This window comes from Mustela lutreola, chromosome 6 (assembly GCF_030435805.1).
Source record: "Mustela lutreola isolate mMusLut2 chromosome 6, mMusLut2.pri, whole genome shotgun sequence".
In the NCBI taxonomy this organism is placed as follows: Eukaryota; Metazoa; Chordata; class Mammalia; order Carnivora; family Mustelidae; genus Mustela; species Mustela lutreola.
Genome location: NC_081295.1, coordinates 26190955 through 26335133, shown reverse-complemented (window position 1 = coordinate 26335133; position 144179 = coordinate 26190955). Strand labels below are relative to the sequence as shown.

Genomic DNA, 144179 nt, shown 5'->3' with positions numbered 1-144179 from the left:
AACAGTAATGAAAAGTTGAGGCTGTTGTTAAGATGATTTAGGAATATTAGGTCAATAAGGCCATTTAATAGGCTATAGGCTGTTTCATTAATTTAAATTAAATTGTTTTTTTGATAATCATGTCAGTAGTAGTAGTATAATGGTTAGAATGATTTTTAGCATTGCAGGAGGTTAAGGTTTTGTACATAGTACTATAAATATTAGACACCATGATTAGTAGAAATAATCATAGTGTAGCTTCACATGCCATGAATACTAAGAAGATGATAGGTATTGTAAAGTGAGTGTTTAGAATTATTATGGTTACTATAAATGGTGAATAAATATACCCTTTAAACAAGGAAATGGTATTTAATGAAATCAGTATATTAATAGTTCCATTAAGGATACAATGATTGGTAGAATAATGTTGATATAGACTAGAGACATTTGATAATTATGAAATTAGCCATAATGGAATCACTGGTTTTAGTTTAAACTAATTATCATTTGGTTTCATTCTGATTCTTTTTCGGCGCATTCATAGGTGAGACTTATGGCTGGTAATGAGATTGATATTAAAGCCATGATAAGGATGGTTTTTAGGCTGTTTGAGACAGTGAAGGTAGAGGTAGAAGAACAGCATTTTTAGGTCAAATAACAGAAATGTAATAGCTACCAGAAAAAATTTTATGGAGAAGCATAGGTGGGCTGATCCTATGGGGTTGAATCCACATTCATAGGGGATTTTTTATTCCCCCATGTGGATGTTTAGCTGGAGAAGTCAGAATACAATTAATACAAGCAATGAGTTTAGTAGTGTGCTAATTGATAGGTTAATATTTATTATTCTTCCTCAGGTTGTACTGAAACTGATTAAATGGAATTGTACTGTTTAATACTAAAATAATAAGACCCTCACCAATAAATGGAGACCTATAGGAATAGTCCTACTACATCTACAAAATGTGAATATCAAGTAACTGCTTCAAATTCAAAGTGATAATTAGATGTGAAATGAAATTTTAGTTGCAGCAGGAGACAGATGATGAGGAAGGTAGAGCCAGTAATTGCACGTAGTCCATGAAAGCCTGTAGCCATAAAAAATGTCTATTCATAAACTCCATCTGAGATTGTAAATGATGTTTCATAATACTCAAAGGCTTGTAATAAGGTAAAATAAATTCCTAGAGAGACTGTAATGAATAGGGCTTGAAGTTGTGTTTGTGATTTCCTCCTGTGAGGCTGTCGTGGGCTTAGGTGATATATATAGCCCAGAGCTTATAGGAGAAAAGTATTGAGAAACAGTACTTCTAGAGGATTTAGGGGATGGATGCCAGTGTGTGGTCAGCAACCACCTAGTTTAGGTGTTGGAGGTCGACTTAAATGGTAAAAGCCCAGAGGAAGCAAGTAAAAAAAGATTTCTGAAATAATGAAAGAATTACTCCGTACTGAAACCCTTTTTGAACAACTGGTGTGTGGTGACCTTGGAATGTACTCTTTCAAATAATGTCTCTTCATCAATGATACATCATCAAGATATTAGTTGTTAATGCCTAGAGATAATAGGAAGATTGAGGTAAAGTAAAAGCTATGGACCCAATGTTATAAGGAGAGCCAATAGAGTGCCTTAAATGGTTGGGAGCAGGAGTTTACTATATAGTATGTGTGGGTTTGGTGGGTCATTAGATGTTAGCATGTAAGGTGAAGGATAACTAGTAGAGCAAATACATAAGCTTGAATTAAGCCCACAGTGAATTCAAGGATAGTAGAATTAAGAGTGATGAAGGTAATGAGAGCTATAGTGGGGCTAATGTTTATTAACGCAAGGCTTCCTCCCACAATTAAATGAATGAGTAGGTGTTCAGCAGTGATACTGGCAGTTAGCCATACAGCTAGTACTCTTCGTTGGATGAAAAAGCTAATGGTTTTGATAATTGCTAGTATTCGAATCAGTGGGATGGTTATTCTTTGGGGTAGAAGTTGGGCCTGACAAAGCCATTAATTATTATCTCTGCTCAAGGTGGAATGGCTATCCCTAGATTCACTGGGAGTTGTGAGGTAGGTGTGGTAGTGGGCCCTGTAGGCTTGCTAAGCCAATAAATAGAATGAGTAAGAGGAGTATTAGGGTTCAGTTTTGTCCTTGGTTGTGTCCTATGATTATGGATAGTTAATAGTTTTGATGTTAATTGAATTAGTCATTTTTGATAGCAATTAGATAATTGTTGATTAGTTGGTTAGGTTGTAGGGAATATAGTAATTGAAATTATGATAGATAACTCTATCATTACTGGGATAATAAAAGAGGCAAATAGATTTTCACTTACTTTTTCTCTCAAAGGGTGAAGTACTACCATGTCTTTGTTTTTAATTTGGGTCTGATGGGTCATAGTGATTTGAAATTTTTAGCTGAAATACAACATATAGGGTTATAATTATTGATATGAAGGTGATAAATTACATTGATGTGTCTAGTTGTGGCATATCATTAAGGAGAAGCTTAAACTCTGTCTTTAACCTTTTTTTTTTTTTTAAATATTTTATTTATTTGACAGATAGAGATCACAAGTAGGCAGAGAGGCAAGCAGAGAGAGAGGAGGAAGCAGGCTCCCTGATGAGCAGAGAGCCCGATGCGGGGCTCGATCCCAGAACCCCGAGATCATGACCTGAGCCAAGGGCAGAGGCTTAACCCACTGAGCCACCCAGGTGCCCCTGTCTTTAACCTTTTAAAGGTTAATACTACTGAGCTTCTTTTTAAACTTTTTTAAAATTTTTTATGGGGGAGGGGCATGAGGAGATGGAGAGAGAGAATCTTAAGTAAGCTCCTGGAGCCTGATGTGGGGCTTAGTCTCATGAGCCTGAGATCATGACCTAAGCCAAAATCAAGAGTCAGACACTTATCTGACCAAGCCACCCAAGTACCCCAATACTACTTAGCTTCTTAATGACATTACAGTACAGTTGTGGATAATTTTTCTAAGTGTTTAAGTGGGATTAATTCAAGAATGATTGCTATAAAACTGATTTGACCCACAAATTTCTGAGCACTGCCCATAATATAGGCTTGGATGTGTAGGTATTAAGGTTGTTTGATTTAATTGTCTGGAGACAGCTCATGAGTGTAAGATATCTGCTAGTGAGATTAATATCTGGATTGTTATTTCTATGGGTAAGACAACTTGGCTGTCAACCTTTACTAGTTGTAGATCTCTTGGTTTTAGGTTGTGTGAATTATTCAATTTAAGCCAAAGAAATCAGGAAGTGGAAGTCAAAGTTTAAGTCTTTGTAATGCATATATTCATAGCTTCAGGATCATTGATGGCTTAGTTTTTCCAGTTAGGCGTTGTTGAGCTTATCTATTATATCAATAATTTATAATGATGGCAAAGCAATTAAGGCTAGGATAATGAGTAGTAAGGTAGTTCATATCGTTTCTACTTCTTGCACACCTATTGTATTTGTGTGGGTTAATTTAGCTATTAATACTAGTGAAATGGTATAAGGAACTAGAGAGTTGATTAAAAAGATGATTATATATGGTCATGAAAGTGTAGGAGTTCTTCTGTAATGGGGGATTTTGCACCTTAAAGGAACTAGAGAGTTGATTAAAAAGATGATTATATATGGTCATGAAAGTGTAGGAGTTCTTCTGTAATGGGGGATTTTGAGTGGATATGCCAAAAGGACTTAAATCCATAATTTAACTTTGACAAAGTTATGTAATATTTGCTAATATTTCACTATTGAGAAAGACATAATGGCTATGGTATTGGCTTGAAACCATTTTTAGAGGGTTTGATCCTTTTCTTATTTTAGGCTTATGTATGGGGATTCTTCAAATGTATGATATGGTGGAAGGCATCCATGTAGTCATTCAAGATTAGTGTTAGTTAATTCCACTATTGCTACTTCTCATTTGGATGCAAATACTTCTCAATTTATAAAGATAATATTACTGCTGTTAAGGAGAAGAATGAACCTGTAAATGACATAGTGTTTCATGTTGTGTACACATCTGGATAGTCAATGTCAGGGCATTCCTGAAAGGCCGAGTGGGAAGAAAGTTAACTCCAATTACTGAATGTAAAGAGGATCTTTGCCCAACTACAGTTGACTGTGTAGCTTGTAGAAAATAATGGGAACAGTGAACAAATCTTCCTATGATGGTGAAAATGTTTCTATTGATAATATGTAGTAAAAATGCACTACCATATACTATTTGTCCTGGAGAACACTGTCTAGGGATGAGTTGGCTAAAACAATTCCTGCTAGACCTCCTACTGTGAATAGGAAGATAAAAGCTGGGGCTCATCGTATGGCCAGTGATCATGTTGCCTCCATGAAGGGTTGCTAGTTAGCTAAATACTTCTATGCTGTCGGGGTGGCAAAATTCTAGTAGCTGTTGTAGAATATGCTCATATGTCAACATCTGTGCCTACTGTTAAAAATATGCTGGGCTCATACAATAAAACCTAGGAATCCAATAGATACTATGGCCCAAACTATTCCTATATATCCAAAAGGTTCTTTTTTTCCCTGAATAATATGTAGTAATACATGTAGTAATTCCAAATCTAGGGAAGATAAGAATATAAACTTTGGAATATCTGGAGACTCAAAATCAAAATAAGCATTGGTATCAGTGGGTTGCCTCTCCTACAGGATCAAAGATTGTGGTGTTTTAGGTTATGGTCTGTTAGTAATATGGTAATTCTGGTTGCTAAGACCGGATGTGATAGTAGTAATAGGAAGACTGTGGTTAAGAGGGATCCATGGAATAAAGGTGTTTAGTATTGAGATACAGCTGGTGGTTTTATTTTAATGATTGTGGTAATATGGTTGATAGCCCCTAAAATTGAGGATACATATATATGGGGAGAGAAGATGGTTAAATTGACTGATGCTTCTCCTGAGCTAGGTTGCAGGCTGGGGTGTGTATACTCTTCACCTGGTTTCTGTACCTGCTCCAACTGTTAATGATGTTAGAGCAGAAATGATGCTGGTAATAGTCAGAGACTCATGTTATTTGGGGGGATGCCATATCAGGTGCTCTGATTATTGAGGGGACTGAACAGTTTCCAAATTGTCCAATTATAATAGGTGATACTATAAAGGAAATTATGAATGCCTGGGCAACTATGGTTACCTTATAAATTACGTTATCTCCCAGTAAACCTCCAGGTTGGCCAATTTCCACATGGATTAAAAGGCTTCCGACAGGGGCACCTGGGTGACTCTGTTGGTTAAGTATAAGACTCCTGGTTTTAGCTCAGATCATGATCTCAGGGTCTTGAGATTGAGCAGCCCTGTGTGGGGCCTATGCTCAGTGTGGAGTCGGCTTGTCCCTGTCCCTCTGCTCCTCCCCCTGCACTCCTGTGCTCTTAAATAAATAAATAAATAAATAAAAAGGCTTCAAGCAGTTCCTATTCTATTTCATTAGTTCTATTCTAGTTCATGCACCAAATAGTAGGTATAGAGTGCTGGTATCTTTATGGTTTGTTGAGAATAATGGCTAAGTAAGCACTAACCTCTAAAGACAGAGGTTGAGTCATCATTTTGTTAAGCCCTGTGGTGAATATCATACTGAATAATAAATTCAAAGAAGCAGCTTCAACTCTGCTGGGGCTTCTTCAGCCTTTTTTCCCCTAGATGGTGGGAGAAGTAAATTAAAGCTAATTGATTCAGTTACTTAGCCATTAACTAAAATTTCATGGGATGGAAATCTAGTAAGGTTTTAACTTAATTAAAAAATTTGTTTTGTGTTCAGTTGATGTAGGATGAAGTCTGGGCACTCCTTGTACTTTTTAGGAATTAAGTGAATACACTTTCTCAGAGCTTTGAAGGCTTTTGGTCTTTTCTTTATCTCTTTTTTTTTGTCTTCTTTTTTTTTTTTTTCTTTTTTCCCCTTGGTCTTTTCTAACTAAATTGTTATTGTTATAATTAGTAGTGTTAAAAGAGTTAACCATTTTATACTTTCAAATTGTCCTTTTATTTGTATGTTGTTTATTGATGGAAATATAATTAGTGATGTGAAGTTAATTGCATGTAGAAGTACAGATTGAGTAGTGCTATAATGGCTATTAATGTTGGTATAATAAGATCATTTTTTTGTCAGTTCCTGGATAATTATCCATTTGGGCAGAAATCCTGAGAGAGGAGGGAGGCCTATTGATAGTATGGTGGTAAAGATTAATGTAAAATTAAGGATATTTTCTTCCAAATATATGAGAGTGATAGTGTTGTGGTGGATGAATTACACACAATAATATGAATGTGGGGAGTGTCATCATGATGTAGATTAATAGATTTGTGGTTATTATAGGTGGGTTATAAATTGTGATAGGTGTTATTCACTTTGTGTGGGCAGCTGATGAATAGGCTGTGATTTTTTTCATATATGCCTTTTTGTTAAGTCCACCTCATCTTCCAATTAGAATTGATGCAATAGCTATGGATAGAATTAAGTTTGGATTAATGGATGATGAGATTTGGTATAAGATTGACATCGATGCAAGTTTTTGTCATGTTAATAAAATTAGGCCTGAGGATAACAGAATTCTTTGTATTACTTTAGGTACTCAGAAGTGGAAAGGGGAAAGTCCAAGTTTTATAATGAGAGCTATTGTTACAATGGCAGAAGGAAGGATGTTGTTGGATTAAATATAATTATTCATTGTCCAGAATATATTAAGTTAATAATGGCCATTATAAGAAGTATTGATGTGGTTGCTTATGTTAGGAAATACTTAGTAGAGGATTCTGTGGCTCAAGGGTTAAATTTTTTTTTCTTATTAAAGCTGGGATAATAGCTAGTATATTTATTTAAAGCCAATTTAGATAGTGTGATTGAGAGATTGTTATTACAATTATAGTTCCTGAGATAATGGTTATTATAATAATGGTAAAAATGAGCATAGGAAGGATAGTAACCAGTATTGGCAGGAAGAGTCCAATTGCTTATTTAGCTGACTTTATTATGGAATATGCTATAATTTTTAATTTTTTAATTTCTAGGGGTATGTTTGATTCCTGTCATTCTAGGAATGAAAGAAATAAGATATTAAAATGTATATTAAAATTATATAATAATAATCAGATTTAAACATCTATTATTTACTCTATCAAAGTAACTCTTTGTCAGAGGTATTTTTAGGATTGTGGTATAACACCTGATCTAATGATAGGCCAGGATATGTGTGACATACAAAGGGATAGTGATAGTGATAATCTAGTGATAGAAGGTTTTTTCACAAGAGGTGTATTAGTTATATTGGAATTGTGGGTAAGATGCCCAAATTCATGGAAAGGTAATGGTTAGTAGGAGAGTTTTGACAATGAAATTAATTAGTTCTGGCATGTAGGGGCTATGAAATGCTTCTAGGAATATGATTGTTGTGAAAATGTTTATTAGGAGGATTTTGGCCTATTCTGCTAGGAAAAATAGGGGAAATGGGCTGCTGTAATTCAGTGTTGAAGCCAGTGACGACTTCTTCTGTTAGGCGAATGCTGCTCAGTTGGCTTCTGCTAGGATTGAAATTAATCCCATCATGGCTAACAGTCATGATGGAAAAATTAATCCTAAGTATTCTTGAGTAATGATTAATGCTGATAGTGTAAGCAATCCATTTATTAGTAGTACTGATAGTAAGATAATTGCTAGAGTTACTTCATATGAAATTCTCTGTGCTACATCTCAGATAGCCCCAAGTAATGCATATTTGAATTCGAGGGCATCCAGATCAGAGGATGGAAATTATAACTGAGCCTGATATAGCTAGCATTAATAGTACTCCTAGGTTTATATTGATCGGTGAACATGGTAAGGCAACAGAATTTATATTGTAGGGTTATGGTGAGGGCTAAGATTGGTTCAGTGATGGATACAGATATTGATGAAGTTAGTGTTTCATTGGTTCTTTAATGAATAACTTAACAGCATCAGCAATAGGTTGTAATAGACCATGAGGGCCAACAATGTTTGGTCTTTTGCAAAGTTGTATATATCCTAGAACTTTTCACTTGATTGGTGTGAGGAATGCCATGACGAGTGGGGTGGGGATAATCAATGAGGTAATGTTGATTATAAATATTTTGTTAGGAATAGAAATGGAGTATAAAGGCTTAAGTTTTACACAGTCACTGAGCTTTGCCATCCTAACAAACCCTATTCTTGGGCAGGGTGGATATAAATTAAGATTATATAATCTATTAGTTTGAGGATGTCTCAAACTAATGAAGTGAGCTTCATTTTTCTTGTCCTTTCATATTGGGCAAAGTCTATAATAGAAAGAAACTAATCTGAATTACTTTTGGTCTGTACTCAGATCATGTAGGATTTTAATTATTGAACAAATGAATCATTAATAGTGGTTGCACCTTGGGATGTCCTGATACAACACGAGGTAGTAAACCCTATTGTTGATATGAATTCTAGAATAGGATTGCAGTGTTATCTGAAGATAACTTGTTCTGTTGATCAGTATCTTGCATCATTAAGTGATATAATGTTTTGACTAGTAAGTCTGGATTTGAATCACTCAGAGGTTATTTTGTTCCTTAAGGTCACCCTAACCAAAATTGCTAGTCCACTTAAAGTCTTACTATCCCTTATCACCTGATGTTGTTCTATAGGTCCCTTAAGTAATTTTTCACTTTTTAAAATTCTTTTTCTTTTTGCTGATCTGTTTGTATGAGTTTCACTGCCATGTCTTCCAGGTCACTGATTCTTTTTTCTGCTTCATCTAGTCTGCTACTGAACCCCTCTAGTGTATTATTCAGTTATTGTATTCTTCAGCTTTATGACTGTTTGGTACTTTCTAATATTTTCTATCATTTTTTAAAAAATTTATTTTCAGTATTCATTGTTTTTGCCCCACACTCAGTGCTCCATGCAATCCATGCCCTCTCCAATACCCACCACCTGGTTCCCCCAACCTCCCTCCGCCCCTTCAAACCCCTCAGATTGTTCTTCAGAGTCCATAGTCTCTCATGGTTCACCTCCCCTTCCAATTTCCCTCAACTCCCTTCTCCTCTGTAACTCCCCTTGTCCTCCATGCTATTTGTTATGCTCCTCAAATAAGTGAAACCATATGACAATTGACTCTCTCTGCTTGACTTATTTCACTCAGCATAATCTCTTCCAGTCCCGTCCATGTTGCTACAAAAGTTGGGTATTCATCCTTTCTGATGGAGGCATAATACTCCTAGTGTATATGGACCACATCTTCCTTATCCATTTGTCTGTTGAAGGGCATCTTGGTTCTTTCCACAGTTTGGCAACCATGGCCATTGCTGCTATAAACATTGGGTACAGATGGCCCTTCTTTTCACTCCTTCTGTATCTTTGGGGTAAATACCCAGTAGTGGAATTGCAGGGTCATGGGGAAGTTCTATTTTTAATTTCTTGAGGAATCTCCACACTGTTCTCCAAAGAGGCTGCACCAACTTGCATTCCCACCAACAGTGTAAGAGGGTTCCCCTTTCTCCACATCCCCTCCAACACATGTTGTTTCCTGTCTTGCTAATTTTGGCCATTCTAACTGGTGTAAGGTGGTATCTCAATGTGGGTTTTTTTTTAATTTTAATTTTTTATTTTTTAACATCTTTAATTCAATATAATTATTTCAAGATTCACCCATGTATCTGCATTTATCAGTGGTTCATTTCTTTTTCTTTAAATTTTTAAAATTTATTTTCAGCATAACAGTATTCATTGTATTTTTTTTAATTTGAATCTCCCTGATGGCTAGTGATGATGAACATTTTTTCGTGTGTCTGTTAGCCATTTGTATATCTTCATTGGAGAAGTGTCTGTTCATATCTTCTGCCCATTTTTTAATATGATTGTCTATCTCTTTTTGAAAGTACTCTCTATGTTCATTTATTCTTCTGTTAAGATTGGTGAGCACTTTTGTGACCATTACTTTGAACTCTTCATCATGTAAATTACTTATCTTTGTTTCAATAACGTTGTATTCTGGGATTTTATCTTTTTTTTTTTTTTTTCCTTTGGAGCATATGTCTTTGTTTCCTCATTTTTCTGGACTCTCTACTTGTTTCTGGTATGAGATGAAAAATCTCTCTCTCCCAGTCTTGAAGGAGTGGTACAGGAAGACTGGAGATTACTTCAGTCTGCTCTCTGTGGAGTCAGTGTCCAAGGACTGGGCGGTATGTCTCAGCTCCGTGAGGGTCATCTCAGCCTCTCCTATCTCTGAGGTCTGTGTGGTGATTACTGTGGTGCTTTCCTCAATCTGCTGGGACCAGTATTTGTCCTGGGGGTAGAAGCCTACCAAAAACTGCCTCTCCAATTGTTTTAGCCCCATGGGGCTCAGAAACACAAGCCCTCCGCCCCCGGCCACAAGAGCCAGGTGTTCAAGGGACATCCTCTGTAGGGATTATATGTACCTGCTGAATCTAGTGGGGTAGATTCAGCCATGGGGGCTGCAGGATAGGTCTTTTTATTTTTTCTTTGATTCATGATTGTTCAGTAGCATGTTCTTTAATCTTACATATTTGTGAGTTTTTCAGTTCTTTTATAATTGATTTCTAGTTTCATACCACTGTGATTAGAAAAAGATGCTTGATAAGATTTCAACTTTCTTAAATTTAAGACTTGTTTTGTGGCCTACCATGATCTATTTTTAAGAATGTTTCATGTTTTCTTGAGAAGAATGTGTATTCTGCTTTTTCATGGAATATTGACATGGTGTATGTGTCTGTTGGCCATCTGTATGTTGTATTTGGAAAAATGTCTATTCAAGCCCTCTGCCCATTTTTAAAATCAGATTATTTGGGGATTTATGGTGTTAAGTTGTAGAAGTTCTTTATATATTTTGGATATTAACACCTGAGTGGGTATATCATTTACCAATGTCTTCTACCATTCAGTAGGTTGCCTTTTGTTTTGTCCATGGTTTCCTTCACTGTCCAGAAATTTATTTTGATGTAAGCCCTTTATCTTTCCTTTGTTTTTCTTGCCAAAGAAAAATGTTGCTAAGGCCGACATCAGTGACATTACTGCTTGTGTTCTCCCCTAGGATTTTTATGGTTTCAGGTCTCACATTTAGGTCCTTAAAATATTTTGAGTTTTTTGTGTATAGTGTGAAAAAGTGGTCCAGTTTCATTCTTTTGCTTGTAGCTGTCCAGTTTTCGCCAGCACCATTTATTGAAAAGACCATCTTTTCCCCATTGCATATTTTTGTTTACTTTGCCATAGATTGACTATATAAGCATGGGTTTACTGCTGGTCTATTCTGTTCCATCGGTCTATGTGTGTCTATCTTTGTGCCAGTACCATACTGTTTTGATTATTACATCTTTATAGTATATCTTTAAATCTGGGATTGTGATACCTCCACCTCTTTTTCTTTCTCAAGACTGCTTTGGCTATTCAGAGTTTTTTGTGCTTTTATGCAAATTTTTGCATCAGTTGTTCTAATTCTATGAAAAATGCCATTGGCATTTTGGTAGGTATTGCACTGAATCTGTAGTTGCTATGGAGAGTGCGGAATATTCTTTCTTTCTTTTTTTTTTGACCTTCGAACTTTTTATTGGCCTCCTGCTCCCCAAAGTGTACCCTGCTTCTGCTCCCTCAACGCCTCAGAACTTTGGTGTCATTGGTCTCAGACACGACCTTGACGTCCACAGTCCTGCGGGTAGTGGTTTTCTGTATGGTTTGCATGGAGCTGCTGCTGTCCAGAGCGTCACTGAGATTGAAGTCCTCCCCATCTTCCAGCAGGTGACGGTAGGTGGAGATCTCAGCCTCCAGCTTGACCTTGACATTCAACAGGGCTTCGTACTCCTGGGCCTGGCGCTGCCCCTCTGCCCGGGTCTGGCACAGTTCCGACTCCAGGTGAAGCAGGACCCCATTGAGCTGCTCCATCTGCATGGCCTAGCGGGTTTTGACCTCCCTGAGGCTGTTCTCTAAGCTGGCCTTCAGGTTTCTCATCAAGTCCAGGTTGATTTCCAAGGACTGGGCAGTATGTCTCAGCTCCGTGAGGGTCATCTCAGCCTCTCCTATCTCTGAGGTCTGTGTGGTGATCACTGTGGTGCTTTTCTCAATCTGCTGGGACCAGTATTTGTCCAGCTCCTGTCGGTTCTTCCAAGCCAGCTCATCATACTGGGCCCAGATGTCTGCCATGATCTTGCTGAGGTCCTGAGACTTGGGGGCATCCAACTCCATGGTCAACCCTGAGTTGGCAATTTGGTTCTGTAGACCCTTTACTTCCTCCTCATGGTTCTTCTTCATAAAGAGCAACTCCTCCTTGAGAGCCTCAATCTCTGTCTCCAGTTGCAGCCTAGTGACATTGGTGTCATCGATGACCTTGCGGAGCCCGTGGATGTCACTCTCCACGGACTGGCGCATGGCCAGTTCGGTCTCATACTTGACTCTGAAGTCATCAGTAGCAAGACGGGCATTGTCAATCTGCAGAATGATGCGGGCATTGTCCACAGAACTTGCAAAAATCTGAGACCTCAGCTCCTCGATGGTCTTGAAGTAATGCCCTCAGTCTCTGACCTGGGGTCCCTTCTTCTCCAGGTGTTCCCGGATTCTCACCTCCAGTCTCTGATTATCTGCCTCCAGGCTCCTCACCCTCTCCAGGTAGGAGGCCAGGCGGTCATTCAGGTCTTGCATGGTCTCCTTCTCGCCCTGCATACCTCCTATGCCCGCCCGACCCCTGGCCATCCCGGCAGCCAACCCCGTGGCCAGGCCCCTGGACCCCCAGCCGCCCCGGAAGTTGGTGGAGCGGGATACGGAGATCCGGGAGCCTGAGCCTCCGGCGCTTGCATAGACGCTGGCCGCGCTGCTGACAGGCCAGACCCGGTGGCTGGGCGACTGCATGGAGCCCAGGGTCTGATAGTTGGAAGAGAAGGTGGAGTGGGTGGTGAAGCTCATGCTGTTCAGAGAGTAAGGTGAGAGGCCAGGACTCGAGCTCGGGCCAGGAACGCGGAATATTCTTTCAATCCATGAGCATGGAGTATCTTTCCATTTGTGTTTAATTTCTTTCATCAATGTTTTATAGTTTGCAGAATACAGGTTTTTAACCTCCTTGGTTAAGTTTATTTCTAAGTTTTTATTCTTTATAGTGTAATTGTAATTGTTTTGTTCATTTCTTTTTCTGTTTTTGCACTTTTGGGGTATAGAACACTACAGATTTCTGGGTATTAATTTTTTATCCTACAAATTTACTGAGTTACTTTATTCTAAAAGTTTTTTGGTGGTGTCTTTCAGGTTTTCTGTGTATAATATTATGTCATCTGCAAATAGTGACAGCTTAATTTATTCCTTACCAATCTGGATGCCCCTTATTTTAATTAATTAATTAATTAATTAATTAATTATTTTGCCTTATTTCTGTGGCTAGGACTGCCAGTATAATATGTTGAGCAAAAGTTTGAAAGTGGATATCCTTGTCTTATTCCTGATCTTAGAGGAAAAACCTGCAGGTTTTCACTGTTGATTATATTAACTTGGGTTTTTTTCATAAATGGTCTTTTATTATGTTGAAATGTGTTACCTCTAAACCTACTTTGTTGAGAGTTTTGATCATAAAGAGACGTTGAATTTTGTCACAAGATTTTTCTGCATCTACTGAAAAGATCATATTATTTTTATCCTTCATTTTATTGATATGGTATAAATGTATAAATGCATGTTGGTTGATTTATAAATATTGAACCATCTTTGCATCCCTAGAATAAATCTAATTGGTCAGGGTGAATGATCCTTTGAATGTATTTTTGAATGTGGTCTGCTATATTTTGTCGAGGATTTTTGCATCTATGTTCATCAGGGATATTGGTCTCTAATTTTTTGTTGTTGTTGTTGTGCTCTTGTCTTGTTTGGTATCAAGGTAATGCTGGCCCCATAGAACGTATTTGGAAGCTTCCCTTCCTTTTTTGTTTTTTTGGGATAGTTTGAGGAGAACAGTTATTAAATCTTCTTTAAATGTTTGGTAGACTTCACTTTTGAATCTGTGTGGTCCTGGACGTTTATTTTTTGGTAGTTTTTGATTACCAATTCAGTTTTATTTCTAGTAATCAGTCTGTTCAGGTATTTTATTTCTTCTTGATAAAGTCTTAGAGATTGTATGTTTCTATTTCTTCTAGGTGGACCAGTTTGTTGGCATATAATTTTTTATAGTATTCTCTTATAATGCTTTGTATTTCTGTGTGGTGTGGTGTCCATTGTTTATTATCTTTAATTTCTGATTTTATCTTTTTGGGTACTTTCTGGTTTTTTTTCTTTATGATTTTAGCTAAGGGTTTCTCAATCTTATCCTTGCAATGTACTGGCTCTTTCATTTTTGTTCTTATTTTTTAAAAAAATTTTGTTTCATATTAATGCTAGAGTTGGGTATCCATCCTTTCTGATGGCTGAGTAATATTCCATTGTATATATGGACCACGTCTTCTTTATCCATTCATCTGCTGAAGGGCATCTCAGCTTTCTCCACAGTTTGGCTTTGGGGGTGCATGTGGCCCTTCTTTTCCCTACATCTGTATCTTTGGGGTAAACGTCCAGTAGTGAAATTGCTGGGTCATAGGATACCTCTAATTTTAACCTTTTGAGGAACCTCCACACTGTTTTTCCAAAGTGGCTTCACCAACTTGTATTTCCACAAAAAGGGTTTCCCCTTTCTCCACAACCTCTCCAACATTTGTTGTTTTTTTTTTTTTGCCTTGTCAATTTTTGGCATTCTAAGTGGTGTAAGGTGGTATCTCAATGTGGTTTTGATTTGAATTTCTCCAATGGCTAATGATGAACATTTTTTCATGTATCCATAAGCCATTCGTATGTCTTCTTTGGAGAAGTGTCTGTTCATGGCTTCTGACCTTTTTTTGACTTGTTTGTTTTTTGGGTGTTGAGTTTGAGAAGTTCTTTATAGATCTTGGATACCAGCCATTTATCTGTAGTGTTATTTGCAAATATCTTCTCCCATTCCATGGGTTACCTCTGTTTTGTTGACTCTTTCCTTTATGCTAAGTGAAATAAGTCAAGCAGAGAGAATCAATTATCATATGGTTTCACTTATTTGTGGAACATGAAGAATAGCATGGAGGACATTAGGAGAAGGAAGGGAAAAATGAAGGCAGGGAAATCAGAGAGGAAGAGGAACCATGGGAGACTATGGACTCCGGGAAACAAACTGAGGGTTTCAGAGGGGAGGGAGGTGGGGGTATAGGTTAGCCTGGTGATGGGTATTAAGGAGGGCATGCATTTCATGGAGCACTGAGTGTTACGCACAAATAATGAATCATGGGATACTATATCAAAACCTAAAGATGTACTGTATGGTGACTAACATAATAAAAAAAATCTTTATTTCATTTACTTCTCCAATTTATCATTTCCTCCTTGTGCTGTGCTTATTCTTTTCCTGGTTCCTTTAGATATAAGGTTAGATTCTTTATTTGAGCTTTTACTTGTTTCTTGAGGTAAGTTTGTATCACTATATATTTTCCTCTTAAAACTGCTTTCCCACAGTGCATAGGTGGCTCAGTGCATAGGTGGTTAAGCGTCTGCCTTTGATTCAGTTTATGATCCCAGGGTCCTCAGATAGAGCCCCAGGTCAGGCTCAGCAGGGAAACTGCTTCTTTGTCTGTGCCTCCCGTATTCTCACGTTCTCTCTCCCTCTCTCTCTCTCTCCCTCTTTTTCTCAAATACCTGGATAAAAATCTTAAACACAACTTTTTATTATGTCCCAGAGATTTTTGGACTGTTGTGTTTTCATTTTCACTTTTCTCCATGTACTTTTTAAAATTTCTTCTTTGATTTCTTCATGGACCCATTGGCTGTTTAGTATCACGTTATTTAGCCTACACGTTTGTGTTTTTTCCAGTTTCTTCTTTGGTTGATTTCTAGTTTCATACCATTGTGGTTAGAGAAGATGCACAATATGATTTCAGTCTTCTTAAATTTATTGAGACTTGTTTTGTGGCCTAATGTAGTCTCTTCTAGAGAACATTGCATGTGCACTTGAAAAGCGTGTATATTCTATTGTTTTTGGATGGGATGTTCTGTTTATATGTGTTAGGTCCATCTGGTCTAATGTGTCATTCAAAGACCCCATTTTCTTATTGATTTTTCTGCCTAGATGATCTATCCATTAATGTAAGTGGGTGTCCCCTACTATTACTGTATTATCATAAATTTCTCTTTATGTCTGTTAGTATTTGCTTTATGTATTTAGGTGCTCCAGTGTTGGGTACTTAAGTTATTACAATTGTTATATCCTCTTGTTGGATTGATCAGTCATCACAAAATACCCTTTTTTTGTTTCTTGTTAGTCTTTGTCCTAAAGTCTTTTTTCATTGGTATGAGTATTGCTACCCCAGCTTTTTCTTTTTTTCCCTCTACTTCCATTTGCCTGGTAAATTCTATTCCATCCCTTCACTTTCAGTCTGTATGTATCTTTAGATCTGAGGGGAATCTCTTGTAGGCAACATAAAAATGGTTGGGTTTTTGTCTGTGTTTGTGTTTTGTTTTTTTTTTTTTCCCCATTCTGCCACCTATGTCTTATGATTGGAGCATTTAGGCCATTTACATTTAAAGTAATTATTGATAGGTATGTACTTACTGTCATTTCATTAATTGTTATCTAGTTGATTTTGTTGTTCTTCTCTGTTCTTTTCTTCTTTTCTTTCTTTTCTTTCTTTCTTTCTTTCTTTCTTTCTTTCTTTCTTTCTTTCTTTCTTTCTTTCTTTCTTTGTAATTGAGTTTCTGTCTGCTATATATTTCACGTTCTCTTTAAGTTTTGTGTATCTGTTATAGATTTTGGGTTTTTGAGTACCATGAGGTTCATATACAACATCCTAACTATATAGCAGTCTGTGTTAAGTTACATTTAAGTTCAAACAAAATCTTAATATTTTTCACTCCCTCCACGTTTTATTTATGTGCTGTCATATTTTGTATCTTTTTACCCATAATTTTCTTATGTCTAATTATGGCCATAACTTTTCCACTTAAAGGCCCTTTAACATTTTGTAAGGCTTTGTTAGTGGTAATAAACTCTTTTAACTTTTGTTTGGGAAACTCTGTATCTTTCCTTCAGTTCTGAATGATAACCTTGGTTAAAGTATTCTTGGTTATAATTTTTTTTTTTCCTTTCAGCAGTTTGAATATAACATGGCATGGCACTTTCTGTGACCTGTGAAGTTAATCAGCTAATAGTTTTATAGGGTTTCCCTTGTATATAATGTTTTGCTGCTCTCTTGCTGCTTTAAAAATTCTTTTAATAATTAAATATCAAAGATTAAAGATAATGTGTTATGGTGTGGGATTCCTTGGGTTTAGCTTGTTTGAAACTGTCTGTACTTCTTGAACTTAGATATCTATTTTTTCTCCTAGGTTAGGAAAGTTTTCAGTTATTATTTCTTCCAATAAGTTTTCTGCTTCTTTCTTTCTTTCTTCTTCTGGGACCCATATAATGTGAAAGTTTACTTGATGTTGGTAGGCACAGCTGGGGGGTTTCCAGGGTGCTACACACAGGGGGAACCCTGATAGACAGCTGGATTTGAAGCAGGTGGTACTAGAATTCTCTGCACTGGGGGTGCCCTAGCAAGCTGCCCGAAGTCCAAGTAGTATGGGTCTGGAGTGTTCCGGGATGCTTTGCCCCTTTCTCACCTTGGTGCAAAAGCTGGAGCTATAATGATTGCTAACCAGTGATTTCCAGTATGCATTGCCCTGTGGCCACCTTCGTGGGATGGTTAGGCTGGTGTGAGCTAGAAGCCAGGGGCCACTGACAGGCAGGCTGGTTAGGGTTCCTGGTCCCTGGTCTGTGCTTTCAAAGTGGAGGAGAAGTGTAGAATGTGTCTGGCAGTTCTTCTAACCTGGAGAATTTTCACAGCTCCCTCACTGTGCGGCAGAGTTCTAGAGCTGGTTCTTTTGTGTGCTAGTTACTTTTTAAACTGCAGTTCTTTTTTCTGTGCCCCAGGATAGATGAATGTTCTCCCAAGTCCCTCTTACCATCCCTCCACACTGCCATTTGCAGCATCAGGCATGGAGGGTTCCTTTGTTAATGTGTCTCTGTCTCTCTTTCTGTTCTCTTTTGCCACTCTTTTTTTGTTGTGCAAAAGCTGTTCAGTTGGCCTTCAAGTTCTTCTTTAGGAATAACTGCTCTATAAATAGGTGTGATTTGTTGTGTTCCATGGAGGAAGTGAGTTCAATGACTTCCTACATAGCCATCTTGGACTGGAATCCTTGTAGGTCTTGTTTTTTTTATCCATTCATCTACTCTTTTGATTGGAGAATTTAGTCCACTTACATTTAAAATAGATCAATAGTTTGTACTTATTCCATTTTAATCATTTTCTGGCTGGTTTATAATTCCTTTCTTCTTTTATTCTCTTCCTTGGTGACTTGATGATTTTCTGTAGTGATGTGCCTAGATTACTTTCTCTTTCTCTTTTGTGTATCTATTATGTGTTTTTGCTTTGTGGGTATCATGAGGCTTACATAAAACAACTTACACCAATAATTTAAGTTGATGATGACTAAGTTCAAACACATTCTAAAGCTCTACATTTTTTACTTCCCTCTACCCCACAATTTGCTTTTGATGTTTTTTAAAACTTTGTGTATCCATTAATAACTTTTTTTAAAGGGAGTATGACATTTTTATTCTGAAAGTTTTGAAATATAAGTCAAATTTAAATCAGATAGTGGTTTATTTATGACAAATTAACTTTCAAGCAAAGTATGAAATGGGTACTTAATGATTCAAAACATGAAAGTAACGTCCTTGTAAAGAATGTCATTAATAACTTTTTGTAGTTATTCTTACTTTTATCTTGTAACCTTTATACTAGCTTTATGAATTAATTCATTGTTTTCACATTATTCTGATTTTTATTACATATTTGCCTTTGCCAGTGAGAGTTACATTTTTATATGTATTCTTGTTACTAATTATCACCCGTTCCCTTCCTTAACTTTTAGCATTTCTTGTAAGGCTGGTCTAGTGGCAATGAACTCTTTCAGCTTTTGCTTGTTTGGAAAACTCTTAATGTCTCCTTCAATTCCGAAGGACAACTTTGGCAGATAGAATACTCTTAATTGGCACTTCCTTTCAGCACTTTGAATATATTATGTCACTTTTTTCTGGCCTGAATATGAGAATGTGCTCATAGATTTATGAGAGTTCCCTTGTATGAAACAAGGTGTTTTCCTCCCATTGCTTTTTAAGATTCTCCCCTTATCTCTCATAGTTTAATTCTGTGTCTTTGTGTGGATCTCTTTGGGTCCATCTTTTTTAGAATTCTCTGGGCTTCCTAGATTTGGTTGTCTGTTTTCTTCCCCAGATTGGGGAAGCTTTCAGCCATAATTCAAATAAGATTTTGGACTCCTTTTCTTTCTCTCTTCTTCTGCAACCCCTATGAAGTTAAAGTTGGTCTGCTTGATCTTGTCCCATAAGTCCCTGAAGTTTTTCATTCTTTTTTTCTTTGTGCTTCTCTGATTGGATGAGTTCCACTACCTTGTCTTCAAGGCTACTGATTCCTTCTTCTGCTTTATCTAGTCTGCTATTGAACGATCTAGTGTCTTTTTTAGTGTAGATACTGTATTTTTCATCTCTGTGACTTTTATTTGGTACTATCTTATATTTTCTCCTTTTTTAAGTTCTCACTGTGTTCATCCATTTGTCTTCCAAGTTTGGTGAGCAACTTTATGACTGTTACTTTGAACTTTTTTATCAGGTAAATTATTTATCCCTATTCATTGAGGGCTTTTCCTAAGGTTTTATCATATCCTTTTGTTTGGAAGATACTCTTGTTTCTTCATTTTTCTTTGAATCTCTGTTGTTTTCCTTTAAATCTATTATTTAAATAGCCACCTCTCCCAGTTTTGAAAGTGTGACCTCATGTAGGAGATGAACCTTATCACTCAACCCTGCCTTAGCTCTTGGCCGTCTCCCAAACCTCTGTGATTGTTTAAGCAGCTTACTCTAGTCTTAGTGGCTTCTCCCGGTGGGGGTTTACCAAGATCTATCCAGTGTCCCAAAGGGGAATATCTTGGTCAGCATATACATTCAGGGTGATTGGAAGCCAGACACTTAGACAGCAGTTTTTAAAGCATGCAAACATATCTCTTTCAGGGCAAGACTGGGAGATGGGCATTTCTGTGTTCTGCTTCTGTATGAGCCTTGGGATAATAGCCTGTTAAGAACTGTTTCTGTGTTTGTTACTGTTCCATTAACACAAACATAAGCCCTGTGAACACAAGCCCCTCTGGCCACCAGACCTAGGCTCTCAAGGGATGTTGTATGGCCACAAATGCTGGAAACCCTGATGACCTCAGGTGGGACAGAGGGAGCATGATGATGATCCCTGCCAGCCTCCCTGGTCTCTGGTGGGGATTATTGTTGGCCCTTAGAAGTGTTTTTAATGGGTAGTTTGCCCCTTGGGCCACAGATATGAAGCTAAGCTAATAGGCCTCTTTTGCAGAAATACTGGAGGTCCATTTCAGACTGCTCTCTCCAAGCTGTGCCCTGGCGAGGAGGGACCCGGTAAGGAACTGTTTCTCCATTCGTTGCCGTCATATGGGACCCATGAATGTAAGTCCCACGGGCCACCAGAGCCAGTGCTCAAGGGATGTCCCTGAGGTGGCAGCTGCCCAAACTAGGGCACTAGCTGTGTGCTTAAGTGCCTTTCCCGGAAATACTAGGGACCAGGACGGGGGCAGAGGGAGAGTGTGCAGATGGCGCCCATTGGCCCCTCCGGTCTTTAGAGTATTTCAGAAGGGTGATAGATGTGTGTTAAGTTAGAAGCCTGCCCCTCCCTCAGGTCAGATTTTTCAGATGAGCAAGCAGGTGTCTTTCATAGGAAGACTGGACACTTTTCAGTTGGCTGCCTCTCTGCTGAGCTCTGGCGGGGTGTGTGTGGGGGGATTGGGTAGTGGGGGTAGCTCAGTCTGCATGAGCCCTTTAAGAACTACTTCTCTGGTGGGTGAAGTGGGTAAAGAGGTCACAAGGTACAAATTTCCAGTTAAAAGTTCATTCTGGGGATGTCACATACAGCATGGTACCTCTAGTTAATAATAATATACTGTACATTTGAAAGTTGCTAAGAGAGATCTTAAATGATTTGAAAGTTCTATATTCTCATGAACTTTTAATCCTTCAAATAAAAAATGTGAGTAGACTACAGAAAATTAAAGTGTTTCTCAGTTTGGTATAGCCTGTGGGTCTCATGGACACAAAACCCATTGGTTTTCAAAGCTAGATATTTTGGGGGGCTCGTCTCTTAGAGGCAGGTCTTAAAAGTTGGGGTACCATATGTGGGGTCCAGACCCTTCACTCCTCAGGGAGAAGCTCTGAGTTGTGAGTTCCTTCGTGACTGTGTTGGCCATGCTGGGGGTATAGGGTGCTTATGGGAAGATTGGATCTCAGCTTCTCCTGTCTCAATGTGGGCTTTTTTCTCATTTGCCCAATTTGCAGGAGTTGCTCAACTAGTTTTTGTTTCTTCCAGAAAATGTTCTGTTTATAGCTGTAGATTCAGTGCATCTGTGGGAGGAGGTAAGTTCAGGACTTTCCTGTGTCATGGTTTGGAATGAGAGCCCTCTTGTTTATTATCTTATTAGTACACCAGTGGGTAAGAGTGCAGACTCCAGGGGTCAGCTACTGGGGTTACTGCCCTGCTTCCTGGCTGGGGAACTTGGGCCTTTGCCAGATTAGGGTAAGGGTAGCATGTGGTTTGTAAGGTTGCTTGAGGACAAACAGCCATATGCCGAGTGTTAAGGGCTGGATGGCACAGGGGACTCAGTAAAATCATTTATCATCTGTCTCCTTCTGGAGTGTCAACTTCACAAAGACAGGGCTTTATTTTCTACCCCCAGCCCCTGGAATGACTGGATGAACATGGCTAAATATTCCTTATTCATTGGCTCCAGCCCTCATCCTGTTGGCCTGACCACCCCATTCCAGTCTGACCTATGCTTTTTTAGACCGCTCACAGCTTTCCCTCCTGTCCTTCACCCCTCTCAGTCTTTGTGACCTTTCTGGGCAATGGCTGTATGTTCTGTCCTGGGGAACTCCCCGAGGCTGGCTCAGATACAGACAGATTGGTGACAAGCTTTCTTAGCTGAAATTTAACCTTCCAGCCCACAGCACCATTTCTATGTAATTGGCTAAGTTTTAGTGGGAGTATTAGGAAACCATAATTGCCACCTTTTAAACTCTTCCAGATGTGTATGCATTAACAGTCAGAAATTTGACTTTATTTCACTATGGTAGCAAATACTGTGGCCTGTGTGGCAAGTTAGACTACCTGTACAAAGTGTGCAGCTTCCCCACCCTGCCCCCCAAACACCATAGACCAAGGTAGGACAGAGTAGAGGGGCGGAGCATTGGACATAGAGGAGGGTGGCATATAATAGGGAAGGCCCTGGAGATCTGGGAAGGAGCCAACCTCCTATGCTTCTAGTGTTCAAGGCTTAAAAAAACTACCCTCCGTCTGTGGGCTCAGGTGTCCTGCTTAAATCTAGATGTGAAAATTAGCTTAGGAAAGAGAACTCCCAATTAGAGGCCAATTTTTTTGGTAGGCACTTTTTAAGTGAACTATAATGTTTATTCCTAATTACCACCTACAAGATGAGAGTTGGGATTTGAACCTGGGCCTGAGTGACTTTTCCTGAAGCTGAACCCCTACTCACTGTGTCTTTTCACTTTCTATTGCTCAGTGGGAGACCTCTGTGGGAAAGTAGGGCTAGATTCTGTGCATGCTTGAACATGTTCTGGACTGAGTGGAAACAACTCAGCTGCCTGGATCTCAGACTAACCACTGGTCTAAGAAAAAGGCTGCCTCTAGCTCACCTATGCAAAAGTTTTTTTTTTTTTTTTTTTTTCCCCTGCCATGCTGGTCGGCATGTACGTGGCGGTTAGCCAGTGCTTGCATCTCTCGGCACCGGTGATGCCGGTTCCATGAGCGCAGATAGGCAGGGCACCCCTTTCCTCTGGGGTAGGGTGGCAGCGGGGAGGCAACCACGTGCATCCCAGGCTCAATGACAGCCACACTGTAGGCAGCACTTAATGACACTTTACTAGAATACATGATTCTAGATGAGAAAAACCAAAGTAGCCAGCTTTCTTCTCTGTTGATATGTAGTGATGTACTTGACGGCAAACCATGTGTCTGATTTCAGGCCACATTTTGAGACGTAGAGCGCTGAAGAAAAGCACAAATGTGTATGATTTGGAAGACAGGACTTCTCTGGAAAAGGACAAGTTAGTGGAACAATGAAGCAATCTTTTAAGCCTTTTAAAGGTTAAGATACTTCATACATAATCGAGAGGAGTTATTTTTGTCATCTGAAGCAAGATGGAGAAGAAACGGTTTTTTCATAAATTAGATCAGCATTTCCCAAACTGATGCCTAAAGGAAGTATTTCAGGAGATTGAATGTCTTGAGATTGTATGAACGGTGGTAGGAGGAATGGTGTATCCTCCTCTTAAAACATTTAAGGTGGCAAAGGTAAGGGACCAACACTGTTTTAGGTGTGACTGTTTCTAAGTAGTCTGTGGGGCAAGAATAGCTTGGGAAATGCTGAAATTTCTGATTTGAAGGTAAGTTTGGATAAATGTATCTGGATCGTTCACTCATGTGGGTTTTATATGCCAGGTGCTCACATGTCCAGGGATACTTTGTAACCAGATTGATGGGCTAATAATCTGAAGCTTCTGGTCCATTTTTTTTTTTTTTCGGCATTAAGTATCCAAATCAAAAGAGCCCTCGCTCCCACGATCAGCTAATTAGTTAATACCGAAGCTTGTGAGCTGCCTCTAATCACTTCATCCCCATAAACACGGGAGCTGGAATGGATGCGCCTTCTTCTCAGTGCTAATATTCTAGGGTTTCACTGTTTGGAAACTAAAGTGTATGGAAGGAACTCCTTTTTAGGGGGGGGTGGTGTACATTTATTTTTTACTTTTTTTGAAGATTTTATTTATTTATTTGGCAGACAGCACAAGAAGGGAGAGCAGCAGGGAGAGGGAGAAGCAGGCTCCTCGTAGAGCTGAGAGCCCGATGTGGGGCTCAATCCCAGGATCCTGGGATCCTGACCTGAGCCGAAGGCATGTGTCTTCACTGGGGTACCCAGGTGCTCGGCGAACTGCTTATTCCAATAGAGAAGTGACATGATCCAGAATGAGGGCCCTTCAACACACAGGAACCAGAAACAAAGCCTTCCATTCTTAAATAACATTTATTATTGTTGCAAAGAGGTCTTGTTCATGAGAAAGTTCTTGCATTCGAAGATATATTGGTTATGGTTATAGAAGCAGGTTTCACTGAGTGCTCTAGATGAAGGAGGCCTGACTACGACTCTGAATTCAGCAATCTAATATTCACAATGTGTTGGCTGCCACTTAGCTATTTATCCAAACATGCCTTTTAAATTTTTTTTTTTTTAAACATGTGCCTGCACAGGGTGGAAAAAAAAACACCAAGGGCTTGCTAAAAAGGAGAAGCCTAAAAAAGATAAAATTCCCGCAGCAGTTCTGTTCCACTGCAGTCTGTGAGTGCAGGAACGGTGTCCGTGTGGGGAAGCATTACGCCCAGTGGTTTCTCCGTGTGGACGGTGTGAAAGCCCTTGAGGTTTTCTGCGGCTGTCAGGAGGGAGCGGGAGAGTCCGTTTACGGAATCCAGTCGATGTTCAGGCACCGCGCTATGAACGCAAACATATCTGAGACCTCTTCTATCACTTTGGCTGTGGGCTTCCCGGCCCCGTGGCCGGCCTTGGTGTCCACGTGGATAAGCAGGGGGTTGCTCTGCTTCCGGCTCCGGCCCACGACGTACTGAAGGGTAGCGATGAACTTCAGGGAGTGAAGCGGGACCACACGGTCGTCGTGGTCGGCAGTGAGGAGAAGCATGGACGGATACTGGATGTCGTCTGCCTCCGGGAGCTTCACGTTGTGCAGCGGAGAGTATCTGAAAGGCAAAGGCAGTTTCGTGGGGCCAGATGGCACAGGCAGAGTGGTGTGTCCACGGGGCTGATCAAGGAAGGTGGGTGGGTGGGTGGACACAGGAAGCCCTGTGGTTTACCACCTAACTTCACTAGCAATAACTGTGGCTAACTAGTACCCAGGTGCCCACCGCCGCCTCTGCATGAAGCGCTGTGGAGGTCCTAGCTGGCCGGGCTACGGCAAACTAGGGAGCTGCATCACGGATGTGGCTCCCGCTTTGGAAGGCTGGGTAAAGGAGGAACTCCCAGGGCTGAGAGAACCCTAACTGCAGGTGCACACTTGCGTCTTGAACTGTTCTGCATTCTTCAGACCGACTTTCTCACTACTACCAAGTAGATGGGCTTTAAGCCACTGACCGTGTATATAACTGGTGCCAGCCTTTCTTTTGTTGAAGCATACAGCCACTTTTTGCCCCTTTACATCGATAAAACATTTACTGCAGGCTCAGCGTGGCAGTCCCAGGAAGAACCTGTATCCTGTCTGGGCCTCTGGCTGGCTCTCGAGGTTGGGCAGAAAGAAAACGGCCTTAGGTGATGGTGACAAAGTTGGTAGAGGAGCAGGGAGGCACCTTCTCAAGTACAACTTTTCAGGTACGGAAACAAAAGGGTTTTAAGAATAAAAGTCTGGTCGAATTAAACAGTAATTGATAGTAGTAGTTAAGTGAAGGGGGTCTCTGGATTTTCTTCTTTACATTTTACTCAATATGGACGTCATGTTTCTCAGTGTTCAGTCTTACTGAATATAATCGGCTATTTTAGGAGAGTTTTATTTTGGCAGGTAAACAATCAAAAACATCAAAATTTCTGCTCAGTTAATCAAGTTAAGACTAGAACGTTCTGGAGTACAGCCTCCCAATAGATAGGGTGGGGGTGGCAATGGATCGGTTTTCTGATCTCATTTCAGAGTGTTCTTGGATCAAACCCAGCCTTCTAGATCAAGTTTAGTTCTTGGGGAAAAAGGTTTGGAAAACTGAGAATTTCTGCAGAAAATTTATCCAAGCTATTCCCAAACGTGGAAATCCAGGTCCATCATTGGGCAGGGGGAGGGCTTTAAGCTCCAGACGGTGCTTCATGGGACAAGCTGCTGGGTCTGAGCAGCTCCTGCCCACTCGGGCCCCTCTGGCTCGACTGTACTCTGCTGGGAGCAGCGGGGGTGAGAATATAGCCCCATGAGAGCGGGGTTGGAAAAGTAAAGTCTAAAGTAGGAATACCACAGACAACTTGAGAGGAAGATTAAGTTACTTTTCTTTCCCAAATTAATTTTAAAACTATTAGGTTCCATTGAATATTTTGTTGCCTTTGATACACAATTTGGTCAGTATTTTGAATTTAGATGAGACTCCCTAAGCGTGTATTTTCTTTACGTTAATTTGAACGACAGCTTCTTATTTAGCTTTTACTGGCATTTGTCGATGAGGTTATTTCAGTGATAAAACTTTGGTCATTTTAGTTGAAGAGCTGAAATCCACAAAAATCACAGAAAATGAAAGAAAAAGCTTGATGGGAAAAATAACTGTAATGAAATGTGGAGTCGACTGGGAAGACTGGGGCAGGCCACGGGCAGTTCTAATTGTTGATGTCGGTCCCCAACCCCCTGCACGTGGGAAGTGAAGACAGCGAACAGCCAGAAAGAATGTAGCTTGTGGTCACGAGAGTCTAAATGTCTGCCATTTTCCCACTGGTCTTGCCAGAGCAGCTGAAGGATAGGAATGCAGTTGTACAATATTTTAATAACGTGATTTGCAGTTTCAAATAGATATGGTTATACTGAGAGAACAAAATAAATTTAATGTACCTGCACATATCTCTCTTTCCTTCTTAAAATCCCATACATAGACGAAAAGTACACTGACACCTTTTTCTATTAGTTTTTGATTGCTATGGTAACAAACTACTCCAAGTTTGGCAGCTTTTTAGAATAACACAGATTTCTTATCTCACAGTTCTGTCAGCCAGAAGTCTGGGTTGCCTCACTGGGTTCTCTGCTCTGGGTCTCAGGGCTGAAATCAAGGTGTTGGCTGGCTGGGCTCTTATCAGGAAGTTCTGTGGGAAAAAAAAATCTGTTTCCAGACTCATTCAGGCTGTTGGCAGAACTCCGTTCCCAGGTGGTTATTGGCCTGAGGTCTCCCTTTCTTTGATGACTGTTGGCTGGGGGCCGTTCTCAGGTTCTAGAGCCTCCTTCCTCCATCTTCAAAGCCGGCAATGACAGAGCCAGTCTTTCTCCCGCTTCTAGTCTGACCTCCCTTTCTGCTGCATCCCCTGCCTCCAGCCGGAGAAAGTGCTCTGTCTTTCAGGGTTTGTCATTAGACTAGGCCCACTTCAGTAATCCAGGATTACCGCCTTATTTTAAGGTCAGCTGATTAGTAACCTTAATTTAATCTGCAAAGTCCCTTCACAGTGGCACTCAGCTTAGTGTCTGATTTGAAGAGACCAGGGGACAGGAATCTGGGGGTGGGAGGTCATCCTTAGAATTCTGTCACATCTCTGCAGTTTGTTGTTTTTGTTAAAGACCAGATCAAAACAAGGAAGACAAATAGGTATTCCCATCACTTCCCCTACTTCTGCAGTAAATAATATGCAAATAGGAGACCCCAAAAGGGACAAAGAGTGAAACACTTACCCTTCTGACGGTTGAGCAGTGTATCAAATCGTTAACGACATGTACCACATGAATCGTTATGAATTGAGACTTACTTGATAAGCCATTCAAAGTGTTGCTTGCTGTCCGAGCACCCGTAGTCGGTGGTCCAGGCGTGGCCGATGGTGTACTTATGGAACTTCAGCATGTCCATTACTCCCACTTGGGCAATAACGCAACCGAAGAGGTCAGGGCGCTGATTTGCACAAGCAGCTGAAACCAAGACAAAGAATGGACAAGGAGACATTCTGTCATTAAACATCTAGATAAAGACAAATCAACAAATGGTTGCTGTGGAGAAAAACCCCCATACATTTGGTGCTGGAAGTGTTGTGAGTAAGAACTATTTGTACAGTCCAAGGCAGGGCCCGTAAGCCAGCACAGGCTCTAACCACTACTGGCACACGTTCTTGTCCTGTTTTAAAAATATTCATCTTCATATACTTCAGTTACATAAATGTATTTCTTTGCTTGGATAAGTCAATATTTATTGAACATCCCATCATGTGCCTGGCGCTGGAGTCAGATCAGTGAAGGTTTTAGTGGGAAGGTTAAGTAAAAGAGTGATTACAGTGTGGGAACCTCCCCTGTGGGGGAGTTCAGGGGCTGTGGGGTAAGGAGGTAGGGATGTTACGGGAGGAAGTCCCAGCAAAGCTGGTGTGACGAACAGCGAGTCAAGGGAATCTGGATGTCTCCTACCTCTGGCAAAAAAATGTAGTTCACACCCTGATTCTGAGTTCAGTGCTTATTCCTAATATCAGATCCTGAGTCCTACCCTGGAAGACCCGGATTCTCTCAGATATGAGGGGCAGGAATCTATCCCTTTAAATAAGCCTTCGGCACCCTGAGAAGGGAAATCCATTTTTTGCAAGTTGTTCAAGGAACCAGGTTTGCCAACAGATGTAAACCAATAAGCTGAAAATATAAAGGAATTACTGGATGAAACAGTCCATTACTGAACAGCTCTCCCACTACTGGAATCAGATGGTATTTTCAATATCCTTTCCCATTAAATCTTAGATGTATTTGGGCTTCGTTCCTCTCTTCTACACTTTGCGTATGATCTGCATGCAAATTCAGAACTACCCAGAATCTGAATCTCTTCCTGCAGCTTCCATCGCCACACTCCAGGGCCAAGCCACCACCGTGGCTCACCGGGACAGAGGCCTCCTACCTGGTGCCCACTTTTCTTCTCCTGCCTCCCTTAACACCATAACACGATCAGTCCGAGAGCGATCCCATTAAAAAACAAGTCAACTTGTGACACTCCCCCAAAGGCTTCACATTTCCCAGAGTAAACCAGGTCTGTCAGACTGGCTCTGAGGTTCTGCCTGATTTCGCCTCCTGCCAACCTCTCCCGACACTCTCCCTCACTCACTGTGCCCAGCAGCAGCCAGCCGTAGGCCTCTACTCTGTTGCTAGAACACTCTGAGCCCTTGCTGGCCTCCGGTCCTTTGGTGTGTGTTGTCTGCCTCTGACTAGAACGAAAGCTCCACAGGGGCAGAGGTGTTAAGTCTGTTTGGTTTGAAACCTACCAACGCCCTTTCTAAATTTCAACAAATTATTTTGGACATATATATGTTACCTACATGGGGAATTTTTTTTTTAAGACTATATTCTATTGGGGTAAAGAGTAAGAACAGGTGTTCAGGTTTTGCAATGACTCAGTATATTTCAAGGATAAGGAAACAAGTGAATATGCGCCCGCCCCCTTCCAAAACAGTGAATTTTCACGTATGTTTTAAGTGGAGTCTACATTTGTACAATGGCCCCTCATATCCTAATGACATTGGATGGAGGGCCCAGCAAGCAAAGTCCAGGCTACCATAAATGTTCATTCTAAGGAAAAACATCATTAACTACCCCAACTGAGGAAAAGTTACTTAGAGGCCGTACCACCAGGTTGAAGGAACAGAATCTAAAACCAGCATCACCACTTTGCAGCTGTGTGACACCGGGCAAGCGACTCAAGCTCTCTGTGCCCCCGGGTCCTGGTACACGGGACTCCTACCAGTTCCCGTCCCACAGGCTGCGTGCGTGACAAATGAGAGCACGCGGGCGAAGGGCTCAGCGCTGCGCCGGGCACACGGGGAACTCAGCGAGTGTGAATTAATACCATGAACGATTTCCTGGACTTCCTGCCTGTCCGCCGTGCGTCCGCGTGCTAGCTGGCAATCCTTCGCCACTCCTCTCTGCACCCACAGCACGGGTAATTCAACAATGCTTAGTGGTGATCACTTCTTACAAGTTCTGTCTAACACAATCACAGGGGTTCTCAGGCTCAGTCCTGTGCTGGCTGAAGCCCAGGAAGCTGTGGACCCGGTCTGTGGGGCTGGGGTCCCACCCAGTGTGCAGCCCCGAAGAGAATGGGGCGGGCGGGGGGGTCGTGGACAGCCTCTTGGGCTATCACGAATCAAGCCTGTGTCCAGTGGGTTTAGCTGGGTCACTCTGTGTCATTTATCAGATGCCCTGAAACAAATGGGTTTTGCTTTCCTTGCTCCCACCCATGAGCCAAAGAAAGTCAAGAGTTGTCTACGGACAGTGCATCCGAAAACCCCAGGAGTGTAAACTATTAAGTACGATAAATCCAGTTCTCACCCACTAAGAGGCCTCCGTTTGAACCTCCATTAATAGTCAGCCTCTTGGGAGAGGTGTAACCTTCCTTGATCAGATACTCCGCCGCGTGCTGAAAGTCATCAAAGCAGTTCTGTTTGTTTGCCAGGATGCCACCTGCAATGTGCCGAAGTGAAAGACGGTAAAGAAGCAAATCCTTAAAAACAACAGCAATAGAAGTTTCACTTAAAGGGAATTCAAATGATAGGGCAGAGTTTCAACTATCGATTACTGACGCACAGCAGGCTAATCCCACATTTAGAAGAAATGCCTCAACTGAAATTTTGTTATGCATTATGGAAACTCATTAACACCACAGTCACGAGTCCACAGGGTGGACCTGATCGCTTGTGCCAGAGAACCATGAGGATGATGGAAGTGGGAAAGCAGGTAACCAAAAAGAACATAGATTTAAAAAAAAAAATTTTAAGATTTTTTTGTTTATTTATTTGACAGAGATCACAAGTAGGCAGAGAGGCAGGCAGAGAGAGAAAAGGGAAAGAGAGCCTGATGTGGGGCTCGATCCCAGGACCCTGAGATTAGGACCTGAGCCGAAAGTAGAGGCTTAACCCACTGAGCCACCCAGGTGCCCCGTGAACCTAGATTTTAAAGAGGCTAAGCTTGAGCTGTGCTCAAGCCTTTCTGTGTAGTGAGCAAGGAGCCTATCTCACAGGGGTGCTCCTCAGCCCTCCCCTCGGCAAGAGTTGGAAATGGTATGGCTGAGAAATAAGGTACCTGGTTTCGCCCCTATTTAGAGAATGTAGTAAGCAAGACTGAAGCAGGGGGATGGGGGTGCACAGAGCAGCCTGTTATGGTTTCTGAATCCTTAAATTAAGATCTGAGCCATCTTCCCAGAGAATCTGAATTTTCTCATCCGGTGCATAAAGCCAAACAAAGAAATTATGTAAAGAGAGGAACATCTGTAAGGTCTTGGAATATCTGAAAGTAAAGGCAAAAAGCCAAAGATGTGCCCTCAATGGAAGAGATGTCTGAAGTAACTGCCTGGGACATGAACAAAAAACAGACATGGGTCTAATTAGATACTTGAGATTAACCACTTCTGCAGAAATTCAACTGAAGATGGAGCAGTGCTACCAAAGAAATTTTTTCATATCAAAACAAATGTTATTAAAATTTTAATAAGAAATTATCAGTGCATTAGAACACCGAGAATTACTTAGTTTCCAGGAATAATATCATTTTGGGTATATGACTATATTTTTAAAAGAGCATCAAATTTTAAACTCCATAAACAGAATGGAATTTAGATCTATCAATGTTTAGTATATATGGGTCTAAATGGAAAAATCCATTTCTGGCCCCTCGACTGCCTAAACTTGGAGAAAGTTTATCAATCAGTCTAGAAACAGATAGTCTACTTTTAGACTCATTCAAGATCCAAAGTGCACCCCCACAGGGCTTTTAGATAATTAAGTTGGTTAATTAATACAGAGATGAGGGGCACTGGCGCCTGTCACAGCACGATGCACACCTGGTGGCCAGAGGGGGTGTATGGAGAAGAATCTGGGTTCTCCAGGAGAGGGCCACGGGACCAAGACTCTATGCAGGGGTGTGTGTAAGTATGTCACAAACAATTTAACGAGTAAATGATGTGTGTTAGGTGGTCCAGACTTCACATACGGAATTGGAACATAAATATATGAGATGTAGAGATTATTTTTCTCTGATCATCTCTTAATATCATAGTATGATTTTAATGTAATTAAACTCTAATATCAGGTCAGGGTCAAAATTATACAATGACAATTGATTAAGTCTTTAGGGATGACACTTGGGAGTAGTCGCCCTAAATGACAGCGGGCAGGCGAGGCGCCCAAGTGTTAACAAGAAACACTCACCCTCGCTGAGATGCTTGAGTAGTTAGTGTGTTGTCGGATGTCAGCCTTTGGGGTGCTTGCTGCATGTTCAGGGGGTCAGGCTTGGCCTTTCTACATCTTGACATCTAACAGGTACTTATGAAAAATCTCTTTACAGATCTACCCTCATCTTTGCAGACTGGATTTGGTGCAGAAAACCACAGCCTTTGGCCTCCGGTTCAGGAACAAGTGGATAAATGCAGGGCTGCTGCTCCTACTGTGGGAGAAGACCCTGTCTGCCTGATGCTGCCTACCAATGCCAGGGCCTGGAGGCTACCTTTGTTCCAGGAGGCCTTCTGATCAGGGATGGCAGATGATGAGAGTGGGGAGAAGCCTGGGGCTGCTGGGACTGAAAGTGCATTCCCACACCCTCCTGTGGCTATTGGTTAGTCAAGAATTCCAGACACAAAAGGCTGGGGGAAAGGATGTGCTCCATATGTAAAGAAAAGGAAGAGATAAGACTTAACAAAAAAAAAAAAAAAAAAAAAAAAAAACATGGACAGCCTAGGGAATGACGCTTACTACAGAAGTAATATCCCCAATGAAGTGAACACATGCTTCAGGAGGCTGGAGAATGGAGACTGAATCATGAAAAACAAGTGAGCTCTCAAGCCTAAAACCTGCGCATGACAGAGTCACAGCCGTAATATTAGGAGGATGCTACATCTTGGCAACATTGGGGAAATCAGAGAACGCAAGCAAAAGGATGCTTGCTCTGGGAACAGGAAAGCTCTATTTGGGGCTGCTCCTTTTAAGACAAAATGACCTGGTTGAAGATGGCCTTATAATGCTAACCAGAGAGCCTGGTCTTGACTCTGGAGAGATCGAATAAATGCCAAAAAGTGCTCTGCAGACCCACTTCTGACCGTGATAGATAAAAATGGGCCCACACATTGCTAAAAACCCCATTCTGATGATGCTCTATAGGGAATGCTTCTGAAAAAGTGCATATTTCATTAAAATAAACAGAGTACAAAGGAAAACAAAATTGAAAAAAAAAAAAAAAACGGAGCTGTTTCTAGAGGAGCCGTGATGCTTGCAACATGTTTGAACATCTCCTTATTTTTCACTTGTCTAGCCAAAACGCCTGTCTGCTCCTAATCCCAGCAGCTCATTCAAACACACTGGTGGCTATGCTGTGTTTCTCACCTTTATGCCACGTCTCTCCGTACTCGCCACCTCCTCGGATGTTGGCCACTGCAAGGACACCGCCCATGTGTCTCACAAAGATGAGCCTGGACACACTGAGAAACAGTTCAAATAATGAAGCTTCCCTTAACCACCTGGTAAGGACCACGCTGTCTCTCTCTATCCAAAAAAAATATATTCCCGAAGATACTCCACATGTAATATTATTGAAATAGGAGTCCGGTAATTTTCTATCACTTGATTAAATTGCAAAATATAAAAGTTCTGATTAATGTGTAACTGCAAAGTTCATACATTTTCATATGCATTCAATATATCGCATTTTTCTGTGCTGGTAAATATTTTACAATAGGAAGTGGGAATACACAGGTCATAATGCAAAGAGAGAAAGAACCAGAAGCTCTCATTTCATGCCGCATCTGTCTTTTAATGTCGGCAAACTGAGTATCTCCAACCACGTGACACAGCCCTTGAGTGAGCGGCTCGGGCTTGCAGGAATCCTCAGTAGGGTCCCCGCTTCACAGTTTCTAGAATCTCTCCCCTCATTGTTCAAGCCAGAATAAAGCTGTTGCTGAAACTGGGGTTTTAAAGAGGTGTTCCAGTTTTCCAGGCATTTAGATGCTGAATTAGGTAACTAACACAAGGTGTGAGGGGGTTGAGGAGACCAGGGACATGGTCCAGAAAGGAAGCATGGAGGGCTCAGGACTGGAGAAAGTTTTTTGGAAATAAGCAGAAGGAACTAGAGCACAAAGCCATTAAGTAAGTCCTTCGGGAAATGTGGATTTTGTTTTCTCTTCCTCTTTCCACTCGGACCCTAACGGTGCTAAATGACATCCATCCTTTCTGCTCGCTGAGATTAATTATCATTCTCCCTCTTAGTAGCTGGGTAAATGCAGGCTTCTGTGACCTAGGGTTCTAGAAGGCCTTGAGTGCTGACTTGTTGGGTCTTGAGGACTCAGAAAAAAGGAGAATTAGGGGAGGTGATCATACCACACAACTGGATTGGCCAAAGAGATTCTCAGTCACTTGGTCTTCTCATCAGCACTGTTCATGTCCTCCTGATGGTTTCTACAGAAGCTCCCAGCATATCTGCTGGGTTCTGGGATAAAAATGGTACAGGTACCCTTCCTTTCTCATCTCTCAAGTCCCAGGGGAGCAGGATGAATAACCACTTGTACAAAGGAGCAAAGACAAGCAGTTTCAGCTATAGATCTGCTCGGGAACAGGGCTGTCTCCATGCAGGACGCACTGAAGGGACTAAGGGAAGTCGGGCTCTGGTTGCGAGTCTCTGAAACTCACTCTCTGAAGGAAACACATGCTCATGGGCCCCACACTCAGGTGTCACCATGACTTGAAACCGAAGCTTGAATTTCATCATTTTGAGTGATAAAGACGGGCAAACGAGGCCACATTTTATTTTTAAGGATTAGGTTAACCTAATGAACCAACAGGTACTGGTTTGCATTCTTAGACTAATCATCACAGAGAATAAATACAACCTGTGGCCTGACCACACAGACATGGACATATGAATGAGAGGCCCATGTGACTGCCTGGGAAACCGGCAAGAGGTAGGCAGCCTGTCTGCGGCTCAGGCCCCGCCCCGAATCATGGCTGGTGTGGAGGAAACCGTGCAGAAGGCAGAATGGCCCTGCCGCGGGACGGGGAATGAGGAACCACCCGCTCCACCCTTTTAACTGGTTTCCCTTCAGTGTATTCTTGTGATGATCTTCCAAAAATAGTGCGCTCCGTGATGATTTTACAAGTTCACCAGGTCCTCACCAACTAAAGGATAAAATCCAACTTTGTAACCAGATGTCCAAGGTGCTTCGCAATGTGGCTATAAGCTCCTGTGGGCCAGGGACCTTGTTAATACCTCATTAAATCCTCAACATTGAGCCAACAAAAACTCAAAAACAAAGCAACAGTTTTCTTATCTTCATATGTGGGGTGGCCAGTTGGATCTACACTGATCCTATGTCCTGGTAGTCGCCAGCCCATACATTTCTTCCCCAACAGGATCAGATTTTGTATGAGGCTCTATTCAGAAGTTGGCTCATGGTTGGTCTTACTGGTAGGAGACTCCTTGTTCTTACTAAAAATGCTTAGAGCAGATTCCACTTTAAACTGTGAATGGGATATTAAAACCAGGTTTTCAAATAACTGACAGAAAATAGTTATTTAAATAACAGCAAGTGTGGCAATGCAGATTTTCCTCCCTGAACCTTACTTATTGGGAAATAACCACATAAACAGTTTAAAATGGATGAAATAATGGCACATAGAGAAAGGATACTTATGGCTGAATGTTAAGATGGTCTATGTTAAGACTCTGTGGTGCTGAAAAATATAATCAGTAGCTGAAAATTCATTCTTTCTCAAGAGAATGCTGAGGTCAGTGGCGGGACAGCAAATGACAAACACTGCAGGGTCGAGCTTCCTTCCGTCCAGACCTCGGCTGACCCTCCCCTTCCGCAGCCTCAGCATCTAGCTCTCAAACAACCTAGTCACCGAATACAAAAGATTAGCTTGTGATTCTGAAATTCCTGACCAAAAGGGCATGTACTTAACACACAATCTTGCCCCTCCACACACAAAAAACAAGAAACATACAGCTACACACATCTGAAACAATGAGTTAGTGGACGAGTCTCTGGTTTCTTCCCACCGCAGGGAGAGGATCCCATCCACGCCGAAGTTCTGGGAGCGCTCAAGGCTTACCTGTAGTTGGGCGTGATGGATATGTTGAAGCCGCCGTAGCCATATAAGAAAGCAGGATGAGAGCCGTCCAGTTTTATGCCCTTTTTATGCACAATGAACATTGGAATCTTTGTGCCATCCTTGCTGGGGTAGAAAATCTAGAACAAAAGAGAGCAGAATGGATTTTAGTATTCGTTAGCGCTTGCTTTTAGATGGGAGAGACGTGCCGGTCGTCCGCTCTCTTTAAGATGGTGGGAGAGACGTGCCGGTAGTCTGCTCTCTTTAAGATGGAGAGCAGCACAACGGAGAGCCAGTCCTCCTGAGTATCTGATGCGAAGCATCTTTCAGTTTTAAGGAGACTTTGTGGAGTAGAGGAAAGTGTCAGGAAGTAGGGAGACCTGAGTTTGAATTCTTACTCCACAAGGAGCTAATTAAGTTACCATGGCTAAGCCGTTTATCATCCTTCTGCCTTGGTTCCTCAGCCGCAAATGGGGCCATGGTGTCCACCAGAGAACAGAGAAAACAGACCTTCCGTTCTCTGCTCCTTATCACCCTCCCAGGATTGCAAAAGTCAGACTGGCCATCCTACCAAATGATTCAACCTAGGGAGACTCTTCCATGGAACAAATTTCCTATTCAACTTTCTCTCTACACATTAAGATACTCAACTCTTCATTTTTCTGTGTTCAGCTATTATTAAGTAAATGTTAGCAACTACGAAATAGGTATTAGGTGAGAGAGAAGAGCAATGACAACAACAAGGAAAGCCTCTTATTCCTGGGTAAAAACATTTTCTCTAGCATTTTTTTTTAAGTAAGGCTCTGCATCCAGCAGGGAGCCCAACGTGGGGCCCGAAATCATGACCCTGAGGTCAAGACCCGAGCTGAGAGCAAAGTCAGATACTCAACCGATGGAGCCACCCAGGCACCCCATTCTTCAGCATTTTTAATTAAGGCTCATCACACCTGCCAGAGTCTCGGCAACCTTGGGCAAGTTTGGTCAACATTATTCATTACCACTTGGATAAAAGGAGGAAGAGAAAAAGGATAAGAAAGAGAAAACTTAAAGCTAATCCAGTGATAAGCCACCAAAAACAGATAATGGTTTCTTCCAGAAAGAAAAAACAGGGAACAGTTTTCTCTTTGGGCAAACATGGCGTCTTTATCCCAAATGATATCTGGAAAGTATTCCCGCTCAGAAAAGTCTTGCCGACCTCCCATGTTATACCCACGGACATAAGCCTTTGCACTTAATGTGGTTTGGAGCCACCGTCCATCCAAAGCTTTTGACGGTAGCAGTTCTACTGCAGACGGCTGCCACAAAGTCCCTGGCAGGCGACGGGGGGTGGGGGAGTGGGGGCACAGATGCAGCCAAAAGCACTACAGGGGGAGTAAATGCCTGCACGCTTGGTGGTTTTCTGAAACCTGCCAAGAAATAATAGCAAAAAAAAAAAAAAAAAAAAAGCACTGGTTTCTGACTCTGGAGAGAAATACTGAGAGATGTAAATTTGACAGTTTGGGAATCATGGAGAATATTCCTCAGCACTCAAAACTATCAGAAAGGACACACACTTTTTACTGAAGGTTGTTAGAGGCTGCCAGTTAGCAGCGTCTAATAGACCGTGACTGTGTGGGTGGTACGGGTACAGGCAGTCAGAGAACAAGCTCCAAGTCACTGGCTGGGGCTGATGAGTTCAAATACAGGGCCTTCACCTCAGATGGGGTTGGGGGGTGGGGGAGGGTGGCGCAGGGTGGGGGGGATCTGGAGCTCTCCAAGCACAGAAGGGGCAGGGAAGCAAATTGGCTTACACGATTCCACCTTGAAAGAATCCTCTGTTCAGAAATCACCTTCCCTCCAGCTTACACCTATCCTCAACCCCTGCCCAGCACCTCCTTTCTCTCCGGTCCAGCTCACCCGCCCACGACACCCTCCTGTGCTCCCTGCTCTCTGCCCAGCCAGCGGGGCTGATGCACCCCTAGTTTCCACTCAGCTGGCTCTCCTGGAGCACTGTTCAAGTGCTCCATCTTGGTGCCCTGTGACAATGTGGCCCCTGTGGTCCCACTTCTCTTGCTGCCCCCTGGAGATGTGCAATGCCTATGAGTCAGTGGGCAAATCTCCCTCCCCTTCTGGCTCCGGGACAGAGGAATCCTTTTAGAATACCAGCAGAAGCACAAAGTCCCCTTCACGCCCGTAGCTGCAAAAATACATCCAGGCTGAAGTTGGTGTGGTTCAGATGTTAAAATAACACCACTTTGAACGCTGTCCAAAAGTGAAAGGGCACTGTGAGGAGGATTACAATAAAATCACCTTCCAGAAAACTCCTTACAAGAAGGCTATTTCAGAGTTTATCACACCTCTGTACACACACACACACAGTAGTGCTCTAGGCCATTTCCATTTATGGTACAGCGACTGATAATAAACCTGAACCTGACTCCTCAATGAAAGGGCAAATTGAATCCTGAGTCCTTTTGTAACCATGGTAGGAATCCATGTGAACATTTTAGAAATAGTCATTACAAGTAGCCCAGCCATTTTCCATCACACACGGTCTCCTTCGACTGAACGGAAACTGCTTTCCTCTTGAAGCCACTTCCTTTAGAGCTTTTCTTCAAGAGGCTCTGGGGTGTCTCTCCCACTGCTCTGGCTCTGTCTGGCTCAGAAGAAAAGCTAGTAAACTGCTCATTTTCATTGGCTTCCCAAACCTCACCAAACCAAAAGGCTCCCCTTCAGAATCTTGCTAGTGGTTCTTCAAGCTCACTGTCTGGGCCTAAGCATCTGAGACGAACATGCTGGAAATCCAGCCTCCCGGACCACATTCCCACAAGTCCTGACTCTCCACGTCTTGTGGGAGTGCTCGAGGCTGCAGACTGAGCAAGTCTCCCATCTACACTGGTACAGGTGGATTGGGGCTCAAAAACTAGCCACACAGTCTGCTTTTATCACCTCCTGTATCCCTGTCAATTACATTCACTAAAACCACGTGTCTTCCCAGAATCCCTGATAATTCAGTACGGGACTCCTCTCTTCCCCCAGTTTTCATGCGATTTTTCTTCAGTGCCTTTAGCGATGAAACTGATGACCTGTCCAGCATCCTGTCCTTAGATGCCTGAATGCCTCACTGTCCGATCTTAGCTTCCACACCCCCCATCCGCTCGTTCATGCCAATGTTTGCTGGGTGTCCACCAGGTGCCAGGTGCTGGATGTAGAGACGGACAAGAGCAGGGTCATCCCTTCCCTCACGGGGCTTAGGGTGTACAGAGACAAGGCAGCAGGCACTACAAACACCCATGACCTTGGCTCTGTCTTTGCCCTCGGATCCTGAAACTCTCTGCAAGGAACACCGATGTTTCCTCCTGTGACTCCAACCTGTTCTTCCACGTTCCTTCCCTTCCCGATTCCTGAGTATCTTCCTTTTTCTTTTTTTTAGCTCTTACCACAACATTCAGTCCTTCATATTCTCTCTGGCTCTGTCAGCCTCACTTGGGCTCCAGACCCTTAGCCAGCCCTCTCGCTGTCATCATATGCCAAATGCCTGAATCCTCTAATTCTAACCGAAGTCACTGGATTCCTTCTCCTCCAGGTTGCGGGCACTCAGAAAATGCCAGCTCACTTCACTGCAGATTAGTAATACCTGAACTCATGGGCTCTGAACTTAGGCTTTAAGTCAGTTTTCTCCTTTCCCTAAACGAGTTCCTTACGGTTCTCCTCCTTTCCTTCCAACGTCGTTCCTAAATGTCTTCCTTATACCCTTTTTTGTCCCCAAATCAATTCCAGAGGAGCGGTTGCCGACACTTTACATCTTCCATTCCTAACACCACCCATTTGCATCCCCTACTTTTTGTCTTGCCTGTTGTCTCAGAGGCCATCTGCCTGGAGTTCTTAAAAAAAAAAAAAAAAAAAAAAAAGCCTTCTGCCAACTTCACTCACCCTCTAGAACCCGAGAAAGACTCAGCCTTGATTCTAGTCTTTGCCAATCCCACCACCATCACACTCCCGACCACCACCACGTGGTCTTTTTGCATTTTCTCCCCTTCCTTGGCATGCAAACACACTCGAGTTCTCCCATCCTATGTAACAAAACAAAACACCAGAACATTTTGCGTTGCCCTGTGTGCCCCTGAAGCTAAATTTCCATGTCTTTCTTCCTGATCACACAACTCCACGGTCACCTACATGACTTCTGACCTCGTTCACCACTAGTGGCAAAGTGGTGTCTTTGCCACTTTTTTTTTTTTTTTTTTTTGAGATTTATTTAATATTAGAGAACACAAGAGCGAACAAGTAGGGGGAAAGGCAGAGATGGAGAAGGAGAGAAAATTTCAAGCAGACTCCCTGTTGAGTGCGGAGCCCTATGTGGGTTCCATCCCATGACCCAAGATCATGATCTGAGCTGGAACCAAGAGTCAGATGCTCAACTGCCCGAGCTACCCAGGCACCCCAGCTTTACCACCACTGTTGAAGGGCATCGGTGAGTGTTTCTGTCTTTCTCCTTACCCCTCCAACTTCATCTCTGTTCCATTGGTGCATGTCTTCCCACGGTTTTCATAAGTTTATAGAGACACTTCTACTCTTACATATCCACACACACACAGGTTACAGACATGTGATGCATGGAGTTATGCTAATACTGGCCTAAAACATAGACCCTCCTCACATAGCAAGATATCATGGGATTCCTTCCATGTTAAAACCTCCAGATTTGGGACGCCTGGGTGGCTCAGTTGGTTGGACAACTGCCTTCGGCTCAGGTCATGATCCCGGAGTCCCAGGATCGAGTCCTGCATCGGGCTCCCAGCTCCATGGGGAGTCTGCTTCTCCCTCTGACCTCTCTGACCTTCTCCTCGCTCATGCTCTCTCTCACTGTCTCTCTCTCAAATAAATAAAAATAAAAATAAAAATCTTAAAAAAAAAAAACCCTTCAGATTTACCTCATTAAAAAAAAAAAGGCACAAAAATTGAAAACCAAACCAAAAAACAACAAAAAACAAACCAAACAAAAACAGCTGCCTAAATGTTTCATTGTATGAATGTACACAATGCATTTAATCATCTGCTTACTGATGGATATTCTGACTCTTATTTTTCTCTTAGCAATGATGGAATAAGTCCCTTTTAGATAAATCTCATATATTCATGCTATGATTTCTGTAGGATATATGTTCTTAGAAATGAGACTGCAGATCAATAGATGTGCATTTAAAAATTCAATACATTCTGACAAATAATTCTCTAAAAATGGTTTATTAACTTAAGTCCCTAGTAACAGTGATTACCTAAGAGTCCATGTCTTATCTGCAGTGGATGCTACAATGGATTTTAATTTTTGCTAGTCCAACAGGCGAACTTTACCATCTCATTATTGCTTTGATTATTTTTAAATTCACAAACATTCTCATCTATTTATTCATCATTTTATGTCTCTTTGTCAGAAAGCAAAGCATTCTTGTTCTTATATTGTTACTTTTCTGTTTATAGAAACTCTTCTTACATCAAGAATATTAACCTTTTTCCTAACAAGTTTTGTTTGTATCTCCTCCCTGTCTATAACACGTCTTTTACCTTTCTTCGTGGAATCCTGAATATACACACCACACGGATAGGTAGGGGTTTCTCACCCCAAGTTATGAAAATTTTTTTATTTTCACTTTGAATTTTTACATTTATATTTGGAATCCATTTTTGCATATGGTCTTCCCCCAAAGACCAACTATCACGAACCACTCACGGAAGGATTGTTCTTTCCTCACTATTCAGAAACGCTACTTCTGAACTGGTTTCTTCCCAGGCCTCAACTGTTTTAATTTCTATCTGGCAACAGCTTCTTTGGCTTCCTGGGTGGAGTGGATCTTTGGTTCTTTTTCTTTTTCATTTCTCTAATTCCTTTTCAACCTTCCTAATTGATCCATTACTAGGTCTTCTTCTCACCACATGCTACTGTGTTGCAATTTTCTATACTTGGTCTTCCCTGCAAATCCCTCCTCTGCCATCCTCAGAGAGCCCTAATAAATTACTCTGTGCTAAGGCCCTTCAAGTCCACATGTGGTCTCCCAGGGTGGGTGGGCCCTCCACCCCTCCACGTCTCCAAACCCAGATAGACCTGGGGACATACTCCTCCTCCGGGCTCTCTTAGTTTGGCTAATACCAGTGGTCCCTCATTTCTCCCTCTTCTCAGCCTCCTGACTGCCAACTGAGAATCCTATTCTGTGCCAAGGACCCCACACCCGGGCACCCATTGAGTCCTTCCATTTCCCACAACCAGTCCTCTCCTCTCCCGCTGGCAGACCCTCTCGGGATTCCCTACGGCACGAGCCTCAAAACCAGCCCGTCTTCCTGATGCCTCACATTTGCTAAAGTGGAGTTGTGGTAAGAAGAGTAAAACCTTCGTCACGTAACGAATTATAATTTATATAAATCTATGTAAGTACGTGTATGTATATAATACAAAAGCCATTAATGCTTTATGAGCAGACAACTGCCAGACCTAAAGCCCTGTGTTCTTTCCCCACTGTTCCACTGGGTATTGCCACCACAATACTTAGGTTCAAGTGAAAAAAGCAGAACAACGCACTTTCCCCGCCCCCATACTTGTATCCAAATGAGAGCGAGCTGGTGAAACACCTCCATTGTTTTTGAGAGTCCAGTGTGGGCACAGCCTCAAAGCTTTTAGGGGACCCTTAACCGACAGGAAAACAAAGGCTCACATGGGATCTAACAGGTGGCCACTTGAGCAAAAGAGAAAGTCTGTGTCATCCAGGGCTAATGGCTGGTCACATGAAGCTGCTGGGCCCTGCCTTCCCCCTTCTTCCTGGCAGCAGCAGAGCAAACAGGCTGTGCCAGAGTCAACCTGACAAGGAGCCTGTGATGCCAACGTCAGCACTGGGGTCTGTCCCTCTGGCACAAACCTTCACCTAACAGAATGCAGGTCCCACCCAAGAACCTATGGCCGAGAGTATTTGGAAGCCCCTGGGGGATCCCAGAAGAGGCTCTGCTTTAGCATGTTTCCACGTGAAACCTTTGTCAGGGACACTACAAGAAAAAAAAAAAAAATCACAACGGTAATTCAGAACCACCGTTCGTTCTAAACCTGAGTGAGCCAGCCGAAGGTTGGTCGCTCAAACACTGTATTAAGAAAGCTTCCCTCCTTGATGTTTGCTTTTTTCCCCTTTAAAACTTAAATTCTCCATTTTGGAGACTCTCACAGCAGTGTAACAATGTTACTCCACGTGTCCAACCAAGAGCATTCAGCACAACAAAGCAACAAGGGTCTATGCCCTCTGGGAAGCCCCCACTGTTTCTCCGCAGAGGACAGCAATGGGTCTCTTCTGAGCAGTCCCAAAACTGTGCCACTTGGTACAAAAAAGCTGGTGTCAATTCTTTCTCAGCCCTGGGGAGTTAATAAGATAATCTCAAATTCTGGAGACTTAAAATGTTTTAGATAAAAGGAGAGATTGTCCTTCTGGGACTTCAGAAGCTGGTCACCCTCTTATGCAAAAGACAAACCTGAGATCCATGAAGACAAGATACCTGCCAAGGTGACAGACAGTGCCAGTTTATGGGAAGTTACCACTATGGTCTCCTAAGTCCCTGGTCCAGGATTTTCTTTCTACTCTTATCACAAAGTAATTCACTCTACAGTATTACTTCCTTGTAAATATCTTTATTGGGTGTAACTGTGTAAAATTTTGCAAATATTAGAGGCTTTGGCACTGCTTTAATAGGTTTTTATTTCCTTCAGGACAATAATCACCAGTCTCCAGGGAATCCAGGGGACAAATATTCTCCCAGAGATACTGTGATTTATTTGCTTTTCTGTTTTTGTTGCCCTCTTCAAAAGGAGACTCATTCAAGCATGTCAAAAGCCATATTTCAGATATAGAGGTCATTATATTTACTTTTTTTTGAAGCAAAATAAGTCTGCATGGAAAGATGACCCTTTTCCAAACAGTCATCTTGTTACCGTCTTGAAGACAGAAAAAGCCCAGTATATCCTGCAATGCCATTCTACTAAAAAAAACGGTCTCAGTAGTATTTTTAAAAGGTATTACAGACATAATTAACTTCACAAATGAAACTGCTTGAGACAATCATAAAGAAAGCAACCCCAACTTTCTAAGCAATCAATTAAATTTAAAGCAGCTTCCCATTTTGCATATTAAAGGCCATATTCTAATGAATGATTATTTAACAGATAAGAACTCACAGATCCTTGAGTGGAAGTCTTTGAATTAAAAACTATTGAAGGAGAGAGACAAAGGGTTTACACTTACATAAAGCATGTAATAAAAAATTACAGAAATGACCACCCCCTTATTGTCAAGCCTGGCTTCCCAGGGACATCACCAAGTGTAAAGCAATGCTGCTCTCGGGCCAGGCTTTGGCATGAGAGGAGTCAATAAATACATGTCCAGCTCTCCTAACATGTGAATCTGGTATCAAATAGATGAAATAAAAACATCTTCCTTAAAGGAAAAAGGCAGGGCAAGGAAACCTAAGAAATCAAGGAAATGTTACCGTTCCTCAAGACAATGACATCAGCAGTCATGAAAAGACCAGCCATCTCTTCTGCCATCTCCAGTTGCACTGATCTGACCTCTTTGAGGTCAAGGTCCACATAGACCTCCTTTTAGAAGAGAAAAGCCTACTGCTTGCATAGGTTCAGGAAAAGCTGCCTCTGTGCTTGTACCAGGCAATGCTTCTCTGGGTGCCCCCCCAGGACGCAGCACGTGAGGCCGCTGAGGCTCACCATGGGGACACTGAGGCGGCAGATAAGACGCACCTGCGTTCGCTGTGCTCTTTATTTTCTTGAAATGAATACATTTGGTAGTAAAATCAATTTTGCTGAGACAGTCCAACATGGGCAACCACGGAAGCTTCTGAAAACAATCAGTCTTCAACCGCAGATTTGTCCTTGTTCGGGTGGGGTGCTATCTGAGGCGAATGCCAGCACGCTCCTTGTCCCCAGTAAAGGGACACGCTCAGCCACGAAAGATGAAGGCAAACTGCAAAGGGCAGGCCCTTTGGAGAGAAGAATGTCTGGTGATAGCAGCTCCTTCCTAATTTTAGGGCCTGACAGGTTTAAAGGAGAATGTTCATGAAAGGGTGTTGAACTTCCCTTTTTATCCGAGTTGACAGAGCCCACTTGTGTGGCCTGTGCTAAGTGTGGCAAATGCATGTGACGAGGAGCAGAGCTGCTCAGAAATCTCACGGTCAAGGCGAACAGTGGTCAAGACATTCCATTGCCCAAAGAACCAGGCAGAAAGCAACTGCGGGGCATCCATTACCTTGTAAAGCAGAGGATGGGGAGAGCTTCGTGGGGTTTCGAGGGGGTGCTGCGTGTTGCTTAGGTTAAAGATACCTGCCAAGCGTTAGAAGGTCAAAATCCTATCTATTTTCCAGGCATGTGACTTTGGAGGAGTGGGGAGGAGTTTAAGAGTTACCTCTGGGCCGAAATTACAAAGGGAAATTTCTATTCCAGATCCTTCGGTTTGCTTTTCAGAGGATGGCTTGACAGTTTTCTAACCGTGGAGCTTTAAAAACACCCATGGGGGCACGTCAATAGCAGCGATCTCAGTCTATTTAAAATCTATTTTAACTTTTGGTCCATTTCTTGAGTATCAACAATGTGCTAAGTGCTCTGCTGATAGTGTGTGCAGAAATGCCTCAGCTCTCCAAGGCTGGGCCACCTGTTCTTTGGAATAATAAGCCTATTCCCAGTTCCAAACTGTGGATCAAGAAGTGAAACAGAAATTCAAGGTGCTTGACACAGGGAAGAAAGACAGCGGCCCATGTCGGTTGTGGCACTGTGATGGTCTGGCTGGAGTTTGGAGGCTTTCAGGGCTGTGATGAATAAGCAGGACTTGACCACAGACCATAACTGCCATCTCCAGTTACACTGATCTGACCTCTTTGAGGTCAAGGTCCACATAGTCAGACCTCCTTTTAGAAGAGAAAGGCCTACTGCTTGCATAGGGTCAGGAAAAGCTGCCTCTGTGCTTGTACCAGGCAATGCTTCTCTGGGTGCCCCCCCAGGACGCAGCACGTGAGGCCGCTGAGGCTCACCATGGGGACACTGAGGCGGCACATCAGACGCACCTGCGTTCGCTGTGCTCTTTATGGAAACAGAATGATGAATCCGTCATCTAGGGGTCATGAGCCCTGCACTGCTCGTGATCAGTGAACATTTGCTGAATGCATGAAGAGTTAGAATTGCACATTACACCCCGTCTCTTTATGACCGCCCTTCCAACACCTATGCCAGTTTGCTTCAGGTCCTGAGGTTCAGAGCACTTCGGAAGCCTCCCACACACCGTCTCCTCCCCGCATGTCCATGTGGAGGCCCTGGCTTCTAATAGGATTCACGCTTCCAATCTTTGGGCATTTGCTACCTAATGAATCTTCCTGAGATTTAAAAAAAGAAAAAAAGAGAGAGAGAACCTTCCTTTTAGTCTAGGTCACTCCCCTCCTGACAACACACAATGCCTCCCCATTCTCTATACCATGAGGTCCACGTTTTAGACCAGCCATTACATCTCTCCACTTTTTATCTTCTACCTTTCTGAATCCTTCCCAACTTCAACTGTCCTTTCCAATGAAACTGCCATCCGCATCTCCAGATCCCTGAAGTCACCAGGCTTGAGAGACTAAACCACAACTGAAAAAAAAAATTCACTGGCTCTTAGGAATTCACTTATTTGACCCCCCCGAGCTCCCACCCAATACACACACCCCAATGCTGTATCTCAGGCAGGTTCAACCTTTGCTTGGCTATTTCCAGTAGTAAGAGAGAAACTGACAACACCACAAACGGCGGCTCATTTCACTGGGACCTCTCTGCTAGAAAGTTCTTCCTTATCTGAAAATATCAAAACAAATGAAAATACAGGGAACAAAGTCAGCCAAGGCTCTGGAGACAGAACCTGGTGATAATAAATTTCTACATAAACTATCAACTAAAGTTCTGTACATTAAAAAAAAAACAAAAAAACAAAAAAACTAAACTAAAGTGCCTGCCAGTAGGTTTCTATATTTTTCACAATAGGATTTTCCTTAGTCCTTATGTCAAAAATAGATGCTATTTATTTTACTTGATGTGTTTAAAACACTTAAATAGTTCTTACCATGAAAAAGCACTATTCTAAGGGGTTTATAAATATTCCCTCATTATGAAGTTTGAGCCAGGGAGGGGGCTACTCTGACCAGGGAAGCAACTTGTCCGGGTCATAAATCCTGGGATGGACGGACTTAGGATTTTTACCTGGGCCGACTGACTCCAGACTCTATGCTCTCAGTCACTAGGAACAAAGATGAGCAACCTCCTGGACCTCCCTCTGGGCACCCCCCCAATCCTCCTGTTCATAGCTATTGTGCCGTCATGTGTTTGTGTGTGTGTATGTGAGCATGTGAGTGTGCGTGCGCATGTGTACCTCTCTGTATCTAGCACAGTGCCTGGAAGACAGTGGGCACTTAGAACACAAGTCTGGGTCACTGCATAAACAAACATGCAAACCGGCCACCACGCTGTACTCAAACAACACACAAGAAAGCATTCTAAGGGGCAGTGCATTGAAAAAAAAAAACCTCTAAAACATTCTAGAGTGTGGCATCAAAATGCTTACAAGCTGAAAAGGAATAAAATACAAATTAACTTGGGTTGAGGCACTCAAGAGACTGTATAAGGTCACAAATTTCTAACTTACCACTGATGAAAAATATTTAACATCTGACATTTTCTTTATGTGTAGCTGTTAAATCTATTAATTTAGCAATGCCACGGAGGACGAGCTTCACGGCTCCGAAGCGGTTTAGTTACGGTAATTCACTGCATGAGATTGCACCTGCGTCATAAAAACCCAGGAAGAATACTTGAAATCCATTTCAAATTCTCATGAACACTGTGGCAAACCCCTTATTTATCTTACTGCCTTAGAAATATAAAAACTAGTAAGCAAAACGTCGGCGTGACAAATGCCGGCCAGAATGGTCACTAACAGCGGGGTCCAACCACACAGCTGTGAGGACAGGGGCAGCTCCGAATGTGAATGCCGAAGAGGCCGGACTTGGAGAGAGGCAGATGTTAGTGAGGAGAAGGGAGAGCAGTGTTTGTGCGATCAAGCAGCTCCTGGTGGGGGCGGGGGGCGGAGGGCTGAAGCAGAACTGCACCACCAAGAGTGGCCCTGAACGGAGCGCAGCATGGACAGAAGCCCTTGAGCCGGGACGCTGGCACAACTGTCCAATTACCACTTTTTCGTTTGTATATCCCAGGAGAATGGGAGATGCAGCACAACACCGGGAGGAGCAAATACACACAAAATCATTTCACTGCCAAACAATGAATGACCGGAATACTGAAGAGGGGGACCTGGAAGGAAAATTCTCTGGCATAAAGACGTTTACGGGAGTTTCTGGTGCGCGCCTCCAATGCTGCTAGTCCACTGATCTGCTTCTACCTAGACTCTCTCAGACACGGCGAATGCCAATCACCCAAATAAACCCTGGGAGAGTCAGAGGCGGGAACAACACATCGGAGGTGATTTCAGGTCGCTTAAAGGACAGTCATTAGGAAGCTCATGAGCGCCAAGGTGCAATTCACCACCCCCCTGCCCCGACCCCGCCGGGGAACGGGGAGCTAGAAGTGGACTCACGCGGGTGAAGGCGGGCGGCAGAGAGGTGGCCCGTGGGGAGACACGGAAGTAGAGGCTTCCAGGAGCAGCACAGACAGCCACTGGGGGCAACTCATCGGGGGTTGGAAAAGAGGAAGGGGAGCAAATGAACGCAAATCACAAGGTTCAGAAATCCTGCTGCAAAGCTACAAGCACAACTTTTGATTTATATTCTATGCTTGGCTGTGTGAAATGGTTTTGTATTTGTGCAGAAGAACGACAGCAGCAAAAATCTTACCAGTGGAACCGTATATCCTTTTTTCCTTTTTTGATGGCTATGAAATGCCTCCCACCCCAGCACTATCTTGTTCGCCCCAGCACTATCACGACAGAGCTTGCCTATTCATTTTTAAATGCCTTAAATGAGGAAATAGTGTCATTTTAAGTATGCAGACACACACCCCTTTATATCATCACTTGTAATCAAGGCATTAAGGTAGCAAAATATCCAAGTGTCAGGAAAATGAACATTTCAGATGAATAATCGATTTGTGCTCGTGGAAGACCTGGAAAAGAACACTGTGCTGTTCTGAAGATGGACGGCATTCAGGATGGAGGATGGGGAACAGCTGATGGCCATGAAGCATCAGGGGTGTGTACAGAAGAGCTGGATACAAACCAGCGCACTGCGGACACAAACTGCCATCGTGTGAGTCCTGTGTACCAGCTCTCCTGGCTGGTAGTTAACAGGCAAAGCCGAGGGCTGCAGGGAGACTCCTCATTCCCAGTCGGCTGGGCTCGGCAGCTCCACTCACAGCCTCTTCAGTCTACTGCTTTCCTGGCCACCTCCCCAGGCCCTAAATGTTAGTGCTCCCTTTGGTCCCCCTGCCCCTCTAGGCACACAACCGAGGGTTTCAATCTGTGCTCACTGACCACCACCAGGGACAGCCTTCACCACTCTCCCTGACTCCTGACGCTAATTCTCTGAGTGCCTGGCAAAAGCCACCTAGGTATCCAGCACAGTCCCCACTGGAGAAGGGCTCCCCACTCTCGATAAAATCTCACCCCATCTGGGCGCAAAGCAGACCCTATGGTCTGACCTGTCTGTAATTTCCAGGCTTATCTCCTGCCGGTGAGGTCCAGCCCTGGTGCTGGGGATATCTCTGCTTGTGTACAAGCTCTCCTCCCTCTGTGCCCTTCCCCTGTCTGCCCAAAGCTCCTTTCCTGGAAGCCCTCCATGGACAGTCCTAGATGTTCCTCCTCCTCTGGGCTCTCATGGGATCTGGGGTCACCTTTTATATAGTTTCTCCCACCATCAAATTGCTACAAATGTTTGATCACATCATTTCCCCTTGTAAATTCTATCATTCCTTAAAGTCTCAGCGCTGCTAGATACGATGTAGCAGCTTGAGAAATGTTTGTGAAAGAATTGTTTTTATTTATGCTCTCTTCTCATTTAGAAATTCCATTTTATTTAAATTTGTTCTATTATAACTATCACTGCCTTAGGCATCCCTCCAGCTTCTCTCTGTGAGGCACTGGGACTTTGGGGGACCTCGCTTAGACAAACACAGTCAGGGAATACGTTACACGGAACACCAACAATGAAGAAAGGAACCATACGTACAAGTCAATAAACTACTGAGTAGTGAAGCAGGAAAGGGAAAGTGAGAACATGAAATGTAAGAGGCTGCTTTAGAACACATGTTAGAAAAGCCAAAAGCCAAAGGGAGAGAATTAAGCTTCCAAAGTCTGAAAGCATTAATTAAAAAATTCAAATGATCACACTCTCATAGAATGTAGCAAGGAATCCGGGTCAACTGCAGGTGGCCTGGGGGTAAGGAGGCGGCAGAGCGAGTGCGCGGAGAGACCTAGCGCCTGCCAGGCTGTGCTGCCCGCCCGGGGCTGTCTCGTGCAGCCTGTAGGGTCCTCCTGCCCTCCTCTGACTGACTAGTTGGGCCGCATGCAAGGTCCTGCATCCAGATGGGTCTACCAAGGCGTGATGGGGACCCGAGTGCTCGGGCAGAACTCCAAGAGGCCTGATGGCTGCAGACCTGCGAGAGGAGACTGCATGCGTGAGCTCACGCCAGGTGGAGGCTTTGCTGGCAGTGCTGCATGTTCCTTACAAAGTAGGAAAATACATGTTACTTAGAACACTGTGTTCAGGACACAAACTGTTACAATTTTGAGTCCACCAGAAAAAATTAATGCCTGCAGAGAAAATAAAAGGTAATGATTTACTAAGCTTTGTAGAGCTGCTTATATTTTTAAAGAAAATATTCAGAAAATGAAAGCTGAAAAATAAAGGAATGTATTTCTATTGGTAGGATTTCAGGTGCTGTGGTCAAGGATGGGGTTAGGGGCAGAGGCAACCCCCATGCTCCCCCAAGGCCTCCCTGCCTTCTCTGGGGAGAGAAACGTGGTGTCACCAGGGCGGGTGCTGTTGTAGCTCCTTCCAGCACTTGGAGGATGGATGGCCGTCATCATCCGCCAACTCTGAAGCTGGTCTGTCCCCATCACATGGGGTTGGTCAATGACATGTGACCAGGGGAGGGCGGGCTGTGGGGGCCACCATGGAATGGGATGTGCTTTCTCTCTGCACCACAGGGACAGCACGGGTGGAGCCCCAGGGGAGGTCTGATGGATAGGGAACAGGAACAAAATGTAAACTTTTCTGACTTTTCGCCTCTGAGGCTGGGACAGTGCTTGTGAACTGCAATAGCCTAGCCCACCTGACTAATGTAGAAAAGAGCGATCAGGAAGCAACTCATTCATAAGAAGCAGAAAATTTCTCATACTCACTATCTGAGAGTCTTCTAGCGCATAAACTGAGTACATATCAAATATGCACATACTGCCAAATTTTAAAACTACTTTTTTCATTTCTAGTTGAAACTCAAAAATTGTTTGGAGAAAACAGTAGGTAGATAAAGAAAATGTGGTACACACACAAACAGAATGGACTATTACTCAACCATCAAAAAGAACGAAATCTTGCCATTCGCAATGATGTGGATAGAACTACAGTGTATTACGCTAAGTGAAATAAGTCAGTCTAAGAAAGACAAATACCATAAGATTTCACTCATATGTGGAATTTAAGAATAAAACAGATGAACATAGGGGAAGAGATGGAAAAATAAGATAAAAACAGACGGAGGCAAACCGTAAGAGACTCGTAACTATAGAGAATAAACTGAGGGTTGATGGAAGGAGGTGGGTGGGGGATGGACCAGACGGGGGCGTTAAGGAGGGCACTCATGATGATGAGCACTGGTGCTTAAATGTAGATGATGAATCACTACATTTTACTCCTGAAACCAATACTACACTACATATAAACTAACTAGAATTTAAATAAAAACATAAAACAAAACAAAAGAAAATAGAGAATTCAGGTCTCACAGAAGGAAAGTACGAAGCTGGTTTCCTTCCTGACAGAATGGAGGAATGTCCCTCTTATGAAGGCCAGGCCTTCCATCAGGGCTTGGGATCCTCTCACCTTCTCAAGGGACCTGGCTTCTGGGGTGGTTCCCTTCTACTGGTCAACCCATCAACACACAATAATCTGGTTTCTCCCCGCTTCATGTCAGGCCATTGACCTTGTACGTCCCTCTCGAAACCTATGCTATTCAACTTCTCAAGACTGTCTACACACATGGTTCCCCACTTCCCTCTTCCGGACCTCCCTCCTCCCTGATCTTGAATACACTGCCACAAAAGCTTTAAGACTCCATCTGTAAAAGGTTCTCTGAAGTTAAAGTTTCATTTTTTGGATTGATTTGTTTTCTTAGTACAGCTGTATTCTATAGCAAGAAAATGAAAAATCTGAAAAGCAATCTGAAGCAGGAGGAAGAGGGGGAGGGTAGGAAGACAAATCATAGTTGTTAAAAGACGGAGATGTTCAGTTAGCTTAGCAAGGATTATTTTTTCTTAAGAATCTTTTAAAAGTTTTAAAATATAAGCTTTCAGATTATAGCATTACACAAGACTGTTCTAACTAGACTAACAATGCAATACAACAAATGTATGAAAAGCAAAGCTAATCCCTCAATCCCACCTCCCTCCCCCATAAGAAATCACACAGGTCTTCTCCCCTCTTCCTCAATATACCCTGTTCAGCCACCAGTCTGCCCCACTGCTCCTGAAAGTGCTCTTGTCAAAATCACAAATGAATACACCTGGTCAAATCCAAGAACTTTTTCTTTCCTTATTTGACCAACCACACTGAATGCTGTCTACCACTGTCTTCTTCTTACCCTTTCCTTGACCTCTTGCTCCCCCATGTCTATGGTTTGTGGGCTTTTCTTACACCTCCCTGGCTACTGCTTCTGGGGCTCCCTTCCTGGCCCTTCCTCCAGCAGCTAACCCCTGGCTGTGGGGCTGCTCACAATGCAGTTCTGACCCTCCCTCACTCTACTCCATGTAATTCTGTCCTTGCCCCAGATTTAAACAACACACTGAAGATGTCCATGCTTGTAACTCCAACTCAGATCTCTTCTTTTGAGCACGAGATTCAAATATCCAGCTCCATACTTGATATTGCTACCTGGCTGACAATGTAACATGCACAAACTTGACACGTCCAAAACATCCATCCTCCCAAACATGGCCTCCCCAACTCACTACCAATAACTTGACATATGATAGCAGCTGCTTAGATTCCAAATCTCAGAGTCACCCTTGATGTGTCCCTTCCCCTCTCCCCTCCACGTGCAGTCCCTGAGTGCGTCCTGTTGATTCTTCCAGGTGTTTTCCAAACCCCCTCTTCCTTACTGTCCACAGTCTCTCCGTTAGAGTAGGCCTCCTATGTTTTCCCTGGTCTACTGCTACAGATATGTTCCAGCAATCTCTACAGCAGCATCTGGCCCTTCCATCTATTCTCCACAAAATGGAAGATGGCTTTCTTAGACGAGAACATGTCACACTCCAGTATAAAACCCTGCAAGGACTCCCACTGCACTTAGGATCCCTAACAAACCCAAACACACCCATGAGGTCCTGCCTTCCCCCTCACTTGCCACACCAGTCCTCTCTCAGGTCTTCTGTGAGGCCAAGCAGAGTCTTTGGTCTAACGCATCTCAACTTGGTTAATTCCCCTGAACATCGCCTTTATGTTTCCACTGACATAACACAAGGGAACTCTGGTTGAGCACCCAATTCACACTGTCATTCCCGGACCTAGTTATTTCACTCACGGCCCTTTCACCAACTTGCAAAATCTCCATGTTTATTTTCTGTTCACTTGTGTTTTTTGGTTTGTTGTTGTTTTCTTTCTGCATGTACTCCTCTTAAGGGCAAAGACCACAGCTCTTTTGGTCACTGTTTAATGCAATGCTTGGCACAGAGTAAATTCTTAATAAACACATAGACTGGATGAACGAAAGTGGTTCTCTTCCCTATCTCACTTCTCCAGAACAAAGCTGACCAACTTCTGATGGCAGGTGAGGAAGACACCTGTTGGCAGCTGTAGATGGTCTAGAGGAGGAGTGGAAGTCTAGGCAGGGGAGCAGACATGGTGCCGGCAACACTCTACAACAATCCTTGGTCCCTCCTCTCTGCAGATTCTGAGCAATGGTTCAAAGTCGGCACTTCAACAGTCCAATCTGCAGACTCCCTAGCAAAGCACCAGCCACAATTTAGAGTATTTGTATTCTTCTCTAATCTTTTCCAAATATTTAAATTAGCTATATGGACACTAATCTTTGGAGCTGAACTAGCTGTATCCTATGCAAAACATGGAAGGCCCCAGGGTTCTGACGAAGGCAGCATATACATGATAGTTTTTACGTGCACCATAAATAGTTTTCTGTTTGAGAGTCAATTTCAGAATTACCCACTATCCGATCTGGGATCAAAGAGCATATTCTATGTTTAAAAATGTTTACATGCAAATTATAGGCAAATTAATATTGATATCCACTCATAGACATATACATGTAGACACACGAGGCAGGGAGGACACAAGGCTCGCCAGCTATGACTTAACTCAGCAGAACCAAGTAGCAGATGATTTTAAGTGTATTAGGAATTTATATGGGCTGCATTTATCAGTACAGCTATACTAGGTAATGTACATTTCCTTCTTTTGAGACATTAACCAAGGTGAACAATAAAGCCTTCTCTAGGGTCTTAATGAGGCCACAGGGTTTCCTATCAGTTCCTACATGACAACACAGAACCACCTATCTCTGGGGACTCAACTGGTGAACTGGGAAACTGGGAGAGGCTGGCCGAGCCCCTCAGGGCTGATAGCACCAGCTGTGCCACCGTGTGATAAGGGACAACTCGTCTAACTTCCCTGCAGCCTCTTCAGCTCAAGAATGGAAATCACGGGAGTCCTGACTATGCAAAGAAAGGAGAGGAGGTGCTGAGGACATGGGCATGCAGCCTGGCACAGGGGGTGCCCACATCCTTGCTCTACTCCCAACTAACAGCGCCACTAGCCCCTTTCCCCGTCTTTTGCTTTTGACTGAGTTTCCCAGGCCAGGAACAAGAAGAGAAGCTTCTATAGAAGTTGGGACTTGGTTGAGTACTCAAATTGTATAGAACTTCAGAAAATGTGGTAAGGAAAAAGAATAGTGCAATGACAGTGCATGGAGAAAGGAGAACCAAGCAGAGGTGAGTCTGCATATGGTGGGCAAGGGCTTGGTTGGGAGTTAAGCCTTGATGAAGCCGAGTATTTGGGGTCGGGACTTGGGGCAGCGAGGCAGCACTTTTGCGGGGCTGGATGAAAGAGGGCATCAAAACTGGGGAGAGAAGCTCACACCTGACACAGACAATGACCACACATGAACCTGTGTGTGCCCCTGTTTAGTACCCTCACAGTGCCTTCTACCTGGTGATGTTCTGCCATCATGTTTGCCACTATGACAGCATTTCTAATCTACCACTTACACTTGGTCAGCACTGGGAGTGAACAGAGAATGATCAAGCCTACTTCTCTAAACCCAGGTCAAGGTATACCTGACCCCAAACGAAAGGTTATACTTATGGACATGGAACATGTTTCCTTCCTTCTGCACAGACCAGTGAAGTTAGGCTGTAACAGCTTTTCCTCCAGGGAGATAATGGAGTATCTGGAGTGCCAGGTCTATTTTTACTCAGTCGCTCATCCATCGGCCATCAGTGTAATGCAGGCAAAGGGGAGGGGCAGGAAGAACTATGGAGCAGGTGGAGAGACCACACTAAGCTCCTATGTTCTCTTCTCCCCATCTGCCCTAAAAGACAGAGCAGAGCAGGAAGCCAAAGAACACTTGTCTAGATGGCAGCCTACATAAAGACTTACCCTTGGGGTTTAAGCGGGAGACAGTCACAGAAAAGCAGAGAAAAATTCCTCCAACTCTCTCCCATTGAGCCTTCTCAGCACAGAGAAAATCTAAGCACTTTTAAGATTCCAGTTTCTAGATATCCACCAAATCCTATGAACTTTTAATCTAACTTCACCCATTAAGAAGGCAGAAATGATGGACAGACACTGGAATGGGTGTACTTGTCTAAGAAAAAGCAACTGAGAAGGATGCTTCCTTTGGGCACAGAAGTGTCTTTCCAGGTTCACGGCACAAGAAGCCAAGGTCTTGGGCTAGCGCTTCCAAAATAAATCTGAGGATATTCTTCTGAATTTGAGTTTGAAGCAATCTGATACCCGTACTGGCATCAGTGCCAACCCGAGTATGATCTTGGGGGAGGTCCAGCAGAGATAAGATGACAACAGAAAAGCCATAAACACTTCAAGTTTCATTCCACTTTTAAGTGGAGTTTCAAGCTGCCATGTGGCAATCAACATTTAAGACTTACATAAAACTCCTCTGACTAAAACACAATGTATGTGTGCATATGTGTGCGAATATATCATATATGATAATGGATAAAGAAATGAGAATCTCCATTAACATGCAACAAGATTAGAAGAGAACACTAAAATAAATCATAATATTTATAAGCAGTTTTAAAGATGTATTTATGGGCCTTTAGTGTCTCCCTTTTCACACAAGGAGTATTTTCATTGTTGAACAGGTTCTATAAGAATTTACACGGTAATCGCTGTATACTTACACGATGCAGAAACATACTTTTAAAGCTAAGCAGGTGTAGGAATTCAGAAGTCTTTTAGTCTAATTTACTTTAAAGGTGGTGGTGGGGGGGAACCAACAACCTGAGCTATAGAGTGTGCAAATAATTCATCCTGATAACGAAGTGTACAGATCAGCACAGCTCTGAATTCTGTCAATTATTTACATTGTTGCCTTGATTTTTAGTTTCCTCATCTGTAAAATGAGAGGTCTCAACCATATGAACTCTAAGGTATATACAACTGGAATGCATACAATTTTGTCCGTAGCCCAAAAACATATTAGTGGTAGACAGATCACCTAGGAAAAAGCGAAGAGGCAGCTATGAAATTAGAGGCTTGACACCCTCCTCGGAGGCTGATGCATGCTATGTTTCCGTTCTAATGAGCAGGTCCTCAGGGATGGCCTGGGTCCACATACTTCACAAGAGGGGTGGTTGGGAGATGGACTTCCCATGGAGTCAAACATGTGGAGAGCCACCTGGCCCTAGCTTACCTGGCTTCCTCAGTCTCCCAGAGATGACCCCTTACAGTTCACCTCTATTCTAATTCTCAGAGTCCCATCTTGTGCCTTACATTACACTTCTGCTAAAGTCAAGGCCAGAACTCAGGAAATACATATGATCATGTTCTGGAAGCAATATTGAAGGTCTTTCTTCATGGGAGAAGCACCTCTTTAAAAGGTGTTTTCTCTTTGTAGTACCTGATTTCTGCTGTCTGTAATTACAACATTTGAATATTCACCTTTTCAGTCTTTGTTTTCCTAATCCTGACCCTGAGGTTTAGGCAGCTGGCCACCAGGTGGTGTTTGGGTTCCTTGGTCTCAGGGTCGACACACCAAAAATTTCCTTTTTAGATTTTCATTTATTTATTTATATGAGAGAGAGAAAGCACAACGCAAGTAGAGGGGCCAGGGCAGAAGGAGGAGAAGCAGACTCCCTGCTGAGAAGGGAGCCTGATACCAGGTTCAGTCCCAGGACCCTGAGATCATGACTTGAGCGGAAGGCAGAGGCTTCACCAACCGGGCCACCCCAGGTTCCCCATCCACACCAACAATTTCTACTTAAGTCCTGTTTTGTCTTGTGTGACAGATTGCTAATCTATTCCCCTGTTGCCTCCCCCCAAAAAGGCCCTAATTTTTAGCTGCACATATTTTTTTCCTGGAACTAAAACGACATCTCTAAACCTCATTGCACTGGATGGGGTTAGATGAGTACTTTTTCACCAGAAGGTGAAAGCAGACAGAATACATGTCACCTTTAAGCAAACATGCTTCTAAGACAGCTGGCATGCATCTTCCCTCCCCCGCTGCCCTGTTCTTCCCTACTGCTGCCTTCCTGTTGGCTAGAAAGTAGATATAATGGGGCTGCATGGTCAGAAGAGTTCAAGGACCATGAAGAGATGCTGGGAACAGAAGCCAAGTGTGATAAAGCAGCAAGAGAGCCGGAGCGCAGATTCCTCGCACCTTAGATACTGAGGGTACCATCAGACACCCTGGACTGGTTCCTCCTGAGCTTTTCTCTGAGATGGAAATAAATGTCTCTCTTCTTTAAGTCGTGGTTGTTTTGATGTTTCCTGGTGCTCACAGCTGGATCTAATCTGAATCACATATCTTGAGATTCAGATTCATTTTTATTCTTTTAAGGATTTATCCCTTTGAGAGGAGGGGCAGAGGGAAAGGGAGAAGCAGACTCCACGCTGCGTGTGGATCCTGACATGGGGCTCAATCCCAAGACCTTGAGATTGTGACCTGAGCCAAAACCAAGAGCACGTGACCAAATGAGCCACCCAGGTGCCCCAAAATTCAGATTCATTTTTAAAAACAAAAATCATCAAAATGACAAAAGGTAACTACCATTTGCCCACATACCATTCATAGATGATACCACACCACTGATTCAGTTCTAACAAGAAGGAAGCTGCATGCTACTCTGTTTTCTATAGGATAAGGAAATAGGACGCTCTTTTTCCAAGATTGTTTTCTAGCAAGGAGCTGGAGCTAATTATTAGCAGTGAGTAACCTGAAACTGACCCACCTGCATATCATCAAAGCTCAGTAACCTGCAACTTTTTATGGATCTTGAAAGCCGTGACTCTTAGAACCAGGTAAACAAAATTTGAATCTATTTAAATGACTATTCCATAGGACAGCAAACTCAGTTTTATCTGTAGATATCAGATACATTTTAATGTACAGATTAACAAATGTAATATAATTTGTAAGGTACATATTACAAACTTTGTGTGTACTAAGGAAGAAGAAACCTCCAAGGAGTACCGCTGTCTCCTGCGGTACTGAGTTTACAGGTTGCTGGATCTCTGATGTTCAGGGCCTCTAATACAGTAAAGAACAATAAACCTAGATGGCCTTCCAGGAAGTGAATCTGAGCCATTCAAACAGCATCAATGCCTGTTAACTCATTAATGTCTCCACAAAATAAATTGAGCAAACATGCCTGCTGCTGGCTCACCATGTCCCCCGCAGGAGGGCCAAGCAATAGGGCTTCTTGCTGGCCGCCCCCCTCAGGCTCTCAGTCACCAGGGTGGGTTCTATGGTTGTCCTGGCCCCCGTCTCCGCTTCCTCAGTGCAGTTTCAGAGAAGCTCAGAGCAAGGTCGGCACAGCCTGGCTTTCACCCACGTTGTCACAGCAAAGCCTCACACAGAAGGCTCAAGAAACCTCCCCAGGCTTCTCATTTTGGGGACTGACTGCTTAGTTCTCAAGCCACCTTGTGATTTTTACTGAAAGAGGGTTGTCTGCAGATGGCTGCAAGTAAAGTCCTTTTTAAAACAGGAAGAGGATTTACTTACCATGCTATGAGGACGGCACTGACTTGGGTCCCCATAACTTACTTTTCTATTATTAAAAAAAAAAACAACAACAAAAAACTCTTCAGCAACCTTTGCAGTCAAATTATTTTAACATGGCTGATATGAAAAGGGGAAAGAGACCCAAACACGTACCCTCTGAAAAACTATACCCTCAGTCTAGAACGCCTACATGACGGAGTGCTAAGGAAGGGTGGGGGGGGTCTGTTCATGCGAGAATACGCCGCGGTGAAAATCATGCCTCGGATCACTGGGGTGCTCCAGCACTAAATCACCAGCAACAATTTAAAGCAGTTCCCTCGTCATTTGGAAGCACGGTGACCCCTCAAAAAGTTCTTTGGGAAAATCTCCCTGCAGTCACTCTTCACTGGCATTTCTGAACATTTCTGCCCGGCAACCATGAGAACACAGTGCTACGGAGAAGCTTTATCACCAGTTCAATGGTCAGCTCACTGGGGATGTGGATGAGTCAAAATCCAAGAACTGGATGTCCCATGCGCTCAGCACAGAAGTTAACAAACGTTAAAAGACTAATTAATGTTCTGAGAACGTGTTCTATGGACAGCAAAGCCTGTGTAGGCTAGCAACCACACACCAGCTAGCACCGAGGCTAGAAAAACATACACTAAATTAAAGACAAAAATCCCCACACTCCCTCTACCTCAAGGCATCTTGGTAAACCCAAAGAAGTATTTAATTTTAACATTCCTTTTCAGTTACCCAGCAAACACCTTTGGGATGCTCCTGGTGTTTTGTATGCATTACAGCAGGTAAACCTCAGCAAAGTCCCTACTAAGCATAAGAAAATAGGAATCAAGACAGTTCAATCTGTTAAATACCTATGATTCTTAGTATTTTCATAATATAGTGTTTGCTTTCACCCATAAAATTGGACTTTCCTTCCCAATTTTTTGTCTTTTAAGAAATGTGGAAACTGTCGCTAATGGGAGTTTATTCATAGTACACTCCGTTCACTGTTTTTTTTTTTCCCCCCCAGGTCCATAAATTTTGTCTTTCCTTTGGGGATGAAAAAAGAAAAAAGCCAATCCCTCAGCCTGGCTGGACAAATGAGATACTGAGAAACCAAAAGGTGCACTTTGCTCCTCCTTCTACCACATTCCACTGTGGTGCAAACACTGGTCCATACACAAACGACAAAAGGCAGCCCACTGCACGGGATGCTGAGGGCTGGATTCCCTTCTTGAATTTGCTGTGAAATTATTAATCAACCTGCCATGAGAAGGCAGAAAGGCAGAGGCAGTCTCCAAATGAGGCTGGTGGTAAAGCTGGTCAGGAGTCTCATGGAGAACTAGGGACAGCAGTAGCGCCCACCTTCCTGTGTCTTCAACACCGCAGCACTGACCGAAGGCTGAACCCTGCCTGGGCTCACCTGAGAATACCCTGGCAGTGTCTGACCTTTCAGATCTGTATGTCTCAACTCTCCAGTCTGACTTTAAATTTCCCACGGTCAATGTCCTATGTCTAGAAACTCTCTGTATTCAAACAGTACCATTGGCATTGAAGGTCAGGTCATACCTGTTGATGGACTAAATTTAACTAAAATGTCCCTGTTACTTAATGTTTGTTTAAAACACATTAATGGTCATAAAGGTAGACAGATTTTTTTCAGGTCAATCACTTATTACCAAACTTGTCTTATGAATGTAATTTCTAATGCTCAGCGTTTCAGCTTTTTTTTTTTCAATTTAATTTTATTTTTTTCAGTGTTCCAAAATTCATTGTTAATGTACCACACTCAGGGCTCCATGCAATACCCTCCATGATACCCCCCACCAGCCTCACCCATCCCTCCACCCCATCTAAAACTAAATTTTTATATGTACCCCTGATTGGAAGAGAAACAATTTTCCAGGATCTGATTTTCAAAATCATATTCTTGAGAAAGATCAACTTTCTACCCGCAGCTGCAGTTAGGAATAGGTAAAGGTTATACAGTTTTGTTCTATGTCTGTCAGCAGAATATGATGTCATACCCTCCACCACCCCCCCCAACCCAAATTCAAGATGTGCTGGGTCTTGGGAATGTACAACACACAAGAATAGCCCTCTGTGGCCTAATTAGCCACGTGTTTCTCTGACCTTCTCTTTCTCCTCGTCTCGGTCTGTCTTACCAGCTGTCCCAGCAGGTAGCTCTACGTGGTCATGACCACCATTAATTGCATCTGACTAACCACGCAGCGTAATCCGTGCTGCAGGATTTGCTCCCAACAATAACATGCCTCACAAAATGTAAGAAGGGATCACAGACAGCCCAGAGGATCTTCTTTTTAAATCATATACGGAATGAATACGAACACCAGGGTCAAGAGGAATCAAAAGCGACATTACCCTAAAGTGACTGAAAACAAAAATCTACCTCCTCCCCCGCCCAAATGCTGTGGATGCTATAACACACCCGTCAGGATGGTTTCCAGTCACGCGCTAATCCCTCTCCAAGGCCTGCTTTTACAATGGTTAGGTCATCGCTGGCAACACCGCTGAGAGCCTAATCAAAACGTGAGGACATCTGTCACGCTCACATCTCACATCAAGGTTCTGCTGATACACGTGACTCTAAGCCATCGCACAACGGAGCTGAAGTGACAGAAGTTGTGGTGTTGGGATATCAAAGAGCATTTCCAAGGCACCCGTAAACGATAAAAGAATTCTGTTTTGGTAACTCACTGCAAGATGTCTGCTGTGTGCAATCAATAGGCAGAAACTCTGCTGTTGGCATTCTATGACTACTCTGTCCACAGGCAGAGCTCTGCTGTCAAAATCCGGAAATGAGGAGCAGCGCATTGACATGTGGGATGCACCTGTGCTCTGTCTAGCTACTTTTAAATATTTACCATCTTTCTCCCCTTCTTCTTCCCTCCTGCTATGGTAAAAACAAAAGGTTGTCGTCCAGTAGCTCAACATCAGGGAAGTTTTCTCTGTGAAGCAGAGAGCCAGGCAGAGGAGCTCAGCTGTGTGACACTGCACACACCGGTGTCACCCAAGCCTGTCCCTTCCCTGGTTAGATGTGTAGATGTCGGGCTACCCACGTGGCTGAGAGAGTTCTACTCTGCTGAGCATGTGCTCAGGTGTAATGAGTTATCTTTTCATTTATAAAAGAGAACGGTACAGATTAGCTGGTAACTAGTGTCTCTGGGAATCATTTATCAAGAATATCACTATTGCCAGCATGGACAAGAACGGCTACAATTCCAACTGTCCCCTCCCCTACCCTCCCTGTGAGGAGAGTAACCTCCCTGTAAGCAGCTGCCTCCCTGGTGTTATTATAGGTGCCCCTCCCTCCTCAAACCCCAAGATAACTGCAGACTTGAGCACTAATTTGGGGAAAGCTGGAAAGGAGAAGAAAATAATGTGTTTTCTAATAGAGCTGAGGGGCTGAATAGTCAAGATGAGGCGATGAGGGGCGCCTGGGTGGCTCAGTGGGTTAAACCTCTGCCTTCAGATCGGGTCATGATCTCAAGGTCCTGGGATCGAGCCCCGCATCGGGCTCTCTGCTCGGCGGGGAGCCTGTTTCCTCCTCTCTCTCTCTCTCTCTCTCTCTGCCTATCTGCCTACTTGTGATCTCTGTCTGTCAAATAAATAAATAAAAATTTAAAAAAAAAAAAAAAAAGATGAGGCGATGACACAGGGTCTCTCTTGGGTGACTGTCCAATTCTAGGGCAGCCAATGCGGGACCCTTGAGTGCAGAAAAGGGACAGTCTGCAGGTACTGCTCGGGCAGCCCTGGCATTACTGATGGGGGAGGCGATGGTGTGTACGCACATACCCTGGCCCTGAGGTTGCTGAGGCAAAGACTAGACACAGGCCCTGGGAAAGTGACATGTGACATTTGATAGGGACAGATCTCCAATACATGGAGAAAAGGGATAACAGACAAGAGTGACAGCCTAATAATGATTTTTAAAGTCTACTACAGGACTAGGTGAATGAGCGAACCACGTAAGTGCCAGACGGACTACTGGCTCCCACAGGATCTCTCTCCGGGCAACGGCTCACCTTGAAAATGAAAGCAGCAGCAAGCCAAAACAGATATACAGAAGACTAACAGTATGTTATATTATTTCAAATACTGACTGAAAAAACGGATTATATTCTATGTGCCAGACACAAAATATACATCATGTCATATAACCCTAGAGGAATCCTGCAAAATAGAGATCACCTCTAAAAAAACTTGGAGAGGTTAAGTGACTCATCCTATGTCACCCAATGAGCACATGCACATTGCAGGCCCGAAAGAGCTTCGTGACAAAGAACCTGTGCATCTACCAAGAACATTGGGATTTTATAAGTACTTTTTTTTTTTTTTTAAAGATTTTATTTATTTCTTTGGCAGACAGAGATCACAAGTAGGCAGAGAGGCAGGCACAGAGAGAGAGGGGGAAGCAAGCTCCCTGCTGAGCAGAGAGCCCGATGTGGGGCTCGATTCCAGAACCCCAGGACCATGACCTGAGCCGAAGGCAGAGGCTTTAACCCACTGAGACACCCAGGCACCCCTATAAGTACTTTTTAATATAGACCAGGGATCAGTCAACTTTTTCTCAGAGGGCCAAAAACTAAGTGGGCCATATAGGCCCTGTTGCACTCACCCTATCAATGCACCAAGCCCGCCACAGGCACTATGTCAACAGATGGGCGTGGCTGTTCTCCCACAAAACCAGAGGCTGGTTTGCCAAAACCTGCCAAAACCTAGAACAAGGGGTGACAGGCTGCAGCCCTGGGCCAGATCTGGCCCATCATGGGTTTCTGTAAATAACACTTTACTTATGATATAGATGTAGGTCACCATCCAGACCATTTCTAGACAGGTGACGGGTAACTCAGCAGGCTGAGTTTCAGAGAAACACTGTGGGAGCATCCACTCTTTGTTCTACACTCGGTTCGGATTCCCAGTCTGTGGTCTGTGTGGTTTGGTCCTCCAGGTTGGAGAGGCCTGATAAAATACCTGGTACCTCACAGGTGACCTCTCACTGCAAAGGGTCAGACATGCTACGTCCTCAATCAATAAGTGACTCAGTTTCTGGGAGACTCAGTACCTCTGGGGAGCTGGAAATGCAAAAACGGAGCTTCATAACCCGAAAGGACAGGCGGCCAGAGATGGAACTTGTGGTGCCATGACGATTAATCAGTTGTCATTCATTCTAGTATTTTGTGGAGTGCCTCGTCTACACCAGGCACAAGTACATGGGACCATCAGATGGAAAAGACGGACTCCAAGCGCCTGAGGAAAGACTTTGTGCAGAGCAGATCTGCATTGTTACCTGGGACACCACGAGACCTGGGCTAGCCAATTCTCAGGCAAGCAGACAAACAGTGTTGCTTCGACAGCTCCTGCAGGAAGATCCCCCCACAGGGGCTCTGGCGGCTCATCGAGAGCAGCTGCTGGGGGAGCAGAAGCTGCAAGCTCTAGGAGGGCAGGACCGTGCCCGGCTCCCTACCCAGGGAGAGCAAGAGCCCCAAAGACACCTGTTGTGTGTATTACCCGCGCTCCCTCCGCGGCTCCCTCCGCGGCTCCCTCCGCGGCTCCCTCCGCAGCTCCTGACACACTAGGGTGGCGACAGCCTGGCTCGGGCGGAAGTCAGGTTTTCTAACTCTCGTAGACGCTCCATACCTGGATTGTCTGGTAATCGGAAGCATCGATCCCTTTCACCGTAACCTCTCGGAAGACTCGTGGCTCCAGTTCCTCTTTGGTGAGGTCACAGTGATAAATGATACCTAGAAGGAAGTGGAAATCCTGGGTTAGTTCACAGACTCACTGGATACGAAGTGGGGCGGCGAGGGTCACACGGCACAGCCAGATGCCATGAAGAGCATGGGAGGAGCATTAGCGAGGGACCGCGGTATTCTCTGCTGCCGAGTAAGGGTCCCCGCACCAAGACAGCTGAGAACGGCCCACTGCAGGGGATGCCATGCAGTGTTCCCTCCTGCTCATCGCCACCACATCGGGCCTTCCTTCTTACACCTGTAACCTGCGAGGGCATTTTAGAAGATTCCACAGCATTCTGTTGAGTATGAGAAGAGGCAGAAAAATGTCACGGTGGAAACTTAACAGGTTGTGCCTATGCCAGGTCGCGTAGGAGTGCAGGTCAAAGAAAACGGGAAACTTCATGTAAGGCCATTTTACCTTTGAGGTTGAGTATGACGCAAAACTCAAACGATTTGCCCACAGTCAACAGCCAGTCAGGGTCTTGTGCTGGGAACTCTGGGGCTCCAGACGGGTGGCCATGGGTACCCGATGGCCACCCGTCTGCGGACACACATGTGGATAGCAATCAGGGACTCAAGATGGCCAGGTACCATTTTCGAGTTACTTTTAAAATTCTGATCATCCCATTAACTGTGTGCAGCACATTAATGAATATACACCAAGAATGCCAGCTTATTTAATCCCTAATTAAAATTCCATTTCCTGAATTTAATGCTATTACACTCTAACAGGGAAGAACTTGATCAAAGAAACAATAAGTAAGATGAGATGTTACTATTTGGAAACAATGACACTGGGGTGGTTTATGAAACAGAATTAGTCATTCACAGTGACTGGTGTGGAAACAACCCGCCCACACAATACTTTAAGCATATGCTGTCAAATATATGAAAAATCAATTCAGTGATCCCAATACTTGCTGGAAAACTAGAAACTAAAATGGTACTCCCACAGGGCACATTCGAATTGATTGATCATATATTATAAGGGTGGCTTGCTTTCTTCTCAACTCCTCTGTGCATGTGGTTCATGAGCCGATGAGAAACAACATTCTGCACCCCCAATACGTTTACATTCTTTAATAGCACGACTGCTGATCTCTATGAATGCCATCGCAAGTCTCATGCTTACAGACAAATTATTTCAAGGTACTATAACAGGAAGTATGACCAATATTGATAGACGATAAGTAATATGACCAAAGTACTGCCTTTCCTAGTTTAAGTCATACTTGGATATCTGTTGAAATCTGTCTTTGTACAGCAAGTAGTTCCAAACTACATTCAGGGTATACATTTTTGGGGTGGGGGGAGGCATACATTCTAATGTACCAAATACTAAATAGTGTCCTTGTCTAGATGAATGTAATCATGAGGGTGAGGCTATTTTCAGAGATATGTTAATTTCTGAAAAGTTTCTAGATCAGTATGTACTTGCCCCCTTCCTCAAAACACACAAACATATGAATCTTAAAAAAAGAAGAAAAAAAAAAAAGCGAAGAAGAAAACCAAGCTGTACCACCAAACAACTAACAAAAAAGACTGCAAACCAAGCAGGTACCATTTGAGCCTCTGACTCACCTTGGACCACAGCAGCCCGCACCCCAGTGAATGATACGGGCCCAGGCAGCCATCACCCCCACCTGTGACAGGTGCTCCGTCAATGACCTTACACAAGCCACCAAAGTACTAGAAGACAAATTCCTCTGTGAAAGACCATGAATTGGAAATGTACTCTAAATGCCTGTTCATCCGGAAGAACTAAGACGTCACACCCTCTAACAGCAGAATGAAGTAAGTAGGCAAAAGGCTCTGGCTACTATGCAGGGAAAGGGTGCCAAGAACCCGACTTCTGCCCTTCTGTTTTGCACCAAAGTGGCACCGTGGAGGAGGCTGGGTTAAACCTGAACGGACAAGGCTTAATAAATACATTTGATCAATACTTTCTCTTTACAGATCCGTCTGGGTTAGCCTGGACGAGCCCATCACACATTCACATAATGTGAAACCCTATTATCTAATGATGCTTGTGTCCTGTCTGATTTGGCTTGCTAAGTCCAAGGGAGGTGGGTTTGGAGAAGACACCTTAGAACCATAGACTAGAGAGGACTGGTCAGGTGATCTCTAGGAAATTAATTTCCACGTTTAAGGGGTGAAGACAGAGCTGGGTAATGGAAGTCCCTTAAGGCCAGAGGAGGTGTCTGGACTTGAGGAGTCGGGTCTCCTGATGAAAAGAGAGGTTTAACAAAGCCCTATTAGTAACAGGAAGAAGGCAGGGATGATCGGCTCATACAGTCCCAATAATCCAAAATAAATGTAAGGAGGTAAAAAAAATGGGAGTGGGAATTAAGAGGAAAGGAGATACACTGTGAGAGACTGTGAAAGAAAAATCAGAGGACTTGAAAACAGGGTAGGTACAGAGAAGGCAAAAGAACTTTTTCCTAAAAGATGATCCACACAGACCCACCTGGGTGGCTTTTAATGTTATTAAAAGAAAAAAACCTAAGTGGAAACTAAAACAAGTCTTAAAAATGTTTGCCCTCCTTGGTATTTACACAAAGGAGTTGAAAAGTTATGTCCACACAAAAATCTGCACACGGATATTTATAGCTGCTTTATTCGTAACTGCTAAAACTGGGAAGCTTCCAAGATGTCCTTCAGAAGATGAATGTGTAAATAAACCTCGGTACATCCAGACAATGGGATATTATTCAGGGTTAAAAGAAATAAGCCATTGAGCCCTTGAAAAGCTATGGAGGAAACTTAAATGCCTAGTTCTAAGTGAAAGAAGCCAATACCATATGATACCAACCAGAAGATATTCTGCAAAAAGTCAAAACCGTGGAAACAGTAAACAGATCAGTGGTCGCCAGGGGTTGGGGGGAGCAGAGAGGTAAACGGAGGGAGCATGGAGGGTTTTTAGGGCAGTGAAGATATCCCATAGGATGCGATAATGAGGGATACATGTCATTACAGATTTGTCCAAACCCACAGAATGTGCAACAGCAAGGGTCAACCATAATGTAAACGAGGGACTCTGGGGGATTACGATGTGTCAGCGTAGTTTCAGCAATGTACCAACTGTCCACTCTGGTGGGGGAGGCTGTGATGCGGGGATAGGGGTATACTGGAAATCTCTGGTACCTTCTCCTCGATTTTGCTGTGAACCTAAAACTGTTCTAAAAAATTAAGTCTTACATTTTTTTATTTTGTGCCTTTCCCAAACAGTCTGGCAAAGGCTTCTTTGCTCATCCCTGTTTCCCAGAGCCATGCACCTGGGACTTGCTATACTGGATTATTACAAGGTGTGAGTCTGTCTGGAGCTAACCTTAGACAACCCTTTGGGGTTCCATGAATACAGAATTAATCAGATCAACCAATAAGTGGTTTGGGCCACAGGGAGTAAGTGCATCATGTTCCAAATTGCCCTGGCTGCTCATGGTCACCCAAGTTCAATCTAAGGTACAAAAGTCTAAATAGCCTGGGTTCAAGATGCAGTCTTCACTGTGTGCCTCCATGGGAAACAGGGTCACCTGGCCCCCACTGGCCAGATGCACACGTCCTAACAGCCGGAGCTGAAGTTATTGTTGGCCCCGAGGCTTCACTTAGCATTTGGTATCTGTTGTTTACTGCAGTAGTAGACAGCTAACCTTCAGAGACCAGGGAGAGAGAGCTTCTGGTATGGATGTGCCTAGATGTATATATATACTCACTGACAGTTTCTTGCTTTTGAGAGATCATCATGCTCTGATGGCTATTTTTACTTTGGACCAGCAGACCTGAGTCTAGAAGACCTGTTCTCTGGTTTTAGATCTAAAAAACTGCATTAAAGGGAGAAAAGAGAAAGACTGAGGCAAAATGAGTAAGACAAGACAAAAGGGAAGAACAAAGCATTACGACAACAAATTAGAGCTTGTTTAGAAACTGCCTGGCAGTACTTTGCAACTTTTCAAACTTCACAGCAGTAATAGTCACGGATAGTGTTTCACTGCTTGGCATGGAACCGTCCCTTTACAGTAGGTCAGTGAGCCCTTTCTTGCCCAGGTAATGAGGAGCTTGTTCCTGAGTCACAGAGAGTCCTTGCAGGAGGTTTATAGGCCCTTAGGGACACTGGCTTTTGTTAAGAATAGGGGAGTCACCCCTATCCTGTTCTCCTCACTGCCCTTCATCCATTTAAACTGTTTAAGCTATGGAATTTTCAAAGTAAAAACTCTGGAACCCAGTATAAATTAGGGAAATAGGGAAATAAATGGTGAACCCAAACAGCAGTGGGTTCAGAACGATAATCTGAAAGAAATGGATTTTTTTCGGTTCTGGTGCACTGGCTGCTACTGTTCCCCAGGGCAAAAGGGACATGGCATAGGACCGTCCGACATGGGATTCTTGACCTGTCAGTTTCCAACTCCTGGTGCAGGGCATGGTTTCTACAGGGCTGTGGGCACTTTCCCCAGACCCTCTGGGTCCTCTGAAAGGCACAGGGGAAAGTAGAGCTGGCCGGCATTCTGGATCTACCATCAGACCTACTTACAGAAGAACATCACTCTCTTGGTTTCAGTAGCCCCGACAGCAAGCTGTCATGCCATTAAGACTCCTCACGATTAGCTGCTCTTTGACACTCTCTCTCTCTCTCTCTCTCACACACACACACACACACACACACACAAAGTAGATGAGGCATTGCCGCCACCTGGCTGAATCCCATGATGAAAGAGCCGCTTCAGCACCTGTCTTGCTCTCTCCCCTACAGTCCCCCAGACTGTGCTGGGACCAGTGATTGCCACAAAGCCAGTCAGGACAAAAGGGCTATGCAGGAGCTTGAAAAACAAACGAGGGAAGTGCAGAAATGTTTTCAGCCAGACTGCTCTTAAGATAGGGTCTGCTAGGTCAACATCAAGCTGCCGATGGAGCCAGACTCCTGGGACAGATCAGGGTATGTGTGTGGCTCTGGTGACAACAAAATCCGGGCAGCCAAGTGGAGAAGCAGGAAAAACCAAAGCAACAAAATGAATGTGATCAACTGAAAAAAAATTACAGAGAGAACTGTTTGCTTTGGACAAAATTAACCCATACCATGGAACACAGTATCGTAACTTCTAAGCATGGCTTTTTTTTTTCTTTTCCCTTGAAACAAGGAACATATTTTCTCTATATGATGTAAGACTACACTTTTAGAATTATATTTTAATTCAGTTTAACAACAGCACAAATTATTCTCAGTCTGTTTTAGAAAACAGGTTTTTCATGTCAGATGAGACCAGAGATTTTTCTTTTATGCTTTTAGTTACTCTGCACTGTGTGTATCTTGATCTGTACAGACCAAAGGCTGAATCTCAGGTTCTACGTGTTCACATTAATTTTTTAAATCACCCTAGAACACCAGTTGGTCCTGTACCCAGAAGGATACTCAGGATATAAGATGAATGAGTGTGCCGTTTTAGGCTTTCACATTTCCCTGTGTTCTAAGCATCTGTTTTACTGTTTTATTCCCATTATGTAATTCTGGCTATACTACAGCGTATGGGATTTTCAATAACACAGCATTCCATTTCAATTTCCCAAAAGAAACTTAAACATTAAGTCTGATTTTTCAGCTGAGTAACACTGGTGAAAAGACTCTCACCTGGAGATAAAAAGGAAGTAAACTGATAAAAGATTTCGGTGTCCTTCTTCTGACCGCTGTACCCCACAATGCTGCCGACTTCCAGGGGGAAGGTCTTGAGGAGAGCACCAGTGGCCAGGTCGTGAAGCTGCAGAACGTTCCTCACGTCATGAAGGTAGCACAACACCAAAAAGTTAGACCTCACACAAGCGACCCATTCTGAAAAGGTAAGGACAGATAAAAGCTAACATGGCTTTGAAAAGTAGTGAAAGGCAGACTTTACTTCACTGAACAACACCTCTTTAACTCTCCATTGTGCTATGCAGCAATGAGACTTGCATAGTGATTTTGTAAGTGGATGTAATCATTCATCTAGTTCCAGCATATTCCTTTAATAAATTATTACTGTCATGTCCAGAGGAAACAAAATATTCTGCAGAATATTTTGTGATACAAATAATCCTGCCTACTTATTTTGGGCCCAGTATCATGGTATAGGAGGTAGAACCATGTCTGTCAGGGCTATTTTTCCAACAAAAATATATTGCACCCCAGGTATGTGCCAGATACCCTGCAAAGTCCTGGAGAAACAGGCAGGCAGATGATGTCACTTCTGCCCTTAAGATACAATCATATAAAAATACAAGTAATAACATGCAAGCAGAGGTAAGTGATAGGCTGGTTGGGAACCCAAAACACACAAGAGCCCTTAAGCAAGCGCTGAACTGCACCTTGAGTGCAGGGGTGCAAGGGGACAGGTGCCTAGCGTGGTGTCAGAGACAGCACAGCTCTCTGGGGGACGAGGTGGGGGGAGGACAGGCACCTCAAGGAAGGACAGCCAGAGCTGCGAATGGAGAGAGAAAAGGAATACGAACGACCAGCAGGGAGGGAGGGAGACTGGTAAAGAGAACACGTGAGACCTCCAGAGACCTCCATTTCGAAGAAGACAAAAAGGTGCTCAGTGGTGGGCGGGAGGAGGGGGTGGGGCGTGCAGGGGTCTGGTGAGCTGGACAGGGGAGGTTAGTGCGCACTGAGCCGTTACGGGGGAGGTACTGTTTGCACTGAAGGGTGACAGGAACGAAGATGACAGCAATGAAGGATGCAGCACAGCGAGGTGGGGGGTGGTCTACGGAAGGAGGGAGGGGAGACGAGGAAGAACACGACGGCCACCGTTAGCCAGTCACACCACATCAAGCTGGACCAAAGTCTAGAGAGGGAAGAAAAAAAAAAAAAAAACTCCACTTCCCAGAAGAATCATCAGGACGTGGTAACTGTGGGCATATGGACAGGAAGGCAGAGAGAGGAGTCCTCCTCAACTCCCGGGATTGCGACGAGGCCAGGAATGGTGCTGCCAGTGACAGAGCCAGGACAGGAGGTGAGGGGGCTCATGGGGAGAGGAGAAAGCGGAAGGGCAGGCCCCGAGCACTACCTGTTCTGGTGTGCGTGGGATCGGCCTGAGGTAAGGACAGCCCCCCTCCCCCTGGAGGGAGAGACGCTATAGTACATGGAAGGACAGGGTGACAGGAAATGTAGCTCCAACTCGTGGAAAAAACAAGCCTTTCATGCTGTGGGGTGTGGTGGGGGGAGGGTCCCGACACCTATTCTTACAACCCAAAAGAAACTAGCAGTTCATGCTTATAAGATTATTAATTATCAATATGAACAAGACATTGGCCAGAGGGAACTCCTGAAGATCACCCGGGGCCTCCGTGGTGCTGGGTTGTCTGGATTACCACAGCAAGCTTTTCCGCCAAGTGAGGACAGAAGAACTCATATCTAAAAGTAATTTGCTCATTGTCCAATGCAATTTGTTTAAAGTGCCTCCATCAAGCAATATATTTCAGGTGGCCTTAATGTTTTAAATAAAGTACAGGGGAAAAACTGAAGTAAATTATTTCTGTCAAAGAATAATCACTCTGTGTTAACTATGACCATGTCAGAATTATAAAACAGACAGACTGAATAAGGAAAAGACAAGGTGATGTGTCGACTGTCATTAATAAAAGCTCTGACTTTATGGCTGCACTTTATGACTCATCTCTGGTTCTTACTCTCCACAGGGCATTCTGTGCTAATGATATATAGCAAATGCAACAGCGCTTCTCTCTGAATTGATGAGTTCTGGTGAATATTGAAGGTTTCCACTTTCTAAAGAACTTATAACCTTAGAGAAGGAAGATTATAAAGATATATCACGTCCCCCCAAATCTCCAAGCATCGATTTGCATCTCATTCAATCTAGTGAAAGAGAATGTCACCTTAAGACAAAAGCAGAACCACTTCCTCAGGACTTTAAAGGCAGAAAACTCACATTTTTGGGGGGATGTTTCTATCTCTGACAGCTCCCTATATAAGGATCACTGGTGCAACCTGACTTGCTCCTGAATAACACCCAGGCCACCTACATGAAGACTTACGCCACTAAAGGCTCACCTGGACCCACCAAATACGAAGGGGCAAAATTCATGTGGCACTTAGGAAGCACTCACTGAATGCTGGATCTTGCCACCCTTGGGGGGATATTCTGTCTCAGTTTGGCTTGAAGCCATCAGGCTACTGAAGTCACTACAAACCAGATTCCTCATACGAAGATGTTAAAGGAAATGGCTAAAACCGTGTTCCTTGGCTCATGGATCCCTCATCCAAATATAAATGAGGGTCAGGCAGTGAATGAAGATTCTGAGGAGACAGGTGGAGAAATGTCCTTGAAGAGAGCCCCTGTCATGTTCTGCCCCACCCTCCCTCCCCCCGCCCAAGTGAGGAGCCCAGCTTATGAGAACATCTAGAAGCCAGAGGAAGGGCCTGGGATACACTGCTGCCTCAGAGTTCCAGATGTCGGTTTTGCAGGAAAGAGCAGGCATGGGGTTTGTCTTGGGTCCTGTCCTAAAGAACTTCCCAGAAGGACGTGGAGACCTCAGTAGAGAAGAAAGGGGTGGAGTGCACTCAGGTGCCCAAGGGCTGAGGAGAATCTCAAGCAAACACCCACAGTAGTGCTTCTTCCAGGACCAAGAGAACTGCAGAAACAAGGGCCAGCAGGAAGCCCTCCCTGAGACAGTCCGTTGCCTGTCCTTTCCCTTCTACCCCTTTGCAAGGCCAGGTTTAATGTGTCAAGCACAGGGCATACTGCCTTGAGCTAAGGGGGTTAAGAATCCCCTACTTTTCTCGGATGTGAACCTGGACCTGTCTGATTCTAGTACTTGTGCTTTAACTCACTGAAAGTCACAGAAAGAACTGCTTTATCAGACAGGGCCACTCTGCAGATCTCAGAAGGAACTGTTTTCCTCATTTTGTACTTATATCTTCACAATTTGGGATGGCCCTAGATTTTACCCTATTCAATCCATCAGCACAAGTTCACATCTTCCAAATAAAGTCTTCCTTGGCTTGAAGGTACCAGACTCTCCTTTTGTATAAAAAATGGTAGCAAACTTCGTGGGTCTTAGTCTCATCAAATTAGCTTTCAGGCTATGAATAATTTATAAAGCAGCATATCATTTTTGGAAATGGTATTTTGGAAAATCACAAAGAAAATGAAATGGCACTCTGAAACAATTGCTAAAGGGAGGTTCTCAAGAGGTTAATGTAGCTCTGTGCACATAGGAAGTTTCAGTGACATCTGACAACAGTCTCTTCTTTTCCAATGAGAGGACTGTAGATCCACTCCGAAATCTACAACAGGTATAATACAAACAGCCAAAGGTTATTCAAAAGCCTAAAAGCTAAGGATTCTGATCTAAATGGTTTACTACAGAGAGGCAACTGATATTAAAACAATACACTACCGCTGGAAGCCTGGATTCATACTCCACAATTTTCTGAAGACCCTGCGTGACATTGTACTAACCACACAGATGCTGTTCAGACACTTCGCTCTCGATGACTGAAGGCTGAAGGCTCGTTACCTTGTAACCAGTCTCCAGAGAATGAGAGCTGTACCAGTTTTTGGCCTTCTCACTAAAAACAAAAGCACACAGTGTTCCAGTAGCATGGGATCTTACCTAAGACATCCTTCTCGTGCTCAGGAACAAGCACTTTCCACTTCGACTCCTCAGGATCTGTGAAGTCGATGTTGATTAGGCGATAGTTAGGCGAATGGCGATTTGTCTTGAATGTGAACACCGTCCCCTCATTGGTCACATAGTCATATTCTCCTTCAAAGTTGTCGATCAGTTTTACCCACTTCAGGATTCCTGGTGAGAAACCAAAGATCCCTGTCACCTCTCCTGTGCCAAAAACAGTGTGGTTTATTTATGTGTATGTTAGGGAGGACAGAAAAGTCTGTCCATGGAACACAGAGCAGACACAGTATTTGGAAGATCTAAGGCTTGAAGACAGCAAGGACAAGTACAGGTGAATTTTAAGGTTTTTAAAAATGTGAAGAAAATTTTTTTCCTGAAAACCCCGGCAATGAAGGAGACTGAAGGCCCTCTCCTCTAAGCATCCTGCCTCATGTAATCTAGGAAATCCTCCTCTACCTGAGTGTGTCTCCTGTTGGAACACTACCTTCTACCTCAACTGCCACCACACCATGCCACATCTTCATCAGTCCCCTCTGTGTCTTCTGGCGGTGGCTCTCCCCAGGATGATTTCAAACACGTGCACACACACAGATACACACAAGACACACACATACACACTCACAGGTGATATCACTAACACACACATACACACACACAAACAGGGTTGATTTTACACTAAATGCCACTTATAAAATAAAAAATATAAATAAAAAAAAAAAACCACCAGGAAGACATCTATTTCACAATGTGACCGACACAGATGTTCAGAATACTTTACAAAAGTTCTATAAACAAATGAGCTCTATGATTTCTAAACTACTGAAAGGCAATGCCAGATCTTAGCTACTCTCTAACTAATCTCCTACCTTAAATTTCTCAGTGAAACTGCTAATTTGGATAGTTTGTTTATATTCCTTTAGTCTCTCAAGGCTATTTTACATTATCTCAGTCATCTCCATAGCATAATATCTTATATGATATTTTTTGTTGAATTAAATTTAACAAGAAAAATATACTCTGATGGTAGAAAGAGAAGCTTGTTTTTTGTTTTTTTTTGGAGACATAGCTGAATTAAAACCCCAGCTCAACTATTTAATGGTGTGACCTTGAGTAATCTCTTTATCCTCCCCTAAGCTTCATTTTCCTCAATTGTAAACTAGGAGGAAGTTGATTCAAAAAATATTATAAAGTGACTACTAATACCTACCCACAACAAAAACTCAATGAATATTACGTTCAAACAAATGACTAGAATTAAAATAATAAGCAGTTAAACAAAAGCTATAGCTTTCTTATATGCCAGCAATAAGCAGTTAGGAAACATGGGATGAGGACGGCCCTCTCTTAGAGCAGAAGCAAAATTAATACTTAGGAAGGCAGGGCACCGGGGTGGCTCAGTTGGTTGAGTGACTGCCTTCGGCTCGGGTTATGATTTTGGAGTCCCAGGACCTAGTCCCACATTGGGCTCCCTGCTCAGCAGGGAGTCTGCTTCTCCCTCTCACCCTCCCCCTGTCATGCTCTCTCATTCTCTTTCAAATAAATAAATAAAATCTAAAAAAAAAAAAAAAAAAAAAAAGAATGCACTTAACATGAAATGTGGAATCTATATGAAGAAGGCTCTAAAACTTCCCTAAGGCATCCTAAAAGCAACAACAAAAATACCCTGAATAATTGGAAACACATACTATTATTTCTAGATGGGAAGACTCAGTATTTCAAAGGTGCAAATAATCCCAAAGGAAATCTATAACTTTAACATAATTCCAATCAAAATTCAATTGAGAATTTTAGGGAATTTGACAACATCATTCTAAAGAGAGGGGGGAAGCAGGCCCCCTGTCGAGCAGAGAGCCCAACACAGAACTTGATCCTAGGACCCTGAAATTACAACCCGCGCTGAAGGCAGAAGGTTAACCCACTAAGCCACCCAGGAGTCCCTTTAGCAATGCTTTTCACTTTAAAGTCTACTTTGATATTTAAACAGCTATGTGATTTTCATGGTAACATTTTGGGCCGGTTGTCCTCTGCAAAATGATCCCAATCATGTTATCATTTCTGAAAAGATTTTCTTTTCCAGGTCTCTTCACCACTCATGCTTTCCACTTCTTGGTGGGCTACATTCCAGGTAATTTCCTTACATTCATATTCTAATTCATTAATTTTCTCTTCAGCTGTGTCTAATTTCCTCAACCTAATAACTGAATTTTTTAATGTTAATAACCACATTTCTTATTTGCAGAAATTCCATTAGTCTTCTTCCCGTCTGGTCATTCTTTATGATATGTCATTTCCTGCTCATACTTCCAAGCTTCTTGTTTATTTTTGTAAAAGCAGAATCACATTATTTATTTTATTTATTTATTTATTTATTACATTATTTATTTTTAAAAGTATATTTAATGTACTTATTTTACATTAGGAATGGGATAAGTCCACTCTGCTTCTTCTGGTTGTTCTATTGCTCATGCTGGTGATTTTGTCTGATTTGTGACTTTTTAAAAAAAAAAAAAAAAAGGTTTTATTTATTTATTTGACAGAGAGAGAGATCATGAGTAGGCAGAGAGGCAGGCAGGGGGTGGGGGAGCAGGCTCTCTGCTGAGCAGAGAGCCTGATGTGGGGTTCAATCCCAGGACCCTGAGACCATGACCTGAGGCAAAGGCAGAGGCTTAATCCACTGAGCCACCCAGGTGCCCCTGTGACTTTTTTCTTTAATTTGAGATTTTTGACTGTGAAATGATTTCCCTTGAAACATTATCTGTGGCAATTCGTGGAGGCCTGGTTAAAGTGGCACTCCTTCAGAGAAGACTTCCATTTGGATTCCATTTGCATGTTGGGAGGCAATGAACCTGGGAACCCTTTAAGTTAAATTATTGGCATGAGGACTTTTGGACCTCAGAGGGGCAATCCAGACAACTGTACCCACGTCAGTCTTTCTCATGTTTTAGGAGAATTCACACCCTGCTACTACCTCTCCCTCACTAGTACGAAGGTAAAGGCAAGCAGGTTTTCCTCCTCTTCTCACTCCCCATTTCCCCACTCCTAGGTTTATTTCTTAATCACCATTACATTGACAGTATCCCTTATTGGACTTTCCAACATGGAGAACCAGAGGCTTTATCCACCATCCCATTGCTCTAGGTGGCCATCGGATGGGAAATCAACCCCCAAACCCTAGGAGGAACAACCCAGAACAATCCAGGATTCCTGCTTTCATTTTGCCTTTGGTCTCTATGGTTTCTCTTGTTCTGTGTACTAATTTAACAATATATTTAGAAAGATACTTTATAAACTTCTTACAGCATTTCAGTTATTTCAACTGGGAGGTTACTCAGAATATATAATCTGCTAAACTCCTTCAAAGACAATTAATTTTTATAAAGATTAAGCTGTGCATTCAAATTATAATTTTTTTTAGTGACAAACTGCTAATCTCAAAAGGAGGTAACCAAAGGTAACTTCATTTTTTAATTTACAGAAAACAATGCTTTAAAAGGGGGGGAAAGGGACGCCTGGGTGGCTCAGTTCGTTGAGCAGCTGCCTTCGGCCCTGGTTGTGATCCTAGGGTTCTGGGATCGAGTCCCACATCGGGCTCCTTGTTCCGTAGGGAGCCCGCTTCTCCCTCTACCACTCTGTCTGCCTGTGCGCTTGCGCTCTCGCTCGCTCTCTCGCTCTCTGACAAAAAAATAAATAAATAAAATCTTAAAAAAATAAATAAATAAAGGGGGGGGGAACAAAAAATATTCCTTAGAAGAGTAAGTAAATAACTAAAAACTTAGTGGGTAATGTAAAAATTGCAGACAATCAGAAAAGTACGTTTGTTTATAATAAGAGTGATGAATCACAATTTTCTGGACTATGACATTTGTAGACACAAGAGTTTTGGCTCAGGAAAATGTCAGATTCCTTAAATGTTCCCCTGACAATAAAACATTTCCTGATGTGCAACCTTTATTTCTCAAAGTAACCATCTTACGGTTTCTACCTGAAAAGGTCTTGCTGCCATTGTAGTGATATTTATTATGACCCTAGCCACCCCACCCCCAACACAAAAAGTCACTGAAACATCTACCAAAGGCACGGTAGACATTTGACTGTCACTATCTCTATATAATCAGGGGAGCCTGAAGATGTGGCACATTTGTTTCAAATAATCAAGGCTCCAGTGAACACTGAAATAACAGTGTACAGTTGTTATCTACCATCAAATTCTGGAGTATTAACCTCAGTCATTAATAAATACTACAAGTCATAAATTCATTCAAATTGGAGTTATGTGGCTGGACTTATACAAAGGTGGTTCAGAGTACTGGCCCTCATGGGGCAGCACATTTAAAATGGAGCTCAAAAATCCTTCTGCTCTCCTGAGCTCCTTGCTCCTCAGGGCTCTGGCACGAAATAATTCAAGAGAAATGGTATTTCAGTTGAACAATGGGGCTCACTCAGTTTTGCTATTCACAAGCCAGAACTCTATTGATTTAAATGGAACACAGAAAAATTACTTTTAAAAAAGAGACATGGCTTAACTCCCAAACATCTCGGTTTTTTGCCAACCTTTTCTTAGATTCTTTTCTCTGTAAGTGACATTATTCGCTCTGAAGCCAAAAGAATCCAATTCCCAAACTTCTTCACATTAAAGTTAAAATTACTTTTTATAGACCTGATTCTTGGTGGGAGAATGATTTGTTTACTGAGTGAAGATTAGCTTAAAATAATTCATCTTGTGCTTTCCCTAGAGCAAAGTCATTACTTTTATTGCTTTCTTTGAAAATGCATGGTATTAACTATGTTTCATTGAAAATTTTCATAAGCTCTCTAGTAACAGGAGCTATAAAGTGCTTTTATACTTTATGAAACACTATGTAACAACATAAACAAATGGAAAGTGTGGACTTGCTCTAAAACCGAAGGGGGGCGGGGGAGGTGGCTGTTCCTGGCCTGCCAACTTCTTTCCACCTCCCCTGCCTCATAGTGATGGTTAGAACATGGGTTTGGGTGTATCAGCTGACCTGAGTCTGAATCTTTATCTCAGGAAAGTGAACTGGCCTCACATCCCAGGCTCCTGGGGATAACATGTGCTCCTCAGAGGTTGTTGAGAAGGCTACATGAATTCTCGACACTCTTTGCTCAGAATTTGGCACACAGAAAATGTTAAATAGTCAATACTTACTACTATTCCAAATAATCCCAGCATTCTTCAAATGACAAAAATAAGCTAAATGTGGCTTCTGAACAGCCTGATTTGCTAATAGTGAACTTTAAAATCTGATTTCCATCTGTCACAACACACAGCTATTTTCCTAGAAAAAGCCCTTAAAATCACTCATTTTTTAAAATTAGTGAAAATACTAATTTTATCACTACTACTTATTTTACTTCAAAATCCACGTCTTATTTTATGTTATCTTTTGATGTTCCAATTCTTTTTGCCCTTCTTGCATTCCCGCTCTGAAACGCACTCTTTTCTCATGACTCCCTGTCTCCCAGAGAGGTCCCCCTCCCCTGTTCGTCCGGCTCTTCACACTCAGCTGAGCTTGCTACACTTTGGACAACTCTTTCATTTCAAGTTTCTCAAATGTTTATCTCCCCCTTTCCACTCCACCTCAGCCCCACAAGGTATGACCCGTGGAGTCACTATGGTCCCGGCTACCTAGAAACAAGAGGTGTGCCCTGCGTGAGCCAGAGATGGCCAAAGGAGCCATTTAGGTGTCTGATGAATACTGAGCTCCTTTTATTTTTTTACATATAATCTGGAGTGTAGATGCATTTCTTATTCAGAAGAAAGCCAATTTTCTTATTTAATGACATGGAAGTACTAAAACAACATGCTGAGTGCTGGAAACTTCATCAGCCTAGAAGGCTCAAACTTTCAGCAAAAAAGGAAAAAGCAGACAGGGTGGTGAAAGTCTGGATTTAGTAAGGGTGAGGTGGTATTTCTTTTGATGATCAATGATGTCCACACCACCTGTCTTTTTTGCCGAAGGCTTCGTTAATGCTGCAATTGGGAGCAAAGACCACTTTGGGCCTGCCTGGAGGACGGTGACATTCGTGCCAGGAGTACGTTATGTCACTAACAAGGATTTCAGGCTCTGATAGATCTTTTCACCTAATAATTGCTTCCTAAAGATTCTACTTAAAAACCTCTCATACAAGTTTAAATTCATTCAAAACTGGGCCAAATGGTCAGAGTCTCTTTTGTTGGTCACCCTATAAAAGATGAAATAAAGTCTCTGACCTTTCACAGAAAAATTGAAAGAACCAAAAAGAGAGGGAACAACAACAACCAAAAACCCAGAGGGGAGCGGGAGGGACCTGAGTGTTTTCAACTCCAGAGCTGTCCTACCTCTGCGCCTGGGCCTGTGTGCCAGGTCACAGCACCGATGCGCCCTGAAATTGGGCCCAGCAGGCGGGGCGCACACCAGGGGAGGAAGAACTGCACAGAGTGGGGTGCTGCTATGTGTCTGCTTCATAACTAAACAGGTAACATTTATACAATCCTGCATTTCAGACTGAAATATATGTATCTGTTGACAGTGTGAAGACAACAGAAGCAATCGAATTTAAAGTCGTAGTCTCATACTCTTCCAATAAAACTATTCAGAAATGTACATTAACTATATTGAACACTAAGATAAATTTATATAAGAGAACGTTGAAAACCATCGCTTATATTTTCATGGTATAAATTAAATTTTAATGAAATTTTTTGAAGTCCAAATATATGAAAAAAGAACAGATCTAAGTCCTGATATTTAACAGTAATAGAGAAAATATGTGAAAATTCATTCCCAATTTAGTTGATATGAAGTAACTTTACATACTATTGACCGTTGAACAGTGCAAGGGTTAGGAACACCATCCCGGGCAGAGTCAAAAATCCACATATACTTTTACCTCCCTCAAAACTTTACTACTGGACCACTGTCGACTGGAAGCTTTCCTGACAACACCACGAGTCAATTAGCATATATTTTGTATGTTATGTGTATTATATACAGTATCCTTACAATAACGTAAGCTACAGGGAAGTGACCACTAAAAAATCTTAAGAGAAAATACCTTTACAGTTTAATACTGTATTTATTATCAAGAAAAGGAAAAATCCGTGTAAACATGGATGTGCAAAGGTCAAATTAGGGCTGTTCAAGGGCCAACTGCATATTCAAAATAGGATAATAAACTTAGGAAACAAAATACATATATAATTCAAAAAACTATTAAGAAAAGTAGAGAAAATATAACTAAGAAAATCTAGACACGGATCATTTTCTTCCAAGGTTCAGAATGATTAATTTCAACTAATCTACTGGCATCAATCACATTAAGAATCACAGGAGTCAAGACTCAGCTGTCTTTTCTACTGCAGAATGATTAAATTATCATGCCAGCCTGGGGTCCTAAGTGGTTTCCTCATTTTTGGTCTTAAACAAGGAACAGACAAAGAGAAGCAAAAATCTCCTGCTTGTACAATATACAGGACTGGAGAAACATGGTCTGTACCTATTCACCATTCTCAGTTTAACAAAGGATAAAAATTCAACTAAAAAAAATTTAGGTGGCCAGAAAAGTGAAGATTCAAAATGCTTCCAAGAAAATTTAACAGTTACTGATGGAAGTTGGCTTATAAAGCAGGGCCCTCTGAGCACCAGGAGCCACAAAGGGCCAATGATATTCAAGACAAGCTGGAACCCACCTTCTATGAGTCTATGTTAAAGAAAAAAAATTATCTTACACTTGTTAAAATGGTAAAGAAGACTGTATTTAGGACTGTTGAGATAATCAAGACTATCACAATATGAGAGAGAGATCAGACTTAACTCCAAATACAAAAAAGATAGCTGGGAATTTATAGCCAATAAGCAGAACGGACAGAGGGGTAGTCACTGAGAAGACACATAGAGTAGAGGGGTTCTTGTGAAACTGACCCAAGAATATTCTTGGTGACAGCAGGTCAAAGTCATCAGCATGTGGAGGACAGTGGGTAGGGGGGGAGTGAGGAATTTTACCAGATATCAAGGGTGATCAGATATGGACGGTAGGGGATTCTCTCTAAATTGATGTAGTGAGATTCTTGTCACAACTAAGCTATGTTGGTCCAATGAGGGAGGAGGAGGCCAAGGAACCAAGGTTGAGGCCTAGCTAGGAAGAGGACTTAGGGAAGACTAAGTAAAGTCTGGTCAAGGACCGAGTCCTTGTTATCTGTCAGGCACTGCTCTAGGGGCTGGGCAATCCAGAGAGCAAGACAGACAAGGTCCCTGATCTCATGCAGCTCACAAATACTCAAAGTGTTCTTACTGGTTTTGTTTTATTTTTGTATGGAGAGAAAAAGAAATCAGAATTTGGCAAAAGAAAACAGTCAACTGGAGAAGGAAAGGTGTCAACCGACGGCATGAGAAAGTGTGCTCATGGCTAAGACAAAAATCTCTCCTTCCCCAAAGAAAGTAGAGAGAGAGCAACTCAGAACATGTCTCCGGCAGCCGGCACCAAAGGGGGTGTGATGTTCTTTGGAGGGCACCTACTTGGCGGTTTTGAACACCTAGGAAATCATATATATGCCTAGTGCTGTTTCTACATAGTGGTGAATGAGGTGAGTCAGAGGACTTACCTGGACGTAAAGATCAGGAAAGGAGCAGCCAACCACCCTGATTTGCAGTTCTAGGGAAAAGCTACGGCCCTCAGTTTGTAACAGATATCATTCTTAAGTGAAAATACTGCAGATGTAAGTGGTGGAAAGGAGGTTCTCTGAGGAAAGATCCGGCTAACAGAGTGGCAAATGTTCAGCAGATTGGAGAAGAAAAATTGGAATTTACAAGACAAATGTAAATGACAAAGGAATCCAGTTTCACAGGGAACTCCTTTAACTCTCAAGGCTCTAGGATTTTTTTTTTCCCATCCTGTATTTTTGTAGTTTTGTTTTCTCTGTGTCCTGTTTTTTCTATGATATTGTACAGCCATCAGCCACTTTTTTGTGCTTTTTGTGATTCTCATTTCAAAATGCACAGGGAAAGAAGGTTTTCTTGGGAGGCAAAGTTGACAGAAAAGTTAAAAAGTGCTACCAAAGTAAAGTTATTTAGTTTTCCTGACAAGCAATTCAGCGATGCCCTAATAAATGAAGAATTAATTTGCATGAAAATGCTGATCATTTTCCCTGCCTTTAAGGCAAGAAAGATTAAAATCATAGCAGAAGGCTTTAGGTTAAATTTCAGCAATATAAAATGAAAGATTTCGTAACAGATTTAGTTTTTGGTCACCGGCTATTCAAGTTCAACTCATCGGATAGTTAACTAGCACATTTAGCATTTCAGTTAAATGTTAGTTATTATTCCCCTCGTTTAAAAAATATTACAAGCATGCATCAGGTAAGGAAATAGCAAGAAAAAGATCTCTGGCATATAAACCCCTGAAATTTCAATTATCAATTATCAAAAATTAGACATCTCCCCACACAGTCTTGCACTTACAGACACACCTATTTATGTTTTTGTTAATGAAAGGACATTTCTTTTTTATTATGAATCTGATTTTGCAGGAAACAAGTCAATACTAAGATCTGTGTTTAGAGCAGCTTTGATACAGAAGGTTAACTATTTATTCTAGGACTTCCTCAATCTATTTTCCCGTGGTTTCCCAAATCAAAGTGTGCTCATTCCAAATATTTCTCTTTCAGTCAATAAACAATGGAAAAAAGAAGGGAGGAATTCCTAGAACCTACTATGTGCCAGGAACCCTGCTAAGCTGTATTCCATATCTCTTCATTATGCCTCACAATTCCTCCTGATGTAGGTATTCCTTCCCCATCAGTAGTCATGGAAATAGTGAAAGAAAACATTCCAACTCCAGGCTCACCAGTTAGTTAGTCTTGGAGCTGAGACTAAAATTCACATCAGACTTGAAAGTGTTCTGGTTATTGTTGCAATACATTCAACCCTGGTCAGTAGGGGTTATTTAAAAAATTTTTAATGATCACTATCTTGATCTGCTAGGTCTCTCCTGTTATAAACTAACTATTCTTAATGTCTTCAACAGTTCAACTCATAGTACTTGTCTCTTTAAAACAGCAATAATCATATTATCGACTCCTAATGAACCAGCTGTCAATTCAAACAAACGAACAAACTCTCTTTAATATTGTCATATGCAAATGGATACTATGCAGCCATCAAAAGAAATGAAATTTTGCCATTTGTGACGACATGGATGGAACTAGAGGGTACTATGGTTAGCAAAATAAGTCAATCAGAGGAAGACAATTATCATATGATCTCCCTGATACGAGGAATTGAGAGGCAAGGTAAGGAGTTTGGGTGGTATGAAAAGAATAAATCAAACAAGGTGGGATCAGGAGGGAGCTAAACCACAACAGACTCTTAATCTCACAAAACAAACTGAGGGTTGCCGGGGGAGGGAGGTAGGGAGAAGGTGGCTGGGTTATGGATATTGGGGAGGGTATGTGCTGTGGTGAATGCTGTGTACTGTGTAAGCCTAACGATTCACAGACCTGTACCCCTGGGGCTAATAATAGATTGTATGTTAATAAAAAAAATAAAAATTAAAAAAAATATTGTTGTATGCAACTGACTTAAACCCAAGCGCAGAAATGGATCCCCATTTCATCTTAATTAGTACTGGCCGATCATTGTGACTGTCGAGAGCTTTCAGAATCCTAGGACTGCCATTCAAAGGAGTAACTACTCTGAGGTTTACGTCATCCACAGAGTTGATGCTAGTGAAGCAATGATGAAAAAGAGATGGCAAGCTGAGCCAGACCGCGACATTAGCAGCTGTCATGGGCCAACACTCCCTAGTGCCTTCAGTATGCATATCAGTGTATGAATCAACAGCTTCAAATCCACCTATCTTATTATTCGCTTCCAAATCTATAGGATATCACGTACTTTTTTAAGCGCCTCAATGAATTCCAAATACTGGTCAGTTTAGTCACCTTATTAAAAAATGAAATCAGGTTCGTATGGTCAGACTTGTTTGCTCTCCCTGTGGTTTTCCATGAGCTCACTTGGATGGTCTTTTTGACATGTCTGGAGTTAATCAATCAAATACTGACCCCAAGTGTTACTGCCAAGGTGTTTTGTAGGTGTGATTAAAGACCATAATCAGTTGACTTTAGGTAAAGGAGATTATCCTAGATAATCTAGGCAGGGCTGATTGAATCAGTTGAAATGCCTTCTCCGGGAAGTGAGGTTTCTCTGAGAAAGAAGAAATACCGCCTGTGGACAGCAGCTTCAGCCTGTGCCTGAGAATTCCAGACTGTTTTTCCTGGTGGCCTGCCCTACTGATTTCAGACTTAGCTAGCCAGCCCTCAAATCACATAGGCCCGTTTCTTACAAAACATCTCTTGGTGTATGTCTCCTACTGGTTCTGCTTCTTTGGGTAAACCTTGATAGATACCTTCACAAGCCATCAATAACTACATATACCTAGGAGTAACTCTAACAAGTAGTATATGGTTATGGGGCACCTGGCTGGCTCAGTCAGTAGAGCATGAGACTCCTGATCTAGGATTGTGAGTTCAAAGCCCTATGCTGGGTATAGAGCTTATGTAAAAGTTAAAAAAGTAAAAAAAAAAAAAAAAAAAAAAAAGTGGTTCCACTAAGAGATCAAATACCAAATAAATTTACAGGTTTACACACAGCCCTAGTCCAACATATGGCTGGACTTCTGTTCAGATCATGACAAAATAACCTTAAAATTCCTCTGGATGATTTAAAAAAAAAAGAGAGAACAATTGGAAAATGGCAATCGCTAAAGTAAGAGCACTGGGCTCTTCACCTAGACTGCAAAACAGCCACCTAAGAAGCAGAGACAACAGTCAAGGAAGTCAAGGAAACTCAAGTAAGATCCAACTGGGAAGGCCGGCCAGGAGCTGGCTTGTTTTGTGAACAGGAGCTTCCCAGCTGCATGCATTATTGCCATTTACGGTTCCTTAGACGCTTCCCTTCTTTCTCCTTCCTGTTCTTTCAGGGCTACAGTGTCTAGCATTTTATTTGTGATGGCCTGGTGTACCTCTCTGCCATCTTCCTTCCAGAATCTCAGTCTCTAGGGATCATACCCTCTTCTCTAATTCCTCCATAATATGGCAATGATAAATTGGGGGATAAAAAGTATGCAAAGTTAAAAAAAAAAAAAAAAAGATAAAGACCAAGAGGTCTGGAAGACAACAGACTTTCCTTGAGTTCTGCCAGCTCTTCTGTAAGTTTCACTCAGTTATTACTATTATTAAAGCGGACACAGCAATACGAGTTCAGTATACTGGTCTATGGAAGAAATTCTCCTCCTTGTACTTAAAGGAAATTAAGCAATTTGTGTTTTTTGATTTGTTAACTTGCATCATTTAATAACAAGTCTAGCTAATAATTTAAATATATAATGAGAAAGTAATAAAAAGAAAATGAAACTGGCGCTCTCTAGAGGAAGAATGACGGAACTGGAATTTATAATAAAGTGGAGAAAAGTGAAGTTCTTTCCACTATCTCAGACTCACAAAGGAATACTGTGTGGGTAACAGCAGAGTAACAGCTGTCCCTGTTTTTTCCAGATCCCATTCTTCAGAGGTTCAGTTCCGTGTCGACTAGACTGGAAACTCAAGCGAACAATTTTTAGGTGCTGGTTTTGCTCCTGTCAAAGAACGTGACAACTGGTGTGGTTCTTGCAACTTCCTTTTGAAATCAAAATGGGTGTATCTTTTTTTTTTTTTTTTAACAGAAAAAACCCTACAAGTATCTTTATTAAATGGATATATATGTCACACCTGAATCAATCTGCTGACTTCATCCTTCTGCATCTGGGAATGGCGCTCTACAGTATCTAAGAATGTTGGGAGAAGTTTAAAAATGAAGCAATGCCCGATCAAAAAAAAAATGTATATTTTCTTATCATAATGTAACACAGTGAAGTAATTTAATAATTTAAAATGCACTCAAATTATATAGTTTGAAAATCTGCATCACATTCTCTAAAATATATTTATTTTAACCAGAACAGTGTAATTAGTTTCCTGTCCTTATCTGAGTGCCAGCCTATCTGTGCAGTTTTGGGGTCTGGGTATTCTTAGCACAGTAAATTGTGCAGCTGGAAAGCTTTAACACTCGATAATGCTGCTGCTATGACCTAGAGGCTCAAAGAGAGCAACATTTAAAATAAGCCACCGCCACAATCTGTAGCTGGCTGGTCCTATGCTTACTCTCATGATGTATAAGGCTCCCAGAAAGCAAAATCAGGCTGTTACTGTGCATGTGGCTCAGTGCTAGGAAAGCATCTTATAATTACCTGTTAACCTGACTAATTCTCACGGGTCTCTTCCTTTTGCCTGTGACACTTTGCACCATTACATCTAGACAATTACAGTGCTTTGCAGACCAAAGAGCTAGATTCTCTTTAACTGCAATAATCTTCATCTGCAATAATCAACAGACACGTCCACATTCATATGCAAAGTATATGGTTAACCTCAATTTATGGAGAAAATGCTAAAGCCAACAAAGAGCTTCATTCAATTTTTCCTCATTTTATGCAACAATACTGAAAGAAAAAATATGAACTGAGGGTTCATACGGCTGAATGGAAGGAGGTTTCTTGGGAAATCAATTAAAAGATCAAAATAATTGCTTCTTAATGGAGCTTTCTGGACTATTGCCTGTTTGAAAGATAACTTACCACTGATGCCATTGGATTCCTGCTGTAGGTCACAGTACCAGAGTCGGTTTACTGGATCACATCCCTCCCTTATTGATAATAAGACATAGCGACCATCGTCAGACAACTAGGAAGGAAATAAAAACAGGGCAGGGGGCTGATTAGAAAATCTCTTTTGTGAAACCACTGTTAACTAAAAAATAAAGGTTAACCTCAAATGTCATATGGTTACCCCAAATTTATGACTGGCAAAGAAAGTCAGAAAAAAGATAAACATCAATTTTAATTTATTTTTCTCTTGCATCACAATTTGAAAAAAAAAAAAGCATAGTGAAATACTTAAATGGAAAATATCAACAGATATAACTGCATGTCGTGACTCAATGTGATTTTTATTTAAATTTATAGTCTAGGCTTTAACTGAGAATACATGCAATCTGCCATTCTAAATATCAATATCCCTGACCCTGAAATTTCATCATGGGTCACATATTTTAATACTTTTGTAAATGAGTAAGAATTAGCAAAACAGGCAGGACACAATAAAGTTCATCGGTGGTGCAACTTGGTGACGTGATGCGGTTTCTACTGAGCAGATCCTTGGGTATCTTTAGTTGCCTCTACAACACGATGTAAAAGACCAAAAGCCTGTGCTTCTGTGGATTTCCTTGGTAGTATTAAACAGGAGAATCTCAGGTAGCAAAAACAATCTTGGTAGACTAATATGACAAACAATATATTATAATTTTGAGTTTCCAAAATGAAATAGAAGTGGTTTCAAACTCTATATAAATGCACACACATATCATTTTGGAATTAACCTTTTTTAATTCAATGTAATTTAAAAAATCAATCCATGTCAACATACGTATATTTAATTTCATTTTTTAATTGCTATGCAGTATTCAGATCTAAAAATATACCAAAATTAATTGATCCTTTTTCCCACGAATAAATGTTTTATTTTTATTTTCTTCGTATTACAAGTAACACGTCACAAAAATTCTGAACATGTTAATCTGCGGCCTTATCTGTATTTCCAGGTCTATAAAGAGAAATGAAATTTTTCAGTGGCAGGATATGCACATATTCAACCTTGTGAGGTGGTGCCAAATTATTTTCCGAAATAGTCATACCAAGTTACATCTGACGTGTCACAGTGAATGACAGTTCCTGTTTTTCCACATCCTACTACAATGGCTAACTTTACCTAGCAACTTGGCTAGACTGCAGTACCCAGATATTTGGTCAAACATTATTCTAGATGTTTCTGTGAAGATGTTTTTTGGATGACACTGACATTTAAATTGGTGGATTCTTAAGGGTGATTACCCTCCATAATGTGAGTACGCCTCATACAACCAGCCCAGAGCGTTAACAGAAAAACAGTGACCATCCCAGGCAAGGAGGAGTTCTGCCAGCAGACCACCCTTAGACTCAAAACTGAAACTCTGGATTTCCAGCCTGCCGATGTACCTTTAAGACCTTTAAGACTTTGGACTTGTAAAGCCTTCACGATTATGTTAGCCAGCTCTATTTATTTATTTATTTTTAAAGGTTTTATTTATTTATTTGACAGACAGAGATCACAAGTAGGCAGAGAGGCAGGCAGAGAGAGGAGGAAGCAGGCTCCCCGCCGAGCAGAGAGCCTGATGCAGGGCTCAATCCAAGGACCCTGGGATCACGACCTGAGCCGAAGGCAGAGGCTTTAACCCACTGAGCCACCCCGGCGCCCCTAGCCAACTCTTCAAAAATAAATCTCTCTATATATACATACACATAACCTGTTGGTTCTGTTTGTCTTCAGAAGCCTCACACACTTACCAACAAGTGTTACTCTTTTATATGTTCATTCCATAAATATTTGCTAAGCAGCCATTATGTGCAAGACATTTAAAGATACATCAGTGAACAGATCAGGAAAAAAATGTTCTAATGGAGGAGACACATATGGAATTATGTAGCATATTATAAAATGATGAATGCCATGGAGAACATGAACAGGTGTAGGTAAGGGAGGGGCAGGATGTGGGGCCTGGGGAGGGGAAGAACTGTACTTTTAAATATGGCAGTCGAAAAGGAAAATGCTTTCTTTCCATTGTCTCCTACCTTGCATTGTTTCAGGTGAGAAGTCATTTCCAACCGTTTTCTCACCATGTTTCCTCACTATGTGCTTGCTGCTTTTAAGATTTTTTTATCATCATCTTAGGTTTTATACAAATTAATTAATGGGCTTTGCGGTAGGACCCTGCTTGAGATTTGTCGAGCATTTTGGAACCATGGCTTTGTCTATTTTCTCAAATACATAACACTTTTGACCTTTTCCCCCTCCTATGTATTTTCACATTCCCCCTCACCCCTACTGTAGGACTGCAAATACGCAATGTTAGATCACTTAGCATTGTTCCACAGATGAGGCTGTGTTCATTTTTGGTTTTGTTCTGTCTCTTTTTGGTTTATTTTCAATTGTCCTGTTTCCAAATGCACTGATATTTTTGTAGTATCTAAATTGCTATTAAACCCACGCAGAGACTTTTTCATTTTGGATGGCTTATTTTCACATCTAGAAAAATGTTTGGCTCATTTTTATATTATTTCTTTGTTCATTATATTAACATTTTCTCAAATCCTTTAAAAATTATTTTATAATAGCTTTAAAAAAGTCCCTGTCTGCTAGTTCTACTACCTGTCATTTCTGAGTCTGTTTCACTGGCTACTATTTTTCGTGGCTATAAGTCACATTTTTCTGCTGCTTTATACATCTTGCAACTTTTAAAAATTGGATTCTACACATTTTGAATGTTGTCTAGATTTTCTGACTTGTTTGTTTTGTCTTCCTTTAAAAAGTTTTGAGGCACTTAATTTGTTAGTAGATCAGCTTGATCCAATGGATCAGCTGATCCATTGATCAGCTTGTTTTCAAGCTTTGGTGGGGAACATCTACAGCCCCACTGCAAAGGTGGGCCTTTCTGGGGTTGCTGGTGAAGACCCTGGTGTTCACAAGGTCTTTCCATTTTGGTCAGAAAGTGGCAGCTTCTGACTTGTTAACCCTCTGGTAGTTGTTGGCTTACAGCTCCCTGGTAGTAGTTAGCCTGAATCACAAAGTCTCATGCTATGAATGTACTACTTAAAGGTCAGCAAGGACACAAAAGGAGACCAAGGCAGAATTCTGGGACTCTTCGTGGTAGTTCCCTGCCTGCAAATTCCAGTGGCTTCAGTCTTCCTGAATTCATTAGATACTAAGGCAGGGAGACCGCAATATTCTGTGGGCTCCTCCGTCCTTGTGCCAGATTCCAGAAAATATCTCCAGAAAGGCGGAAAGATGGGGCTGTCACAGGACTTGCTGCTCTTACAGATGATGGTCCAGCAATGCCTGCTGACTACATCTGCAAAGGACTGCTTGATCTCGAGTGGTTTTCTCGCTGTTGATAGCAGGAGGGCTGCTCTAGGGCCAATTACACTGCCAAGGCCAGAGGCAAATTCCTGTCATTATGTTTTCATTCTTTTAACTAATTTTTAATTTTTATTAGATAATTATATCTTTAAGAGTATATTATTGTGCATGCTTGAAATACACAGATATAAGAATTAAGGACATAATTAATATGGAACTAATTTCAAAGACGATACCCATGATTCATAAAAAATGTAACAATGACATATTTCCTTCCATTTCATTACCCAGTAAGGTATTTTTACTGTTTCTGTTCCACTGAAACGTCTATGAACTACCTGCAGCCTTTGGGTCAAGCTTCTTCTATGTAGAGGTGAAACTGTCCAACATTCACTCTAACTTGCTGCACTGCTCTCATCAAGCCCACATGCACTGATTCCTTCCACCAGGGCAATGTGATGGCCCCGAGCTAAAGGTCACCTAGAAGAGAGTGTCTGAGCATGGACTACTTCAGATTTTACTGCCTACCAGCAGCAAGTGCTTAGATTTGCAGGATTTGCAGATTTCCAGCTCTCCAAATGAAAATACCCATTCACTCTCTGTCGACAGGTTCATTTTGGTAGACCACCTGCTGCTAGCCAATCAGATTCTTCTGCATTTATAAATCAATCATAATGCCTACACCTGTCTAAAATGCCCAGCATTTTTAAACACTCGGCAGTGCACAGGATGTTGTAAGGTGAACATCTCCTTCTCAGAAAAAACTGTTCTAAAGAACAGAGATAATCTGTACTTGAGAAACAGCAGTGGGATTCCAAGTAAGTTATAGTTTTACCAAAAATTCTAGAAAATCCCGTTTAATTTGGCTGCTCTTTCCTAGTGACATTTTTCTGTGTTCAGAAGCAGTTTCCCATCACAAACACGAATCACATTTCGCTGTATGGGTCTTTGCCACAAACCACACATAACATTGAATGCCTCCAGTGCGTTCTCTTCCATCTTTTGCCAAGCTCCTCACAGTCTTTCCAGAGATCATCAGTTTTGGAAAAACCTCATATAAATTTCTGATTTCCATTAATCCTTTTCTCCATTCTCATTCTCACTATATTTCCAACTTACCCATCATCATTTTAAGTGGGTCTCGTGCAAATAACGTTAGACTTGACTGAGTTTTTAAAAAATCTGACCTAAGTATCTATATTCCATTTCCATTAATTGTTATTGCCAATATACTGGCTTCCACGTTTTTAACTTCAAGTATTCTATTCACTTTGCTCTCCCCTTCTTTCCTGTTGGTATTGCATTAATAAAAATTTCTTTATGAACACTGTCCCTTCTTTGACTGCTTTGGTGGTTATGTATACCCTATTTCTAAGCTTTTATGTTTTCCTTAAGGTTTTCATATACAAAGTTAATAAACTCATGTCCAGAATTTTAGTTTCACCTTATATTTAATTGATCCTTTGTGAATATTGTCAAGCAATCTTATGATCATAACTTTATCAAATGTAATGAAAAGTAGCCTCATTAATACTTCATAGTTTTGTTTTCTTATCCTTTAAATGAAGATGGAATTTTTATGGCTTAGTGATTAAAGTTATGATATATCGATCATAAATGATGGTTAATTCAGTTGCAGTGACCCAGCTGATGGAAAGACAGGGCAGTAAAACTCACTGCAAGAACACACCAAACCTTTGATGACAGGTGTTACGAGCATATCTAATGAGTTTTTCTCAGCATTTCTGGCTGGATTAAGTATTGTAGCCGTTTATTTTTAATCGAAGGTAGAAAGCCCCAAGGTACATTACTGTTGGGATGCCAATTCAGTCCGTCTTTTTCACTATAGCTCTCTTCATCACAACCCAGTCACAGTCCATAGTCACCAGGCAAATTTGCTAAACTGGAAACAATTCTCAATTTTCAGATGCTCAAAATCTCAGATTTTGAAATCATTTTTAAGTGTCACTGCTATCCCCAAATACATAGGTTAGAAATACACCTTCTTCCACTAAAATTGTAATAATGTATATATATTAGCCTTAGCTTCACATTCAGACTATTTAAAGGCAATTTTAAAAATGAATTTTGGAAATCACTGGGAGGAGGAAAGAAAAATACTATTAACGAAGAGGACACTTGCATCTCAACAGAAAAAAAAAAGGGACTTTTCTAGGACGCCTGGGTGGCTCAGTCGGTTAAGCATCTGCCTCTGATGCAGGTCATGATCCCAGAGTCCTGGGATAAAGCCCCAAATCGGGCTCCCTATTCAGTGGGGAGCCTGCTTCTCCCTCTGCCTGCTGTTCCCCCTATTTGTGCTCTCCTTCTGACAAATAAATAAATAAATGAAATCTTTAAAAAAAAATAAGTGACTCTTCTGAAATCCAGATAAAAAGAAAACAGATAAAAAACTGAGCCAAGGGCCCCATTAGGCCTTCACAAAACACTATAAATTCCTGTTCACAAAATATTATTGTTTTTTCTTTAAATAATATGATATCAACTAGAATAACTGTGTTCTCTGGAAGCAATTAATCTGATTCAAGAGCACAGACTTGTTGCAACATGGGAGTAATACTAATCTGACCAATTATAAAAGACGTAATTCTTAAATCTTTGCTTTTCACAGCTTTCTTCTACTTTAAGTCTATATTGTTTAAACAAATTTTCCTTAAGTCAAATGATCTTATTTCATGAAAATCACGTTTTATGTAATTAAGTATTAATTAACAAAAAATTTCTAGGAATTACTATAAACCAAATATTTACATTTGTGGATATTAAATCCAGTAACTCTACTCCAAATACCACCAACAGGGATGAAAGCTATCACTTTTTTTTTAAAGATTTTATTTATTAATTTGAGAGAACACAAGAGAGAGAACATGAGGGTGGAAGCAGAGGGAGAGGGAGAAGCAGGCTCCCCGCCGAGCAGGGAGCCCAATGTGGGGCTCCACCCCAGGACCCTGTGATCAAGACCTGAGCCAAAGGCAGACGCTTAATGACTGAGCCACCCAGGCGCCCCTTAAAGCTATCATTCTTTATTTACTCATAAATAACCATTCTTTACTATTCAGCTTTTCATTATCCATAACCAGGCAAACCTCAGTGGAGAAAAACAAATGAAAAGTCACCCCAGTCACGGCTCCCTCGCTTCTGGGGTGGGGAGGGGGAGCTGGAGACAACTATGGTTACCATAGTGGCTGGTTTTAACAGGACATGATTTAACTTATGCCATCAAACACAGTTGGCCACTATTCAGGCAATCTGAGCTAAGGCCATTTATTCCACCAGCGTTTACCAGGAGTTGGCCACTGCTGAACCAGGTTCTGAAACACACAGATCAATAGGACAGGGTCTTTTTTTTTTCCCCCCTAAAGATTTTATTTATTTATTTATTGGACAGACAGAGATCACAAGCAGGCAGAGAGGCAGGCAGAGAGAGAGGAGGAAGCAGGCTCCCTGCTGAGCAGATTCTAGGACCCTGGGATCATGACCTGAGCTGAAGGCAATGGCTTTAACCCACTGAGCCACCCAGGACAGGGTCTGGAGGAGCTCATGCTCAGATGCAAGTAAGAGAGGGACTCATACATGCACACAGAGTAGTAACGGCAAGAAGTGTGAAGTATGAAGGGGGTGCAGAGAAGGGCAGCTAACAGGGAGCGGAGGTGGAGGAAGGGTGAGCGCTGAGAAGGCTCCAGGGGAGGGTCCTTACGTGATTTTAAAAGGGAAGTAGAATTTCTTTCAAAACAGTTGCTTGAATTCTGCCTCCTTACAACTGCTACAGTGGTACAGCTATCTGGTCCCCAGAACTGTGCTGACATATACTGGAGCTGCATATGTTCACTCCCAAGGGCACGGACTGCCAATGGACAGCAGCACGTGCAGGGGAGGCTGCGGTCGGCTACGCGCCGGGAGCAGCCAGTGCTGGGGTCCTCAGGTTGTCCTCAGGTTGGAGAGGACCGCCTCTCCCAAGGTCACAGATCCTTCTGGGTTCTTCCCCCATGTAATGACTGATGAACTCAAGGATATAAAGCCCCAGTCAGGAAAATGCTGAAGGTGAATGCAGCTCGAGAGCTCCCTGAAGGACTGGCCGAGGTCGTCCTAATGACTGCATTACAGCTCACCTCCTTTCTCTCTGCCCTCGCCCCCCAGCACAGGCTTTGAAAGCACGCCCATTCAATTTCCGGTCCGCATGCCAAGGAACCTGACCTGTAACAGCATGCAAGGCAATCACAACATCTCGTACACAGGCAGTGTGTAACCTAGCAAAGCCCACAACTACTCAGCCTCCTGGGCAGGCCCAACAAACAATGCACTTCTCCCAGGGCATCAGCTAGAAATGAAACCAGAGTCAGCATGTGCAGAACGAGATTTCAACCCGACTGCTGATAAGGTGCTTACGTAAAAGAATGTGGCTCAGGACTATGAGTCGGCTGGGAATTCTCAGCCTGACCTATTCAGTTTTCAAGGCGTGACTGAGGAAAATTCCCCCAAAGGGAGGCTGGACGAGTGTGGAAAGAAGTGCTCCCCTCTAATCTTTTGCTTTCTCGGCTTGGCGTGTTTTGTGCTACTGGAGAAAACTGCTGTTTAGTGTTGGCTTCTGTTTTGAAGAGGGGACCCAGTAATGACTGTCACATTCATTGACACTTATCAAATGGCATAAGGTGTGGGATTATCAGACTTCATACTTTCATTAAAGAAGCCACATTAATTACCAAAAAGTTTTACTTGTGTGTATTGTGGCACCAGGCTACACTGAGGTAATAATATAAGGAAACCCTTGACAGACATCATTCATGCTGTAAGATGGAGTATGTATTTCGTTCTGTATTCTGTTAGGCTCACATATGCTGCTTCAACAAACACAAAATTCACATGAATCAGCACATTCAGGATATAACCTCTACAAATCCAGGAGTCATAACACCATAGAATTTTTAAAAGATAAACAGCAACTGGAATATACCTGAGGGGAATCTAGTCCCAAGTAATGTTTTTATCAAATGTCTTCAGTTAATGCCTCACACAGGTGTGACAGTGACCCATTCAGACCTGGGTCTGGATCATAGCTGCTCCATATTTACAAGATGTATCAGCTTTACCAACCATTCTTTGTGGTTTTTTTTAAGTTTTTATTTATTTATTTGACAGAGACACAGTAGGCAGATAGGCAGGCAGAGAGACAGGAAGGGAAGCAGGCTCCCCACTGAGCAGAGAAGCCCAACTCTGGGCTCCATCCCTGAGATCATGACCTGACGAAGGCAGAGGATTTAACCCACTGAGCCACCCAGGTGCCCCCATGCTTTTTTTTAAAATGAATTTACAGAAATGAGTGTGAAATACAATAAGACAATACTAGCAGTTTTTTTGGAAAATGGGATCTTTATAGTTTATTTTAAACGGGGCATCTGGGTGGCTCAGTGGGTTAAACACTATGCTTTCAGCTCAGTTCATGGTCTCAGGGTCCTGGGATCAAGCCCTGCATCACAATCTCTGCTCAGTGGGAAGCCTGCTTCCTCCTCTCTCTGCCTGACTCTCTGCCTACTTGTGATCTCTGTCAAACAAATAAAACCAAAAAACCACAATAAACCTATGTTATTATTATTACTAGCACATAAAAATTTTAAATTCACTGAATTTGGCTATTCTCAGTCTCCACACTATACAATAAGAACAGCTGGGCCTTCTACATGACTTGAATCAACTAAGTTTTCTTTACGCATCTCATGTTAAGAGAAAATGAACAAAGATCACTAAATGTTGTAAACTCCCAATCATTTGTCTACAAGGTATTTTTTTTCTTTTTTAAGATTTTACTTATTTATTGGAGAGACAGAGAGAGACAGAGTGAGAGACAGTGGGGTAAAGGGCAGAGGGAGAAGCACGCTCCCTGCTGAGCAGGGAGCCCGATGTGGGGACTCGATCCCAGAACCCTGGGATTATTACTCCAACCAAAGGCAGACGCTTAACTGAGGGACTGTTAAGCCTCTGAGCCACCCAGGCACCCCTACAAAGGTGTTTTTCAAAACAACAAAGACACATAGCTAATATTTATGTGTGTGTGTATAATATGTGAACTTGTATCAAACATATTTTCTTTTTTAAAAAAAGATTTCATTTATTTGACAGAGAGAGAGAGAGAAGGTGGCTCCTTGCTGAGCAGGGAACCCAACACAGGGCTGGATCCCAGGACCCTGGGATTGTGACCTGAGCCAAAGGCAGAGGCTTAACCAACAGAGCTACTCAGTGTCCCAAACACATTATCATTTTCAAAGAACTCATAAGCTATTTTATGCAAGAGGTACTGAACTCCCGCCATGTGGTCTTGTGTTAACCAAACCTCTACAGACATGAAATTCTTTGGTATATATAATTTCCACTTAGAATCTAACAAGAAGTGAAGTTTGTTTGTTTTTTTCCCCCCCATAATTTGAATCTACACACACTTTTTCAAATTGAGGAAAGTATTCCTTTTAAATATTAGGACAAAAGAATTGTATATATATATATATATTTTTTTTAAATATCCTAAAAAGCAGTGAGGTTTAAAATGGTCTGGAACATTAACAAAAGAAATAAAATGGATTTTAATAGCTTTGGGAGTTAATCATGTGCCTCTCAGAGCAGGAAATTTTATGTTTTATTTTATAGTCTCTTTTGGATTCCTTTCACAATAGTAGTGAATCCTAACATTATCTCTTTAATATTAAGTATGTTTCCAGAACTTAGCTGAGGACAACTTTTAAAGGTCAAACTAATCATTACAATGACGGTGCCTCGCTTAGGCGACTCACGATGGATGTGTACAACTACAGGAGAGCTGAGGTACCCCGGACAGGGGCAGTCACAGGCTCCTGTGACCTGGATTAACACAAACATCCCAACAGGGAGTCATTCAGTCAGAGCACTTTCCCAGCACACTGTGGTCCCACAGCAATGCGGGAGAACAGAAACCAACCCAAAGCCTGTATGAGGTGTTCCTCAGTATGCCAGAAACAGATCTGACAGAAAATTTTAGGGGGTTAAAAAAAAAAAAAAACAAACAACAACAAAAAAAAAAAAAAACAACCCGCACTCAAACTAAGATGAGTAACTAGGTCTTGACCGGACAGAGCTGCCATTGCTGTTTGCGGGCAGAGCAGCTGGGTTGTTTGAGAATCCACTGTTTGTTTTCTTTTCTCCCTCACTGACCAAGGGGGTGAGGTGAGAAGCGACTGATCTGCAAATCCAACCCTCTACCCCCAAACCCATCTCTCCCCCAGCAGGCGCTGTCCCTGCTGCTAGCTTGAACTCTCAGTCGGGTCTGGGGCGGCTTCTGGCCTTCCCGTCCCCACGAAGCGCTGGATGTTCCTGCGCTAATCAGCACGACGGATGTTATCATGCCCCGCGGTTTCTGGGGAGAGAGAGGGCACGAGCGATGAGTCCGGTTGGGGATCCACTCGGGACGGACAGAAAGACAGCCGCTCAGCCGCCCCGGCGGCGCGCGCAGGGGACCGGGGTCTGGGAGCCGCGGCGGGGCGCGAGGCTCTCACTGCGCGAGGAGAGGAGGCTCACCAGCGAGGCAAGCGGCGCGCGCCGGCTCCGCCCCCAAAGCTCGGGGCAGGGAGGACAAAGTGTCTTTAAAACGGCAGACGAACGGAACTTGATGGACATTGTGCCATGCGCCCCTAAACCCGTCAGCAGTGCTGTGAAATGTTCATAAACCGAAGAGCCGACTACAACAAGAACAGCTTCCAAAGGGCCGAGCGCGCCCATCTGTGCTCCCGAGGATCGCACGGCCCTCACACCTAGGGGACACCAAGCCTATGGCTTCCTGGGCCCCCGGGGAAGAGATGCGCGAAGTGCGCTGACCACGAAGAGGGCTGCCGAGCAAGGGCTCTGCTCAAGCCGAGCTGTGCAGTGAGTGAGGGGCAGGTGAGGCGGAATTCCCTGAGGGACACCGAGACACCCAGGCCGCCTATGTTCTGGAAGGCAAAGCTGGGTGCACACCAGGCCTCGAGGGTCTTCACGTGCACGAACCTCACACTAATGTTCACTGTGTCCACAGAGTCCAGCACTAGGCAGTGATTTCACACGTTAACATATACATCTAATATACAAACCTCTGCACAAATACACACATACTTGAATGTCTAGGGACCACAAGTGAACACACAACGGAGATATGTGATAAACATGAAGATTAGGATTACCTTTGTGAAAAAGAAGCCCTCTTTTCAAGAATGAGTTATGACAGAATTCGGTTCTCAATACAGAACTCAGCTAGACAGTCACAGAGACGCTGGGCATTTTCTCCGTAATCCTTTCTAAACGTACTTGACACATTTTCAGAATCTTCATTCTAGAGCACCCTCTGCTGGGAAAAGTGCCTCAAAATACTTGATTTCCCTGTTTCTATTCCCCCCACACACCCCAAATGCTCTGAGAATCACTTTAAAATAAAGGGAATTTTTTTTTAATCCAGTAGAATCTTCAAAAACATGACAATTTCTATTCTCCCACAATCCTGCCTTCTAGGTAAAACCTTCTGGTCTATATTAAATAATTGACACCACTGTCCCTCTAAGCCAAATGCTAGATGGGTTTCACATTACCCCAGGGCCATGAGGGAGCTGCAGGGCCCAAGGGAGGAGGCTCTCGGCCAGCAGGTGAGGAGAGTGTCGCTGACCAGCACACACCCTTCTGGGACGGAGCAAACCATGGAGGTTGCTTCCCTCAGAACAAGAGACACCAGGAAGGTAGCCTCCCTCCAGCCATCTTGAAAGGTCCCTGCAGAAAAAGGATGGACGGGCGCTACAGAGGGGACCGTGCTGGGAGCAGCAGCCTTGGGAGGCAACACAAGCGTGAGCCAGAGCATTTACTATCCACCGCAGAGAACAGCAAACAGGTTCCCAGAATGGAGGGGCTCTCCCTACGCAAGGATGTTTCCCTACATCAAGGAGCCCAAGACACTGGGCATGACTGCGAGCGGACAGTAGCAACCAAACGCCGACAAACAGCTCCGGAGCAGCAAGAATCCCGTTCGCCTCCTCCAACTCCTCCTCCCTGCAGGGCCGCTGCAGAACCAGCCCACGAGGAGTAACAGAGGGGAGAGAACTGGAGACTGTCATTGCTCAGAATGGCCTCACCTGTGAAGCGTCAATTCCAGAGTCCCCATCTGATCATCCTCCCGAGTCTCCTCCTGCCCCTTCGCGTCCCCTCCTCCTGTTCCCCAACCCCCGTCTGCAAGCAACCAGTGATCTGTACTGTGCCTTCATAGACTAGTCTGCATTTTCCAGAATGTTCTATAAATATAACCAAACATTCTGTACTCCTGCGTTCTCCTTTCTTCTAGCTTTCATTGAGCGTAAGTATTTTGAGATTCATTCCTGTTGCTGAATATATCAACAGTCTGTTCCTTTCTACTGCTGCGTAGTATTCTACTGTAGGGATGTACCAGTTAGTTCATTCATGCGCTTGATAGTGGATAACTGGGCTGTGCTACTGTGAGGCTATCTTGAATAAAGTCTTCGCATGGGAAAAAAACAAAACAAAAACCCCAAGCAGGGAGTTGAGTAGTCCCTATTCCCCGTCCAGTCCCTCTTGTGCTCACCAAATATGAGCTGGGCAGAGGGAAGCAGCATGTGATCTTCTGTAACAGTTCTAATACCCAAAAACGTCCAGAAGCTGTGGGTTCTGCTACATAGTATCAGTCATCCTGGGGGCAGATGCTGTCAAGGGCAATGATGGCAAAACTAAAGCTTCTTCCTGGTTCTATGTGGTGGACTGCTCCAGGCAGGAAGACCTCTCTGTGCAAGAAGGCAGAGGAGACCTCTGTGAAGGAAAAGGAGTCCTAAGGAGACAGTGTCTAGGATACAAAGGGAAGTCCTCAGTGAACCTGGACGGCAGCAGCCAAAGGGAGGGGTGCGGAGGGTCGCCGGAGAAATCCACGCACATCCACACACTGGCCAGCCACCGTCCCCCCGAAAGGCCCCACCAACCACACCCACAAAGCCCAAGCTGCTCTCACATCCGGCAGCTACCTTCTCACCTAGGAAGCCTGAGTCAGGGTCAGTGAGATGTTGTGCTGAATCCTCTAGCCATAGACTCTCAGCCAAAAAAGCCCCAGGGGATATGAAGGAAAGAGAACTGGAGAGAAGGGATGTGCCCGAGGCTGCACCAACAGGACAAGGACACAATCTCGGAGTTTCTGTCACAGTACACCATCACTAGCTCTCCATTCAGACACTGTTGAAGTGTGGAAGGTATTAACAAAACACTGGGTTCAAAATGATGATCCCCAAAGTACTACTTGAAAAATACCACGCATCAGTGTGTGGTTATGAAGCGACCGACCCTGGCACCTGGAGGGGTGACACCTGTTATAACAAGACCACCCAAGCGGGTGGAACACAGCTTCAAGGAAGACCATGCCCAGCTTTGACTTACTAAGCCTGCTGGTTCTTGGAGACTTGCTCTATATATTTCACTATTAAGGCTCTGATCCAATATAAAGTTCCTTGGGACTCACCACATATGTCCCTGAAGTTTTTTAACAACTTTATTACTTCTGTGCAGTACAGATGTATCCTTTCAACAGTCCTCGCTGCTGTTTCTACAAGCCTTCTTTCCTTCTAACCAGAGAGGCTGAGTGCACCGGGTTAGGAAGACACAGGCTGTGGCTCTAACACACTCAGGAGGCAGTTGCAGCCAGGCACGTGCAAGGTAATCTCCAGGGCAGGCATTTTACTTCCTCCATGCAATGGAATGGAATGATAACCTCCTTTTTGAGGCTTTGGTAAAAATTACATCAGATAACTTACATAGAGTGAACACCTTTTTAATGAATGGTAGAAGGATCACATCAACTACTTCAATGTGCTTTTCTTTTCACTTTCCCGGTAGAACTGAATGTAGGTATGTTAAATACATATATATCTCCACTATATTTTTATCTTTTATTTTTTTTTGAGAGTGAGTGAGTGAGTGGGGGTAGGAAGGGCAGAGGGAGAGAGAATCTCAAACAGACTCCATGCCCAGCAGAAGCCTGACACGGGGCTCGATATCACAACGCCCCTGAGAACATGATCTGAGCCAAAATCAAGAATCAGATGCTTAACGACTGAGCCAGCCAGGTGCCCCTCACTTCAAAACTGGCTGCTCACAACAATGCTAAGGAAGGGGCGCCTGGGTGGCTCAGAGGGTTAAAGCCTCTGCCTTCGGCTCAGGTCATGATCCCAGGGTCCTGGGATCGAGCCCCGCATCGGGCTCTCTGCTCAGTGGGGAGCCTGCTTCCTCCTCTCTCTCTGCCTGCCTCTCTGTCTACCTGTGATCTCTGTCGAATAAATAAATAAAATCTTTAAAAGAAAAAAAAACAATGCTAAGGAAACACCCCACATATCCATTGACAGATGAATGAAAATGTGGTGCTATCCATAATGGAATATTATTCAACTATAAAAAGGAACGAAATTCTGACACATGCTATGACATGGATGAACCTAGGGACTTTGTGCTAAGTCAAACAGCCAGTCACAAAAGGACGAATACTACATGAGGACAATTATACGTGGCACCTAGAATAGTCCAACCCAGGGAGACAGAAAGGAGAAGGAAGGCTGCCAGGGAATGGGGGAAGCAGGGGAGATGGGGAGTTATTACTTAGGGGACAGTTTCAGTTTTGCAAGATTAAAAAGTTTTGGAGGTGTATGGTTAGTGATGGTTGCATGATGATGTCAGTGTACTTAATGACACTTAACTCTACACTTAAAAATGATTAAACCAGTAATTCTGTTATGTATATTTTACCACAGCTGGAAAGTTAAAAAAAAAAACCTCACTGCTTCAACCAAACATTAAGAGAAATTCAAGCAACTTGAGCTGCATGCATATTCTACTATAAAGCTTGTTTCCTTTTAGTCCAATACACTAAATTATATAAATATTCTGGCATTTATTTTCAATATCCATGTTACTGTATCAACCAAATACATCTACCTTAATTAAAACAGGCCTGCTGTAATGAAATTATTAGCTCTGAAATATAAAAATTTCTCTAGGAAAGTTGGCCTTTGATTTTATGAAGAATCAGGGGGAATAAAATTGATTATTGAACATATTATTTAAGGTTTTCTGCATCAATACCTTTCCTCCAAAAAGATAAAGAGAAACACATGATCTAACATTAAAACACTGGTAGCTTATTCATCTCCCTAATTGTTTCACTCAGATGAGAGTAAAAATCTATATTATTTTATAAACCAACATCTATTAACCACAGTAACCAGAAGACTTAAATAGGAGGAGAAGCTGAACTAAGAAGGAAAGGGTAGAAACGATCTATAAATAGAGTCAGAGACAGCATAAAAAACAAATAGGTGAGAAAAATGACAGTAGTAACTACACAAGGATGGCTCAGGGGGGAGGCACTTAAGTGAGAAGGAAAAAGCACAAGAAAAGGACAGTTTCAGGTCACAGAACTAAAAATTCACACACTGCATTAAAGTCTGGCAAGTTTTTTCTACTAAGGGTCAGAAAGTAAATATTTTAGCTTTGTGGGCCACGGGGCCTTTTGCAGCGACTCAACCCCGCTATTGCCATCCGAGAGCAACCCCAGACGACACAAAATGAAGGGTGCAGCTGGGTTCCAATAAAGCCTTATTTACTAAAGCTGGCAGCAGGCCAGATGTGGCCTGAAGGCAGGCAGCAGTCCGCCAACCCATTCTAGGGAAACTTATAAATAAATAAATATAAGGACAATCTGGAATAAGGTGTATCAATGCACATGAACTAAAACACTATGAGTTCCTATTCTATCTCCTGTGAACCAGACCCATGAGCCCAACTTTGAATATCAAATGTTCCTTTTTTTGTTTTTTTTTAACCAAAGTTCTAAGTAAGTGACTCCGGGAGCTTTATAAAGATCTTCTAGTGGATTTCTCATTCCCATTATAAATGGGCCAACAGCCCACCTCTATCAAAACATTCAGAATGCTTTTCTTTAAAAAATACTTCTTACTACCCAGAAATAAACTAGTAAGAGTTAAGTTTTTACTCTAAGTCCCTCTAAGTTTTTTCATAGTTGATTCTCAAGATACAGAATAAAATCTGGGCCGGTAACTTCGAAGACTTCCAATACAGTTTGGTTATGGCCAAGACCCCCAAGCAATACCTGAATATCTATTAGATGGGAAAAATCTCAAAATGCACATTTTGATGTAAAAACAAGTGAACAATATGCATGAAGAGAAAAGCTGTGTGAAAAAGGAACACATATACTCCCTCTCTCCCCAATTTCTCATTTATACAAAGTAAATTTTGGGGAAGGATACTTTCCTCACTTCTGAGACATAAGATTCTGAATTTCAAAATGTTCATGTTTTGCTTTATGTGATTCTGCACTTTTGCCTTTTTTTTTTTTTAGCCATAAGCATGTATTACTTTGTATTAAGGTTTTTATGTTGAAGTTGCAGTTAAAAGGTTTATCATCACCTTCATTATTAAGAGTCAATTGGAATACCAATACTTTTAACAAGAGAATATTCGCTCACAGGACTCATCACATCCTTAAAGATCACACAACAAGAACATCCATATACACAATCCATGGGACATTGTGTTTGTGGGGCAGTTTCACAGTAGCTCCATACCTCAGCTCCGCCCATCCACTTAGGCTCATCCGGAAACTCAGCACACAAAATATCTTCCGACTGATCAGTTCCCAACACATGGTAACACAGCTTTTGATGGAGGTTGGTGGATGTCTCCGTACCTGAAGGAGTTAAAAATGTTTACTGAAGTGCAGTTGGCAATTTTAAGAAAAATCTATCCCACCCATATTGCACAATGCTAGAAACATTTAAAAAGTTATTTACCTGGCCATGGGATACAAAGTTAATATGCAAAAGTTAACTGCTTTCTTATATACCAGCAATGAATATGTGGCATTTGAAATTAAAAACATAGTATCATTAAGGATGTGATATATAACATGGTGACCATAGTTAGTTAATGATACTGTATTGCATACTTAAAAGTTGCTAAGAGAGAAAAAGCTAACAATTCTCATCACAAGAAAAAAAAAAAAAACCATAACAATGTATGGGGATATGATTGAGACTTACACAGTGATCATTTCAAAATATATACAAATATTGAATCATTATGTTATACACCTAAATCTAATATAATGTTCTATGTTAATTATACCTCAATGAAGAAATTTTATTTTATTTATAATGTTATGTTAGTGACCATACAGTACATCCTTAGTTTCTGGTGTAGTGGTCCATGATTCATTGTTTGCGTATAACACGGTGCTTCATGCAATCTGTGCCCTCCTTAATACTCATCACCAGACTCACCCATCCCCAACCCGCTCCCTTTTAAAACTGTTTGTTTCCCAGAGTCCATAGTCTCTCATGGTTTGTCTCCCCCTTCAATGTCCCCCCCCTTCATTTTCCCCTTCCTTCTCCTTACGTCCTCCATGCTATTCCTTATGTTCCACAAATAAGTGAAACAATATGATAATTGACCTTCTCTGCTCGACTTATTTCACTTGGCAAAAAAAATTTTTAAAAACCACAATACCATTTACATTAGTACCCCCCAAAATTAAATAGTCAAGTACAAATCTCACAAACTATGCATGACTTATATGAGGAAAAACTACATGGGCACCTGGGTGGTTCAGTGGGTGAAGCCTTGGCCTTCGGCTCAGGTCATGATCTCAGGGTCCTGGGATCAAGCCCCGCATTGGGATCTCTGCTCAGCAGGGAGCCTGCTTCCCTCTCTCTCTCTGCCTGCCTCTCTACCTACTTGGGATCTCTGTCTGCCAAATAAATAAATAAAATCTTAAAAAAAAAAAAACTGATCAAAGAAATCAAAAAGAACTAAATAAATGGAAAAGCTCCATGTTATGGACAGGAATACTCAATGTTGTCATGTCAATTCTTCCCCACTTGATCTACAGATGCAATTTAATTCCAATAAAAATCCCAGCAAGCTATTTTGTGGCTATCCGTGAGCTTATCCTAAAGTTTATATGGAAAGAGAAAAAACCCAGAATGGCCAAGACAATATTGAAGAGAAAGAACAAAGCTGGAGGACTGATACTACCTGACTTCAAGATTTATTGTAAGTAATCAAAACAGTATGATACTGGCAAAAGAACAGACAGATGAATCAATAAAGCAGAGCAGAGAGCCCCGAAACAGACCCGCGTAAACACAGTCAACTGGTCTTCGAACAAAGGAGCAAAGCCCACCACAGAGGAGCAAAGTCGGCCTTTTCAACAAATGGTGGTGGGACAACTGGACACCAACATGCAAAAAAATGAACCTAGACACAGACTTTGTACCTTTCAAAAAAACTAACTCAAAATGGATCACAGACCTAAACGTAAATGTGAAACTATAAAATTCCCAAAAGGTAACATATGAGAAAATCTGGGTGACCTTAGACCTGGCAATGACTTTTTAGATAAAATGTCAAAAGGTACAACGCATGAAAGAACCAAGTGAAGCTGGACTTCATTAAAATAAAAAAATTCTGCTCTGTGAAAGACACTGTCAAGAGAATAAAACAGTTCACAGACTGGGAGAAAATATCTGCAGAAGACGTATTTGATACAGGACTTTCACCCCAAATTTACCAGGAACTTTTTTTTTTTTTAAAGATTTTATTTATTTATTTGACAGAGATCACAGGTAGGCAGAGAGGCAGGCAGAGAGAGAGAGAAGCAGGCTCCTTGTTGAGCAGAGAGCCCGATGCAGGGCTCCATCCTAGGACGCCGGGATCATGACCTGAGCTGAAGGCAGAGGCTTAACCCACTGAGCCACCCAGGTGGCCCTATAAGGAACTTCTGAAACTCTAACCCTATCAAAAAATGGGCCAAAGATTTTAACAATAACCTCACTAAAGCAGATTTGCAGGTGCACCTGGGCAGCTCAGTGGGCGAAGCATCTAACTCTTGATTTTGGCTCAGGTCATGATCTCAGGGTGGTGAGATCCAGCCCTGCATCAGGCTTTGAGTGGCTGAGTGTAGAGCCTGCTGGGGATTCTCTCTCTCCCTCTGCCCCTTCCCTGTGCATGTGTGTGCTTTCTTTAAAAAAAAAAAAAAAAAAAGATATGCAGATGGCAAAGCAACACATGAAAAGATGGTCCACATCATGTCACAAAGAAATGCAAATTAAAACAATAATATTCCACTACACACCTATTAGAATTGACAAAATCCAGAACAACAGCGACACCAAATGCTGATGAGGATGTGGAGCAACAGAACTCCTATTCATTGCTGGCAGAAATGCAAATTCGTAGTGACTTTGGAAGCAGTTTGTAGTTTCTTACAAAACTAAACATTCTTACAATACAATCCAGCAATCACACTCCTTGGTATTTACCCAAAGTATTTGAAAACTTATGTCCACACAAAAACCTGAACACAGATGTTTATAGTGGCTTTACTGATAACTGCCACATCTTCCACACTACTGGGATACCCTTTAGTAGTTGAATGGATTAAAAAATAGGTGAGAGGATAAATAAACTGGGCTGTATGCAGATGATGGAATCCTATCCGGCACTAGGAAGAAATGGATTATCAAACCATGAAAAGACATGGAGGAAACTTAAATGCATATCACCAAGTCAAAGCAGCCAGTCTAAAAAGGCTATACAGTGTATGTTTCCAACTACAGACATTTGGGAAAAGGCACAGCTATGGAGACAGTAGAGAGATCCGTGGTTGTCAGAGGCTAGTGAACAAGGAAGAGACGGACAGGTGGAAGAGGGCTTGGGGGCGGGGGTCAAACTCTGTATGATACTATAACGGAGGAAACATACCATTTTACATTTGTCTAATTTGTGGACTACCCAATACTAAGAGTGAGCTTGAGTGTAAGCTCTGGACTTGGGGGGATTATGACGTGTCAATGGAGGGTCATCGACTGTATCTACTCAGGGGAAGGAGGCTAGTAATAGTGGAGGCTCTGCATGTGTGGGGAAGGGGCTGTACGGGAAATCTGTGCATTCTGCTCCATTTTGCTGTGAACCTAAAAAGGCTCTCAAAGACGAAGTCTCACTCTCCTTTTTTTTTTTTTTTTTTTTTAAAGTACTGGTTGGGTATCACCCTGGAAGTAATTCATACTTATTTGTTGATTTTGGAAGATGTTTTGAGATTGAACTATTTTTTTCATTACAAAAAGGTACTAAGCTTTCAGGACAATGAAAAAGAAGTTAAGAGAACACCATAATATAAAAGAAAGCTTCTACAGCACTTGGTGATTTTCCATGGGTTTTCCAGGAAGCACATGGTTGGAAAGGCTTAGCCTCATTGGTAAGTCCCTCCACCCCACAACCTGAGGGGCTGCTGAGGTCCTCTGGACAAGAGGGCAGCAAATTACTGCGGGGAGCAGATAGTACCTTTCTGAAATCAATCACTGTAACTAAGCTTTACTGTTTTTGCCACTGAAAGCTGAGCCTAAATAATAATTTTCATGTTTTTCACAAATTAATAACATTGCTCTCTAACAAGAAATGGCCAGGGGAATACATCTTTGGTCTCCTAGAACTCAAAGTAGTCATTTCTAACTCAGCACCACTCTTAACACAGGCAGCTAATTTAGTATAGAGAGCACAGAGGTCTTTCTTTAGCCAACATCCTCAAATAAAAAGCCTACTCTTAAATCAGCCCCTCTTGTAGAATTTAGAAAAAAGTATTGATTTTGCCTAACTAAAAGGTAGCAAAAGCTGAAGATAGCCGAAAGAGATGAAAAGAATTATAGTCTTATTCCCAATTCAACTGGGGGAAGTCAGAAAAGCAAGCTAGCATATCTAAAGACAAGATACAGTAGGTCATGATAAGGGGACAGCATATGTAGCAGAAAGTACTGGCTCAGCTGTGCTTCTTGCCAGCTCCAGGCCTCCAACAAGTAACTGAGCCACTGAGCCTCTGTACCTCTGTACCTCAGCTCCAAACCTCCCACAAAGGGATTGTAAAACCCATGAGTAAAGACCAACCAAGACAACAGGTCCCTGTGGAGAGATGGGGTAGCATGAAGAAGGTGACTGTTGACAGCTTGCAACAGCGAGGTACAAGGTAGGTGGGCCTTTCTCTCTGGAAAGGTGAGGAGTGAAGGGGGAAAGAAAGAGACTGCTTGAACACAGCAGGACCTTTGTGTAGCAGAGAAGAAGAACAAAGGTGTGTCCTGGAAGTTCACAAGGAGAAAGTGTCAAGATAAATCAACCAAATGCCTTGTAACTTCTAATCGGAGGAAGAGATGTGATCATTACAGTACAAAAATATATTTATTTTTTATTATTATTTACAATTTATAAATTTATGTTAAATATTTCTATTTTATATTATATTTATATATTATATTATGTATAAATTTATAGTTTATAAATTATTTATAATCACCGAACATCATTAAATAAAGCAGTTTCAAGGGAAAAAAAATCTTCTCCATGACCCCTTGGCAGATAAAACATATTTGAAAAGGACTGATTGCAATAATGGCCTAGTTCTTCCTGGTTCCTTGCATCTGTTTCTCCACCCCTTGAACAAGGGCTGGCTCCGTGCCTTGCTTTGGCCAACAGAACAGCACCATGATTTAGGGCCAGCAGCAAGTGCAGGTATCAAAGAGGCTTATAGGCATAAGTGAGTTGCCAGGAAAACCAAGCAAGCTGGCCTGCCGGAGGAGGAGAAACCACAAGGATCAGAGCCAAGCCAAAGGCCAATGGACCCACAACTGAACACAGACACATGACAGAACTCAGCTAATCTAGAACTACCTGACCAACCCAAGACTCCCAAGCAAAAAATAAAAATAAAAATAAAAAATTATTATTCTAAGACACTAGTTTTGGGGTGATCTGTCATACAACAATGCTGATACAACACCCTTTGAAGAAATCTGGTTCTATACCAAACTACTTCTATGTAGGGTTTAGCCTTTCAAGTTATGTAAAGTTACACTTGTATTTCATGAGAAAGGTGTTTCACCTGCCACCTTCACTTACCATCACTTTTTCCATCCTGTTGGGGATAGGAGTTGTAGAACATCCCCTTCCCATCATGGGTCCATGCCATACAGCTGAACTTGACTCTCTCGAGGACATCTGGAAGCTCTTTGGCACCATCAACTTTCATGAACTTGATTGTCACCCAGTCTGAGCCGCTGGCGCTCAGACCGTAGGCAAAATATTCCCCATCTTCACTGAAGGCATAGCCTGTGGGACACAAGACAAATTCTCACACAGTGCCCATGGGGACACAATCCCTAGCTTTGCCTGCTGCCCTCCATGCTGCCTGACATGTTCTCTGCCAGATGTGTGATGGAGGCAGCAAGAAGCCTGTCCTGAGGACCTCTGGGGACTGAGACTGGGTCACACAGGAATTCGCTTCAAGAGCTTGGACAAGTGCTCTGGGTCTTAGGTTCTTCGGCTATAAAACGACATATTGGATTGGATTGCTAAGATGCTTCCATCGTTTATATTGCTATAATTCAGTGAGCAGTTCAGTTAAAAGCAGAGCTCATCTGAGACTTTCAGCATATTTTATTATTTATACCCTAAAGAGGAGGGGAAAAGAATAAGGAAACTGCTTTTACAGTAATGACTGGATTATGACACATACCATGTAACAGAACTAAATGGAAGCCATTAAGTAATTTTTGGAATGGATTCCAAAGTATTTGAAATCACTCTTTATACCCTCATTTTCTGAGCATCGCTGGCACTCAAGGATTAACATCGTCCACACCACCTAACCAGCACAAGCCCAGGTAAAAAAGCCTGAGGGTTGCAGTGAAGGCTCACACGGAGCCTGTACCAAAGCAACCACGAAAAAGAAAGAAAAGCAACACCATCTATGAACTGTTACGAGTGTCTACTTCTTTAAGACCATGAGAGAATGTTCTAATCACTACGGAATGTGTGTTGAGAAATTTTCTATGTTTATATTTGCTTTTATAAAGCATATATAGAGAGCATTTGGTACCAGATACGGACACTGCAGATTTCCTCTTTTAATATTTGTTAAACTGTACCAGGGGTTGAAAATTATACTCAGAAACCCAACTATTTTCAGAGGCTTCCTACTGTTTTACATGGAATTTCTGTTAGTGGCAAATAAGTTTAAAATTTCACAAGACCTACTTATTAATCCTTTATAATTGCTATGAAGTATTCAAGCTCATCTGTATATAAATACAGAGAAGAGTCTAGAAGGCAATGTGGAGCTAATACTTCTCACTCTACATAAATTATTTATATGTAATTAGAAAATTTTCAGGAAAAATTTAAATAAAAATGTTGATTTGTAAAAAAATCATATTCTATCAAAAGAACCTGTATATTTACCCACACTGTAACTTCCCTGTATCATTTTCAGAACACTAAAAAACTGAGGCCAGGTCCCATGTCTAATTTTCCCTTTCAGCTATCAGGACCCATCCGTGGCAGGCATTCCGCTAAAGTTATGGAAATGAACTTTTAGAGACCCTCTTATAATGAAGTTCTTCTGGAGAGTTATAAGAACTTTAATTTTAACAAAGATTTGTTTTTAAAATTAAACAATATCCTACACTGGACTTATTACTACACAGAACCATACACTCATTTAGAACCACAAGCTCAACTCATGGAAGAATATTCTTAGTTAGCTGCCTGGCATCTTATTTTCAATACTGATTACTTTCAACACTAATTATATAAAGTATCATTTTTTACATACACAGCCTACTTAGGAGAAAGAGGGGAAGAACCACCAAATGACTGAGTGGCTTTATAAAAGGGTCTTCACAGAGTGATATGAAAACAGGGTCCTTTCATTCCCACCTAATTGATTATAGGACTAGAATGTTCTAATCACTCAACTCCACAGGGCTGAGACTTGGCCTGTGCTTTCTCTACAAAAGAGAAGATGCTAAGATACTATGGGGGAAATGCTGAGCGAACTTCACCAAAATCTAGGATCCTAACAACAGATGATTCTCAGAGTATACAATTATTAAACTATAGAACCAGTGACTCGCCAACTTCCATCCTTAGAACTAGTGCTAATGGCACAAGCCTAGGGTAATCTTTAGGGCCTGTGGAGGAGGTTATCTCAGGGTGGGGTTATTTAGGAAACACATGGCAACTACAGGCAAAACTTACCTAATTCCAGTTTTAAACTTGCAATCTTCAGGGAACAGGGTATCAAGTTGTCTAATTTCTTACAAGACTGTGGTTTTCTACTTTTAATTCTAAAACAACTAAATTTTAAAATTTTGATCATTTCCTCTCCACCAAGGAAAGAGAGCTTGTAAATATTCTTTCGTATTGTACATTCACAGCTGGAACATTCTTCATAGAGCTTAGATTACTTATAGAAGACTTTTTTCCTAAACACAGAGAGGTCTCAGAGATGTTAGAAGCAATGGTGACGATTCTTAAATGTCTCAGAAGCCCCAGAAGCTAATTTGGGCCCAGTGTGAGTTATTCTCCAGTTCTGCTTCATGCCACCAGAACATGTGGCTACTCATGTATTCTAAAGACACTGTGCAAAAATTAGCTTTCCTGATATTGCATGTGCACCTGTTCTCCAATATGGTCCATCCTGTCTGGTTTTTCAGAGGGGACTAGCGGTGAGTGGGGGCCCCAGGACTGCTATGAGCTTAGCCGGGTAGCACTCACCTCGGAGCGCCACCGTACCATCGTCAGATAGGATGTTGGGGTCGAGGAACACTCTGGCTTCACCTTCTAAGGAATCCTGTACATATAATACTCGTTGGTTCTGCAAACCTGTATTGTAAAAATAGAAATACCTGGGGAACAGAGATGGTCTTTATTGAGCCATGGAGTTTTCCATCTGTAGGGTACAATCAAAGCACAGAGAAAAGGAAAAACATACAAATGTTCATTTGCAAACAGGCCAAGCCAGACACATGGGGACTAGGACGGAAGGTCCCACCACCTCCCTATAATTAGAGTTTGGGACCTGAATTAAGTATTGGAATACTTTATTGTAATCCTGCATATTAGCTAAATGAGGACAAATCAAGACTGCTTCATTTGTTAGAACTAAAACGGATAATCAAATAAAGTAGTAACTTTTTCTTTTCAATGGAGAAGAAAGCAGATCTTCTAAAACGAAACGCTGGATCCTTCCCTAGTGTCAGCAAGCCTGTTCTGTATTGGGCAAGACTGCAAATGTTTTAGGCTTTGTGGGCCATAGAGTCTCTTGCTATTATTCAATTCTATAGTTGTACAAAAGCAGCTATGGATGATAGATAAGTGAATGGACACTTCTGTGTGCCATTTCAATTTAACTACCAGAACAAGCAGCAGGAAGGGTTAGGCATGTAGATTGTACCTTGCTGATGTATGTGTGAATGAGAGAGAGAGAGAGGAGGGTCTAAGAAATTCTCAAGTAAATTTGTTGGTGGTTCCACAGAGACTTAAAAAAAGAACAAGAGAATATGTTTACATTGGTATGAAAGAGAGAGGAACAAAGAAGTGAATAGGTGCCACCTCCTGGTCCACTTCCACTCTGGGATGAAAGAAATCCATTTAATAAAAGCTTTTCTAGTAGTAGAAGCCAAAGAGAAGTTAAGAGGCAAACAAATCTCCACTGCTGTCTACAAATCCTGCTAGCCCAAATATTAGCCATAGGACAACAATTATTTCCTATAATCTAGATTTGCTTTCCTAGGAAATGCCTCTACTAAGTTTCTTAAATCATGATTTTAAGAATATGGACAACAGACCAAAAAATAGTATTCTCATACTCAAGCACAGAAGCTAATCAATTTCATAACAGATTGATTTTATAAACTGGTAAGTTATTTAGAATTTGTATTTTAAGATTTAAGAAAGCATTCTATTAAAAAGTAACGAGAAAATTTAAATAAAACCTCACATACCGTTTTCCTTTCTTGAAGTGGCAACTATACTTGGGATAGTCATACAGTTCAGTCATTCTCTCTTTGTATAACCCTCTGATAGGACATTGCTCAAGGAACGGCACAGTAATCTTGTTCTGGGCCTCGACAAAAGCCTATGGAGAAAATTTAAATGGACAAAGCAAGTTAGATATAAAATTTTCTATGTGGAGTGCTATCCATTGATACATATCCATGAAAGCGTATTCTTCCCTCAATAAACGCTAACTAGTCCTTACGTGGCACTATGTACTATTAACTCATCTAGAACTCAACAGTAATCTTACGGAGAAGGTTCTTCTATTAGCCCTGTGTTACAGATGGGGAAACGGAGTCTCAGAGTAGATGAAAAACTGGCCAACATCACACAGCTCGGAAGTCCCAGAGTTGGCTCCTGCATCTACCCTCTTAACTAACACACTCTACTGTGCTAACATCAGGCAGGCAGTGAGCTATGTCCACATTACACCAAGGTCCTGCTCTTCTTAGTCAGCGGCCTGTGGTCCCCAAAACCATCAGAGTTAAAGAAAGTAATACCTAGGTGCTATTTTACCAAATTTACCAATCTTTCTAAGACCTACTACCTAGTCATTTGTCAACTTCAGAGAACCTTACTAATAGTTGAAACTAAAGAATATATTTAAAGATTATTTTATTTATTTATTTGCAAGAGAGAGAGTGCAAGTGAGAGAGTGAGCGAGAGCACGAGCAGGGGGAGCAGCAGGCAGAGGGAGAAGCAGGCTCCCTGCTGAGCAAGGAGCCCGAAGTGGACCTGGTCTCAGGACCCTGGGATCATGATCTGAGCCGAATGCAGCCACTTAACTGACTGAACCATTTAGGTGTCCCTAAAGAATATTTTTTAAAAGTTGGAGAATGGGGTGGAGGTGCGGTGCCCAAGTGGCTCAGTCAGTTAAGCATATGCCTTCGGCTTGGGTCATGATCACAGGATACTGGGATTGAGTCCCAAGTTGGTCTGCCCGCTCAGCAGGGAGCCTGCTTCTCCCTCTCCCTCCTGCTGCTCTATCTGCTTGTGCTCTTTCTGTCAGATAAATAAATAAAATCTTTAAGAAAAAAATGGGAGGATGGTGACATTAAATGAGAATATCTATAGCAGTGGTTGCAAGAAGGGCAAGAGATTGTGTGCAAGAAGCCAGGGGGCCCTGGCAGCAAAGGCAGGACATGGGGCAGGTTTTACAACAGATCAACTGTTTCCAAGCATGCCTTATTTGTAACTTAGCACTTAGTTCTTTATACTATAAAAGCTAGTTTAAGAAATGAAATAAGAGTAAGTGCATCAGCTCTAAATTCAACTGAAGGTTTAACCCCATGTCTGCAAACAAGTAAGTCCTCAGAAGAAAACTTCAAGAAATTAAGAATACAATCCATTTTGAATGGCAGACAAAAATGCATTTTTATCAGACTCTACTTTTGGATGGATCCTCAAGGGCCTCGCCTAGCTCAAAATGATCTTCAGATGGAATCTCCCACACGAACCAACAACTCTGCTCTGGAGAACCATGATTTTGTGCTGAGGAAAAGCTGTTCTAAGATGCATCAATACTTAAAATGTGCTTGCAAACAACAAAGAGTGGAAAGTATGACTAAAATGATGAACAACCTTTGCAAGAGGATCAATTCAAGAAAAATAAAACTATTATGGGTCACATTTCTTATTTCATTCAGACAGAAAATAAAATGTACTGAGTCGCAAAGAAATATACTTCCAGCTGCCTGCCACCCACTAGGGACTGGCAAGCTTCGCCCTGGCCTGGGTGAGCTAGTAACAGTTTCTATAATTTTCAAGAGTCAGAAAAAAACCCGAAAACCTGACAGAGACCCCTACGTGGCTCCTAACATCAAAAATATTTAATATGTGGTCCTTTATAGAAAAAGTTTGGTCTTTTATAGAAAAACATTAGTGCATGGCTGTGAAGCCCCTCTGGGGCAGCCTTGCGGAGATCCCAAAGTGTGTGTGAGAGCCTTACCTGACTTCACGATGGAAGGAAATGCCATGTCTCCTTTCCAGACGTAGAAATGGAGGCCTATGGTACTGAAGTCAGCTGGTCAAGGTCATGCAGTGACTTAGTCATGGCACTGAAGTGGAATTATGGTTGACCTTTGAACACCACAGGTGTAAACCATGCAGGACCACTTATTTGTGGACTTTTTACAGTCCTGTAAATGTATTTCCTCTTCCTCATGGTTTTCTTAATAACTATTTACTTTTCTCTAGCTCACTTTACTGTAAGAACATGGTATATAATACATACTAACGCACAAATATGTGTTCATCAACTGTTGATGCTATCGGTAAGGCTTCCAGCCAACGGTGGGCCCTCAGTAGTTGAGTCTGGCGGGTGTGGGGGTAGGCCCCTCCATCTCCTACTTTAAGGATCATGGTACTCTATACCAGTCACAGTAGGAGCGACTGCAGGTCTGATTCCGGATGTGGGCTAAGAAAAAGCAGACAACAGTGGGGAAAGGGCAGCCTGGCCTCGGATGATTTCCCCGACCCGGGTCAGGCAAGGCTGGACAGGCACATCAGGGTACTGGAGCTTCAGCAAGAACTTACTGAGAACCTCGTGTGCATCAGCACTAGTCCTGGCACTGTGGGTAGAGGGGTGACAAGTTTAGGACCTGCTCCCTACCATCGTGGAGTGAACATTCTACCAGAAGACACAAAACACCAGCCAGAGGGTTACAGAGAACGCGGAGTCCCAAGGACATACAATTGCATGCATCTGCAACCACCGCTGGCCCAGAAGCATCTGCTGCCCCGGCTGCGATGAGGAAAAAGAGAGACTGAGAGGGGGAGCTGTCAGCAGCTGGACTTCACTGCAACAGGTTTGTTACAATTTACAAAAGTATCAACCCACTATGGTTTGGAAATTTAAAAACCATCATTTACCACATATCCTGGGAAGCACTGAGGAGGACAGTGAGGGTGTCACTGTCAGGGAGGGTGGCCAGGAGGCCCTTCTGAGGAGGTTCTGAAGGAAGGTCTGCTAGGGGAGAGGGAGCAGCCATGCAAAGACAGGAGCAGCATTTCAGACGGAGGAAGAGCAAATGCAGGACCCTGAGGGGTAGGAGCTTGACAGGCATGAAGGAGAGGAGGGAGGTCGGTGAGGCTGGAAATGAGTGACATGGAGCCAAGACCCAGGACGGAGCTGACTATGTAACACCTGGAGAGCAGTTAGGAGTTTGAATCTTCATTCTAGGTGAAAACAAGCTATGATTAGGAAAAGAGATAGTTCTATATCTGGTTTATCTTTAAAAACAAAACAAAACAAAACAAAAACTAGCCTTGCTTTGGGTAAAGTATAGACCAGGGGAGTTCAAGTGGAAGTCAGGATGGTGGGCCAGTGGTTGGTGAGAGCCAAGGCCAAGTGAAAGGGCTGGTCGCTAAAACGACCAGAACAACCACTGTAATGGCATGGGGACAGAGAAAAATGGGCACAGTGCATGTTAGTGTGTAGATATGATGGCTATTCCCACTAGGGCCTCATCAGAACATTCTAGATACTTAGGGCTCCCATCCTGGGATCCCAGCATGCTGAGGGTCTTGGCTGGCACCTCTTCTTCCACTGAGAGGCCTCTCAGGAGGGTACCCTACAGGCTTGGTTTCCCTTATCCTTCTGGTTTGTGCTTGTCTGAGGCTGATCTAGACCTTATCCTGGGCAAGTAGGACCATGGAGGGTCCAAGAGACAGAGGTGGCTCAGTTCATTTTCTTTGGAAAGGTGGAATGGAACTGCATTCTTTAGCTGCTTCTCCATCTCACATGGCTTCTGCTGGATGCCTCACAACGGAGACAGCTGCAGCCCCAGAATCCAGCTCACACGGGAGCAGACACTTTGGCTTTTCTCATTTCAAATGTTCATAAAACTGAGGCGCCAGGCATAATAATGCCACTAAATAACGAAACGATTCAAGGATTATTGTGACCAATTTTGTCACCCCCAACCCACAGATGTTAGTCAATTAATTACTCTAAATAGAGAATATTTAGAGACTCTTCCCTTCCAAGTCAAATATCTATACATAAAACCAAACAGTGATCAAATTCCTCAAAGTCTCAAGTTCTTCCTTCATGCACTTCTCTATAAGTTGGACAAATCCTCTTCATGATGAAGGTGGCAAGTTTTCTGTAGGAGGGCTTGTGAAGTTTAGGGTTCCCCGTGCTGTCAATATGATTTCTGATATTCTAATCAGAAAAATACCTTCTTGGTGATTTATGTATTAAATAGTCTGGCTTCCTGGTCTCAATGTTAGAACAAATTGGGGAGAAAAGGAGTAAAGACAGGGAAGAAACCAGCTGATTTCCACGATGATGAAACAGCAGGGAGAGGACAGTTAGAATTCTCATTGTTTCCTCCAGAAGCCTCACTGTCCACGGTCACTCTCCAGAGTTCTGTTAGAGCGACTGGATTCTAGAAGCCCATCGGTGACGCCTGTGGCTGAGCCTCTGAAGACCAACAGTTTAGATTTTATCGCCCTGGATGGATCTGAACACGTCGAATAGCTGCTCAAATACTAAGAAACCCTACTCACATCTGCTTTTGCCCCACATGTCAGGAAGCTCCACCAGCAAAGCAATGTTTCGGTTCTGCATAAGGGGTTAGTTCTGGAGACCCGCTGTACAGCCCGGCGCCTGTTGTCAACAGTATGGTACACGCACACACAGCAATGGTCAGAGGGCAGGTGCCGAATGACATGTTCTCACGCTCATGAAAGAAAAATGAAAAGCCACTTGGCAAAGGGTCACTCTGGAGGGAAGCTGGAGATTCTTTACCCCACCTGTCTTCAGAAAGAATTTCTTCAGGCTGTCCTCACGTGTCCTGTATTTTAATCCATAAATACCTCAAGTCCTTTCATAAGTACAATGCATATGTGTATGAGCAAAATGATGCATACATTTAGTTACTCATTATGTATACACAAAACACCACAATTAATGTAAGATTAAAAAGATGGTTCAGGGATAAGGGTTAGTGCTGCAGCAGAACAAATAAATGGGAAACTGCTTCCAGGTCGGGGCAGAGGTGCAGGGGACTGGGGCACACAGATGTTAAGAGAACCAGACACTGACTTGGGCATGGCTTTCAACCTCCACTCTTCCCACGTAAATGAAAAAAACTAGGGATAGTGCTATGTACATACCACAAAGTTTGAACACATGGATGTGTGTGTGTGTATGAATATATATAAATGAATATAAATATACACAAATTTAACACACATATATAAATATAAATATATATAAATGAATGACCCAGTTAAAGCAACTCTCAGGGGCTTCTGGGGAAAATGGCTGGTGTCAGAGCAAGGCCTGACAGAAAACCACGGTCCCAGCCCAGTGAAGGGCTGAGCTCTTTCTGGAGACCCGAGGGAGAAGCTTATGTGGGTCCCCTGTCACTGCTGAGAGTGTAGCAGAATTCAGAAATGACCCTCCAAGTGCAGGGATACACCCATAAAAAGGAAGCCAAAGGGTGGCAAAGCTCCTTCCTGAGGCTACAGGACCCAGGGCCGGGAGGCCACTCCAGGAAGGCTGGACAGTCACACAGAACACTGAAGGCAGAAAATTAGATGCGGCTGCTTCAGGAAACACATCTAGAAATTGAGACTCTAACAGAATGGAATAATGTTCTTTGCAAGGTGAATATGAGGAATAAATTACCCCCCAAAAAAAAAAAAAATAGAGCAAGAGCGAAAGAAGAGTGGTCCATATTTTCCAGTACTCCCTGAGCATTTATGAAAATTAGCAGGATCTCAGACAACAAAGGAAATCTTAAATCTCAAGAATGAAAGCTGGTTTAGGTCACAATTATAACCACAATGCCATGAGCCTCAACTAAGTGAGGTGCCTTTCTCTTCCTGGCCCCCAAACCCATTACTCATTCCCAAGGAGCAGAAACACTGAACTCAAGTGATGAGAACCCCAAATCCATTGGGCTCGCCTTTTCACATTAAAATCCCACAGCAGGTCCACCTCTTCCTCTGGGCCCATCTGCCCTCAGGTGAGGAAGGCTCGCGCTGAGCTTCCAGCAGCACATGACTCACAGAGCAGGTGGGCCTTCCAGAAGCCCAGACACGTCTCCTTCCACCTTCTCTACCTGTCCCATATGTGCAAATCGGTTTGACCTCACAATTCAGCCTTGTTCTCCAATCTAGTCACTACCAGAGAGTCCATTCCACGCTGAACTTTCACACCATTTGGCTCAGTCCTTTGGCACACATGCTCCTAAGCAGAAGTCTGACGAGGACACAGGGCACCTCAAATCCAAATCTAACTAAAAACCTGCCCATGAAGAGGTTAAATGCATATACATCCTCTCTTGAACAACTATTTTATCAATGAGGGAATCCAAACTACAATAAGAATATGGAAAACAAGAAGAAATGAGGTTATTAAGAACTAAAATTCATGATATGCGGTGAAACATTTGGAGGTGATAGCTATTTCTTGTTGGTACCTTGGAGGAGGCCCACAGAGAGCGTGGGGGAGGGGAGCGTGATCTCTACTGGCCCTCCGAGTACCCCTCCCCCAGATCCAGGGGCTGATCTGGGCACAGGTGAGGTATGTGAATAAAAAGGCTGGGTCTGGAAAGTGACAGGTTTGCAGGAAGTTTGTGGTTTACCCTCTCTCTCCATCCCTCAGGTCTTACCATGTCTGGGCGCCAGTAGCTTCCACCGCCTTCTGTCCTAGATAATGTGCCTTACACCTCTGTCTGTATTCCAACTATGCTCACTCCTTTCTACATTCTTATGTAAAGAAACCCTATTCATTTTACAAGCAAAGTCTTTCCATCATGTCTTCTCTATGGCAACAGTTAATAGAGTAGTCGTGAGCCCAGGCAAAGCAAATAGCTATGAGGACTGAGTAAAACTTCAACAGGCAAGGCCCATCTTTCCCTACCCCATGGAAGAGGCTACTGGAAAACAATCAGAGGAAAGCAGATGATTTATAAGACAAAGAGAGATAGGCCTCCGGAAATACGTACACTCCTGGATTGAGCTCTGCCCAAAGGCACGTACACCCTGGCCACCAGTTACGGGAGCCATGCAGCTCCTTTTTTGTATGAGCTAGTAAGCTGGGCTTCAGGCACCGCTAGTCAGGAGTCCTAACATAGCTCTTCCAGGGGTCCTGCTGTTGGCTGGGCAGGGTGAGGTCAGCTGAACACGAGCAGTCCAGAAGAGGAACTGATCAGAAGCTCACACAAGTCCTGGCTGGCAAAGACTGAAAAAAAGGATTATCTACACGAATGCTGTCTCATCAGTAAATGAGAAAGTGAAATTAAACTAAATGTTCACATCAAGAGGTTTTAAAGTAACAAAAGAAAATAAGAACTTAATGAACCAGAAAACTAAAAAGTATAACTTACAAGTCCTTGAACTGCTTCTTAAAAAAAAAAAAACAAAAACAAACAGATTCAACCAAAGCTCTGGCTAACCTAATCATTAAAGGGGGAGAAATGGTACAGAAATTCAAAATTAGAAAATGATAAAGAAATATAGACATATACAGAGTAGATCCAATAATGTAAGAAATACTACACATAATCCACTGCTGGTCAATTTTAGAATCGTGACGAAATGGGACAACTTTCTAGGAAATACAAAGGACTAAAATTAATCCAAAAAGAAAGAAGACCTGAACAAGGTAATAACCATGAAAGAGAAAACGAGCCCAAGAATTAATGCAGCAAAAGGACTTGTCCCCAAGAGCTCTAAATTATCACGCAGATCATTTCTGTGCTATTTCAATTGCTCTGCGATAAAGGCAACAGCAAGCGTTTATTAAGCACTGACTTGAGTCTACCACTTTGCTGCATGTTTCAAAAACAGCAGTACTTAATTTTCACCACAACGATACATGGTAGTTTTCTCCAAATTGTAGATCAGAAAATTGGAAGTTCAGAGCTGTTAAAAAATATGACCAATGTCACATCTGAGGAAATTGTGACATAAAGATTCAAACCAGTCTTTCTGCCTCCAAAGCTGCTCATTAAATGATCCTACACTATTGCCTTCCCGTGAATAAATAGGTTCTAAGATCTCTACAGGTTCTCAATAGTTGCTGGGGGGAACAGGGTAGAAAGAAAATTCTAGAAGAGAGACACGTTAGGAAGCTACCAAATGTCTAGGAATGCCTTGCCGGAGCCAGAGCAGCGTCAGCAGAGATCTAATTTTTTAAAAAAATTTAAAAATAAATAAATAAGCAAGGCATGAGATTTTACAGAGGCAGAACTGAAACCCCCCAAGAATCACACATATGACTAAACAGACAGCTGATTCCAATGGCCACAATGCTGTACAATGTTAAACAGGAGAGTCCTAGGTGGCCTTATTCTAACACATGCCTTGGTTTCTCCCAATGAAGAAAGAACCATAAACACTGCCCATCTAATCTATAAAGGTGCTAGAAACAGTGAGGAATCTACTAGAATTTTGGCACCTTGAAAGCAGACCCCATATAAATCAAAGGTATTATAGCAGTTTTCCTAAGCTTTCTGGACCTTAATTATCTGGTGAAGCGTTTGGGAAAGAGATTTCTACAGCTATCAGATGCTCCAGAATTACGGCTTAGACACTCACATTTCACTAAGTGCCCAAGGAAGATTATTTTTTTTTTATGACAAAGTACTTTGTTCCCTGGACATGGCAGTGTGAGGTGGTGAATGGATTTTAGACACCTAAGTTTGGGGGCAAAAAAGAGAGGCTGGGAGAAGTCAGTTATTTCACTTCTTCAGCTGTTAGCTCTTTATCGACAGGCTTCCCAGACACCCCAGCCTTTCTTAAGGGAACACTGTAGATGATTAAGACCAAAGCCAAGTTAATTGTCCACAGGCAAGATATCAGTGTTAAATGTATTTAAGCAATCTAAAGTATTTCATCAGTGGTCTGGGGCCTGCTTTTCTAAAATGGAGCTTTCCCTGATGGTGACCACAGGGGGCTAGTGTCCCAAACTCTACTCAGATGTGGCTCAGTGTCCTTTCAGCACTGACCTGTAGCAGCTCAAAGGTTAAGTGGCTTGCCCACCCCCAAATCACTGGTTCACCTGTGCTGGCATCTAAATTCCCTGCCCACAGGGGCCACATCTGTCTCGCACAGGTCAACATAGGCTAGGGGGAGTTGGAGAGGGACAAACCCCCATGGAGGGGGAAAAGAGGGTGAAACCCACAGACCTGTGACGTTTGGGACAGCCAGCATCCATTCTTCTTTTCCAGCGTCCTTCCTTCTTAACAGACAGTAACTCCAGGTGGCTTTCAACATTACAGATGCCAAAGAGGGTTCCTGGGGCTTCTACCAAATTTCTCGAGGCCACAGTTCAGCCAAGGAAAGACTGATCACATATCTGGAGTTCGGTCAATCAAACCTCCCTCTCCTGGGACAGTCACGACGCAAGGGACAGAGGGTTGAATGAATGAAGATCATTGATAGCATTAACAGTGCTGGGTGAAAAGTGGAAATTCCTGCCACAGAGCCCTACGACTATCTGGCTCCTGCCTACTCCAAGCCTACCCCTTCAGTCCACCCCAGGAGCTGTCCTCACCCTTGCCATAAATTCCCTATTTGCTGAAGTTGGCCAGAATCCATTTCTGCTGCTTGCATCAAAACCCTGGTTATGGAAGGCACGAGGAGAGAGAAAAAGAAGGGAGCCAGCAGTACTTAGAAAAGAGGATGGCCCAGTACCAGCAACTTCCTCAGACATTTTTTTTTTTTTTCTTTAAGAAAGAGAGTGGAGTAGGGAGGGAGAGAGAGAGAATCTTAAGCAGGTTCCATTCCCAGCACAGAGCTGGACACGGAGCTTCATTTCATGACCGTGAGATCATGACCTGAGCTGAAATCAAGAGTCAGACGCTCAACCGACTGAGCCACCCACATGCCCCATTTCCTCATACTTTTGATGATTATCCCATCCACAGATCAAAAGGAAGTTGTTCCCTACTTACATATTTCATCTGTGGACTTATGAGAAGTATGTTTACAAAGTACCATAAGGGTAAACATTTCCAGAGGAGGTGGTGAGATATTTAACACCTTACAAGTCTTGGAGGTTGACATAATATGTGGTTAACATATTTACCTAAGGCAGTTCCTGTTTCCATTCAAGAATGGACAGCACAGGAGTAATTCTGAATCCAGACCCTTACACGGAACATCAATGAACGGGTGGAAGAGTATTTTACAGGCCAGCTTTGCCTGTGGAGTTCAAAAGGCCCCAATTAAAAGGGGTTCCACCTTTAAGGTAATCTTTGCCCTTTGTTGAATCATCATGCTTTAGAACACAGAAGCCTCACTTATGAGGTCATAGTTCCCTGGAAAAACACCAGCATCCAGAATGTCAAGCACATTCTTCTGAAAGACGTAAGCTTCCAAAGGAAAATCCTGCTTAGTTTCCTGGATGAGATGAAAATAAAGAGAAGAGTCTTGAAGTTGGACATTCTGACTAAGGAGCTGGAACACTCGAGTCTGAAGGTCCAGTGCTCCGGCCCGTTAAGCAGCAGCGCCCCACACTGCACCATCTTTGCACAGACCTCTGCTGCGTATAAAAAGCGAAATCTTCTGTGCATTTGCTGACTTGAAGGCCACGAACACCTTGGAAGCCAGATGAACAGATTATGATCATACTCATTTTAGACATGGAAAAAAGGAATCCGGGCTAGGGTAGCCTGCCATGGACAGAGCACAAGAAAATGGAGGTAAAAGAGCTCGGATTTGTGTTGACTCCAGTTCCATTTGGCAAATGCCCTCCGCCTCCACATGGCCTCCCAGCGGAAAGGCCATGAGGAAGACCAGCCGCTCACACGGTGAAGGTACTAGTCGCGAAGAAGATACTCATGGCCTGTCCTGAAGTCTCCAGAGAACATGGGAAACCAAACCAGTCTTTTATGCTTTCAATTGATTTCCAGTAAACTTTATCTGGCTCAGAGACAGTGAATTCGCCCGTCACAGCACGGGAAGTCCTGGGGACAGGCTTCTACTCCGTCGGCTCTGCAGCCTGGCAGCCCAGTGGCCCGACGCACAAATGCAACTGGGCAGAGGAGTCTTGCCTCCCAGCTCCACGCTGGCTCTTCCACAGGTTGGCTCTGGCTCCGGACTAGGAAAAGCATAGTGCCCAGGGAGATGGAGGCCAGACCGCTACCAGAACAGAGCAGGAACTCCTCACACTACATGCTCTTAGGGTTAACCTTCAACAGTGAAAACAAAAGCAAGCAAACAAGAAGAGACCTCACAGAAGGAGGAAGGATGTCTTTCTGAAAGCAGGTGATGACCTCCCTACTGACCTCCGTGACACTGCAGTACCTACACTGAAATTCTAGCCATCCTAGAGATGATCAGAAGTCCTTTAAGATTTAAATCTTGCCTGCCAGGAAAGGAAATAGTGCAAGGACAGGGGAAGAGAAAGGGACTTGACCAGCTGTCTTACTCTGGAAGACTGAATGACTCCTGCTCTCCTCTCTGATTCCGGGCCCCTTATCTATTCCTAGGTGTGATGAGCTAGCAACCTGTAACTAACTCTTCTGGCCAATGGGGGAACGGGAAGGAAGAACAAATAATGTCCTAGGGAAGAAGACCTATGTTGCGTATTCCTTTGATCTTCTCTGAAACAGATGGTAATTTTATTTCATTTTATCAGAAGGCATGAATATAAATAAAAATGACTCTTTGGTTTTGTTGTTGCTGGTTCTTACTAGCATTCTTCTCTCATGATCCACCAAGGAAATGGAATTGTTGTTACTCTCATTTTGCCTAGGGCAGCTCTTAGGGAGAAAAAAAAAGTTGGCCATTAGATATACACAACTGATATTCTATACTTAGTTACTCCTGTAGCAAAGTCCCAGGACGGTTTCGGGGAGAGTCAGATCTGACAATTAGTTACAGTTAAGACAGCTATCCCTTGAAAGATTGAATGCTTCCTTCCTCTGTGTATCCCCCTTCTGGTAACTCAGTAGCAACTTCTGGAATATGCAACTAAGAAGCTGGAGCCACAAAACATGGCGTGAGACTGAGAGACTCAAGAGCTCAGGAGGACACTGCTTCTATCTGGACCTTGGGGCTGCAAAACCAAGCCCAATGATGTAAAGACAGGAAGTTATCGCTATTGGGAAGGGGAGCAAACAGCGCGGTGTGGAAGGACACCACCACAGCGGGTGGTGAGGCCAGGACCAATACTCATTCACTGGTCCCAGGGAGACCACCAGCTCAGCCGTGAAAGCGACGGAAGCAGAGTCCGGGGAAGCAAGCAGCAGAGCAGTCCCCCAGGCAGGACACTCGTACATCTCCACGACTCCCCCAGATATGTGGTCCATGTGAACAGTGAAGAACACGGGGTTGGGAAGTTTCTGGATTTGACAAGTGGGCCGTGGCTGCTCATGACGGAGGCTGGTCTGTACTGATGGGAACAGTGACAAAGGCAGGTGGCTCAGCTACGTCAAGGGGTGTGGAGAGTAGCTTGTGGACAGGCGGAGGAAGAGAGGGAGACAGACCATGGTAAGATCTGAAATAACGTCTGAGCAGGGCACCTCCCAAGGGGCCAGGACACCAACAGAGAGGAAGAAAGAGGTTGCAAAAAGCTACGGCAGAGTGTGGGGCTTGGGGATTGCTTGTTTGCCACCAGAAACAAGAACGAAATCTAGAAAGTTTAAAGATGAGGCTTTAAACTCTCCACCACTGCACGTTACTGCCAGTGCATGGAGGATGGGGGAGTGGGGCCTGGTTATGAGACTGAAGGTTCAAATTAACTTCGGGGTCAAAACACCGACGTGCAGGGAGACTGCTCCAAACTGCCTCCTACGACGTGTGTGGGACACGCTGGCAACGCCTGTTGAAAGGAGAGTATGAGCTAACTGCCTGCTGGGCCTGCCTGTTTAGTCCTCGAATCATGTGAACGACTGCAAACCTCCCTCCCTAGCCCTCCCCGCTGAGAACTTCTAAGGTGACCCTGGTGTTCCACGTATGCCAGTGAGATTTCACTGCGGTTCAGATGCTTCAAGAGGCAGGCCTAGGTCTCTAAAGTATGCTTAACCCAGAGCTGTCCCTTTATCTGATTTTTGTGGTTGAGTTCCTTTTCCCATATAGATTCTCCAACAATCGTTTTTATAAAGGTCATTTGTAAAGTTGCAACTGTTTGGAGCACTGGAATTTTGCATCCTTCTGCCACTTAATAACCTACCAGAAGCACTTTTTCAGATTAGTAAACAATCTTTACAGCCCAGCATTTTAACGGATGCATCTACTAATTCACTGAGCAGATTCAATATATTCTACTAAAATATTACCCTACTGCTGAAAATTTTTCACTATTAGAAATAACGGCCCAAACTGACCCTTTCTGAGATCTCCGTATTTCCAAAATGGCATTGTTACTCTCGCAGGAGGTGTGAAATCTCTTTCATTCCCAAGTGTTTGCTTTTTGTTGCTATCAGATGGGCTAATTTCTCATTATTAGTGACATATATGAGAGGTAACAGTTTTTTATTTTGTACAAATTATTTTGTACATACTCTACTGAATCATTCTAATAAATTTTCATTTGTTTCCCTTAGATTTTCTAGATTATATATAGATTATATATAATTATATATATATATATAATCTAATTATATATTATTAGATTTTCTAGATTATATATCCTATATAATCTATAGTGAATAATAATTTTCTTTTCTCCAAATTTTGGTTCATGTTTTATTGTACTGATCAAAGCTTTTGTAAACATCTAAAAATCGTAGTGACAAGAGACATTTTAGCCCACTATTTAAGTTGTTTTTGAATGAGACGTCATCTTGATAAAGCACTTTATTTTTAGATTTCCTACTTTATTTTTAGATTTTCTTTAATTTCTGATATTAATTATCTAGCTTTATTAAATCCATTTCTATATTAATATTAAATTCTTCTTCATTTCCTATGATAAATTCTGCCTTCTTTTAAATCTACTAACACTTATTTACGTTCTTCATATTCACACGAAGGACTGGTCCATAAATCTTCATTGTCCAATACACAGCACTAGCCACGTGTGGATTCTGAGCACATGACGTGTGGCAGCTCAGGACTGCTATGTGCAAGAAATGTAAAATACGCACCGTGTTTCAAAAACTTAGTCTCAAAAAAAAAAAAAAAAAAATATGTTAATATTTTATATTACCTGTTGAGATATTAATATTTTGAAAATACTGATTACATAAAATATAGTACTATATAATGAATTCCTCCTGTTTCTGTTCACTTTTTTAAATGTGGCTACTAGAAAAATCTGAATTATGTATGTGGGTGGTATTATATATCTAATGGGCAGCCCTGGTCTGTTTCCTCTTTACCAAGTATCTCAAGTTTTCATGTCAAGGTCGGATTTACCTCAGAGAACCAAGTGAGTTGTGCAAGATCTTCTACAATCTGGAACGTTTGCTAAAATGGGATTATATGGGCCTTGACAGCTTGAAAGGATTCGTCTAGATTCAACACCCTCCTACTCTAGTTTTTGAGAATTTTTTAAGCTACAGGTCTGTTCTGATATTCTTTTATAAAAGATAAAGCCTCAACTGCCAGGCACTGTCAGAAATGGATAACCCACATTAAATACCAGATTAAATCAAAGATCTACTGATAGCATTTCAGATTTTAGTATAAAAGAGCGACGTATGTTCCTCATTTCCTGGCTGGTTTTTATTGAAAAAAGCAGCCTTAGGGATACGCGGGTGGCTCAGTCGGTGAAGCAACCGCCTTCTGCTCAGGTCATGATCCTGGGGTCCTGGGACAAAGTCCCACATCAGGCTCCCTGCTCAGTGGGGAGACTGCTTCTCCTTCTCCCTCTGCCACTCCCCCTGCCTGTACTCTAATAAATAAATAACATCTTTAAAAAAGAAAAGAAAAAGCCTCTTCTTCTTTGTTTTGGAGGCTATGTAAAGACAGTCCTCTTCACCAAGATCTGACTAGTCCACCTTTGTGTGTATGTGTACAACTATGAGCAGAAAATGTTCACCTGAAAAGCACACCCTACCCTTTTCAGTCTGTGACCAAAATTTAACCCCTTAGAAACCAGATGACATACTACTTATCACTAACCAACCTGTTTGGAGCGAAGTGAGAAAGGTGTGCAGGGACACTGCAGAGGGGAGGCAGAAGCTGCAAAGCTCCTCTGACACCTGAGCAAAGCTGTATGCGCAGGTTAGCCTGGGCATGGGGGCCGGCCCATGGTCCTCGCAGAAGGCCCACAAAATCCCATGGCAGGCACACACGGGAATACATTCCTACAGCTTGCATTCCCAACGCCAGAGTCTTTTTTCTTTTATTATTTTTTACTGTAAAATTGATAACCAGCTGTGCCCCCTGATGCCACTCCTTGCTCCACACCTACTAGACCAGTGACCTTGGACTTAATCATTCAGTAACTCAATTTCTTCATCTGTAAAATGGGGAAAATAAAAAGATCTATTTTAGACTTAGAGAATTAAATGAAACGGGGTATGCAAAGCTACCAATAAAGTGTCTGGCACAGAGTAAGCATCCAGTAAATGTACACCATGAAAGTAATAGTGTACACTCATTAGCTGTTAAGATCACTAGCAAAGTTTCATCTACTAATAAGTGGCTTGGCAACCACGGGACCAGCCAGTATCAATTAAGGAACAGCCAAGTTTATATGTTATGTTCATTAACACATAAACTAAAACTGGGTCATTCTGATCTTGTTGAATCCCTCAATCACCATCAAAGCTTGAAGAAATCAAGGCTGTATCCATGACCCCAGACAAAGACATCATCAAAGAGACAGTCGTTGGGGACACTCTTCTCAGAGAAGCCCAGGAAGCTCACTCCCTTCCCTGGGGCTTCTCCTTCATTACAGACTACGCAGCTACGCGACTCCCTATCGCAGGCTCAATCCCCACCCCCCCCAGCTCAAACTAATGCTGGGTGAGGTGGGGCGTGGCAGGGTGGAGGGGAGGAGGCAGCCCCACACCTGCTCCCTGCGCAGTCTCGCCTTTCCTGCAGAGCTGGAGCCTTCGCCCACTCCGAAAGATCTCCATCAGTTTCTCATTCTGGAGTCTCTACTATTCCACCTCTATAACCAGTGCTTCATGAAAACCCAAATACCAATCATTCTCACCCAGGAGAACTTTGCCTTTCTTAAAGTCAGGAAAGGGAGAGAAGAAGGATTACAAGTACTAGGGAACACCACTGGAAAATCTCAAAATGGCGGCGTGCTTATTTCAAGGACAAAGGTAGAGGAGAAGTTGTAAGGGCTTCTGTAGTGAGCGAAAAAGGACAGACATGCTAGGAAGAACAGGAGGGTGACAGAAAGGGAGTGTATTTAACACTGCTTTTTGAAAAATGGGAAATGTGTACTCTGGGATTCCAAAGAAGCTCACATGAATTCCTGGAATAGAAATAGTATACATCTTCCCATGTGCTAAGTAATACATAAATATAGTTATAAAAAGGAGTCAAGGCACTTGAGACGGATTGGAGAAACATGATCTGCTCACCAAACAAACTAATTAACCACATACAGTATAAGTAAGGATGAGTCCCAAATGCCAAGTCCTGGGCACTCCAAGGAGAACAGAATATCTGTAGGACATAGCACTGAGGTGTGACTTCATTAATGAAATGAGACTTCAGCTCAAAATACTATGTGTTTCAGGGCACCTGGGTAGCTCAGTCGGTTAAACGGCCGAATCTTGACTTTGGTTTGGTCATGATCTCAGGGTCCTGGGACTGAGCCCCACATCAGGCCCCACACTCAGCAGGGAGCCTGCCTGAGGACTCTCTCTCCCTTACCCTCTATCCTTCCACTCACTCATGTGCTCTTGCTTGCTCTCTCTCTCTCAAATAAATAAATACATCTTTAAAACAAACAACCAAAAAAAAAAAACCTGAGTTTCTCTAAAAGAATAGGAAAGCTTTGTATTTTCAGACAGAACAGAAAATTCTCCTCTCCACCCCCTTACTTCTATAAAATATAAGAATGTTCTTATATTTACCATTTGGTTTTTATTTTATTGTTGTTCCATTAAAATCAATAAGTAATTCAAGACCAGCATTCACTTTTAAGACCTGATACTTGTTCAGTATACAGTTGAGCTTTCGATAGTACGGAATTATAAATGTATTCTCTCTTCCTTATGATCGTCTTAATACCATTTTCTTTTCTCTAGCTTCCTTTATTTTAAGAAGATAATATACAGTACATATACAAAATGTGTGTTGACTCTTCTTGTTATCGGTAAGCCTTCTTGGCAACAGCAGACTATGAGGAGTTAACTTTTTGGAGACTCAAAAGTTATAACTGGATTTTCAGCTACACTGGGGAGAGGGGTCAATGCCACCAACCCACAGGTTGTTCAAAGGCCAACTTTACAGGATTTCCTCTTCCTTTGGAAAAAATGTTTTAGGCAACTTTCCCTTCACATTATTTTATGTTTTCATTTTTACCTGGCATTTTACTTCTCATATTTTCATTTCAAATACTTGGTTCATCGGTGTCACCATAAACCATAAACATTATTGCAAACATTTTTTATTTTCTCTGGGACTAAAATGTTCTCATCTTTCACCCATGAATCATTTGACAAAAAGTGGTAGCACCAACAGGTTCCTTCACCACCCCACGGAAGAAAACACAGGAAGATACCAGGAAGGAAAAAGCCATAGCTACTGATGGCTAGGGTTTGGCCATCGGTACTAAGGTACTAAGGTACTAAGTCCACCTCATCTTTAATTATAAGCCCTAATTACCTTTGTCTGCTCGCTGTCTGGGTCTTCAAGCCAAGCATAAGGGTCATAAATCTTATGTCCATGATAATCCTGTACCTGCAACAGATAAAATGTGGTATTGAACAATTAGTGTCTAACCCCCAACTGCGTTAGTATTTTCTGAATGTAACAGAGAAAACAGGAGGACAGGCAAAAATACCCCAATTGGCTCACTGGCAATGTGTCTGCCCAAATTACCACATGAACCAAAGCTGGCAGGTTCTCAAAGGTGTCAAGCCACCCGCCGTGAAAAGCATGTTTTAGCTGGAGAGGAAAGAAAGATGAAAGGTCAGAATAGGGAACTGCTCTGTCTGTACAACACAAAACAAAGGCCTGCCGCTGTGCTAAAGAAACTTGGAAATGTGTGGTCAGTGGCAAAGCCCAGAATCGCACAATGCAGCCGGGACACAAGAAGGGCACGTTTGTAAAGGAGTTACCACACACGTGCTTACACTGGCTTCTCTGGCTTCTTGTTTGTTCCTGCTAAGCTTGTTAATGATTAGAAAATCTCCCTACAATATATTACATGATAGGTTTTGTCTTTAAGTCTCAACTGCCAGAAAGCAAGTCACCGATGTGCAGTAGAATGATTCTAGTTGATATCAGCTAAAAAAAGCTGACTTGGGCACAATGAAAGAACATTCCTAAAACTGAAGCCTTTCTTCCCTTTTGTGTATTGTTATGAAATGCTTATAAAAAAAGAGGCACAAAGGCATCACCCAATCAGACTAGTCTGCTATTTGAAGAAAGACGATGGCTTAGTGCAGGCAGGGTCTGGCTGAGGGGAAGGCTTCAGGAGCGTCCATGGGAACTGACCATCAGAAACACCTTCAAGCTTCTGAAAAGCCACATCCCCGTGCCTGGCCTCAGAAACTGAGCGAGCCTGCCAGAGAGGGCAGGAGTCACCACTCCCCAGGTGATCATGCCTAAAAAAAAATTCCCAAGGGTAGAGGCCGTTATGAAATCTCTCCGTTTCATACTATCCTGATAAATCTAACTGAAACCACATGGACAATATCTTTCCAGGAAATCTCTCTGAACAACTTCAACATTCCAGCTACAGTTTCTTAGGAAGGTTTTTGGGAACAATACCAGGGTCTCAGATGAATCTTTAACTCCTAGCTTTGTCTCGAACATCAGAAGGTAAGGGCTCCTCCCTAACAGAGAGAAACAATGTCCTGGGAACGGAAAAATCTGCTGCTTCTACTTCTGGTCACAGTTCCCATGTGGCTGCTGGGCAGGTGAGAAGAATCTCCTGGTGCCTAAAACCCTGGGCTTTCTGCAAAGGGCCTTCATCTCACTGCATCTGGTGAGAGCCAGATGAGAGAACACCTGGAGAAATGCACACCTGGAAGAATAGGCAGTTGAAGCAGAACCCTCAGAAAATGTTCTCATTAAACAACTGACAAATGCAAGGGACTTAACACCAGACTAAAATCTCTCCTTATGAGTTTTCATAAAATGACCAACTTTTAACCTTCATGGAAAACCTCTCTAAATTGTAGCTGACTGTTACCACTGAACGAAAACTTACCTTCGTATCTGCAAGGCTTTCATATTTTACACCCCCTGAAGTGGTTTTCAATATGCTTAAAAAACTACCTTCTCCTCTCTGACAGTAAGAAATCTGAAAAATTTAAAGTTGTAAAGGATCTTCCAATTCAACATTTTTAGGAGCCACGACAGACAACTGGCAACATGCCCAGGGCCACCCCGAGTTCAGAACCAGGGCTAGGACTAAAAACAAACTGCCCACAACTTTTCCCCAAATATTCCTTGGAGGTGACACGCCAGGTTTAAAAATGGTCCTCAATTATGATGTTACTAAAACTCAAGACGGTTCTATCGACTTAACTTGTCATAAGAAAACAGAAAAGATTAACAGGAAATCATGTTAGTTTTGCCTAATACTAGGTCCAAAGCAATGAACATTTGCTGACTATCCCCACTGTTGTGCCTAGTGTTTTAAGGCATCCTCGTAAGAGGGTGGATGATATTTCTAGTTTACAGAGTATGGAATGCAATTCACAAAGACAAGCAAGCACAAAGGGCTACAGATTTACTGTTCACTTGGAGGCTACTGTGGACTATAAACACCAAGCCACAGATTTCAGCCACAGTATCTCACTGAGAGGCTCTTACTAACTTATTTTCCAGGTGAGGAAACTGAAGTCAGATAGTTTAATAAACAGTAGAACCGTGACCCTCTATAAGCCAATCCCAAAGCCCGTGCACTTAAGCTCTTGCTAATGAACCGGGCCAGTTGTAAACTGGCAGGCCCACCCCTGACCCAGAGCCCAGGGCTGCCTCCTGAATGGTGTTTACCTCTGAGGAAACAGCCCCATCTCCCTAGCACCAGCATTACCATCTAAAACAGACTGAGGTCAGCTGTGCAGCAGACATTTTTAACCAGGGGAGGAAACGCATTCTCCCCAGGACAATCCCAGGAGCCAAGGGCCACCACCCTACTCCCCTGCCCCATTACTTCTTCTACAAGACCATTCCCTATAAGTGATCTTATAGCCACATCCCCCGAACTCAAGTTGTGCAGTGTCTGACTCCATCCGATCTAAGTTTGCCAGCCATACCTCATCTCCCCCCAAAGACTTTTAAAAATAGAGCCCTGACAAGGCACTGTTTCTATTCAATATTTTAGTTGTACTATTCAGTAGCTTACCTGCTGACTTCAGGGTAAATTGCAGAGTCCTGCACACAGCAGGCAAAGCCCATCAAATCTGACCTTTCTTTTTTTTTTCCTTTCCTTTCCAGCTCCCATCCAAGCTTGTCCACCCATGGATGGTCACAATGGCCTCCCTGCCATCCCACAAACAAGTGCAAGTCCACAACTGTCCAGCCCTATGTAACTATGATTTATTTTGGTCACACAGCCAGGAATGTCCTTTCTACCTTATCCGACTGGCCAATTTCCAGGCTCAACGCACATATGATCTCTTTGCCCTGTGGAAATTAAACCCATTCTCCTGGGTGTTCTCCACTCACCCCACACACTCTTCTAACCCCTGGAGCATGCCTGAATATTTCCTGACAGCAACACGCTGGGGGAATGGATGATGGCCTTGCACTGCAAGTGTCATGGTTTCCAAATTTCTGCTCATTAGGGCAGAAATCCACCAAAAATGGTTGCATACTCCAACCCCACAGTTCAGCAGAAGACTGCTGATGTTCAAGTGACAGAGAGAGAGCTGCAGTAATTTCTAGCACCTGCTAAAGAGAGAAAAAACCCTCCTAGAAATCAAGGCTACCATTTGAGTAAATGCGTTAAGTCTAGCCTAAGGTTTAGTAATCAAGGCTCTGTCACAGGAAAAAGATACCCCATGTAGGCTATCAGGGCTGGTGTAAGTACACTGCGAGAGCCACAGAGCAGAGCCCAAGCTGGACCAGAGCTACATTCTCCTGGCCATGAGGCTTAGGGTTTTCATGAGTTCTCTGGTGAGAAGAAACTGGAGAATATTAAAATCCATGTCACCTTTTGAGTTAATTGTTCATTACTGTTTTAATGGTTCATAGTCTTTTCGATGTCTTCATAAAATTCTCACTTAACCCTTTCTAGAACTGCAGGATTCTGGTAACCCAAACGGAAAAACGAAGCAAGGAGCGATCCCTACTAAAAACAAAATAAGTCTAAAACGACACTTACCAAGCCACACAGTAGATAGTTCTTTATATTTTTATCTACCCTGAAAACTCAAACATCCCAAAGAACCAAAATGAGATATTCACATGTCTTCTGATTACTGAAGTCTGGCCCACTGCGGGGCTAGACTGTCATGTGAATAAATGAATGACGATCTTCTTACTGCAAACATTAAGTCCTAAGCCCTGTGGCTAGCCAAGCCAGCACTAATATTTCATATATGAGAAAGAATGCCTATAACAGGTAAGTGATCTCCCCAAAGGCATCCAGCCAGTGAGCTGCAAAACCAGAACTAGCACTCAGGTCTTTTCCTCTTTTCCATTCCGGGCAGATCACTTTACTCTTCATACACAAAGGAAACACAGGAATACAGCTTCTTGGGCCGTGAGAGTAAATTTAATAATCAAGCAGCTGAAGAGACTGAGAAAACATGGTTACCAGATGGCCACTGGTCAAAGAAACCGTGAATGTACAGTGCCACTTGGAAGTCTTAATTTGAAACAATATGTCCTTTACTCTAAAGTCTCAGTACCTTTTAACCCAAAGGAAATGTGCTTTGAAGTACAGACTTTTTGGCATAAATCAGGTCAGAGTAAGTAGAAAAAAACTGTATGTATATATACAATTTTTTTAAAATTCTGATTCTATTTTAAGTTATCTGAGAAATTTGGCTATTCCTAAGAGAATCATGCCTACGAGGTCTGGATTCACTCCAGTTCCTAAGATGCCAAATTAATTTTTACACAAAAAGGGTGTTTGCCCAGATTTCCACCCACTAGATCTCAACAGTTACCCTGAGATAATCTACAGCTTATGTAAATGACGGCTAACCCCTCCACTAAGCAAAACAAACTCATTCTGAGAAAGGCCATCCTCTCTCCCTTCTAAAGGCCTCCTCTCACCCCCATTAACTCCTTTTCTCGTTTAGGAAAACTTGGATCCACACTGCAACCCTGTGGGGTCACTACTCCAATCCTTGCCATTACTCTGTCTCATCTCTGCATCCCCGGCGGCCTGGGGCAGGGCAGGCACTCAATACACATTTTAAAATAGAATGAATGAACTTAAGGATTTTAAGTCTGGAAGTTCAAAAAGTTTGCTTTTGTTTTAAATTTTACACCATCCACTCACATGCACACTTTCTCCTACCCTATTCGACCAAGAGCCTCCTCCAGTCAAAAAGCGGGGACACGTTCCGTCTTCCCAACCCCGTAAAACGCCCATTCCTACCTGGGCGTCTGCCCTTGACCCCATTGATTTTTCGGAGGCGGCCCAACGGGCGGCTGACCCCAGGCTCCGCCGCCACCAGGCGGCCGAGGACGGCCACCAGGGCCCCCGCGGCTCGGGAGGAACCGGGCGCCCCCGGCCCCTTTCTCGCAAACAAAGGCCGAGGGGGAGGGGAGGGACGCAGGGGGCGAGGGGCTGCGGGGAGAGCACTGCGGGCGGCGGCAGACGCGGCACCCGCGGCAGGCAGCCGGGCGGGCGCGGGCTGGGGTACTCACGGCGGTCTCGTCGCGGTACACGTCGGGGTACTGGAAGGACAGCATGGCCAGGGGCGGGCGGGGGGCAGCGTGGGGGCGCGGGCTGAGGGCGCGAGCGGACGGGGCTGGCCGCGGGGCGAGGCTGGGACGCTGGCAGGGGCCGAGCGGGCGGCGGCGGCGACGGGCGGCGGGCGGCTCTCGGCCAGGGCTCCCACGACCGGACCGGCGGCGAGGCGGCGAGGACGTGCTGGAAGCAGGAAGCAACTGCCGGCGAGGCCGGGAGCCCCTCCCCGGCGGGCGGGCCCAGCGGCGGCTGCGGCGGCGGCAAGAGGGAGCGGGCGGCGCCGTGCGTGCGCCGGGCCGGGCGCACAGCTCCCTCTGCAGGAGCGCCGGCCGCGCCCGCGCCGCCCGGGCACACGGGCCACCCCGCCGAGGCCGCGCCGCAGCCACGCCGGCCCGCCGCCCGGGGGGCCACCTCGCCGGGCACCCGCCCGAGACGCACCCGCGCCGGCCGGGGACACGGTGCGGGGCACGCGTCCGGTCACGCCGGGCGGGGGCCACCACGCCTCCTCCCTCCCGCCCTCCCGAAGTCTCTCGCTGTCAGTTTAGCCGTAGCCGCGCCGGCGGGAGAGTGAACAGCCGGGGTTGCTTATTAATTGATTCCCCCCTCTTCCCGTTCCCGGGCGCGGTGGGGCGGCAAAGGGAGACCTTGCCTCTCCCCAGCTGTGACAGCGGAGGGCTTGGGGTGGCCTAATTTTCAGTGCCTACGACTCCGGTCTTGGAAGGGGAGGAGTAATGGCTTGTGATAACCGTGAAGGAAACACATCTCCCTTAACTCCAACACCCCTAGTGGGCACTGGGTGGTTGGGCATCCAGATGACAGAGGTGCTTAGAGGTTTTCGTAGGACAATGGGTGAGCCCTTATCTGAGCTTTGCCAATTGAGAGGGGACTAAGGTGGGAGCATCTAGGGTCTTTTGATCATTCTGCCAATTCCTTAATTCCGTTCCTGCCGATGTGTTCGTTTACTGAGCACCTACTGTCATTCCTGTAGGAGAAAGAGTAGCAGCCAAGATGCTTGACCTCCAAGTCATGACGTTTGAATAGTTCTATTTCTTCATCCTTGGGCTGGGTCTTGCTTTCTGGACCATCGGAAAGAAGCTTTATAGCCCCCACCACGAGAGCTGTTGTATGTGTCCTATGTGTTATGTACTGCTGACTTCTTTAAAAAGTCCTGGGAGGGTGGCATGGGTGTGACCAGAAAGTCCTTCCTGTCTTAAATTCCAAGTGGACGTGGTAAGGGTTGTCAATGCGTATGTTCTGTTTCTTTTGCATTATCCCAATTCCGTTTCTCAGCCATACTTCAGTGTTTCTGTTCATGGCAAGGTATTTGATAACCATGTTTTGCATCCATTTACAAACCCCCCAACCTGAGAATCGTCAGTTCTGGGAAAGCTCACATTATTGATGCGAAGCTCCGTGTGCACACACACACAGTACTCTGCAGGCCAGCACTCCTGATGCCGGTCACCGACCCATGCCTTGCTTGCCTGTGTCCTGGCCCAGGGACTGCCAGGCACGGCCCCATGCTTCTGCCACTTGTGGGAGGGTTCCTTAAGGGCAGCTCAGGAAGACCTGACCTAGGTGATCCCCTAATAACAATGACAACAGTAACAGTTGATTCTTCCTATATGGCAGGAAATTATCTTACTTGAACTTTATGAGATAATGAATACCCCAATTTTATAGTTGAGGAAAACGGGGGCTGACTTATGCCCATGATTTAACAAATATTATTAAAAAAAAAAAGTCAAAAATAGAGCCAGGATTCAAACCCAGATCTCTCTGATGCCAACACTCAGTCATTATCAAAAATAAGTAGGAGTACTCTGTGGTCTATAAGGACAGCTATAAACAGGTGGAACTTTCCCAGGGTTTCATTTTAGCAAGAAAGGTAGAAATTAGGGGAATTGTGGTACCCAAAGGACAAGTCAAACTTCAGGGACCATCTTCCTTTCCTGTCTAGGCAGGTACTCTGGTACCCAGGTTCTCGGGCCCTGACAGCCAAGGGTTTGCATGCAGCACAGACGGTGTGCAGTGGGCGGCCAGCAGTAGATTGTCTGCGACTAGAATGAGGTGGAGTGGGAGAGGAAGACCCACTCCCCTCTTTTTTTTTTTTTTTTTTGCCAGACTGATTGTACACTACCTACCTTTGTCACATATTTAATAGGGGCTGTCTGCTTTAATCCTCTTGAAAGAGTCCATTTTACAGAAGAGAAATCTCAGCAGCTTTAAAGGAATATGTCTGAAGTTCTCATATTGTTAAGACAGAGCCAAGATTCAAATTTGTCAGTTGACTGCAAAGTCCATGCTCTACCTTGTCTGTAGAAAATGAAGAAATGGAAACGGACATGGAAATTCCAGCTCCAGAATGTTCTTTGACCTCTGACATTTCATGCTACTTCCAGGGAAATTACAGAATTAACTGTTAAAAATTCGTGCTCTATGGAGCACCTGGGTAGCTTAGTGGGCTTTAACCCACTAAGTTAAAGCCCACTTAGTGGGCTTTAACCACTCTGCCTTCAGCTCAGGTCATGATCCCAGGGTCCTGGGATTGAGCCCCACATCGGGCTCTCTGCTCAGATCATGATCCTGGAGTACCAGGATCGAGTCTCGCATCAGGCTTCCTGTTTGGCAGGGAATCTGCTTCTCCCTCTAACCCTCCGCTTTCTCATACTCTCTCTCTCAAATAAATAAATAAAATCTTAAAAAAAAAATCTTAAAAAAAAAGTTCTTTGGAACTTTTACAACTCTGGAATAATTAATGGTGGACGCCTTGAGGTTTGCCCCATTAATTTAAACCAAGCAGGGTATCTGACCTCCACACAAGAGGTTGTTCACCCTGTTCAGCACCTCCATTTTCTCTGGAGTTCCTGAGTAGCAACCAGACTGTCTTTCCGTTTCCTACGGCTTCTGTTATGTAGTCCTCACAGGTATCATCTTGAGTCCATTAATTCTAAAGAACTAAGCCTACAGTCAAGTTCACTGGGCTGGTCTTGTTTGACATTGACAGTTTAACCATTTCACTATATAGACCAGTGTAGCATTAGAGCCTCTAGTAAGTAATACATGCTGGGAAGCATTAGTCTTCAGTCCATTACACTCTGCGCTTTTGGGGAATCAGTATCCCATAAAACCCAAAGAATTGGGTTTCTGGCTAGTTTAGGGTTTGCCTCAACTCTTAGGACAAGCTAAGATCTCTACATCTCTCTGGTTGATAGCTCAAATTCTACTAGCAGACAGCGCTCCCAGCTCCCAATTGAACTTACCATTTTTTCTCCTTTTCTGAAGGGAGCAGGGCCAAGATGCCTCACCCTATTGTTTTTATAAAAGTACTACATGGAGACCTCCAGTTAGGGCAATGAGGCAGACTAGTTAGGTCCTGCTAAAGAAAAGAAAAAATTGTTAAAGAATTGCCACACCTCCAAACAGACTATCCATTAAACAAACAAACAAACAAACAAAACACACCAAAAAAACCCCCAAACAAACAACTCAGGAGAGAGGGAAACGGTAAGGTCACCAGGATAAGGAACTCCAAAGGGCATCACTCACATTGCCTTCTATGTAAATGGTACCCTCTAGAGTTGTACAAAGTAGTTTCCTTATAATCCAAGAGAGATTGCCTGAAAACAAATGACTATTTCTGAATTGTCTGTCACAAGGGGCCATTTTTGAAGAAAAGTAATCTAAGGTAAACCCAGAGGTTTTCTCCAGATTAAATCAACCACAATTTAACTCCCAATCCCAGATCACACAAGGAAACAATACTGGCTTTCAGTCTGTTAGCGTTCAGCAACATTTTCACACTTCCTTGATATCCACTGTGTTGCAAGGGGCTGTGAGCCCAAAAATTATGTTTTCAAAATGCCCTTGTCAGCAAGCTACCTTCTTTTTTTTTTTTTTTTTTTTTTTTAATTTTTATCCATTTATTTGACAGAGAGAGAGATCACAAGTAGGCAGAGAGGCAGGCAGAGAAAGAGAGGGAAGCAGGCTCCCTGCTGAGCAGAGAGCGAGATGCGGGGCTCGAGACCAGGACCCTGAGATCATGACCTGAGCTGAAGGCAGAGGCTTTAACCCACTGAGCCACCCAGGTGCCCCTGCGGGCTACCTTCTATTAAAGGAAGAAAACAGAGATGGCTGGGGGAGGTGGAGAGACACCACTTTCCTCTCTTGGTTTAGGTTCCGACAATGACAGGCACCAGCAGATCATGGGAGGCTTCTAGAATAGCCACACAGTTGAATAGGTGGTAGGGAGCCTTTGGCCCCCAAAGCATCAGCGGCAAATTTGGCAATTTCAAAGGGACTGTGGCTCCCAGGCTCTGGCAGCAAAGTGTAGGCTGTGGGCTTCCCAAGGAGTATGACAGCAAGCAATTAGTAACTGGGGTTGGTGCAGCATCAGTGTCACTGTTCTCCTGGGGACTGCATGAACCACTTAACCTTTTCCCTCTCCAGGGATGCCTGGGTGGTTCAGTGGGTTAAAGCCTCTGCCTTTGGTCATGATCCCAGGGTCCTGGGATGGAGCTCTGGGTCAGCTCTCTGCTCAGCAGGGAGCCTGCTTCCCCCTCTCTCTCTGTCTGCCTCTCTGCCTATTTGTGATCTCTGTCAAATAAATAAATAAATAAATAAATAAATAAATAAATAAAATCTCTTTAAAAAACAAAAACAAAAAAACAAACCTTTTTCTCCTCCAACCTCAAGAGAAAGAGTGACTTCTGAATCTCTAGGTAATATTACCCTTCCTCTTTTAATCTTCCAGGCCATCCCACTTGTATAACAAATTTCTTTTATTAAATTCCTTCTACTTGCAGTAGCTGCCACGGTTCTTTTTATTTCTCCCTACCTAGACATTTTTAAAATGATGAATAAGAATAGGAAAAAAATAACAAACAACATATTTAGATCCTCTGAGGGTTTTATGTACCGGAAAGACCAAATACATATTATAGAACGCTACGATAGGTAGTGTTTCGAGACAAAAATGTCATCCCCTGAATAGTAAATTGCAAGACTGCATAAACATGACTGACCAGATTTGGAAAAACAAGATATAACTTTTAGAAATTAAAAACAAATTAAGTCATGGCTAGGTTAAATATCAAATTAGAAAGCTAAAGGGAATTCATTAACTGAGAGGTAGCTTTGAGGAAGTTATACTAAATGTAACACATACAAAGAGATAGAAAATATGAAAGAAAAGAAATATAAAACATGAAAGGAAGGAGGAAACCATTTGATCATCTCTACATTAAGAAAACAAAATTCCATACCCATTCATTAAATAAACACTCAAGGAAAAATAGGAATAGAAGACAATACCCTTAACCTAATTAAGGTAAACAAAGAACAGAAACAAAGACCAAAGAATCCAACCCTACCACAAACATTTTATCTATTTGTTTGTTTATTTTCATCACAACAAATGCCCTCCTTAATCCCCATCACAGATTTACCCATCCCCCACCCCCCACACCCCCCTACCTCTCTGGTAACCAACAGTTTGTTCTCTACAGTTAGCAGTCTGTTTTTTGGTTTGTCTGTCTCTTTTTCCCCCCTTTACTTGTTTCTTTTGTCTCGTAAATTCCACATATGAGTGAAATCATATAGTATTTGTCTTTCTCTGACTGACATATTTCACTCAGCATTATACGCTCTAGTTCCATCCATTTGCCATTATGTAAATGACAAGATTTCATTTATTTTAATGGATGAGTTTTATATATATATATCCACTATATAACCATATATATATTTATATGTTTATATATATATATTTATATGTATGTAAATATATATAATATATATTATATATATAATATATGTTTATATATATTTATATGTTTATATATATATTTACATATAAATATATGTAAATATATATATTCTTTATCCACTCATCTATCAATGGACAACTGGGTTACTTCCATGTTTTAGCTATTGTAAATAACGCTGCTATAAATATAGGCTTGCAAGTATCCCTTTGAATTAGGTTTTTTTAATTCTTCAAGTAAATACTTAGCAGTGCCATTGCTGGGTCATAGGGTAATGCTATTTTTAACTTTTTGAGGCGCCCACTGTTTTCCGGAGTGGCTGCATCTATTTGCATTCCCACCAACAATGCAAGAGTGTTCCTTTTTCTCCACATCCTCACCAACACCTGCTGTTCTTATGTTCTAGATCTGAGGCATTCTGACAGGTGTGAGGTGCTATCTCATTGTAGTTTTCATTTGCATTTCCCTGATGGTGAATAATGATGAATGTCTTTTCACATGTCTGCTAGCCATCTGTATGTCTTCTTTAGAAAAATATCTGTTCATGTCTTCTGCCCATTTTAAGTTGGATTATTTGTTCTTTGGGTGTTGAGTTCTATAAATTCTTTACCTATTTTTGATACTAATCCTTTGTCTGATACGTTATTTGCAAATATCTTCTCCCATTCCATAGGCTGCTTTTAGTTTTGTTGATCGTTTCCTTCACTGTGCAGGTACTTTTCATTTTGATGTAGTCCAAATAGT

At 42.7% G+C, this 144179-nt stretch overlaps 1 protein-coding gene and 2 pseudogenes across 1 annotated transcript; all 3 read right to left on the bottom strand.

Moving 5' to 3' along the window:
- Positions 1-3786: 3786 nt before the first annotated feature.
- LOC131834555 (cytochrome c oxidase subunit 1-like) lies at positions 3787-10361 on the bottom strand (annotated as a pseudogene).
- Positions 10362-11435: 1074 nt separating this feature from the next.
- LOC131833105 (keratin, type I cytoskeletal 18-like) lies at positions 11436-12899 on the bottom strand (annotated as a pseudogene).
- An 11260-nt stretch (positions 12900-24159) lies between these two features.
- On the bottom strand, positions 24160-137930 carry PREP (prolyl endopeptidase). The gene is made up of 15 exons (XM_059176980.1): positions 137628-137930; positions 132453-132527; positions 114692-114825; positions 113463-113593; positions 110805-111014; positions 105428-105549; positions 88424-88529; positions 74735-74926; positions 70758-70955; positions 65043-65146; positions 35936-36072; positions 33215-33309; positions 30174-30305; positions 27632-27788; positions 24160-24903 (listed from the first exon to the last, which is right to left on the bottom strand). Exons 1-15 carry the CDS (start codon positions 137670-137672, stop codon positions 24609-24611), a joined length of 2133 nt encoding a protein of 710 aa, XP_059032963.1. The 5' UTR covers positions 137673-137930; the 3' UTR covers positions 24160-24608.
- Between the last annotated feature and the right edge of the window lie 6249 nt (positions 137931-144179).

What these genes read in the sequence shown, in the direction of transcription:
- PREP (XM_059176980.1), bottom strand. Translation starts at nt 137,672, where the DNA reads ATGCTGTCCTTCCAGTACCCCGACGTGTACCGCGACGAGACCGCC. An exon ending in TGTACCGCGACGAGACCGCC is followed by an intron (nt 132,528 to 137,627) that starts GTGAGTACCCCA and finishes TATCTGTTGCAG; the next exon opens with GTACAGGATTATCATGGACA. An exon ending in TCCATCACGCCCAACTACAG is followed by an intron (nt 33,310 to 35,935) that starts GTAAGCCTTGAG and finishes ACTGTTTCTCAG; the next exon opens with TGTGTCCAGGCTCATCTTTG.